At 49.1% G+C, this 129,391-nt stretch overlaps 1 protein-coding gene across 1 annotated transcript; it reads right to left on the bottom strand.

Annotated features, from left to right (window-relative positions):
- Positions 1–13,566: 13,566 nt before the first annotated feature.
- Positions 13,567–85,719, bottom strand: SPSB4 (splA/ryanodine receptor domain and SOCS box containing 4). The gene is made up of 3 exons (XM_036267296.1): positions 85,072–85,719; positions 70,261–71,109; positions 13,567–13,694 (listed from the first exon to the last, which is right to left on the bottom strand). The coding sequence occupies exons 2-3, from the start codon at positions 70,952–70,954 to the stop codon at positions 13,567–13,569; spliced, it is 822 nt and encodes a 273-aa protein (XP_036123189.1). The 5' UTR covers positions 70,955–71,109; positions 85,072–85,719.
- Positions 85,720–129,391: the final 43,672 nt, after the last annotated feature.

A 129,391-nucleotide genomic window follows, 5' to 3' on the forward strand; every position in this document is an offset into this window, starting at 1 on the left:
GAGTTTAGAAATCTGAATTTTTAATGCACTATCCAGGTGGTTTTGATACATCGCCAGGTTTAGAAACCACTCAGATGTTTAAACTCTTTTTCTTAAGGCAGCCATTTAAAGATTCATCCAACAGGAATTTACTAAGCACATACTATGTGTGAGTGGCACCTTCTTCTGACAATGGTCTTCTTGTTGTGCGGGGAGGGTGACCTCCATCCTCATGCTGGACTTTCTGTAAAATCCCAAAGCTGGCTCTGAGGAAGAACACACGTTCCTGGCACCACACTTCCTCCAGTCATTCAATTGCTTCATAAATAGCATTTAAAACTTTTATTGATGAATAAGCTATTCACTGTCCAGTTGGTTCATTTATAAACAGCAAGTAGGTGAATGTGTGCGTTTATGTCGCTGTTGCTGTTGACGTCTCGTTTAAAGCCTTAACAAGACCATGCCATGGCAACCGTAACTCCCATATTACTAGAATTCAAATGGCTTATTATCAAGATAAACATTCATTATATTAAGGTATGCAATATTAGTGTCATATTTTATACATGGTTACTTGTAGCATAGTTCAGCTCGGGGCCAACACCATACTGAATTATTTAAAGCCATTTCTCCTTGGGTTATTAAAAAGTTCAGTAAAATATATATTAGTGTATAAAATTTTAATGCATAGTTTACATTGCAGTGTTTGCAAGCTCTTGGCCTTCAGAAGAGGAAAGCCAGGAAACCGAGCTCCAAACAGACCGTGTCTTTGAGAAGGTGCTCGATGTACCAGCCCTCATCCTCTCAGTCCCAATCCTAGCTGTTATCCCGGTTCTCCATACACCAAAACCACAAAACCAAACACAGCCTAGCCTTTGTCTCAGCAACGACCTCCAACCCGCCAGGCCCTTTTATACAAGTTACAGGTGAGCAGGTTAGAATAAGGGGACAGCCACCAATCACGGCTCTGGAAGGCCTTTGGGTTCCCAATCTCAGTGAATTTGACCCCTGCTGACTTGAATGTGAAGACGTGTCCACCAATTCCCTCTGCTATGTATGACCCTGTAACCCTGGGGTCATTCAGGTGGACAGTGAGTTAGGTGTTCCCCACACTGTTGTTTACCCATCCACTAGTGTTCATTTTATCTTCCCTGAACCACACCTTCCCTAGAAGGGGTAGGTGGGGCCAGTGTACATGTTTTTTAATAGCTATCAAACGGAGCCCTGACATGGTCCCTCCTAGCTGCCCAGAGCCCCCATATTGGGGTAATAAACTGGCAAATGTTGGGTCACACCAAGGTCGGAGCTGATGACTGTCAGCTTGAGCAGGTTACTGCATTCCTCTGAGCCCATTACATACAAGACATACAGCACCGACTAGGTGATCCCCAGTCATTCATTCCCACTCCACAAATATGATTCTCTTCTCCTGAGGTCTGGGTCGTCAGCACCTTCTCATTGTATTTTTTATCTCCTGATGGCTGTGGATCAAGCTAGACGTGCAGCAGATGATCAGTAAGTAACTGTTCTATGGCAGCAAAATGGGTTGCGCTGTTCACGTCCCGTCTCCTTTCACGCTAGGAAACTCACAGGAGGAGGAAAAGCTCATTTTCCTCTGGCAGCAATGCGGGCACACTGGATCTGGACTCCTTTGCCTCTGAAAATGCATGTTAAGAGCTTTGGGGATTCAGAGCCCAGAACAGAAGCTCCGAGGAGAATTAGGTTGGGTCCCCAGAAGTAGATCCTAAGACAAGGACTTGGGAACAATCTGGGAGGTGACCCCAGGAGCCACCAGGAAAGTGGAGAGGTGAGACGGGAGGAAAAGGGAGCCAGTGCAGGTGTGTGAATGAGCAGGTTACGTGCTCCGGGCACCCAGGCTCCGGGCACCCAGGCTCCGGGCACCCAGGCCCCGTGCTGCTTGGATGACTGGGAGATTGTGGGAAACAGCTCTGCGTTGTCCCTCCAGGGGCCTGGAGCTGGCGTAGTTATCGGCCAAGTGCTGTTCATCAGGGATTGGCTTTGGGCACTCCCAGCCTGCACTCTGGGCCGAGGAGCCTCCCGCAGTGCAGAAGTCCCCAGGCAGGGTCTCGGGGGCTTCCAGGAAGACACCACGGGCTTCTCCAGAAAGCTGCGTTCTGGGGCTGGGTGATGCTATACCTGGAAGACAGCCGTCCACATGGAGGGTGGTAAGCTCAGTTCCCCCCGAGGCAGAAGAGTGGAGGCTGGAACTTGGGGCTCCAGGTGGCTTCTGGGGATCGAGGGGAAGAAGGTGGTGGTGAGTCCACACGCAGTGATAATGACAGCTCATTTCGAGTCCGGGTCTCTGAGAGGGCACACAGCTGTTGGGGGCTGGGCCCTGAGGGGTGTGACATCCGGGAACAACAATGCACGAATGCTGTGCCCAAGGGAGGCAGGAGGAGATGACACCACCCATTTTAAACGGACAACCTGGATGGTGAGAATCTCGCTGGTGGCTGTGATGGACTGAAGGCCACAGATGCTTCCCCAAGTTTTCGGGACTATGCAAATCCCACGGGCTTCTTGGGCGACCCTGGGGAAGAAAGGGTGTCCCTAATAATGAATGATGCTGGGTATCGATTTCATTGCCCTGGTCAGTGGGGACCGAGGGCAAGATCGAACTTAAATGAGGTAAAAAGAAAGTAATGCTGTGTTTCTCGCTCGTGAGTGTGTGGGGCAAATGCAAACCTGCTTTAGTGGTTGGAGTGAATCAAGTTTGAATTCCCGTCGGAGGGAAGCCCGGAATGCGAGGCCCCAGCCGAGGGGCGAGCAGTCGTATTTAAATGCTGTGTGTCCAGCACAGGTGGACAGAAAGAAGGGTCTCTTCTGCAGTGACTGGAAATAGCATCACGAGGCAAGAACACATAGCAGGGACAGACGTTTAAGTGACAGTGACAAAAACAGTGCCTTTTCATCCTTAAAAACTCACTGAGTATGTGAAGTCACAGAGAAGATGCAGGGTCTTATGACAAAGGCTACACACTCAGGGGAACTTTAAAACACAGAGCAGGACATCCTGTTCCCCCAAAGACAGGCTGTCACTTTGAAAGGGCACAGGCTGGACATGGGAGAAAGGCTAGAAGGAATTCACAACTGGCGAAAGCATGTGTGGTACTTGGGGAATTAAGACTTTGTGGCAACTGCCTGATTGAAGAACACGCCCGAGGTTTGCAAAAACCCCACAGCCAGCAATGCCCCGCCGGCCAGTAGGTCTGGGCCCATCTATAGGTATCAGTGGACTAAACTGAAGACAAGGTGCCGGTGACTCAGATGCCCACACTGGAGAGAATGCACCGTGCTTCTGCTTCTGTCGAGGCTCACCCACGCTGCGGGGAAATTAAAAATACCCGTGGAGTGCATCCACCCAATATGCAGGGAACACCAAGACCGAAGGGGCCCCGCATTCATCAGCCTGTCGGAGGCAGGGCGGAGATCCGAAACGTGGACGCTGCAGGTGTCTCTATGAAGCAGGGTCTGAGAGGCGTCCACACTTCTCCAGAAGCACAGGGGAGGGGAGGAGACCTCCAGAAGCACGAGGCCTTGGCTGCAGAGGTGAGGGACAGTGGGGTTGTGGAGGGAGGGGGAACACAGCGGTTCCGTGCGGCTGGAAGTGGAAGTTGGAAGCTTCAGGCGCTGTGGGCGCCCTGCGCGCTGTATTTCTCTATGCTAGCAACCACTGATCCAAAGCAGAAACTCAGGAAAATTTACAACAGCATCAACACATATTAAATACTTAGAGGTGAATCTCACAGAAGATTGCAGAACTTACCCACTAACACTAATAAACACGTTTGAGAGAAATGAAAAAAGATCTAAATACATTGAGAAATCTGTATTTTTTCATGAGTTGGAAGACTCAATATCATTCAGATATCAATTCTTTCCAAATTGATCTACAGACTCAATGCAATATTCATGGAAATCAAAGCAAATTTTCTTTTCAGGAGAAATTAACGATCAGATGCTGAAATGTATATGGAAATACAAAGGAACTAACTAGGGCAGTCAAAATGAATTTCATAAAGAATGAAGTGGGAGCCCTGGCCGGTTTGGCTCAGCGGTTGGAGCGTCGACCTGCGGTACAGAGAGACCCGGGTTCGGTTCCCGCTAAGGGCATGTACCTCGGTTGCAGTTTGTCCCCGGCCCTGGTTGGTCATGCGGGTGGCAGCCACTCGATGTGTCCCTTCACATCGATGTTTCTCTCTCTCTCTCTTCCTCTCTCTCCCTCCCTCTCTATCTGAACAAAAAATGGAAAAATGTTCTCGGGTGAGGATTAAAAGAAAAAAAAAAAAGAATGAATGAAGTGGGAGGGCCAATACTATCTGATTTTAAGACCTACCATGAAGCTGCAGTAGCCAAGGCAGTGTGGAACTGGCATCAAGACAGACACACAGATGAATGGAACAGAATGAAGAGTCCAGAAAAAGACCACACGCATATGGACAGCTAAGTTCTTACGAAGATGCAAAGACAACTGGGTGAAGAAAGAACAGTCCTTTCAACTAATGGTGCTGGAACATTTGGATAACCTACATGCAATAGCATGATTTCATCAATGCCCTACATAATATACATACGTTAACTCAAAATGGATCAAAGAACTAACTGTAAAAACCTGAAACTGTAAAACTAGAAGAAAACATTAAATAAAATCTTTATGATCTTGGGTAAAGGAAAGCTTTCTTTAATAAGACACCAAAAGCACAGTCTAAAAGAGAACAAATTCGTGATTGGGACCTTATTGAAGTTAAAGACATTGCTAAGAGAATGAAAAGACGATCTTGCACACTGGAAGAAAAAGCATACATCTGATAAAGGGTGTGCATCAAGAATGTGTAAAGAACTCTCGAAAATTAATCATGAAGACATGCCAATTAAAAATGAGCAAAGGATTTGAACAGACATTTCCGCACATGTGTGGTAAATAAGCACATGAGAAGATGCTCAGCATCATTAGTCATCTGGGATCTGCAAATAAAAAACCTCAATGAAATGCCACTTCACACCCAGACTTTAAAAAATTTTTTTTATCCTCACCTGAGGACATTTTTTCATTTTTGTTCAGATAGAGTGGGAAGGAGAGAGAAGGAGAGCAAGAGAGAGAAACATCGAGGTGAAAGGGACACATCGAATGGTCGCCACCCGCACGACTCAACCAGGGCGGGGGACAAACTGCAACCGAGGTACATGCCCTTAGCGGGAACCAAACCCAGGTCTCTCTGGATTGTAGGCCGACCCTCTAACCGCTGAGCCAAACCAGCTAGGGCCACATCTAGACTTTTGAAGGCTGATTATATCAAACGTTGGCAAGACGTGAAGGAACCGGGACTTTCACATACTGGAAACAACTTGGTAGTTTCTTTAAAAGTTAAATATACACCTACCATGTGATCCAGCATTCCACTCCTGGGTATTTACCCAAGAGAAAAGAAAGTGTATGCCCACACGTGAATATTTATAGTGGCCTTATTTGTAAAAGCCCCAATCTAGAAGCAGCCCAAATGCCCATCAACGGTGAATGGATAAACAAGTTGTGGTGTATCTACCCAAAGGAATGTTACTCAGCAGTAAAGAGGAATGAATTATAGCTGCACAATAAAAATATGCATCTTAAAATAATGACACTGATTGAAAGAACCCAAATAAAAAGAGAACATTAAAACCCAAATAAGTTTGTTAGTGATAAAAAATGAAAAGATATTAATTTTCAAGCTTAGATTCCAGTCGCTGAAGAACACAGTGATGATAGAAAATTATTAGTGACCTTATGATCAAATCAGGGGATTTTATTTTCATGTTCAAATGTTGATGAGAAATGGCAAGTTGATTTCAACAGAGTCTCCTTGATTATTAACTCACGTGATCAGATGTAAATGTTCATCCTTCCAAATCAATTCACCTGCAGAAAATTTGTTCGTTTTTATTATTATGGATAATATTAAACAATAAGAGTAGAAGGAACAATATAATAAACTCTCCCGTTCCCGTGATTCAGCATCAACAATTTCCAATTCATTGCCTGTACGACCCCACCCACTCGCTCTGCCTCCAGCCCCGACATCTTGTCATTTCACCTGGAAATATTTGTTTGTATTTCTACAAGAAAAGGATTATTTTCCGTCTCTGTTTTAAATTTCGAATAATTCAGAACCAGTCCTGGCAACTTCATCTGAAAATCTTGGCGGCGTTTGGACAGAATGTAGGACTGCCCACACATCGATAAAGGAGAGGGTTTACCTGCCAAGAGCTTTTTCATAAGAAAAGGAAAAAGAAAAGGCTTATTTTCTCTGTTTACCAAAAAAAAAAAAAAAAAATGTTACTTTTTCTGTAGCTAGTGGGCAGTGATATCCTATTAGGCTGTATGCGAAATTCCCAGGGGCTGTTGTGTAACATGACCACGATCCAGGAAAGGAATGTGCGTTTTTAGATGGAAATGTGAAATTCTAGACCCTGTTCCCTGTGCGCAGTGGGCTGGTCAGGGCATCACACTTGCTGAGGGAGGCCACCTGCTACGGGAAATCACAGAACACATGTTGTGCTCCTGTGAGTGCTTCTAGGACATCAGCTCTCTGGAACGGTTTTCACGAGACACTGGGGTTCTTTGTTCTTCAAAACCTTCAAATCTCTCAGCCTCCTTTCCCCCCTTCTTTCTCTGCTGTAGAACCATCTCTTTCCTCAGATGCAATAACTGTGCTGGTAGCTGCCAAGGGAAATACTGCACTGAATCCAAAACATTTCTAGTGAGAAAGAAGTAACTTTTTTTAATCCTCACCCAAAGGATATTTTTCTATTTATCTTCAGTTAGTGTGTGTGTGTGTGTGTGTGTGTGTGTGAGAGAGAGAGAGAGAGAGAGAGAGAGAGAGAGAGAGATCGAGATCAATTTGCTGTTCCACTTATTTATGCATTCACTGGTTGCTTCTGGTATGTGCCCTGACCCGGGATCAAACCCTCAACCTTGGTGTATCTGGATGATGTTCTAACCAGCTGAGCTACTCGGCCAGGGTTGGTTATATTTTTCTTTATGGTTACTGCATTGTGTGCTCTGTTTAAGAAGTCTTGCTTACCCTAAGGACATGAAGATTTTTGCCTATGTTTTTTCCTAGAAGCGTTTTTGTTGTTTTATCTTTTATGATTAGGTCTATGATCACTGTCAATTTAATTTTTGTCTGTGATGTGATGTAGGGGTGATGCTTCCTGTTTCCTCCAGATGGATATCCAGCTGACCCAGAACCACTTATAGAAAGATCACTTTTGTCCCATTGAATTTCAGTAACACCATTCACTGACCATGAGAGCGTGGCTCTGTTTCTGAACTCGATTCTATTCATTGGTCTATTTGTTTATCTTACACCAACATCAAACTGTCTTAAATATTATGTCTTTGTAGTAAATCTCAGTATCTGGCCATGTAAGTCCTCCTACTTTGTTTTTCTTTTTAAAGATTGTTACAGCTATTTTAGATCCTATACATTTCCAAATGAATTTAGAATCAACTTGTCAATTTCCACAACAAAACTCAGAACATTTTTTTTTTTATTGTGATTACATTGATTTTATAGATCATTTGGGGCAGAATTGACATTGTTACAGTTTCAAATCTTCTAACTGACATGGTATATCTCTCCTCTTATTTAGGTCTTCTTCAATGTCTCTTGACAGTGTTTCATAGTTTTCAGTGTAGAAGTTCTGCATATCTTTCATTAGATTTTTCTTTTTTATTATTTATTTATATTAAAATTTATTGAGGTGACATTGGTTAATAGGATCATATAGGATTCAGGTGTGGATTTCTATGTTACAAGATCTGTCTGTTGCACTGTGTGTCCACCACTGAAAGTCAAATCATCTCTGTCACCATATATTAGCCCCCTTCCCACCGTCTTCCCTCTGGCAACCTATTTTTGTTATTATAAAAAGGCATTGTTTTAAATTTCATTTTCTGTTTGTTGTTAATATGTAGATACAATTTTTGACCTTGCATTCAAATGACCTCTCCAAATTCTCTCACTAATTCTTATAGTTTTCTATAGATTCTTTTCAATGATGTCATCTGCAAATAGTAATGGATTTATTTCTTTCCTTCCAATTTTTGTGCCTTTTCATGTCTCATTCTTGCCTTATTGAACTATTGAACTGCCTAGGATTTCCAGTAGAATGTTGCATAGAAGTGGTTAGAGGGGGCGACTTTCCCTGCTTGTAATTGCAAGAGGAAAGCATTCCATATTTTATTATTCAATGTATTTGCTATAGGAATTTTACAGATATTTTTTACTAGATTTAAAACTTTCCCCTCTTCCTAGTTTTCTGAATTTTTTCAAAAGCACCATCAACAAGTGCTGAGTTTTAGCAAATGCTTTTCTGCATCCGTTAAGATGAGAATGTTTTTTTCTCTTTTATTTGGCCAACATGATGCATTGCATCACTTTTTGATTGTTACATCAACCTTGTACTCGTGAAATAAGCCAACTTTGGTCATGAAGATCCTTTTTTGGTTTTGTTTTATCCTCACCCGAGGACATTTTTGCATTTATCTTCAGATAGAGTGGGAGGGAGAGAGGGAGGAAGAGAGAGAGAAACATCGATGTGAGAGAGACATATAGAGTGACTGCCACCCACATGACCCCAACCGGGGCCGGGGACGAACTGCAACCAAGATACATGCCCGGGAAACCGAACCCGGGACTCTCCAGTCCGCGGGCCGACGCTTTAACCGCTGAGCCAAACTGGCCAGGGCATGATGAGCCGGATTTGGTCTGCCTTTTCAGAATTTCACATCCTGTTTTTGAGCAGTGTCTCTGGAAAGGTGTGCACAGTGGGTGTTCGGGAGCGGTCCGATGAATAAACGTCCGCTGTGCCGGGGCCAGACTCTTCGCTTCACCCACGTGTGCTTTCCTCACTTCCATCTACTCTAACCCTTCCCATCCCTCGGCAAGGGGCACTCAGGAAGGAGACCCCCTGACTCTCAGGCCAGGTGCGATGTGCTCAGACCTGGCGGAAAGCCCCGACGAGGTCAGGATCGCACTGGATAAATGCGGCCCCAGCAGCCCGGCGGGGCCCCAGAGCTGCCGCATACCGCCTCACAACAGCACGTGGTTACAATCTCAGAAATTTGGCAAGCTGATTATTGATTCCAGCATTATTAAAAATTAAATCATATAAACCTGCAATTAAATAAGCTATATTAAAAACAAAGGTAGTGCTCAAAATTCATCTCCTTCCAATGAGTTTATTATCAGCTTTGCCCTTCAGATAATTTCCAATTATGTCATCCACATGGCGAATATACCGTGTGATGGTCGGCTCTCCATCACCTTTCCCAACTCTGCGTTGAGCAGTATCTTGGTGGAGCTTGAAATTGGAAGTGGTAGGAGTCTTGACACCTGCTGTGGCTCTGCAACAGCATTTTAAAAAATCTGGTTCCAGGCCCTGGCTCTGCTGCCTCTTGCGACACAGTTGGATTATACTTTGGGAAGAATGTCATTTTGATGGTAGCCTAAGGCTCCTTAGAGATGCTTCGGGTGTTCAGCATCTGATGTTCAGATGGGAGAGGTAGGTACAGGGGTGGGTCTCAAAAGTGCCCCCAGCATACACATTTGGAACAAATTAGCTTTTACCTATCTATACACTAAAGTTTTGGATCTTTGCCATTTTGTTTGGAAAATCAAAACAAAACAAAACATAGCAGATCTATAGGATAAATTCCACCGAATATTCTTCTCTTGATACCCATAGATCTACTCTCCTTCCTTCCCTGCCCTGCTACTGCAGGAACTCTACGAATGGTACCAATCAGGGTCCCTGGCCTGCTATGCTCCCGAGGGTTTCAGCCAATGGGAGGCACTGGTGGAAGATGGGAGGAGGGACAAGAGACGGATCAGTGTATTTATGCCCTGCCTTCCTCCTTGCCAAGCTGTGGTCGGCATTGGCTGTGTTGAGTGGTACAGTTTTCTTTTTCTAATTACTGCTTCCTTCTCTTAGCCCTCTGTCCCTAGGGATGGTAACGATTTTCCCCTTCCACTGATGCCAGCCCAGGGTGCGTCACCCTCAGTTGTTGGTTTCTTGAACCCTGCCACACCTCTGTCCACAGCCCCTCTATTAGAGTGTCCACAGCCTCCCTTTTGAGCATGCTGGCTGGTCCCTCCTGGATGCTGACCCAGACCAAGTCCATACTCTTCAGTGTGGCTTACAAGGCCCCTCCCCCCTCCTTGCACCCTTCCTCCCGGCAGCTTGTCCTCCACCACCTGGGACTGGTCAACGTGCCCTCACATGCTCAGCCCTCCCAGCTCCATGCACTGCTCCTGCAGTGCCTGCTTCCACCGGCTGCAGGCACTTGACTCCGCCTTCACTGCATGCCAGTCTCCCTGCTGGGGCCTGGGGGTGCTCTTGGGCAGCAGGAGCGAAATACCCCTTCAGTCTGGCACAATTCTGGTACAGAGCCATTTGCTGACTCAAAGTGATGCCCAAAAGGCAACTCTTTCCTTCAAATGCCATCCCTGTTCGGGTATTTTCTTCCTTGGATGGGAGAACACCCAGGCACAGAGACAGTGTTGCTGAAGCCTCGGTGTTGGTTGGAAGAATGGGAAATACTTACCCTGCTCCTCCCACATTTGCTGACTGGGCTGGGTGCTCAACCAGCACCAGGCCTGCTTCTAGGAAGAGAGCCCTATTTGTTGGGTAGACAAAGCAGGTGAGCCCACTGTCATCAAGCCAGGTTGCCTTGTCACTGGCTTATCTACTCCCGAAACCCATCAGACAAGGAGCAGGGGGAAGCATCCTTTTTACTGGCCAGATGCGTCATCTTGCTTAAGGAAGCGAGGTCTGGAAATACTAGGAACCAAACCATTCTTGTAGTCGGGCCTCACTATCTCAACTTCTGTTCAAAACCGTACATTCAAGGCCTAACTATTTTCAGTCTGCTCTGTACTTACTATTCAGGTTATTCTGATTGATCATGGCAATGCTCTCTGGGAAATTCTCCACATACCACAGGCCTCCCAGGTCAGGAATCAATTAATCAAGAATTGTGCCAAATCGGGTCAGAAGTGGCCAGTCCTTCCTCCCAGGTCTGGAGAGCAACCAGCTCAGCATCACTGAAGGAAGGACGGACTCGCGGCCATTCAGAATCCGCCCTTCTCTGGTAATGCTGGGGGCTGCGGTGGCTTTCTCTGGCCTAGACCGTACGTCTCACTAACAGCAACTGCGTCTCCACTGACGGGAATAACTAAGCACCTCGTCCAGTGGGGCTGCACGTTAGAACTACCAAGGCCCGGGCCCCACCCCCAAAGGACCAAATTTAATTGGTTTGGGGAAGGACCTGGGCACTGGACTATTTACAGATATCCTTATGGGACTTTAATGTGCAACTAGGCTTGTCTAACCATATGATCCCGCTCATTAAAGAGGACCCAGAGACAGCGTCTGACTGGAGACACAGACACTGTCTCTGGTGTCCTGGGTGACTGTGAACTCCTCAGTGGCTGAGGCTGTGAGCTACTTCACAGTCAAATCCAAAACTAGCAGAACCCCCAGCACCGAATCCTCCCTTGGTTGGGGTGTGTGTGTGTGTGTGTGTGTGTGTAATTATCACCCTTTGATGTGGGTTATAGTTATAGTCCAGAGATCCAACTCACAAGCCTTGATCCAGACTCAGGCAGTTAAAGCCCATGAGAGAGGTTGATCGTTAGATGTCCCGATGCTGTGCTGGGGGAGGAGTGGACCTGGGGCTGGGTCAGTGGGCAGAGGCCTCTACTCAAGGGGCTGCCTTACTCACCTTGGCCAACATCACCATGAAGGAATGTGGGCCTGGTCTTACCACATCTCTCTCTTTCAAGAGAAGTCAGAAATCTGGATTTTCTGTTAAATCGCTTGATTTTTGAGTTGGGTTCAATTTCATTAAAACACACACACACACACACACACACACACACAATTATGTGGAACAAAAAACACTTCTGCTCCTTTGTGATAACGTGTACTTCCAAAGTAACGCCCAGCCCCACCATTGGGTCTACTTTGTAACAGCTGTTTTATAGGGTTTACCCCCGTGACCCTGTGGCTGCACTGTGGACATCACAGCTTGGCACCAGGAGTCTGCCCTGTTTTCCACCATCACAGCCAGCTTGGCATGGGCTCAGGACCCAGGCACATTTGCTCTTCCAGAGCAGGCCTTTGTAAATGGCTAGAGTTTGGGCTCAAGTGGGGACAAGAAGACAGAAGAGATGAGAAGTGTCTGGAGAGGGAATCACATTCCTGCCTTCTGAGCGTCCGGGACAGACCAGCCAGGCTGACGAAGTCCCCCTGGCCCCTCCCCAGAGAGCAATCCATAAACAGCATTAGGACTGAAGGACAAACTTTATTAGAAACGCACCTCGCTCCTCATTCATCAGTCAAATTCACATTAAAGTGGGGGGAGGCAGTGCCGGGTGGGGCTCTGGGATTCCACTGCCGTGACAATTCCAGTTAGAAATGAGTCTGGGCAGAGCGCGGCGGGAACAGAGGGGCCCGGCGTGGCGGCGGCAGCAGCAGCAGCGTCCCGGAGAGGACCAGGCTCGGAGCCGGAGAAGGTGCCTCCCATGTCCACCCTTCCAGTTACAAGGCTGCCCCCGTGCGCCCCAAGCTGATAAATAAACAGCGCATCACACACACAGCTGAAACAGAAACAAACTCGTACACGTTTCCTAAAGTGAAAAAATAATTTGCTCAAATAAAGCTTTGTGGCAATCAGGCTGCATCCTGAATGATGGTTGCCTAGAGACCCCCGGTACCCCAGGAAGGCTCCTCAGGCATCATCCACTAGGGTGTCCCAATGCCCCCAGCCCCCCATTAGCACCTTTGGACTAAGTACTGCCCTCACTCGCTATACTCCTCTTAAAATGCAACTGCTACTTAAAACAATAGTAAAAGAAACACTCTATCCCTGGGGTGAATTAGTGAGACTCAGCTTCCCTGAATAGAGGTGCCTGGGACAAACAGGGGACAAGGGACGGGGGTGAGGGGGCATGTGATGGGGTAAGTAAACGACTTTCATAGAGGTAAGCTGGAAGGCTCTAAACACTGCTGCCCACTTCAGGCATCCCTTTCCAAGGGGCAGAAACCTAAAGTACCACCACCACCCCGCTGCCCCACGGGGTGGGCCCAGAGGGGATGCGCAAGCGGTTCTCATCACTCAATTGTCAGAGGCCCTTTTCTCCCCAGCTGGCCCTGTCTGCACTGGCACACAACAGAAAGTCTCCTGCCCAATGTTTTATTCATTCTCGCGAATACGGGAACAGGCTCTCGGATCGACACCGGTGGCCGCTGAGTCCTGTCGGCAGGCCTCCTCCCGGCAGAGGCCCGGGCTCTTCAGGCTTCCAAGGAGGTGTCCGGACTTGGGAGAGCTGCCTTCTAAGGCAGCAAATACGGTTGGCAACAGACATTCATTTTTAAAGCTGTGAACACGTCCTGGCCTTTCAAAGAGCTGAAAGTTCTGGGGAAGCGGGGTGCGGAGGAAGACCCCTTCCTGAAGGTTCTGTGTGACGGTGATCTGAAAGGGCGGTGCCCGCTGCTGCCCGTCAGCGCCCACAACCGGGCTCACTGGTACTGCAGATAGTTTTTGAGAGACTGAGGCAGAGGCAGGGAGCCGATGTCCCGCAGGCGCGGGCGGCCCAGGGCCAGGCGTATGGATCTCCGACACAGGTCCATCAGCGGCAGGGGCTCGGCTGCAACGAGAGGGAAGTGGGTTAGTCTCGCCAGTGCCTTCCTAACACATTCTCTCCCCCCCACTGCACACAGCCGGCCCACCTGCTTCTCTGGGCTGACTCCCAGGGCCCGGGGCTCCTCCTCTGAGAAGCCTTCTAGGGTTATAATAGAAGGAGGCCCAGAGCAGGGTTTTTCAAACTGTGGGATGCAACTCGTTAGACTGAAAAATGGTAAAATCAATGCAGTGGCTGACCAGCAATTAAAAAAAAAAAAAAGAACCCTGGCTGGTGTGGCTCAGTTGGTTGAGCCTTGCCCCAGGCCCCAAGAGGTCACTGGTTCGATTCCTGGTCAGGACACATCCCCCATAGGGGGCATGCAGAAGGCAGTCGACTGATGTTTCTCTTTCTCATTGATGTTTTTCTCTCTCTCCCTCTCTGTTCCTCTCTAAAATCAAGAAAAACATGTTTTAGGAAAAGAAAAGAAAAAGGAAATGGAGAGCAATGCCCGTATCAAGGGTAAATATTGTCCCATGAAAGTTCTGTCTCTGATGTAGGGGTCTAGTGTGTTTCAATGTACAAAACACTCACTACAGGTCTTGATTGAAATGAAAGTAGCTGACCTAGAGGGCCCTAAAGGAGGCTTCCTCTTAGAAACAGGTTAAGTCGGGGAGGCTGTTTTAAACGTCTTTGAACCCTCTATAACCTCCTCTGAGGGTCAGCAGAGGGATGCATTTTCTTCTAACACTTAGTTCTGGAAACACTCATGAATTAAAATTCATGGACCCTCTGGACATAGGTCCAAACCTAATGAAGTCCATTGCAGACACACTTGTGAAGCTCTTATTTTCTTCAAGGCTCTCTGCTTAGACTCAGCCACGCTGGAGACACCCTTGGAGGTGGAGAAAGACAAGTGGTCTGGGAGTTTAAACAGGTGAATAATTGGAATAGAGGGTAATATATGTATGCAACAGTTCCTAAATGCACAAGGATAGATCCTCAGCAGTTCAGAAAGAATACATAAATGGGGTTTTGAAGGATGAATAGGAGTTTAATGGGATGTAAGTTGGGACAGGTGTTCTGGGAAGAGAGAACAGGCACAGAGGCATAAAACAGGGCAGACTGAGAGGTCTGGAGGGAGAGGAACACTGCTGGTCAGCTAGATCAGGAATGAAAATGACATGTTCACATGTGGTCTCAACAGCTGCACAAGGCCTAGCTTCCTCAAGCCTATAGGAACATGCTGGAGGCCCAAAGCCGCATCTCAACACTTTTTTTTGGGTAACAGAACAAGTGATATGTTAAAAGCCTTCTATAATGTGCTAAGATACAATAAAACTGTAAGTGGTAAGTACTAACACAGAGTTGAGATGGGAATAACATCAAAAGGGATGGGAAGGTGGTCAAGAATGTGTTTTATAGGAATTTTCATTTACTGGAGCTGTGATGTTAAACGAGGAGAGACATTAAGATTGAAACAGGACTTGGCTGGCGCATCGGAAGCCCTGCATGAGCGTGAATCCAGCTCTCCTCCTGAGGGGAGGCCACACGGCGGTGCATCTGCGTCAGTGTTAGCGGCTTCACACACGTTCACCTCTGTGTCCTCTTTTGAGCCTCATACAAACCCTCGCAGTTGGCCAGGGAAGCCTGGGCACCCCCTCTTTCCGGGCCCAGAAGGCAGATCACTCACGCCCCAGACACATGGTCTCACAGTCGCGGTGCCTAGGCCAGTACTCGACACTCCCCTCAAGGCACCCCCACCTCTCCTCTGGCAACACCCCTGAGCCCAGCTCCCCTGCTCCCTGTCCTCCATGTGGCCCTGATCTAAGCTTTGCACCCCGCCCCCAATCATGCCTCTGCAAACCCCTTGCCCGCCACTGCCTAACCCAAATCCTCCCATCTTTGACTTCTTGCTGGAAGCAGACCTCCCCACTGCAAGTTTCCACGATCTCCTTTTAGTTCCCACAGCACCAAGGCTTGCCGCAGGACACAGGATGCTGGAGGAAGAAAACCAATAGTCCTTACTTAGTGAGCAACTGTTACCTACCTACCGGGCAGTGTGAGGATGACATATAATTGCAGTTACTCATTACTGAAGGTCTGTTATGTGTCCAGGCACTGGCTATGCTGTTTCTTTGTATCAACTCATGTGAATGCATGTGTGTCACTCATCACAACAACCTCTTGGGGCAGGAACTATTATTATTATCTCCATTTGAGGAGGAGAAAATCGAAACAGAGAGGGTAAACCACTTGCCCAAGGACACACAGTGAGTAAGTGGCAAAGCCAGGAGTTGAACCCAGGCAGCCGTAAGCGGGAACCTGTCTTTTATCTTAACCACATTTACTGAGCATCTGTTGTACCCCCTTTGCTCTGCGAGGCTTATCTCATTTAGATGTGATCCCACTGTAGAGAAAAGGGACCTGAGGCTCGGAGAAGTGAAGAGGCTTGTTCAGAATCACACAGCCCCAGAGCCTCTACCTTAAACACCGTGCGACCGTAGAAGGTTGCTGCTTCGAGGTAAGAAGCGAAGGAGAGGGTCACCTGCCTTCCAGGCTCGCAGTCCGCACGCAGGCTCTTACTCTCCAGCTCTAACCTCTTTCCAGCTCACCACAACCCCCTCTTCTGCCATGAGTTCTGCACCCGCCGAAACGGGCTGCCCTGAAACCAAGAAGCCTTTTCTGCCCTCATGCCCACGCATTCCAACGTGGACACCCACCAGCCACAATCCCATCCCCATGCTCCCTGGGGCCAGCCCCACCTCCTCTGACACAGGTGGCTGGGATCTCCAGGACTTGGGAATCCCAGATTTTCAGTTCTAGCTCTGCCACCTGTAAATCTGTGCCTTTGTGAAGGCTACTCTGAGCCCTCGGTTCTGCATTGTTGGTAAAGCGAAGCAACGGTCACAGGTTTGCGGAGAGGATGAAAGGAGAGGATAGGTGCACGGTGCCTGGCCCAGGACACAGAAGGCGGTGGGCGCTCAGCCCCGAGCACACTGCACTGAGCACCGCCCTCTTCCTCTGTTCGGACAAACACGGCAATGATGTTCCATTCCATTCATTTAACAATGAATTAGTTACAAGGGGACTGTGAACTTCCTAAAGGACACGACTCTGACTCATATGTCTTAGGACCCACAGCTCCCCAGCCTGAGCTAAATAAACTGACCTGCTGCTTCGGGGCATCTCCACTCTAACTGTTGGAAGCTACTGAAATAAACTGCTCCTACCAGGCAGCCTGTCTGTCCCAGCTCCCTCCTCGCCTCTCCGTAAACTCCCTAAGAACAGGGCATGTTTTAATTGACAAGAGGCTTGTGGTGAAAGTTCGATGAGTTAGAAAGTGTCGAGTGCTTAGCACAGTGCCCGGTGTCCAGTAGGGGTTCGGTAAGCACCACGTCTAGCTGTCGCCTTCACATCCAGGCCTTGGTTCGGTTGCCCTGGTGAAGAAGCGCTCGGGAGGACTGTTAACAGGATAGGATCTGGCTGGCAGACAAGTGTTTCCTTCTCTGATGGGAGATGGGCTTCATTTTATATCAGGAAAATTCTGAGCGGTTAAAGTTTGATAATCTTTGTCAAAGCTTAAAAGCTTTCTTAATCATTTCCATGCTCTAGGCACGTACTAGGTCCTCAGTGCCCCAAATGCATAGCCTGGTCAGCAAACCCAGCTCCCTGCATGTCCCCTGCCCAGTAGGAGCTGCACAGAAGGAGAGGGGGCCTGTTATCATCACCCCTCCGCAGCCGCTGACATCAACCCAGGGCTCAAACTCCAAAGGGAGAGGAAAGAGGGGCTGCAGTTCAGAGCGTGTCTTTAAATCTAAATGCGAAATGTCAACCATTTCTCCGACTTTCTGATGACTGCACGGCAACCCCATCGTGCACAGAGAAAGGTCTTGGTGCAGCTGCAAAACTTCCAGAGCTCTGAGGCTGCCCCGTGTTGGCCAGGGCCATCCCTCCAACTGCGCCTACTCACCGCCTTGGCTCTGGAACTTCTTAGAACTGTCAAATGTCAAGGTTTAGAAAGGATCGCCCAGGTGGGAAGAGAAACAGAATTCTCCAGCACGAGAGCCATCCTCAGACATCTAATTGTAATGTTATCTTCTGACTAAAGATAAAATTATAGCCCTGGCCAGTTTGGCTCAGCGGTTAGAGCGTCGGCCTGCGGTCTGGAGAGACCCGGGTTCGGTTCCCGCTAAGGGCACGTACTTCGGTTGCAGTTTGTCCCCGGCCCTGGTTGGTTGTGCGGGTGGCAGCCACTCGATGTGTCCCTTCACGTCGATGTTTCTCTCTCTCCCTTCCTCTCTCTCCCTCCCACTCTATCTGTACAAAAAATGGAAAAATATCCTCGGGTGAGGGAAAAAAAAAGATAAAATTACAAAGGAATCGTTTGCAAAAATGAATATCCAAATGGCCAATAAATATACGAAAGTGTGCTCAACGTCCTGAATCATCGGGATGGACAAATTAACATTATAATGTGACTTTATGAGATGCCAACCTGTATGGCTACAATGAAAGTAAGACAATAGCAAGTGTTGGTGAGGATGTGGAGCAACTGGAACTCTCATAATGCTGCGGGTGGGCGGGTCAACTGGTACACCCACTTGGGGAAACTAGAGGCATCTCCTAAGGCTGAACCTATGGCCAGCGGTTTTACTCCTGGTGTACACATGTTCACCAAAATGCACGTACATGAGTGCTCATGGAGGCACCCAACTGCAAGCAACAACTTTACTGTCCACCATCAGTGGGATGTGTAAATAAACTGTATCTTCACAGTCAACTATTAATCCACAACGAAAATGAAGGAACCACAATTACATGCAAAAATACGGATGAATCACTCAAAGATAATTTTGAATGAAAGGAAAGTACATTTTGCGTGACTTCATCTGTATTGAGTTCAAACACACAGGGGATGATGCTAGGGCAATGGTGATGTTGGGGGAGCGGTGACTGGAAAGGGGTCTGAGGGAGCTTCTGGGGGGACTAGTATTGTTCTGCTCCTTGACTTGACCTCTGCCTATACTAATGTGGTCAGTTTGTAAAAACCATCAAGCTTACTCGCAGAGATTTGCACACTTTTTGCATATATGTCAAAAACAAATTTACATTAAAAAAATTAGCACTGGCCGGTTTGGCTCAGCGGTTAGAGGGTCAGCCTGTGGACCAGAGAGACCCGGGTTCGATTCCCGCTAAGGGCATGTACCTCGGTTGCAGTTTGTCCCTGGCCCTGGTTGGGGTCGTGTGGGTGGCGACCACTAGATGTGTGTCTCTCACATCAATGTTTCTCTCTCTCTCTTCCTAGCTTTCTCCCTCCTGCTCTATGTGAAGATAAATGCAAAAGTGTCCTTGGGTGAGGATAAAAAATATATATATTAGTCACTGACTGAGTCAGGAGTGTTCCATTCAGCTCCCTGCTGGGTAGGTGTGGATACGACCCAAGCCGGTGGCGAAGCTGAAGAAGGGCTGGCTTGGAATCGCGGCTCCCGCTACCACCACCGGTGGGCCAGACAGCTGGATCACCTTCCTGGGGCCATATTTTCCTCATCTGTGAAGTGGGCTTAGCAACACCTCCATTAAGCCCTGTGATGACATCAGGACACAGCATGCCCCTTTCCTTCAAGGCGTTCTCTTATTTCAGGCCATCAGCCCAAGAGGTACTTTTAAAAATAGCAATAATTTACTTACCGCAGTTCTAAAAATGCCTCAGTACATCATACTAATTGTCAGCCGTGCTATGCTCTGGTTGGAGATTTGTTGGAGCCAGGGCTGGATGTCTGGTCCTGTGCTAAAAATACCACAGGGCAGTCATTTCCAGAGTTCTCCGTGACCTGTATTTTCCATGAGTCTCCATCACGAGCCCCCTGCACGACCCCAAGAAAGCCACAGAACTTCTCAGGACTCTGTGTTGCTGTCAGTGAAATGGGGGAGTTAGTTATCTGGTTATGATGGTCTATCACCATGACAGAAGCAAGTAGAGATCTTGGTATGGGGACTGGTAGCTTCACTGCGTCCCTGGGCCCCTCGAAGTCTCCTCTGCCTGCGGTGGGGAGATGCTAAGATGTGAGTCACCACCCTACCCTCATCCCTGCATTTATATTTTGGAAAAAGATTAACATTTTAAGGCCAGGAGGTAAAATTCTTCTGCAGCAGTTTTAGACAATGATCAGCAGATGGAGGAAGGTTTGAGTGACCGCTCTGGAATCCGAACTGCTTGTTTTCAGGAAGAGAAACGAGAAGGCACACACATGGGCAAGCACATGCACACTGTGTCAGACACAGCGCTAACCACTTATCCACAGCCTGTGGCTTTGGTGGCCAGAACTGCCTGCGCGCCCCTGGGCCTCTCCTCCGGCCGCTCCTTCAGCTAGAACACCCTTCCCTGCGCGGCTGCCCGGAGCCTGCCTCTTCTCTCAGGACCCAGGTCAAGTGTTACCTCCTCCCCAGTGGCTTGGCTCCTCCGCCCTCTCGGTCTGCACCTGGCAGGTGTCAATCCACTTATTCAATTACTCAAATGGACAAATGTCTCATTACCCACTCACTTCTAAAATACAGCATCCCTGTACCTCTTCCTGTCATGGCCAACAGAGACCTCGGCTCACACTTAGAAAGCATTTGGAATCTGGAGTTTTCTCTTCGCAAGCTTCACCATTTCCCCAGCCGAAGGGTGGTGACGACGGTGGGGACACAAGCAGCATGTTCAGATGAACTTTGTGCCAACAAGTGTCATTGGCACGATGGTCCCCAGAGCTCAGGTGGGGCCCTCAGGTCTCCCTGGGATGGAGAGCGACTGGTCACTGCGCGTGCTCGGGGGCGCACAGCAGCGCTGTCCTGAAGGAGGCATGGCCTTCCCTAGCAACGCTGCAGCCTCCAAAGGGGACAACCCAGAACAGGGAGAGCTGGAAAATGCCACCTGAACTGGGCAGGGCTGTACCCTTCCCACCCTGAAATGACCGAAGAGGGGTGTGTGTGTGTGTGTGTGTGTGTGTGTGTGAAGGACCCGAGAATAGTGCTGCAAAGCAGGAAAGGCAGTCAGTAGGCTAGACATTAGGGTGAACCCCAGACAGGCTGAAGGCAGGGGGGATAGGAGGGTGGAGAGATCAAGCAGGGAACAGGTAGCCAGGGGTGAACGCAGCTCTCAAAAGGGGGCCCTGGAGAAGCCCCAAGCTCCAGCAGCAAAGGGCAGACTGGGCACGGAGCAAACATCTGGGTAATCCCTTAAAGAACTGTAATGCCAACACCGGGGGCAACTGTGCTGCCCTCTCTGCCCCAGCCGAAGCCCGGGCCACTCTCTGAATGAGGTGGGCAGCTGTGGGAGGCCCCTGGTCAGCGCTGAGGCCCAGTGGAAAAGCTGAATGCGGCATGAGTGAGCCCTCCACCGCCGCAGAGGTGGCCACAGTGGGTATTGGGGACAGACGGGAAGACACTGAAGCGTTGACCCAGAGCCCAACAGGAAAGCGTGTCTAGCAAAATATTCTCACCCGAAGCTTCATGGTGCTCTCAGAAAGAGGGAGTCACGCTGCTGTAGATCAAACAGCAGCTGCCTTTTCAGATGCATTCGGTGAAAGAAGAGCCTCTACCCACCCAGTCTGAAAGTTACTCAAGGACGCACTCCAGCAAAATGAAAAAGGAATCCCGAAAAGGGGAGAGTAAATGGAACGCAGAGTGAAGGAAGGAGGAATGAATGATAGGAAACCCATTAGGGCTTGATGCTTGCAAGAGCCTGCTTAGTGGCCTTCGTTTCTGTAAAGTACCACGCTCCCACAATGCTCTGTGCCTCTTTGCCTCTGACCCCAGCCCTCAGCTCCCCTGCCACGGGAATGGCACACAGAACACTGCACCTTAACCTCCCTGAGAGCTTCCTCCACCTCCACCGTACGGGAACCGCACATTCTGCCCAGACACCACTGTCCTTCCCCCTTCTCTGGGGCTGTGGCCCCCAAGCTTGTGACACAGGCCGGGTGGGCTTCCTGGGGGAGATGGGACAGGACTCCTCGCTCCCTCTCGCCACATGCAGAGAACCTCCACCTGCTCAGGAGAAATCCCAGCTCCTCCATGGCTCGCCCGCGCGGCTCAGTCCTCTCCCGCCCCGCTGCCGTTATCTACTGGCCTGGCCTCCCAGGTCCCCCTCCACCCGTACCTGCCCCGCCCCCGAGACAGAACCCTCCGCAGGCACAGCCCCCCCAGACTCAGGCTCCGGGTTTTAGACTGCCTCGTCCTCAGGCACACTCTCCTCCACCCGGCGACCCACTCCCTGGGCCGCACCACGGATGTCAGCATCTCCCCCAAAGGCCCATTCTAGTACCTTAATCTCTGACCACCAGACCAGCCACCCCCACTGTGACCACATTTCATGTCACAGGAACTTCTAGACCTCGGAGCCCTCTCCTTCTCAGTCCGTCAGCATTCCCCCCCCCCCCCCAGCTGAACAACTCACTGTTCCTGAGGCAGAGGGCCTGGGGCAGCCGGGCACGGCGGGGTGGCCCGTGAGTGGCTGGGGGCGCAGGGTTGGGGACTGCACAGTGAAGCGGGAATAACAGCATCTTGAGTTCAGGTGATCTCTGTCTGGTTCCGTTTCGGGGCCTCCCCTCCCCAAACCGGCCACACAGCTGAGTGGAGAGTGGCCGAGGGGCTGGCAGCCCTGGGCTCCGGCCAGCCTCAGCCACCAGCTGGCAGGGTGGCCTTCCTCCCTTCTCAGGCCCGAGTCTGTCAGTGTGGCCAGTGGCGTGGCAAGAAGGCTCAGGGTCCTTTCCACTAGCTGATGCTTGGGAGAACGGAAATCAATTCAATCCTGACGGGGGAAAGGCTTTGACTAGACCCGATCGGATTAGGTAGAAATGCCCATGAAACAGTAAAGGGCCAGCGATCCCTGTGAGATGAATGTTAGGTGAGCCTCGGAGACCCCAGGCTGTGGTACCCAAGGCTGTGGTTCCCAGGCTGTGGTTCCCCAGGCTGTGGTTCCCCAGGCTGTGGCACAGGCCAAGTGGGCTTCCTGGGGGACGTGGTGCTGAGACAGGCCCAGCAGGCAGGCTGCCTATACAACCTAGCAGCTCAGAGGCTATACTCAGCTTTACCAAGTGAGGCTAATTCTAGCCACAGGCTCACATTAGCATTGTCAAAATAACAAGGGACCCGAATCCCTCATCAGAGGGCCTTCTGTCCACGGGTGTCCTCTGCCCCGCTGCCAAGATCTCAGCAGGGCTGGAGCTGCCTGCTGGCTCTTTGCTGTTGCACCCTGGCCCTGCCAAAGGGGTGTTACGATGGCCCTCTCCCAGCTGTGAGGAAGGATGGTTGCAGGCAGGCGCCGGGACTCAGGCTTTCCCGTGGGCTTGTGGTCTCAGCCCGTTGGCCTCCGGTCCTCTAAGCAGATGCAGTCTGGCGGAGCCTGAGTGTGTGGGTTGTGGGAAGAGTGGACAGAGGGAGCAGATCCCATCACCCGCCCAGCCTCTGAGAGCCCAGGCTGGGGTGTGGGGAGCTGTACAAGGGAGGCACCCCAGCTCAGCTTCTGCCAGGCCAAGGCCAGTCTCTTTCAGCAGCAAGCCTGAGATATCTTTCATTGGCCCATTCTGCAGATGAGGAAACCAAAGCATGACGAACATCTGTTTTAAGTAAAGGCTTCTCCGGGAGGGTTTGGAGGGATACCAGAATTCCAATATCATTTTGTAGACTCCGAGGATCAAGTCTTGTCCACCTGGTTCTCATCACACAGGCATGCACTCATCAAACTTGTCCTTATAAACCTGCTTTGCAGGACCTGAGCAGGGAGCTGGGCACACAGAGCCCCTGGGGCTACAGACAGGACAGGGAGACCCAACCGAACAGCCGAGCCCCGAGGGATCTGTGCTTGGAGGAGTTGTAAGGGGAGCTGTGAGAGCCGCAAGAGGGGCACCTAACCCAGCCTGGGGGTGCCCAGAGCGGCCTCCTGGAGGAGGCTGCGACTAAGAGAAGTTTTAGAGAATAAATAAGGCTTAGTTCTACTGTGGGGTGAGAAGGATGTTGATCGGCTCCGAAGGCATATCTATCTCTAAGACGTGCTCAAAGAAATCTCTCTTGTGCAGTGTGGGGGAAAGTTCATAGTTTTCTCAGACAACACTTTTGTTTATCCTCGCCCAAGGGCATTTTTGCATTTACCTTCAGAAAGAGTGGGAGGGAAAGAGGGAGGAAGAGAGAGAGAGAGAGAAACATTGATGTGAGAGAGACACATTGAGTGGTTGCCAACCACACGACCCCAACCGGGGCCAGGGACAAACTGCAATTCAGGAACATGCCCTTAGCAGAAACAGAACCCGGGACTCTCTGGTCCGCGGGCCAACGCTCTAACCACTGAGCCAAACAGGCCAGGGCTCAGACAACACTTTGAGGAAACAATAATCAATTGTTGGGGGAAATCTAGACAGCTTTAAAAAAAGTCAGTGTCCTTATCTCTCCGGGAAGCGAGGCGGTGCCCTAGTATCATAGCCCAGGGCTGTGTGCACCCAGGAGTGTCCAGGGCTGAAGCACCCTGCAGCATCCCGTGCAACCCTCTTCAAATGCAGACATTTCCAAACAGGCGCCCCTCCCCCTCCACTGCACATCTCTGAATTCTGACCAGAATGATCAATGTTGGGATTCCTGAAGCCTGACACACTTTTATTCTTGAGCGGAAACGAAAATGACTCTATGTACTTCAATTCAATGTGTACTTAGTGCTTACTGTTACCCAAAGTAGGGATGTTGTCACACCAACCTGCACCCTGGCTCCAGTCTGGGGCCCTAGTGAGCTAGCTATCAAAGTGCGGTCCGTGGACTCAGCTTCGGCGTGGCCTGGGAGCCACTTGGAAATGCGGGATCTTGGGCCCCGCGCCCGACTGCATCAGAACCAGCACTGTAATGAGCTCCCCAGTCACTCTAACATACCACCTGCAGACCTGCTCTGCGGGGCTCTCACAGCCCAACACCAGGGGTGACACCGGGCACCTCCAGTTCCTCCTCACCGCTCTGCTTCTCCACGGGATCCCAGGCCTGGGGGCCCTGTCTCAGGTTCCTAAGTGTGGACCTTCAGACACACTCATCATGCCCCTCCTCTGCTCTCCAAACCCCCCTTCAGCCCCTCCGTGCCCACCTCCAGAACATCTGTTCTGTGCTGACTTCTCGCTTCATGCTCAGCGGTCTGATCGCCTCCTGACTCCACCAGGAAAAGCAGGCTCACCAGGGTCCCCTGCCTCCCCCACCCCATCCAGCGCAGCTCACAGCCTCTTCGGGGGAGCCTCCTCCACCCTCAGAGGCCTTTGAGTGGTTCTCATTATGGTGACGGATGAGGCTGGGGAACAACCCCAGCTGGAAATATCCCGTCGTGTTCAGACATCATCATCCAGAAAATGGGGTCTCCCTGGCCCCGGCCTGCGACAAATCCCTGACCACCCCGAGGTGCTGTGGAACCCTGTCCAGTCGCCGGGGTTGTCCTCGCCCCTGGACACTTTGGGCTCCCACAGGCAGGGACTGGCTTTTGTCCTTGCTGGCCGGCCGTGACAGCTCTGCTGTGGACATCTGGGCTCTGTCTGGGAGAGGGGGCAGGGGAGCCCCACCTCTCCGGAGGCAGCCGCAGCTGAAGAGCCCCCCAGCGACGTCCGGCACGGCAGACCTGGAGACTCTGCACCAGCGCCTGTCTGGAGGCAGATGCTCCTGACTCAGCAGAAAAGTTCCCCAGAAAATCTGACTGCAGTTCGGAGACCAGCCTGCTGAGCTGCGTGATGGCTGCGGCACGAGGGCGGCCCCCAGTCACAGGGGCTCCACCTGGCACGCACCCCGCACCACGGACCTTCCCAATGTCCCTAGAAGATTCCTGTGCCGCTGCAGCCGTGGGAACTGCCTGGCCACCCGTACAGACGCTGAAGGAAGCACATGGGGAGACAGGACAGGGGAGCAGAACAGCCCTTCAACGACAGTGATACGCATCCCCCCCAGGGCAGGGTCGGGCCCTCAGATGGGACCCCCATGCCTGTGGTGCATCCCCTCTAAAGAAGAATCAGGAGTGTGGGGCCGCAGGACTTACCTACCCGACAGCGGGACTTACTTAAAGTCGCAGCAATGAACACGGTGTGGGACTGGCACAGGAACAGACAAACGAGAACATTCTAGAACAACTAGAACTAAACAAGGCCTTGTTTGGATACACATCTCTATGTGGAAAATCTATAAGGAAAGAGGCAAAGGAAAAGTGGACACAAATTCAGAGGAGTTGTCTTGAGGCAGAGGGTGGTACTGGCAGGAAGGAGCAGGGAGGGGCAGGCAGGCAGCTGACGGTCTGTGTCTGGTCCTTGGGTGGGGGCGCAGTCACGGTGAATTATAACGAAGGAAATTAGAATGAAAGGGGCTACACATGGGACCAGCGGTGAGACTGTATTACAACGAATGGTCATGGTTAGCCCAGTTCTGGGTTTCAAAAAGAGAGTAAAAGTGAATGAAAAAAGTTATGAGTTGGTCTCAATCTGGCTCAAATAAGAGCTTGGCCAGAAGATGAGTCCAAGTTCAGTTCTCGCTGATGCACAGGGATGGAGTCGCCTGAGAGCGGAGCAGGGCTCAGGGTGGGGGCGCACTGCTGGGGGAGAGGCAGCCGGGCCTGGAGTGAGGAGACCGGCCGTCCGGCTGCGTCCTTGGGAGAGGGGGGCGCCTGCCTCTCGGGGAATGTGCGAGCACGAGGCAAGGGGCAGAGGCCAGGCACCCGGCCTGGGCCCTGGCGCAGGTGGGCGATCAACACATGGCAGTATTATCATCTCGGAGCAGTTAGGCCTTGAGGACAGAGGGACACCAGAGGCAGCTGGTGCGGAGCCGAGGACAGGACACTCCATGTGGACGCCTCTGTGTCAATGACCACAGGTAACTCCGACCAGAGGTCTGAGCAGGGCAGAAAGGCTGGAGCGGCAGGGAGCCAGGGTCCGAATCCAGTTCTGCGGGGTCCCAGCTCCAGCCCTGTCCGCCAGCCTCTGCTATTTTTCAAGCTGTTCCTTCCAATCTTCTCAGCAGAAGCAGGAGCATGAGGAAACCCGTAAGAGTTGATATATTTTCAAAATCCACCTTGCTGTTCTTACGGGGGCTCTTCGGCCGGATTTCTGGCGATGATAAGTCATGTGAACGCTCACGGCAAGGACTCACACAGCACATCCTGTCGGGAGGTGGTCTAAGCCCTTCATGGGTCTCGCTGCTGTTCTTCTCACTGCGATCTAGTGAGGTAGCTGCCAACGTAAGTGCCCACTTCCAGACAGAGGGAAGTGGGGCCCAGAGGCCGAGTAACTACAGCCGAAGTCAAGAGATGAAAGGAAACTGGAGCTCAGGCAGGACGGCTTGGGACTGTGTTGCCCAGTTTTCCTGGGGAGGTGGTGACAGCTGCTGCAAAGGAAAGCTGTCCCAGCACTACCGATGCTGTCGCTCAGTCCCAGTGTCCTGTCCCTGCCCCCCAGCCTTCTCCACGTGCTGGCGATCACTCATCACTGGAGGCCCCTGAATGGACTGGAAGTGGGCCCCTGCCATGGGTCACAGGTAAGTGACCCAGATGAAGGACCCTGCCTAGCGGGGGGCAGGCCCTACTGGGTTGTCCAGCCCACCTGGTCCTGTCTGGGGCTTGGCCTGAAGAATTTGGAGAAGAGAAGGAAGCCAATGCAGATGTGCGAGGAGGTCTTCTCCCCCTCCAGGCTCAACCACCAGGGCCGGGCCTCAGGGCGGACTGGCACAGCTGACTCCTGTTTTCTAGCAAACAGGCAAGGTCAGGCACACTTCCTTCCACTTGGGAAAAGCCACTTTAGCCTCTTGCTAAACAGCATAAGCCCTGGGGTTTAATATGAAGGCTTTCTAATGGATTTATTGTGTTTATTTGACCTTTCCAAGTGTGAGCTCAGAAGCAGGCCCAGAGGAGGATGGGGGAAGCTTGTTTTTCTTAAGTGAAGCAAAACTGATGAGTAAACTGAATTCTTGGATGGAGTCTCCCTGGTTTTCTCTCCATAGTAGCTGCAGTCAAAAAGGCCCAGTGAGGCCCGCGAGGAGCCCGTGCTCAGGGACGGCTCTGGAAGAGGGAGCGTGTGCCCGCGAGGCGTGGTCAGTGGGAATATGTGTTCCTGTGGAAAGGGCCCCGGCACAGAGCGGGGCTGCAATCTCGAAACTCCTGCTCCGCTCCCACTTCCAACTTCAGGGCAAATGACTTCTTGTTTTCAGAAACTTAAAAAAAATTAATGATCAGTGAATGAATGAAAATCACTTCTTTTTTTGGTACGTGCCCCTAGCGGGAACCAAACCCAGGACTCTCTGGTCCACAGGCCGATGCTCCAACCGCTGAGCCAAACCAGCCAGGGCGAAAATCACTTCTTGTAATCACAAATATGTTTGGATTTTAGACCAGAGGCTGCAAATTCCAGTGCCTAGGGGCCAGGCAGGTGACCGAAGTGACCAGCAAGGAGCAGGTGTGAGCAGCGTGCTTGGGGACAGGGTGGGGCCCGTGGACGCCACAGGACACACAGAAAGGGGCCACCCTCAGCTCCAAGCAGGGTGTGGGCCCAGTGTTACAGATTTCCTGCTCTTAAAAAAAAAGCCAGGAATCAAGACCTTTACGTGGTATTGGGGTAGTTTTAATATAGTATGGCCGAACAAAATCCTTCTAGGCCCAGACCCAGCCTTGGGCTGATGCTGTCACTTCTGTTGCGAAGTGAAGCTCGCCCTGCCACCTTTGTGGCAAGTCGGTACCCGCCACCGGGCTTGCGGCAGCCTGTCCCCACAAACTCTGATCCGACCACGGACGCAGCTGCATCGGACCCAGGCATGTGCTCCGTTCTTCCGACTCCAGTTACAATATCCACAGCTGTGTGCCAACAGCTTTGCGCACACCCACGCCCTCTGAGGTCTCGCGGTGTGGATTCCGAGCATCCAGATTGAGACCATCTCACCCTCTCTTGCTTTGAAACTTAATGTGTGAGAACAACAACATATATTTACAGTGTGCTGTCTTTTCGGAGGACTTTCACGAGCATCCTGTGTGCAGTGAGAGAACCACTCCCAAACCACCCAAGACCGGGTGAGGCCCTAAAGAACCTCTGTTTACCAGGGCAGAAGACTCGGGGCAGAGGGAGCTGCAGGCTTCAATCACGTACAAGCTGAGCAGTCCACGTTCCGGTGCTCATGTGGCGATCTCTCCCGAGCCCCTGCCTTTCCCGCCTTGTCAGTCCAGTCTGGGGACCTCAAATAATCACTTACTACATGCTGGACCCTGTGCTCAGAATTTTTGACACATCATCTCCCTTAACCCTCACTACAATCCCATGAGAGAGGTGCTATATAGCCAACAGGCCCCTTATCCCAAACCCTGGGGCCAGACTGGTTTGGAATTCAGAGTTCCAGAGCTTAATGACTCGGTTGCATAGGCCAATATGTTGCATAACATCCCAGTGTCCGAGGCTGCCCCTGCAGTCAAACATTAATATTTCTATAGTGAAACCTATGAGTACTCACACCGAGGAAAATAAGAAATGACTATAAATAGCCTTACACCAGTTCAGGTTGAGTCTGTTTGCCAAATGAGTTTGGCTTGAACTTAGGAATAAAGTTTTGGCTTTCAGAACACAGTCCTACACTAGAATCTGCGTTTCTCAGATAAATGAGGCTCTGACAGGTTAAGTGACTTGCCCAGCGAGGGTAATACTGGAGATGGGATGCGAGCCAGAAGTCTGTCTTGAAAGCCCATGTCCATAACCACTTTGTTACACGGGGAAAGAGCACAGATTTCTGGGGAAACAGCTGAATGTTCTAATTCCTGCCTTGCCACTTAGGAGCTGTGGGGTCTGTGCAAATCCCAACCCTGGAGGCCCGTGGCTTCTGTGGCGGTCGTTAGAATGCTTCTCAAATATCTCAGTTCTCACCCTCCCCGCACGGGATCAGCTTACCCTTCCCAGCTCACTCGAAGTTGGGTGTGGCCATGAGACTTGCTTTGGTTGAGGAAATGTCAGTGGAAGTGCCATGTGTCACTTCAACTGGAAGTTTTAGGGACCAGTATGTGCATTGCTGCCTTTTCCTTTCCATTAGTGACCACTGAGGACTGCTCCTTCTGCCCTGGACCTGAAATGAGGGTACAAACCTTGCACAATCGAGCCTCTGCTGACCAGCAATAGGCACGCAGCAAGGGCACAAATAAATCTTGGCTTGTTTGAAGTTAGTGCCATTTGGGGCTTGTCTGTTACTGCAGCAAGACCTGGCCAATCCTGACTGATACTGGCTCTTTCTCTCTAAAACAAGTCGTGTGAAGGCTGAGTGAGGTAGCACATGTAAAGCTCCAAGACAGTGCCTGGCACCAGACATTCGTTAATTCCCTCTCCCATTCTCAGTCAGAATTTCCCGACCCTAAGGAATGGGGGTAATAGTTAAGTTGCTGTTTTTAATGTGTGAAACTGCTCATCGACCCATGCGGTACTTATGGAAAAGATTTCCCAAACATCCATACAACTGTGGATGTTTACTTATGCATTCAGTCATTGATGTCCCTCGTCTCTCTCTGGTTTTGATAACGAGGCTGGGGAAAGGTGCCGGAGGTTGGGGACAGAATCCCAAACCCGAGGACCCCAGGTTCCTGATGGACATGGCGGTGTCCGAAGGCTGGACTGCAAAGGGCGCAGTGTGTCAGGAAGAGAGCGGGGGAGCCAGGCAGCCTGCCGACAGCTGCTGAGCACCGAGGAGGCACCGTTTCTCCAGAGGGGCTGCCAGGCGGACAGATGGAGGGAGTGAGGCTTCGGGGAGGAGATTCTCGGGGATGAAAATGTTCAGTTGCCACAGAACTTGCATTAAGACTCCATTTAGCAACACTGATTAGGGAACTATAAATAGCACCTGGGCTCTCAAAGGCTATAAAACACAATACCGTGCACGCTCACATTCTAGAGTCTGCCCTGCTTAACTGGGGCGCCAAATAAAATACCTGGAAGGCCCTCGTTGTCATAGTGACCAGCTGCTGGGATATGGGCGGGGCAGAGGCTGGACACAGGGCAAAGGTGGGGAGGAGGAGAAGGGGAAAGGGAGGGGTCATTGACAAAGGTTACCCGGAAGTCGGAATCGCATCAAGAGGCTGGTAGACATACCAGCAAACTGCACCCTGCAAGGGCTGCAGGGAATGGCCACCTCACCCACCTCCCTTTCCGACAGCGCTGACAAATGAGGGCCCTGAGGCAGGGAAGAGGCCCGGCTGGCCCCGGGTAGCTGTGAGAGGCAAAGACCCGAGTCTGAGTCCTGGCTCGGTCACTGAGCAGCTAGGAGACCTAGAGGGCTCCCCACCTTCTCTGGGCCTCTGGTCTTCTCCTCTGAAACAGGAGGGGCTGCGTGGGAAGGTCTCTAAGCTTTTCATGCCCAGCTGGGGCTCTACCACTGAACCCCACCACCGTCGAGGAGAACGGAGAAGTATTCCACGTGCTGAGTCACCTCCAAGGCACATAAGTGGGAAAAGCAAGGTGCACGCCAGGGCGTGAGGGGAACGCTGCTGTGGGTGTGTGTGCGGAAAATCTCTCAGAAGAAAACACGAGGTTCTGACAGCACCTGTTGTCTCTGGGGTGGCTGGGAAAAGGGGTGGGCAGGAGATCTGTCACTGTCATGTTTTAATTAAGCCTATGAATGTGTTTAATATCAATACAATCTAAATTTTAAAAATACTGAACTTCAAAAGGCCCAGTTTTTTGTTTTAGTTTTTTTTTTTCTTCCTTTGTTGATTTGAGAGAGAGAGGAAGGGAGCGGCAGAGAGAGAGATAGAAACAGCGATGAGAGAGAACATCGATTGGCCGCCTCCTGCATGACCCCCACTGGGGATGGGGCCCCCAACCTGGGCATGTGTCCTGACCGGAAATCAAACTGGCAACCTCCTAGTGCATGGGTCGATGCTCAACCACTGAGCCATACCCACTGGACAAAAGGCCCAGGTTTTAACGAGTGAATAATGACCCACTAGACCAGTGGCTCAGCCTCCACAAACTGGGCTCTTCGCTGAGGACTCCACATCATGCCTTGAACTGCTTGTGGTCTCCTGAGCTTGCTGTGTGTTTTAAAGCCCCTGTGCCTTTGCACACGCCATACCCACCCCTGAAATGTCTTTCTTAGCCTTTTCCATCTAGTAACACCTTTAAATCTCAACTCCAATATCCCTCCTTCTGCCCCAAACACCTGTTACTCTCTCCACTGCCCTCCTTCCTCACTTCCTATGGCCCTTTATTAATGCTTATCTCACAGAGTGATCATTATTTGTGTGGCTACTAACAAACTAGGAGCAATTTGAGGCGGGGCCCAGGTGTGACTCTAGGGTGTCCACCAGGTCCAGTACACAGTGCTGCTTGGGGCAACACTGCATCCCTGAGGGATCACACACACACACACAGTATCCGTTCCAGATGATCCCTTTGCTGTTTATCCACTGAAAATCAAGTTTCTGGTCTCATACCATCTGCTACCTCAGCCTCATTTGCATATGCTGGGAAAATTAATTTTTAACTTTAGCCTGAGCTAAACACTATTAGGAAGGGCTGCTCCCAGCAACGCATACACGTAGTGAGGGGGCCCGTCCTATTGTTCTGCCCCACTGTGGATAATTGATTTTGTGGATTACTCATCACAAAGGTATCATCTGGGCCTTCACCTTGGCTGCCTTCCGCCTTTCAGCTTGGGAATCCCACGGTAATGAGGCACCCACGAGAAGGGGCTGTCTCAGCTGTGGGACCTCGGCAACACCCTGACCCTCACTGGTCCCCAGGTCCACAGCAATGAGGGGCTTGGACCAGGGTCCCTAAGGCCCTGCCCATTTGGACAGTCTATGTGGAATTTTATTTATTATTATTATTTTTTTTTATCCTCACCTGAGGACATTTTTTCATTTATCTTCAGACAGCGGGAGGGAGAGAGGGAAAAACAGAGAGAGAAAAACATCCATGTGAGAGGGACACATCCAATGGTTGCCACCCACACGACCTTAGCCAGAGCCGGGGACAAACTGCAACCGAGGTACGTGCCCTTAGCGGGAACTGAACCTGGGACTCTCCAGTCCGCAGGCCAGTGCTCTAACTGCTGAGCCAAACTGGCCAGGGCTGTACGTGGAATTTTAAATATCAGCCCAAGCAGGGCAGAACAGTACGAGAAGTCCACTCTAGATAAACAAATAAAATCCCAAGTGAAGGTCAGAGACCAGAGGAAGGAATGTAAGGAGGTCCTAGTAGTTACAGGATGATATTTACATATAAGAAACACACCCAAGGGTAGACACCTAAGGAAATATCTCTCTTCTTCCAGGTCTCTGATTGAAGTCACTTGAAGTGTGTCTTCAGCCCGATTACCCCCTGTGGATGGCAGTGTGGGGAGGATAGGACACAGATATGTCCAACCCCCTCTCTCTGCTACTGAATGAACTTTCGAGTCAATGAAGTGATGCTATCATAAGGATATCTTGGTTATCACCCTGATTTATCCGAAAGATCAATCATTTATAAACTTTCATTCTATTAACACTTATGTTAGTTACTAAGGGATTTCTGATGATTTTGCTTCAGCATCGTTGCCTCTTTATTTAGTAAAACATCTTCCAATTCCCTTGGGGGCATGTTTGTTCCAGACACTTTGCCCCACCTCAGCTCCAGGGCTGGAGCTGTGACTGGGGTTGAGCCAATCAGCACATTCCAATCCAGTGGCCACTGTGATTGGTTCATGGGTGGGAATGTGACCCAAGTAGGGCCAATCAGAATGCACTCTAGGACTTGCTCTATGAAGCTGCTGCTTCCCAGCTGGATGAGAAGGAAGGGGTAGTCCCAGGGCTCCTCACAGTGATTTTGGGACCTGAGAAAGAAGACCCTAGAGGTCCCCATTTAGAATGTGTGTGTCAGAGGGCCTTATTTATGATGTTCTGGGGGATGGGAGATCTAGGGGTCAGTGCGGAATCAGTCTTTACTTATATTTGTCATTTCATGTGTGTTGAAAGAATGGGAACCTGCAGCCCCAGAAGATACTTCCTAAGCACCACCAGACACAGAGGGAGAAAAAGCTGAGAAGTGGAGAGAGAGAAACCAGATCCTGGCAATAGTGTTTGAACCCTGGATAAAGGTAAGGCACAAGCCAAATTTACCCCCAGGACTAGTTAGTGATAAACGCTCATACACATTCCCTTTATTAACTTAGGCAGTTTGGGTAAGATTTCCTGTTGTTGTTTTTTCCCCCGGGAGAATACAACTAATAAACCACGACCACTGTGCTAGGACTTCTCTAGACCCTGAAATTGAGTTCTTGAAGTACGGTCAGAAGTAATTCCTGATGGAGACACTAGGGTGTGTGGTCCAATGCAACCTAAGTGACAACAAAGCGTCAGGGAATGTTCAGGTTAGAAGGGATTTCAAGAAACGCCAGTACATGCAGGCGCTGCACAAGCAAGGATCTGCCACTCACTCAGAGAGCTGGAGTGCCTGGCTCAGTAGCACTGCGGCCCGCCTACGGCCGAGAACCAGACTAGGGGCCCTGGATTCTCACCTCCAACACTGAGTCCCTCCTTGGGGCCCACAGTAGTTGTCTGGTTAAGTCTGCGTTTCTCTTTTAACCTCTCTCCCTTGTTATACAGGAGCTCTGCCACCAGGTGGCGATGTGGAGTCACCGCATGCGGTGTGGGTTTGCGGTTAAGTGGCCAAGGTGGATTCACTTTTAAGAAAATGAATCTTTATTCATCTCAAAAGATAATTAACATATAAAACTATAATTGATTGAAATATATTGCAAAATACATCAAAGAATTACAATCAGGGTCATATACACGGTCTCTTTCCTAATTATTTGCCTCTTTCTAATGCCTGTGAGGGAGTTGAGAGAAGCCAGGCTGTAAAGTGAGACCCGCCTGCCTGCCTTTGAAATGCATCCCTGCCGTGTATTAGCTGCACGTCTTTGGCAAGTCACTTCTCTATGAGCTCGACTTATCTACCTGTACCAGTGGGTTCACTGTTCTATATAGGGCTGTTGTGAAGGAGAATGTCATGGTTGCATCCTAGCACATAGTAGGTGCTCAATGCATCCCAAGTAAAGAAATGAATGTGGTACCCAGTGAAATGCTTGGCATTGTATAGCAAGTACTCAATAAACGACACTTATTACTAGCGGCAAAAGGGAAGCAGGTCTACCTCTGAAATGATAGGCAAGGGGCAGTAAGAAAGGGGGTTTTGGAGGGGATGTGGGAACTCACTGGGAGGCCAGAAATCACAGTGCATCTGTGCTGCCCACTTGCTGACCCCATAAGGCTGAAGCTTTTCAACCTGTGTCCAACATCCCTCCCCACCACGCACTCCGGCTCTGAACCCTTCCAGATAGAATCCTCTCTGCCTTGTAAGTTCTGCAGGAGAATCTCCCTTCCCTTCTCTGTGAGCTCCCTGGTCTCAGCTGTGAACAGGGGCTAGCGGTCCCAGAAAGCACGGTGCTGAGGATTCTCGGGGAACTGGGTCTCCTCATTTAACGGTTTCAGGGGCTGACTTTCCAGGCTCAGGGCCTCATTCTCTACATCTGAAAAAGCTCCCCCTGGCTTGGATGGTGCCCACATCCCCTCCAGAGGTGGGATCCTGGGAACGCCCCTCCCCCTCAGGCTGACAGGCCTTCCCAGGGGCACAGAATTCCCTTCACTTCAAACCTCCTCAACTCTAACGGAACAAATTATGTGGCGCTTTATTTTTCCCAGCTTGAATGGGCAGAGCTAGCACCTCATAAAGTGACAGGGAAAATATTTGCCTGGTTTCGTACACCGGGGCCACAAAGGCTCACTTGTGATGGGCGGCCCTGCCCCGATCTGGGCAGTGAGGTCTGCAGACACCAGTGCCCGCCTGACACGGGCCAGCTGTGCGCAGCCCACAAGGCCTGGAGCTTCTCAGCCCCACCAGGCCATCTCCTCCCATACAAGTCCAGAACCCGAGCTGCCAAAAACAACCTTGATCACTGGCCTTGCAGAGGGGATCCTCGTGGCATGCCTGGGAGGTCCTCAAACAAGCTTCTGTGGACTGGTCAGCCACAGCCACCCAGGAGATGTCTGTAGCGTATCGGGGTCACAGTCTGGTCCCGGCATGCTCCCCTCAAGGAATCCACCCACAAACTTCCTTCCTGCCAGACTCAAGTGCTTTCCAGACTCCCTGCCTTTGCACCTGCCGTTCCCCTGCCTGGAACAGCACCTCTCCCCATCTTCTCCAGCAAACCGATTCCTACCTCTTCCCAGCCCTGCACAGGTCCTCCCCAGCCCAGTCCCTCTGTCATTGTGCACACACAGGGACCACACCTTTCCATGAGCTGACAGTACGCCCTGCTTGTGCCCCTCACTAGATAATTAATCACGCCGTTCTTGGGGTGCCTCTTTTATTTAATGCTGGGATTACTTATTTCACTGACACCTCATTTATTTGAAACTTTGGGAGAGAGCTTTTTCAACATCAGTGAATTTTTCTGATAAATTATCCTTTTAAGTATAACCTACTTTTAGTTTGATCTCTTTGGGTGGAAATTTTTCTAAACTGCATTATTCCCTCATCTTTTTAAAAAATTTGATTTTTTTTCCAGTTTTATTGATATATAATTGAGATATAACACTGTGGGAGTTTAAAGTGTACCATAGTGATTTGATATACACATATATTGTGAAATGATGTTATGCCCTCATCTTAAACCAATCATACTAAACATAATTTTTGAAGATTCAGATTTTTAAAGGAAAATGCCACTTTTGGTGCTGACTTGGTTCTGCTTGGCTCCTGTGGTGGGGGCCACGTGCCCTTTGGCTGAATGGCTCAAGGCTGCTGTGCTTTAAGAGCTGGGCGTGCTGTCCCTGCTGTGCCCCTCCGTGTGGGTGAGTGGTCCCTGCTGCAGGGCTGCATGGGTTGCTTGTCTCTGGCCCCACCTGCCCCGCACTCTCATTGGCAAAGCAGTGCGGGGAAGGTGACCAAGCTGATGTCAACTCGTGTAGATGAACAGCAAGCTGTGTCTGAGCTCTTTCCTAAACGTCAAAACAGAATGTGGGTTCCTTTCAAGGCCCTAAGTGAGTCTTTTCATTCATTCTAGGGTTGGGGTTGTGTGGAGCTCAGGGTGCCCAATAAGTTTGCTGTTCCTACATTGACATGTCCTAGGGTGAGGAGCAGGCTCCGCTGTGCCCACACTGCGTGTGACCCAACCTGGCTCAGTGATGAAATCCAGGTGGCTCGTTTTGGGCAACGTGCGACCAGGTTGTGGCTCACCCTAGAGCACCGTTATCAGCTCTCACTTTAGGGCTCACTGTGTTGTGAAAGGAGGGCAAACGGCTCCGAGGGGCTGTGGCTCAGAGGATGCACCTTTGGGATGGGTGCAGATTGCTAAAGCCTCGTTGCAAACAGTCTGATCTCTGGGCACTTGGGAAACAAGGGATGTCAAACCATTTTATGTAGCATACAGAATAGGTATGGCTATGGGACCCAATTTCTTTTCTTATACGTTACCATAGCTGGTTTGGGCTGCAGTAAATCCTATTTTAAGGCCTGAGAATAGGAGGCTTGAACAAAGAGCAGGCTGGGCATGGTGACTACACAGGCCATCAGGATCCAGGGAAGGCAGGAAGAAAGGGCCTGGGAGCCCCCTGGAGACCAGGTGGAAAGTGGAGGCAGAGGTGTAGCCTCCTATTTGGCCTGGCTGCCCTGAGGCTCGATGAGTCCTGCCAAGCAATGACCTCCTCCCTGGAGATGCTCTTCCCCCAGGCAGCCACCTGGACCACTTGGCGCCTAGCCTTGGCCCCCGTTAATGAGTTTGTAATCTTGCCCACGCTCCAGATTATCCTCACTCCAAATTCTTATATACACACAAAGCTTTACTTCCTGTTGGCTTCCCGTAACCTTTGTGAGACCGTATCTGTCTCCCAGCCTGTTTCCTGCCATGCTCCATGTGTGCCACCTCCGATTTCAGTGCCCAAATTGTACCAGACTCCTCACCTCAGGACCTTGGCACCTGCTATTCCTTCTTCCTGGAATACCCTTTTCCTGCCCCACAACAGACACTTTGCTAGTTAATTCCTCCTCTAAGCTTAGAGGTTCCTGACATTTGCCTTCTTTGATTCCCAAGAAGACCAGACCCCCTTCACATACTCTCCCAGCACCCTCTGCCTCCCTGGCGTGCCACCCAGCACCATGATGACCACAGGATAACTTCTGTAATTGGTTGTAACATGTCTCCCTGCTGAGTGATAAGTTCCGTGGTTTGGGTCCCTGGCTGCCTTGTTGACTGCCTTATCTGTAGCACCTAGCACAGGGCCTGGTACATATACATGGTCAGTAAAAATGTACTCAATGAATCAACCACTCTATCCTCCATGCCAGCTCTAGCCATGTCAAACTGCCCCAGACCCCCAGCCCTCTCATTACTCTGATTTCTTGCTTTTTCTGCCTGGATACATCTTTCTTGCATGAGTACTTCCTGCTCTTTGTTGAAGGAATGAATGAATCATTCAAACAAACAAACAAACAAACCTTTAGAATTCGGATAATTTCTGTGAGAATCAGGAGGCCCTGCACTGCACCACTGCGCAGGCATGAACGTGTGCTGGAGAAGCATTCACGGAGGGAAGGAACTTGCGTAGGAGTGCTGCCTGCAACACAGCTCAAAGAATTCACGAGCATCCCTCTGACACGCTTTGGGAAATCCTAAGTCTCGGGTGAGTGAGGGCTGGTGAGTGGAGATGCATAGTGCAGAACCTATTACGATTCATTTCAGATGGGCATGGTCCTCAGCACGTCTCAGATTTACTGTGCTGTCTGTCGTTCAGCTTAAGGAAAGGGAAAAGTATCCGTCAGGTGGGAAGAACCCAGGTGTCTGTCATTTTGGGACTATTACGCAGGTAATAATCAGAGCTATCTGGCTGTGATCACTTCTGTGTGCCAGCACCGTGCTGGGAAGTTCATATCCACTGTATTATTTAATCCTCAGGAGTGCGCGGACAGGTGGGTGTTATCTCCATGTCACAGATGAGAAGGTGGAGGCTCAGAGAGTGTGACTAACTCGGCCAAGTTCACAGAACTAGCTGTGGCTTTACCTCTGGCAGCTGGACTCCAAAGTCTCTGCCCAGCTGCAGGGGGAGGTGCTGGGCAGTGGTCCTCCAGCTCAAGATGAAACGCTGCCATGGAAACAGGGTTTCCAGCCTCTGGTCCTGTCAGGCCCCGAGTCTTCAGTCGAGGCTTCCCCAGCTCCCAGCCTGGACTTCTGCAGTAGCAAGGGAGGAAGGGAAGGGGGGCCCTAGGCCACTGGGCATGTAGGTGTGGCAGTTGGGCTCTGAGGTCCCCCATCCTTTTCCACAGGGACCTCCTGCACTGCCAGCCTGGGAAGGTCTGGATGGCATGGTTTGGGCCAGTGCCATTCACTGATGACAACCCCCCCATCCTTCTGCACTTGCAGAGTTGCAGGTGTCACGAGAAGCCAGTGCTCTGCCGCCCTGAGTTACATGCCCTGCGTGCTCACTACGGATCTCCGCCAGCAGAGGAGCAGCCGCTGGCTTGGCCCTGGAAGGGGGCCTCCGACCGCGTCCTGGGACTCCTTGAGGGTTTATGCAACCAGCCTTCCCCAGAGAGCCACTGTGTGGTTAGCTCTCCGGTACGAAGGGTATCCTCGCCTTCTCTCTCAGGACCCCAGGCCCACACCCAGGGCTGTCAAGGCCTGGGACCCAGGGTCCCCACTCCACAGGCTCTGCTCCCCACACCCCTCCTCGCCCTTGGCCTCACATCGTTCTGAACACACGGAGGCCTTTGCTGTCCACTGTTGAGCGGATGGGCCTTTCCCCTCTGTATGAGTCTGCTGGGGCTGCCATTTCAAGCTGCCACCATCTGGGTGGCCTAAGCAACAGCAATTGATCATCTCACAGTTGTGGAGGCCGGATGTGTAAGGTCAAGGTGTCAGCAGGGTTGGTTCCTCTGAGCCCGTGAAAGAGAACCTGTTGCATGCTCTCCCCTAGCTCTGGTGGCTGGCTGGCACTCTCTGCCCGTCCTGAGCTTGTAGACACATGGCCCGGCCTCTGCCTTCACGTGGCGTTCTCCCAGCTCCGCGTCTCTGCATCCAGATTTCCCCTTTTTGTAAGGACGCATGTCAGATTAGAGCCCTCTCTAATGACCTCATCTTAACGTACTACATTTTATTACATCTTATTTCCAAATAAGGTTATATTCAAGGTGCTAGAGGTTAGGGCTTCACCATATGGATTTTAGGGGGACACAATTCAACCCAAAATGCTCTGTGTACTTTTGCAAGGAAAGCCGAGGGCTGCCAGGGAAGGGCGAGATGCAGCCCCGCAGATGACCCCGTGGAGCTGGGTTGACAGAACCCCCGAAGACACCTCTGGAAGCCACGAAATAAAGAGTGAGACGTGTGCAGAGGCAGCACATGAGGCAGAGCCATGGGAGCCATAGGAGGGACCACGTGGCTGCCGTGTGGCCGACAACAACCACTGCCACAGATTTGTGGCTTCTGGGCCTGGACAAGACCAGTGAAGACAATACTGGGCACATGTCTGGTGGCTGTGCAGTTTACAATGACCCTGACAGAGGGGATGCTCAGGAGAAGGTAAACATGGGCTGAGCAGGACTTCAGCTAAGGCGACCCCAAGAGGCCAGACTCAAGCTTGGTACCAGCCCGTTCTGATGCCACAATCTCTTGTTCTTAATTAGATCTGTGTTCACAATAAAATACCTTCCCAACAAGAATAACAACCAAGCTCACTCAATATAAATTCCCCCTGAGGAAGGGTCCCCTAATCCAGAGATTCTGTAAGGCATTAGCCAAAGCTTTGGTCCCCGCCCCGCCCCTTTTCAGGGCCTAAAACGTTAAAATATACATACACCCTGGCTGGTCTGGCTCAGCAGTTAGAGCGTCAGCCTGCGAACTAAAGAGCTGGGGGTTCAATTCTGGTCAAGGGCACGTACCTCAGTTGCAATTCATTCCCTGCATGAGGGAGGCAACCAATCGATGTGTCTCTCTCACATAGATGTTTCTCTCTCTCCCTCCCTTCCTCCCTCCCACTCTACTTGAAAATCAATGGAAAAATATCCTTGGGTGAGGATTAAAATAAATAAATAAAATATACATGCTACTTTAATTAATTAGGGAAACCACTGATGGAAAATCAGTTGGCATTCAGTATCAGCAATCTCAGAAACAGTGCTATTCCCTGACCCATCATTTCCCTTCTTATGGTCTGCTACGCTGCGGGTGGGGAGGGCGGCAGGCGCACGCGGAAGCGTCACGGCCACGCCGCGGGTGGGGAAGGGGAAAGCTGGAAACAACCTAAATGTACAAAATGGCATAACCAAATGGTGACATATTTAGTCATTAAAAATTATAGTATGCCACCAACACCGCTACTTAACAGTGCTCTGGAAGTACTGGCCAAACAATTAGATAAGAGAAAGAAGGCAAAACGTCACTTTCTGCAGACGATATGACTGCATACCTAGGACACCCAAGAGAACCTACAGAGAAATAAAAATACATTGAGGCAGAAAATTACTAGTAACCAAAAACCAGCAGCTTCCCTCTAGACACATAACAAGTCAGGAAATACAGTGGGAGGTGGAATTCCTTCCATAGTAACAACAAAAAAGATGAAACACCTGGGAATAAACATGACAAGATAGCTGTAAGACTTGTAAGAGTTAACATTTAATCACACTAAAGGGCATAACAGAGAACTTGAGTAATGCAAAGACATATTTGATGCTTGGATTGGAGTATTCAATAGCTCAAAAATGTCAGTTATCCCCTAAAATACAGTTTGATCTCAATGAAAGTACCAACAGGATTTGGGGGCTCCTACCCAAGATTAACTTAAGTTTACCTGGAAAAGTACAAAAAATAAAGCGTGTTGAGGCAGAAACAGTCCCACTGGCTATTTGAACAGATTTTTAATCCTAGCAGGACAGTAATTAAGACCGCTTGGTACTGGTGGAGGTCTAAACCGATCAAAGGAACGCTGCGTTTCTCCACGAATCGGCAAATCCCTGCTACCTGAGAAGGTAAGGAAGGGTCTGTGGAGAAGCAAGGGCACAGGTTTGAGAAGCAGACAGACCTGTGCTGTCTTCCCTGCCTGCGTGGCCCTAGACACCTGTGTCAACCTCATGTGACTCTTGTGAGAATTAAATAAGTTCCCAAATATAGTGTTCTCATCAGAAGGTCGCTATTATTATCAATAATGTTACTGTTTTTTATTTTTAAATTGCTTTAACTATTGATTACGAATACATTGCCACCCCATCAGAGGCCCACTTGCGCGTCCTGTGGCGCCAGCTGCCCCCCAGCTCGTCATCTGGTCCCTCCCCCCAGATGTATCTACTGCAGATCCCTGAGCCCACCTCTCCGCATCTAACAGAGGGGAGGCCAGTCTCCTCCATGGGAGACAAGCAGAAAGTCAAAGTGAAGAGGCCTTAGGAGCTATTGCCAAGAGAGAACAAAAACTGTGGGCAACGTGTGTCTTTGGAGGGAAACGTGGGCAGCCCCGGAAACGTGGTCTCTGCTGTTTGAGAGCCTGGGACAGAATTATTGGGACTCTTCTTGTTCTCAGGGTGAGTCAGAGCAGGGACAATGGTGAAGAGGAGAAATAAGCATGATGGGTCCAAGGGCCAAGCAAAGCCTGGCCTGCCTTCAGGGAGGGCCTATGTGAGGGTGGAGAGACACCAGGCCACGTGCGGGTTGGAAGCTGGGACGGAGAGCCCCCATGCTGGCTGAGTGGCCTGGCCTGGCTCCAGGCACTAACAGAGATGGTCAAGAAAGGATGGAACAAAAAGAAATAGTGTTTCAGGGGGATGAAGCTGGAAGCCACATACCAAAGACACCAGGTTGAGGACAGGAGACCCAGAGACCGGAAGGTCAGCCAGATCGCTGATGCAGCTGACCAGGAGAGAGGAGAGGCCGGGCCTGTGTCAACCCCGGGGCACTCCGGGCACACGGCTCGGGGCTACACATTGTGTAAGGGCCTTAAAAACTGTTTGCGACCTGAGGTGAATGTGTTGGTTCAAACACTACTGGGGAAAAAGTTGCAAAATTAATACATGTTTAACTAACTATCTACCAAAAATAAAGAGCATTATGTCAAGAATTGCAACTTAATTCAACTCCCAGCTATACCTTCATTATATTTAATGCAGGATGCCTATATTTAACATGTTTGTATAAGCAGCACAAGCTGAAAAAGAGATGATACAGAATATGGAATTAGAAATCCACATAGGCACCATACTCTAGGAAATTTGGCAAAGTCGAAAAGATGGAACCCGTCAGGAACTCCTATAAAGTCCCTTTAAGGCCTCGGGAGTACATCCAGCTGGCAGGACAGGGAGCAGGCCTGGCAGCATGTCCAGTGAAAGGGAGTCACAAGCTCCCTGAGGCTGGACAATGTGAGCCGGCTGCTCAGTTAGCCAAACCGAACAGAGACTACATCAAAAGAAGTATGAGGTCCAGATAACAGGAGGTGACGTTCCACCATAACCTGTGTTAGAGAGGCCCTGGCTGTCCATCATCCAGTCTACCTCTTTTGGTCACTAACATCACTTGCTGTCTATTAGCTTATTTAACTGCTTGAACCTGTGGCCCTGGGTAGTCGCCTCTCAGGTTTGGCTCCTCTTCCAGAGGGAAGCTTATAAGAAACTTCTGGCTTGGGTGTTATTTCTACCCCCTCTATGGTCTTCTTCTGGCTTCCTAAATCCAGAGCCTGACTTAGCCCAGACTTGCTCATATGGGTCTCCTGGATGCTCACCAGTTTGGACTCAAATGATGCCACAGCTGGCTCCTGGTCCTTTTCATTTGGGGAGAGTCCTCTGCCCTCAGTGCCAGCTCCACCCTGGCTAGCCCTGGTCCCCCACACTGTACATTCCGCTGTGGCTGCACTTTCCGTTTCAGAGAACATGGGGATTCAGAAGAGGTCCCGCCTCTTAAGCAGAAAGCACCGGGCAGATGACAGAGGGACGAGCACCAGGGGCCCTGAGCCGTCCCTGCATTCCAGGTCCCAACTGCTTCCCGGGGCCTTGGGTAGGCACGGGCCTCTCCACCATTCCTCTCACTCACAGAGAAAAGTGGAAATGTCTGGGGCCTTGCAGACAACAGCCAGATGACATTAGGATTTATATGAGTTTTGACAACATCAAGTCCCAGCAAAGTCCCAGGGGAGCGGGAAGGGAGCAGGTGGGGGAGCGAGGATGAATAAGTCTGTGCTGAGCCCCAGGACAGCCTCTTCCATTATGCATTTGTATTCATCCCGTAGTCATGGAGCTCCAGGCAGAGGCCCAAACAATACAGAGGACACAGCTGTTGAGGAGCTTACAGTCTCAAATTTTCCGCCTGGAGTAGCCCGGAAATCCCTTCCTGAACATGCCCTCCGCAGACTCCGCAGTCTGCAGAAGCAATCCACTCCAGGGGCATGGTGGGGGCTGCCACATCACCCTCACACCTGGCACCAGGCACATTTCTGTGCCAAGGCCCCTCCGCTCCTCTGCTGTGGCCTCCCTTCCCCCCACAGTGCTGGGGCTGGAGGTGGGACCAGCCAGGCTCCTGGTGGCAGGAGGAGGGGCGAGGCAATGCCTGGTCAGCAGGGAGAGGGTGTGGTGGGAGCCAGAGGAGGACAAGGAGAGAGCTGTGTCCGCGGAGGGTGACTACTGTGCTCCAGCTGGCCCCCAAAACAAGACTGCTGCGAATATTGTTCTAGAAATAGAGTGAGCATGCCCAGCTACCACTAACCAAAGGGAACCGGGCCAGGCCAGGGTGGCTTTTGTTACATGTGGGCTGCATGCTGGGCACCTGGTGGGCTTTTCTATGGACACCACACTTGAGCCACCTGGCCGTCCCAGGGGGGAGACAGCAAGGTCTCCCCCCAGGTGGATGTAGTACCAGGGGAGGGGCTGTCTGCCAGGCATGCTGCAAGGCATGCTGGGCGCTGGGAAGCCAAGGAAGCGGCACAAGGCTCCTTGTATCCAGCTGGTAGGAGTGACCCCGGGCTTCCAGGCAGAGCCTCTAGCACAGGTTTAGATCCTCATCAAAATGTGTGTGTGTGTGTGTGTGTGTGTGTGTGTGTGTGTGTGTGTGTGATAAATATGTGTGTGGGAGGAGGGGGCAGGGGACAGCCAGGCCCCGGCAGCTGGCACACAGCCCCTCTGGCAGTGCAGAGGTAAGGTGGCCTGGAGATGCGGACGCTTCCCCAGCTGTGACTTAGTCTACTGTGGGCCTTGAGCCCGGCTTAACCTCTCTGGGCCTCCCCTTTGTCACCTGAGATCAAACGTTCTGATGAATTAAACGCCTCAGTGAGTACCACAGAATAAGCATGTTTTTGGAATGAGACAGGCCTGGATCCTGACTGCCAATTATTAGCTGGGTGACCTTGGGCAGGTTAAGTGACCTCTCTGAGCCCCAAGTACCTCATCCGCAAGTAGAAAAGGAAGGAACGTCTACTTGGCAGATTTGTCGGGGAGACTTATAATATGGGAAGCGCCTGCCACAGCATCTGGCATTGCTACATATTCAATCGTTGTTGTTACCATCATGTCCAGCTGGCATTTTTAGCCTCTAATTCCAAGAAGCCTTGATTTCTCTCTACAGACTCTATTAGGAAAGGGAAGAGCCCCTTTCCCCACATGACCTCCGCAAATGTCCCCACATCAGTGGGGTGCCCCACCTCCCCTCCTCTTTCATCTCCAGGCAGGTCAGGTTTACCCTCCCCACCCCCGCCCAGAGGTGCAGAGCCGGGCACTGAAGACTGCCCTGCAGCACGGCAGCCACAGGGTGGCCCACGGCACTTCCTGGGCAAAGCCAAGGGAGGAAGGCAGAGGAGAAAGAGTCCAGGCCCAAGCATCCATCAGACTGGCTTTGAAATAGCTGTGTGATCTTGGACACCTTGCTTTACCTCTCTGAGCCTCTTAAAATGGGGAGCGCAGCCCCTCTCTGCAGTGGAGCATGGGTGAAGGAGTCAATACAACAGAGGGTGTACACTGGCAAACAAGGGGGGCATTGCTTCCTGTGTGTCCCTGCTTTGGGATAGTGCCAGGCTGCTCACCCAGCCTCAGATTCCCTCCCTGCTCACCCTGTTCAGTGGGTGCTGAGAGCAGAAGGCTTCAGCTATAGTCAGGAAACTTGGGAGGCCCTTGGGGATGCTGCAAACCCCCAGCAGGAGACTGGGTCCCCATGCCAGTCATTCCTCCAGAGGGCCAGCTCGTGGGACAGGACCTGGGCAGGGCCTGGCTGCGTCCCAGCCTCCAGCCTCACTCCCGATGTGCAGGAGCACACAACCCTCCTGGTCTCCTCCAGGAGCAAGACCTCAAATGTAGCCAGTTCTAATCAATACCTCCCCACTGCTGAAGGTCAGGAACGGTGAGTGAAGGAAGAGGGCTTTGGTTGAAAGTAAGTTGATTTCCCCTGGAAGTCATCCTTGTGTTTGCTAATCATGATATCACCTACTATTTATCAAGTTCTGTTTTGTGCCATTCACTCTCCATATGATATTTCTAGCCCATGAGCATGCTGTGAACTAAGGAAGGGTCCCCTCCCATCTTGCAGAGGTGAAATCACTTGCACCAGGTGTCCCAGCTGCAGATAAAGGAAACAGGTCTGAACCCAGCTCGGCTAGACCTGAAGCCAGCCCAGGCCTTCCCATCCCCATGCCTGTACCTCTAGGTTGGCAGCTTCTTCCCGAGTTTGTGTGCCGCTATGCTGATTAAGAAAAGCCACAGCCGGAGCTGAGCCGGCTTCGGTTAAGGCGGGTTTGCCGGAGAGCTGATATGTGAATGAGCTCAACCTCCTCCTCTGCTTTGAGAGAGGAAGTTGTCGGACAAAAGGAAGTCACCCTGAACTGTCACCATCTCTGTAGATTTCTGCCTGTGTGCCACTTGCAGTGAGCACTGCTGTGGGGGCTTGTCCCGAGCAAAGCTGGCGTCCACACTGCTGCCCTGCTTAATTAAGTCATCTGTCAGCAGTAAGAGGCTGTGGCAGGAAGATCGGAGATGCAGGAGTCGGGGGTCTTTGCTCGAGCCCCAGCTCTGTCATGAGCATGTGGCGGGGAGCTGGCACCCCATTAACCTCTCTGAATCTCAGGTTTCTCACTTGGCAGATGGGGATCGGTGCATCCTGTCTCATTGCTCAGGACACCATTGATGGTCAAAAATAACAGAAAGTGGATTTAATGTTGAAAAGCACTTGTAAGTAGCAAGGTATTATGTTTGTTGAGACAGTAATTTCTATCATTACTAACAACTTGTATTTATGGTATCTTACTCTGTGCTGTTTTATTTTAAAACTCCTCACCTGAGGATATGTCTCCATTAATTTTTAGAGACAGAGGAAGAGGTGTGTGTGTGTGGGGGGGGGGTTTGGGGGGATCTATTGGTTGTCTCCCGTATGTGTCCCAACCAGGGGTCCAACCCGAAACCTAGGTATGTGCCCTGACCGGGAATCGAACCTGCAACCTTTTGGTGTACTGGATGATGCTGCAACAAATAAGCTTCCCGGCTGGGGCTGTGCTGTTTATTATTAAAGGCTTTACTCGTACTATCTCACATAGTCCCCACAACAGCTCTTAGGAGGTAGCACTGCAGTGCCCAAGGGCTTGGTTTCAGGTCCTCTTCTCTTCAGTAACGAACTGCATGCATTCCCCTGGGGATTCCGCGGTGTCATTGTTATAAAAACCCTCTGTATGCAGGACTCTCCTCCACACCCCATATCCAACCGCCTACACAGCACCCCCTCTTGAATGCCCGATGGCCATGCCAACCTTCACCTGTTCAAACAAGTTCCTATCACCATTGGTCTTGCCCATCTCGGCTAACGGCACCTCCAACCTTCCAGGTGCCGGGCCCCAAACCCAGGGATGTCCTTGACTCGCCGGCCCTTCCCTTTCTCTCACACCCCACAGCAAAGCCTGTTGGTCCCACTTTCGGAATCTACCCGGCATCCAGCTACTTCTCATCACCTTGACTGCTCACATCCTGACCCAAGCCACCAGCACTAAAACAGCCTCCTAATTGGCGTCCCCGCTTCTACCCTGGCCCCCCTACAATTTATTCCCAAGACCACAGTTAAAGCGATCCTGCCTAAACCCCAGGCAAGCCATGTCACTCTCTCCCCGGGAGTCTGTGTGACTTCATCTCACTCAGAGAGAAAGCCAAACGTCACCCTTGATCTGCTACCCCGTGCCCAGCTCCTCTGTGGCTTCATCCCCTGCTCCTCTCCCCTCTCCCATGGGTTCCAGCACATGTGCCTCAGGACCTCTGCACCTGCTGTTACTTCTGCTTGGATAGAAATATCCACATGGCTCATTCCCTCTCTTCTTCCAAGTTCTTTGCTCAAATGTCACTTTCTCCACAAGGCCTTCCTCAGCACCTTACTTAAGGCTGCAAATTCCAGCTTCCTCCAACCCACTCTAGCCCCTTCAGTACTTAATTCTTCTCCATAGCATTTATCATTAGCTAACATTTTACTATTTATTGATTGATTGGTTGGCTACCTCCATCCACTAAAATATAAGCTTCATAACGACAGAGTATTTTGTCTGTTTTGTCCCTGCTGTGTATTCCCAGTGTATGCAGTTGTGCTTAGCACATAGTAGGTGCTCAATTAATATATGCGGAATAAATGAATTTTTTTTGGTACGTGCCCCTATTGGGAACCGAACCTGGAACTCTCTGGCCTGCAGGCTGACGCTCCCACGGCTGAGCCAAACTGGCCAGGGCAGAATAAATGAATTTTTAAAAATTACTTGCCCAGGGCCCTAAGTGGTAGGGTTGGGGTTTAAATTCTGTGCTGACCCTAATGTATATTGCTAATCTGGGAGGGGTGGCGTGGGGGTGGGGGGAAGAGAACATGAATGAGAACTGTTTAGCTTGGTATTTCTTACATATATAAGAAGTCTGGAAGGGGGGCAGGAAGCAGAAAAAAGGGGTAGGTGGTCAGCATCATCCAAGACTATTCCCACTCCTCACATCCAAGACCTATATCTATAGCTAGATTTGACCAGCTACCTTAAGGAAGCCAAAAAAAAGGCAATTCCAAAGAAGGTCCTAGAGTGACTTTCCCAAGGTCACCAGCTTATTAGGGACAGAGCTGTCAACACCCACAAGTTCTGGAAAGATTTCTGTGAAATCCCTGAAAATTGGTTTTTCAAAAAGATAACTGGCTTTTGACAATTTCCCTAAAGAACGAGGTAAGGGCTTCTGTCCAAACGCGTCCATCATCTCATCCGGTTCCTGACCCTGAGGCTGCTGGCAGACATGGGTTTGTGAAAGTCTGTGAAAAAATAATTCACTGCAGTAGAAGAACATGATAGGCTGAGTGGGTAGAAACACCACATCAGTTCCTGTCCTCCCCTCCCCCACACCCTTTCACACCTCCAGCCTTTGCTCAAACTGTCCTCGGGGCCTGCCTTGCTCCTTCCCGCTCTACCTCTTCAGAGGTCCCTTCATCTACAGAGCCCCCCTTTACTCGATATGTGTCTCCTGTGTGCTCTCTGTCCCTTTCTGAGGTCCACGGAAACCTGGGGCCCTTCCTGGTTATCTTATTCCTGCTGGATGTATGAGCTGGACCATGTCAGCCCATAAAGCCCAGCCCGGGTCTGGCCACGGGGGTGGGGAGAGGTGGCCCAGGCTCAGCCAGCGTTTGGACAGTTAAATTCTGGCCCCTCGATGAGGACAGGAGTCCTCACACACTCCCTTCCCTTGAGGACCAGTGACCTCTAGCTGAGGTTAGTCCCATCCTTGGGGGATGTGGCAGGATGGAGGCTCCTGGGCGCACTGACTGGCACCTGAAATCCGGTCCTGGAGGGTGCCACATGGTTCAGAATGGTAAGTGTAACGTGGCCCCGTTTGTGGATGCTTTTCGTTTTATTTACTCAGTAAATGTGTTGCGTGGATGGAGTAAGACAAGCATAAAGGAGACAAGATGCGGACCTGGCAGTCAGTACTGAGGTGAGGATGAGATGTGCTGTTGTGCCTGGAACGTGTCTCGGGAGCCGGCAAGGACCCGGTGACAGAGGCCTGTCCACTGGGGTTCTCTGAGACAAGGCCTTGGTGCAGGTAGTTTTCGGAGGAGGTGATCTCAGGAAATAGAAATGAGGGAGAGGGGAGAATGAAACAGGGCAGGGAGGAAGACAAGAAAGGGTGCACTGATGAGTCGACACTTGGGGGTGACTGGGCTCATTCACGCAGGACCCTCTGGCCTGCTGTGTAGAATGCACCTCAGAACTGCCCCACTGGAGCCTGGGGGGCCGAGGCATTTATCCACGGAGCCCTGAGTCCCTCAAGGGCATATCCAGGTTGTATTTGCATCCCGCCGAATGGCCGCCTGCAGCCTGTGGGGAGCAGATGCCAATGCAGTGCGGGAGTGACGGGCGGAGCCAACCAGGCGGGCCGAGGGGGGCGGTGTGGGCGCCCAGGAATCTGCTGGGGAATAGGGGTGGCTGGAGAGTCGAACACTGTTCACAGTGACAGCCTTTGGTGTGGGCTGATTTGGGAAGGACACTAAGCACACAGAAGCCCGAAATTCACCTCTTCATCTGCCACCTAGAAATGCCCTCTGATAACCTGCTTTGTAGTCCAGCCTCTGAGCATTATTGTTTTGTTGTGTGGGTTTGTGTAGCAGATACGACTTTGTGCCCTTTCTGTGTGTTGCCGCATAACACTGGTGACATCTTCCCTTGAAGCTGGTGCCAGCAGCCTCTGCAGCCAGGGGAAGCAGTGGCCAGCCGGGACCATTTCCAAGGCAGCTTTGGGAAGGAGTTTCAGGTCCAGCCGCAGCTCCGAGAGCAGGGAGGCCCCAGTGGGCTGGCTGCCACCCCATGGCGCATTAATCACTGACGCCAGGGTCCCTGCTATTAAACACGATGCTGCCTAAACGGCCACTAGGGCTTTAAATCTTTGCTCCAGGGTCACCTCCATTTCCCGCTCACTGAGCACAACCAAACTTTGCTTCCTAAAGAAAAGTCTATCCTTTAAAGTTGTAAGCACAGAAATGTCCCACCACCCTCACTCCCTCCGCAGAGGGTGGCGACTCTTCAGCTAGTGGCCAGAGACACACGCCATTCCCTGCTCCTCTGCCTACCCCCCCCCCAGGTCAGCCTTGGCGGGCAAGTAGGAGTACAGGGCTCTGAGGCTGGGAACTCGGCTCTGGGCCCACCTCTGGAGCCTCTGCTTCCTCGGCTGGACAATGGGCACATCACACTCAGGTCCCGGGACAATCTGAGGGTCAAATAGGATCATGGACGTAAAGCAGCTGCCATAGTGTCTGACATTGTTGGGACCCCAAACTGGGGGCTTCACCAGCACACACGACTTTTTGCTTCCTGCTGGGTCCCTCCTCCTGGGTTACCTCCTTGCGTGACCTGCCTGCCTCCCACTCTTCTCCGAGTCTTGGCACGAAGTCCACGGAAGCCCCCCTCCACTAACTGGAATCCTCTGAAAACGTGGCTTTCATTGGCTCCCCCAACCCCTCTGTGGCTCCCACAGCCTCCAGGCAGGCTGGTCTAAAACCCGCAGCTGTGAGCTCGGTGCTCGGCTCACCCCGGCCCCCTCAACCTCTGCATCTGTCCCCCTTACCACAGTCACGCTACTGACCACACCGCCTGCCACATGGTCCCCTGAGGACAGTCCTCCTTCGGACAGGCCCAGAAAGCTCATCCTTTGAGTGAGGGCCAGGGTCCTTTGTGCAAATTTAACTACAAGAGCTCAGAAGTCCTGGTGCTCTGTGTTGTGCGTCACCTCAGGGGTAGCTGTCCCTAAAGCTCTGGGCCACCTCCACCCTCAGCCCTTCCCCTCTTGAACCCAGGGTCCGCTCTGCTTCACAACCGACATCGCCAAGCAGGACAGCACAAGCTCTGGGTCAGCGGACTGAGGAGGACAAATCTCAACTTTGTATTTCACCAGCTGTGTGACCGTGGGCAAGTCCCTATGCCTCAGTTTCCCCGTAGTGTTCTTATGACGTAAAGATCTAATAACAGAACCTGGGACACAGGATCATTATTATAATCTTCCCCATAGTTCTGACTTATGAAGTGTGTCCTATGTCATTTTATAGTTTTTCTGTCCCTAATCCTCTCTCTGCAAGGTAGGCCATATTATTCTTGTTTTACAAATGAGGCAACCAGGACTGGCCAGTGTGGCTCAGTGGATTGAGTGTCATCCCCATGGACTGAGAAGGCCCAGATCGATCCCTGGTCAGGGCACATGCCTGGGTTTGGGGCTCGATCCCTAGTTGGAGACATGCAGGAGGCAGCCGATGGATATATCTCTCTCACATCGATGTTTCTATCTCTCTCTCCCTCCCCCTCTCTCTAAAATAAATAAATAAACAAACAAACAAACATATTAAAAACAACAACAACAAAAAACAAATGAGGCAACCAAGTCCTGGATGGGTAATTTACCCAGAATCATAGTCCAGGCCTTCCTGATCCCAAAGACCATGCTCTTCAGAGCCAATACTTTTTACATGCACATACCAGATGCTGGGTCCTAAGCCCTTCATGTATATTATCACGCGTATGAGCCTTGCAATAGCCCTACAAGGTAGGTACAATTGTTATCATTCCATTTCACAGATAAGAAAAGAAAGGAACAGAGAGGTTCAGTAACATATGCAAGGCCACACAGCAATCAGCAGCATAGCCAGGATTTGGAACATAGGCAGTTGAGACCAGAGCCTGTGCTCCTAACTGCTCCCCTCTGTGTCTCATTCCTGCTTTGCCCTCTCTTATTTCATGTGATCCTCTTAACAATCCCTCAAGGCAGATAGTACTAGTCCTGTTTCATAGCTAAGGAAACTGGGTCTCCGACACACAGCAGGTGTGAAATTAAACCAAGAGATAATGTATTTCCAGCTGTGAAAATAAAATGGCTCAGAACTCTCCTCAAATTTTTTCTGCATTATTACATTCTGGAAAAGCTGTCATTGGGAGATGGGGCTGCAGCTACCTTAGTGACGATGTATTTCTTTCTTGTCCTGGTCCATGCTCTAACCGCACAGACTATTTTGCAGACTTTAGACTTGCGGAAGGGCAACGGACACATTAATGAGGCCATAGATCAGGAACAAAACCAGACTGCAGAACACCAAGAAACCCTTCACCTAGAATTCTGCTGCGTTGGGGCTTTGGAGAGTGGCTGGCCATGTGCCTGGCACTGTTTGCAGGAACTGCACCAAACACCTTGGGAAGCCCTAGGGAGAGAACCTTCTGGCTATAGACCAGCACGGCAAACACGGGAGTGCATGCTGTTGGCTCCATGCCCACAAAGAAGGAAGGCATCATTAATTAAGCACAGTGTTCTTTCCCACAGAAGCAAGGTGAAGCCTCAGGATCCTTTGTAGAACAGTATTCGAGGCAGCACCTATTGGTTAGAACTATATTTCCCAGCTTCCTTGCAGCTAAGAGTGGTAGATGATAACTTTTTGGCCACTAAGCTATAAGCAGAAGCAGTGTATGGTATTTCTGAGACATTCTTTTAAAGGGAGACAGTGTGCCCTCCTTTAGCTCTTCTTCCATCCTACTGCCTGGAATGTGGGTGCAAAAGCTGGAGCTCTGGCAGCCATTATAGATCATGAGGCACCTTTGGGAATGGAAGTCACAAGTAGGGAAGGTAGAGCTACAAGTAGAAGAAGCCTGGGGGGCTAATCACCTCATGGAGTCCCACAAGATCCTTGAACTGCCTGATTCCAGACTTGTCTTAAATAAGAAATTAACCTCTATTCTTCTTTAAGCCTATATTATTAGGGATTTTTGGTTGTACAAAGTCCAGCCAAATTCATACTGATGTGCCCCATAACCCCATTCACTCCCCATGTGTACTTCCAGCATGCTGTCTAATTTGCAGGCCCCTGAAACTATCAAGCTGCTTCACACCCCCAGCCTGTACCTGATACATGCTGCCCCTCTGTCTGAAACACACTCTTCCCTCCCCTAGTTGGCAAACACCAACTCATCCTTTAAGACTCCGCTCAAGTGCTCCTCTCACGAAGCTGTCTTGGATTCCAAGGTTATAGTGCAACTACCTTCTGAGTTTTCATGGTGCCGTTTCTCCTGCTCAGCTGTAGCCCCATCACCCTCTCCTGTAATGATCTATAACCAAAGCTCTCTTGGGAAGCTCCTGGTAGCAAGGGCAGTGCCCAAGCTTCCCCGAGGGCCCAGACAGAGAAAGCACAGTGAACGTCTGTAGAAAGAATGAACAGTATATGAATGAGTGTCAGGAGGGGTCAGACATTTTAAGCTATAAAAGCTCCAGCAGCTGCTGTAACCAAGGAAGGCTTCCTGGAGGAAGAGGTAGTAGACAGGAGCACAGAGCATACTAGCTTGGGCTACTGAGCCAGTCTACTGCCTGTATCACAGAAAGCAGACACCACAAACCCTCAAGAGATCTTTATATGGCTTAATGGAATGTCTCCAAGACAGTCCCTAAGCATCTCTGAGAGGTCATGGCCCCCAGCTGCTGCCAGTGCCTGGATCGCCAATGGGTAGTGATTGACAGGGCAGCTGTCTAAATGAGCTCCAAGGCCCTGGGTCGGGTGGGGGGTGGGTCAAGCATTGTTGGGAACCGAGCTTACTCTGCTGGCTTGTACAGCCATCTGGTTTGGGTCAGAGGTCTCCAGGGACAGGTTTGATTTATAGGCCAGTGTAGCCGCCCAGGCGGCATAGGGGAGGGCACAGAGAGGCCAGGGCAGGGGTGTGAGGGAGGAGGAGAGAGGGTCAGGCAGGGGCCCCCTCAAAAGCTGAGCGAGCACTGTGCTTCTGCTCTCAGCCTTGGAACACCTCAAGTGGCTTTTTAATAGAGAAACATCGCAAAAGAAATGTACTGACAAAGCCAAGAAGTCTTCACGGTGCTCCCATCCACTCGGGCTGCATCGCGGGCTGCGATCTGGGAGAAAGCAGGTCTGTGCGAGCTCCATCCAGGGAAGCCTGCCGCAGACGTGCTAGGCTGTTCACACCGCAGGCGCACGACCTCTCTCTGTCACCCTCCATGCAGCCGTTATGAGCCACATTTTACAGATGATGCCACCAAAGCGAAAGCCCCGAGTCCCACCGCCCGGAACGCAGAGCAGGGATTCAAACCTCGGCTTTCGGCCGAACTTCAGAGCCTTTCCCTCTGCAGGGCCTCCAGAAGGTGCTGGAGTTCAGAGGGAGCGCTGGGCAGGGGCCGGAGTCCAGTGAGGAGGAGCCAGACAGAAAGCTGTCCGGGGACAGGTCACTGAGAAGGTGGTGTGCCTTCGTTTCTGGGTTATACAGCCCCACACCCCCTTGCACCCACCCATGTGCTCCGGCAGCTCAGAACAGAGTCGTCAACATGGACTAAGACGATTAGAGAGGACTTTTAAAATGCAGTTGGGCCCTGGCCGGTTTGGCTCAGCGGTTAGAGCGTCGGCCTGCGGTCCGGAGAGACCTGGGTTCGGTTCCCGCTAAGGGCACGTACTTCGGTTGCAGTTTGTCCCCGACCCTGGTTGGTCGTGCGGTGGCAGCCACTCGATGTGTCCCTTTCACATCGATGTTTCTCTCTCTCTATCTCTTCCTCTCTCTCTCTCCCACTCTATCTGTACAAAAAATGGAAAAATGTTCTCGGGTGAGGATAAAAAAAATAAATAAATAAAAAATAAATAAAATGCAGTTGGCATCTCTGCGTCTAGAGAAAGGGCAGCTTTAAGCAGATGGAGAAATGGGTCTGGCACCGGGCGGGGGACCCAGCACAAGCAAACGTGTGGAGGTGAGATTTGCCCGCTGAGCAAAGGCTGCTGGCCCGAAGCCTGGGGGGCCGCGCTCTTGTGACGGGCGTTCTGAAGCTGGGTCTGGGGGGAAGGCCACACAGGGCACGTCTGCCTAGAGACAGAGGCACAGCTAAGACCTCCTCCCCAGGGCAGAGCCGGCTGTGGCCCTTGTCCTGGCAGGAGGCTGAGAACACGGGGCCCAGGTGGAGCTGGTGCCGTTCTTGTATCTTCTGCTAAACATGACCTGGGACCAAGAGAGACGCCACCAGGGTTCTACTGGGGATGGTGGAGGTGGGAAGTATGGGGACAACAGTGTCTCCTCCGAGAACCACGGGACATGATTCCCATGGGTGAGAAGCCATGTACCGAGCACTGTACTGAGCTCCTTGGAATGTAAGGTGGCCCCACTGTCTAGCAAAGGCACCTGGTCTCAGAGGGGTTCCGTGGCTGGCCCAGGTCACACAGCTCAGCAAAACCTGGCCTTAAACCTATATCTAGAGAAGTTCAGATCGCCACGCTGAGACTTAGCAGGAAATAGGGACGCCACGCTGCATTTCGGGTGCTTCAACACCTGGCTGCAGCTCATCGTGAGCAGAGAGAAGGTAGCAGGGGCAAGAAGGGAGGCCTTCGGGACACCCTAAAAGGGAGACTTGGAACCTGGGAATCAAACAGACCTGGGTCCCAATTCCAGTTCTGGTCCTGCAACCTTTCAGCTTCTCACAGCTTCAATCTCTTTATCCATAAAACGGAGATATTAACATGAACTACTCCAAAGGGTTTAATGGAATTGCACATGTATGTGAAAAGCACTTAGTTTGAGGCAGGAATATGGTCACCAAATGGCTACTGACCTGTCTTCACTGACAGTGTTGTTGGGAAGCACATGGATTTTGTGGCGGGAAAGATGGCTCTGGAGGATGCAAACCCCTGTCTATGGTGGGGACTTCACGAAACACCAGAGCCAGACCTGAGCAACGAACCCATCCAGGGCTGGTGTGCAGCCGGTAATCCATCATCAGCAAGTCGGCCAGAAGTGTCACCAAGAAATGCTGATGAAAGCCAATTTCAGCTGGGGAGGGACCCTCATCGTGAAACCGGACACCAGGCTACTTCCTGCCAAGTGCGCACCTACGTGAGATGCTGGCCAAGCCCAGCTCTGGCCTTTGACCTGTGCCCTTGATTTGTTTACACACGGTGGGGCTGGGGTCAGGGCCTGAGATGGGCCATGGGTTCAGAAAATGACAACCAGACCCAGCCAGACGCTCACATGTGCCAGGGACAAGGAGACTGTCAACATCTGTCGGAGCATGACGGCGTGTGGTGACAGGCACAGGGCAGGAGGAAGAGGAGAGCCCGCGGGGCCCGCAGACGGCCACCAACGCTGCTCTGCAGCCGGGGTTCCACGGCGTGGAGGGAAAGCCACCTGCGTGCTCAGGGCTGTGAGGTGGCCGGGAAGCACACACTCATCGCCTTTTCCACGCAGCCTACTGCCCACCTGGGGAGAAGGAAGGGAACCTCAGTACTTTCAAATCGCACCGCAGACAGTCTATGATAAAAGTCAAAGGAGTAATCCGCAGCCCGTGTGAAGCAGTCGCTCACGTGAGCCGGGCCGTACCGTGTACAAAGGGCCTGCCAGGGTCTGATTTAGTCCAGATCCATTACAACCCTCTTTCTTATTCCTCCCTTCTCACTGGAGGACACGGAGGCCCAGCGGGCTCAGGGTCTCACCCAGGGACCCAGCAAGGGTGCTGTGCTCCCTGACCTGAACTGGGGTGTTCTGAGCTGTTGTCTCCACCACTGAGGCTGCCTCTCCTGGCAGCAGGGCTCCTGACCCCTGTTGTCCCCCAGGTCCTCTTCCTGAGAATTCCTGGCGTCCCTCTGGCCATTGGCCACAGCCTGCCCCCACCGCTCCTGGCTCTCCCCACCCGGGACTCTGACACTCAGTAAGGTTTCCTGGTGTCTGCGCTGAATCTTCTTCCAACGCCCACCCCTCAAGCGGGAGCACTTGAATGTGGCCACTGCAACTGTAGAACTGAATTTCTAACTTAGTTTTAATGAATTTAAACATAAATATAAATAGCCATCTGTGGCTAGTGGCTACTGTGGTGGACAGCACAGTAGTGTAAAGTGTTCGTCCTCCCCAAAAATCAGATGTGCAGTTTCTCAATATTTGATACCAGTGAATAATGGCAACCCCTCGAGGTCCTCTTAGCCAATCCCCTCCTTCTTTTGATGGAGAAACAGAGGCACAGAGAGGGGAGGTGGCTCACCCAAGGTCATGCAGCTGGTGGCCAAGCCGGCCTGTGCTGAGCCAGGTTTCAGGCTCCTAGTCCAGTGCTCTTTCCAGGACTTACCTTCTCCTCTGTCCTTCCCTCCCCAAATCGGACAGTGGGTAATCAAATTAGTTCAGGCAGCGAATGCTTTTTCATCCTTCACACATCTGAACAACCCATTTTGGCAAAACACCCTGAAAAGCCAAGGAAGGTTGCCCATGCCAGTCAAAAATAAAACAAAGGCCCTCGACCCACCGTGCGCCTCCTGGGTGGCTTGCCCAGCCTGGAGGTGACAAGTGCCCAGGCCTGCAGAAGCCTGTCGGAGCCTTGGGGCTCTGCCATGCCAGATGACACAGGGGAAGGCAGAGCCCACCTGAGCAGACCCAGCCCTACTGTCCCCTTCCCGGGGTATAGCCAGAATGCGGGGAAGCCACCGCACAGTGGACAGTGGGGGCCCAGGCCCCAGTATCAGCCGCCTGCCCGTCACCCAGACAGGGCAGACTGTGAGCCAGAGTCCCCAGCCATCATGCTGCTCTCACCCTGCTCACAGCCCGAACACACAGAACTGGTGGATGGGGACTCACCAGGCCACACGGGCTCCCACCCTGCAGAGGCCCCCGCTCTCGGCTGGACGACCAGGCGGCTCTTGACAGACCCGTGGAACTCTGTGCTCACACATACACACACCTGGAGTCTGCTTCTGGAACAGGGGCGAGGTGAGAAACACACATGGGCTTCCAGTCGGCTCCCCCACTCCGTGCGGCCGGCCAAGGCTCCCAAGCCTCTGGGCCTCAGTCAACTCATCTGCACCGTGGAAGTGGCAATACCCACCTCAGTCAAAGGCCGCTCTCACCAAAGTCCCCAAAACATGTCATTTTGTAAAACCAGGAGACTTGTCCCAGTGGACAAGAAACTTCAAATATTGCTTCTTTAAAATGAGGCTGTTTCGACTTTTTCTAAAACAGTGGAATGGCAATGCCCCATGCCGCAGCCGCAGGCCGTGTGCAGCCCCTGCCGACCCCGCCCCTGGCCCTCCCTCTCCTGCACCACACCCAGCCTCCCCGGCTGCCCTGGGGGCCACAGACTGGAAGGCTGGTCCCTGCCCACTCACTCCTCCCCTAGATCTTTCCATGGCTGCCCCCCTCAGCATGTAGGTCTCACTCACATGTCCCTTCCCCAGAAAGGGGGCCAAGGCAGCAGCTGGGAGACACCCCCACATCGTTTCCTCCAGTTTTGTTCTCTTAAATCACATTGAGCTATATCTAAATTTGCCATAGCATTTGTTTGGGTTTTTTTTTTCTGTCTGTCTCTCCCCCTGAATAGTCATCACAGATTCCCCGGTGCCTGGCACATAGGAGATGCTCAGAAAATAGCCGCCGAGCGACTGGCTGGCCGATAGAAAGCCTCTCCTACTGCGCCTGTGGCTCCCTGGCAGACTGTGGGCTCCGAGAGCGCAGACAGGCCCGCCGGGCTCACCACCGAGCCCAGCCCCGGCCGGGCTGGCACAGGCAGGCCTGGCACAAAGGCCGAGTGAAAGGATAAATGGCCAGTGTCACTGTCCCTTCCCATGCCAGTGGGCAGACTGGCCTACGCCGGGACCGTGTGTGGTAGCAGAAAAAGCAATAGCTTCCTCACATGCAGATCAAATTAGTGGCCGTGGGCAGGGTGTGACTAATCTCGAGGCACTACTCCTAGCTGACTGAAAACGTCTCAGGCTCCCCTTCCCCGCAGTGTCGAGGAGGCTGTGCAGAGGGTGTGCTTTCCCCGGGGCCCTGGCTCCACCCACACGGGCAGCGCTTCGCCATCCTGCTGTGTGGACTTAGCTATCCAGCAGGTCAGTCCATAGACGCAGCCTGGGAACCCACCACATGCCAGGTGCTGGGACACAGGGCAAAGGGGACGGTCTAGCCATCTCCGGCGGGAAGAATGCAGCCACTCAGGGGGACTCCCCACTGAACCGACAGGCTCAGCTGGGGGCGCAGAAATGGCCCACACAGGTACACAGAGCTCTCAGGACCCTGGCTGAGGGCTGACTTTGGGCATTGCTTCCTCAACACTCACAAGTCAATCCCCGAGGCCGCATGGACCCAACACGTTTCCTTGGTACTGGAGCTGTAAGCTCAGTCTTGGTCCACCAGGCCTGGCCCAGCGGAGACTGGGAGCCGAACCCTGCTGTGCCTGGGACATCACTGCTCACTCACCTGCACCCCATCCATGGCCCTGCACCCACCCACCCCACAGCCTCCTTCCAGCCAGGCATCCAAACAGCCGACTTCCTGCCAGTGCTGGATTGATGACACGGTCACCGGGATTGAAGTTGGTGCTGGATTGATGAAGCTTGTCACACACACACACACACACACACACACACACACACTCCAAGGCCCACTGATCCAATAGGCGAGAGATTGCCAAAATATGTGTTTTTCACACCCTCCCTGAGAGATGCTGATTTCCAGGCAGGTGTGCTAAGTGACCAGCTCCAGGGCTCCTTACAGCTGAGCGAACCAGCACGTGGGCCCCAGCCCAGAGGCAGCCAATCAGAGGACGGGTGGGAAGAAGCACCGGGCCCATCAGCGACTCTCAGGACGCTAAACAAGACCTGGGACAACAGCACGCAGCTCACAGTGAGGTGGAAGCTGTCAGGGCGTGGGGCGGGGTCAGGGCCCCAGGAAGCTAATGCCAAGGGGGCCCAAACTCTGAGGGAACAGGAAAAACACAGGCGTGGTCAGGAGCTGTGGGACAGGGTGTCCCTGGGACAGACACGCAGTTGAGGCAGTGATGGGGTGCCTAGCATGCTCCTGCTCCTGGACTCACCCCAGTCCTCACGCCACCTTATACTCACACCCTTTCCTGAGGCAACTTGAGTTGTCTGGGATGTGAGCTTCCAAAGGGGCCCCAACGCAACACCCCAACCCCATTCTTGGTGCTTGGCCTCCAGCTGAGACTCTGGCCCCTCACTCCAGAGAGAACAGGATCTCACGGGCCCCTCCTGGGGAGACAGCTGTCACCCACCTAACTAGAGGCCAGAAGCACCCCAGCTCTCCCCTCGGGACACCCTCATGAAAGGCATTCTGAGGGAGAAACGTCCACAGATAGGGCAACATCTGCAACGTGGCTGAGGCTCCGAATGGATCAACCCGAACGCTTCCACCTGAACGACTGACTCTAAGCCTGGGCGATGCCTCTGCTGGCAGCTCTGGCCCCTCGCTGCACCCCCGCGGGGTCACGGGCCTTGGAGGTGGGAGAGATGAGGGGCAGCAGGCGCCCTGGCAAGTGTGGTCTGGGGGCCAGCGACGGGGAAGCCTGAGCCCACGGGAGCTCCTAGCCGTCGGGTCACAGAACGGGGCCAGCAGCTCCATGTATGGAAGTGGCCACCAGCTAAGACAGAAAAGTGGGGAGCCAGCCCGGCAGTATTTTCCAAGCTCATGCTGTCTCGGCTTAATTTCATCCCAAGCAAATAAATCATTAGGGAGGTACCGAGTCCTGGAAGAGCTGATGAAGAAGGGCTATTAAACGGCACAGTCTTAACTTGAATTATGGAAGGCTGCAGACAAGCAGCCTTATTAGTGTCTGGGACAGGCAGTAACTCACGCTAACCGGCCCCTCGCCTCAACCAAGGGACAAGACTGGAGGACCAGCTGGCTTCCCGGCCCTCGGCAAACAAACGCTGCTGCCTGCCTCGCAGGCCATTTGCTTAAACACCCCCCTGCAAGGCTGCTGACTCCAGCCATGGCTTCCCCGGCAGCACCCGCTCAACAGCAGCACCGGTTCCAAGTGGCAGGGTGAGGACACACACAGCTTGGCTGTACGGATTTAAGGATGTTTAAATGCGACCTGCATGCCGGCTTTGGTACACAGTGTGACGTGTGGCGTGGAGGTTAGAGACGTGGGCACTGGAGTGTGAGGCCTGGATTCAAGCCTGCAGATGGCAGCCTCCCGAGCATGTGCTGTGAGCAGCCTCTTCATCACCCTCAGCCTCAGTCTCCTTGCCTGTGAAATGGGAGGACAGTGCCTTCTCTTCTGTGGGGCTGAGTGAGCTAACGTGCGGAGGGAGCTGACTGGCATTTGCACGGGGCTGTGGAGGTTTAGGTAAGACGGTGCATGAGCAGCGGCCGGCCTGGAAGCGCTCAATCAATGATGTTTAACGAAGAGCTGTTTCTATTTGCGGTAATCCCTTCCCAAACAAAGTGGCCCTCGTGGGAAATTCATGGATAATAGTGTGGATTTACTGGTGTTGACCTTGCTGGCAACTGTGAGAACATGGGTTCCAGGACACATAAACCGAGTCACGTGGTCGCTGGGGAGGATGAGAAGTGGAGGGCAGTGGGCTGGGCAGGACTCGCCCTCACGTCAGCCAGCCAGGAGGGGCCGTGGGCAGAGCCAGGCTTGGCAACTCTGGGCCTCGGTGAAACAGGGGAGGCGGGCCACTTCCAACAGAGGTCAGCACAGACCGAGGCCCGGAGGAAGAAGCAGGTTAACTTGGCTGCAGGATCAGAGTGGGGTTAGGCGGGTGGATGGTGGGACTCGGCGATACCCCGAGTGCATGGAGGCCTTCTCCTCAGCCCCACCTTCCACAGGCAGCTCTGTGGGCATCACCCCGGAGCTTGTCAGAAATGAAGAACTTGGGGCCCCACCCTGCTCTTCCAAGTCAGAATCTGCGTTTAACAAGACCCCCAGCGGACCTGAGGGCACGTTGAGGTTTGAGAAGCACTGGTGACAACAAGTCTGTGGGGCGAGTCCACCATCATCCTCACTTTACAGGTATGAGAAGAACTTGGGCCCAGGTCATCCAGGCCGTCACTGGAGAGGCCAGTTATCTCTGGTCTCTGATGTGCTGAACCCCGTCATTCTATGGTCTGAGCCAGGGTAGGGACAGGGTCTCACGCATGTGGGAGGCACTGACAAGCCAGGGAGGGCTTTCGTGTGTGTATTTGGGGCCGGGGGGCACCTATGTAAATTCTGCCCAAGTGCCAAGGGCCCCTCCACCCCGACCCATGAATCTCCCCCTGAACTCCGATGTCCTCCGCGTGTGCCGGGTTCTTCGAGACACCCATGAACCGCATGGGCTACTCACTCTCCTGTTTCTGACGAGGTGCATTTTCAGGAGGATCGGAGGCCTGGGTTTTAATCAGCAGGTAACTTTGGACAAGTCCTCCTAGCTCCCTGGTCCCTTCAGCTCCCACCTGTGAAACAAGGCTCTTCCACCAGTTGCCAGGTGGCATCTGTTCCAGCCCCAATGCCTGGGGCCTGCCCTCCCCCTCCTGCCAGCCCCTGAAGAGCGGAGCCTGCCGCCTCGTCCCCCTTCCCTTTCTGCCAAAGGCCCAGAGCGGACGGAGCCCAGCCAGGCCTGGTAACATCTGTTCCGCGGCAGATTCTGCCCTCAGGGCCACCGCCTCAGCAGCTCATCTCTGCTCAGTATACACGTGGGTACAGCTGGTGGGGACACTGTCTGTGTGGACACCCGTGCTGACACGCTCACCTGGCAAGTCACCACTGAGAGCTACAAAACACTGGAACCAGACATTTAGCTGGACGCTTGAAAACTGCTCGTAGTGAAGGCGAAACACTGTCAGCTCATTCGTAACAAATCCAGTTGGCCTTGGAACCTCAGATGGTGTTTCCATCATGTATATTAAAGAGAAAAGAGTCAAAAACCTCCCAAACCAACCTATTCCCCAGTGTGAAATCCCTCAGATTTCACAATGTGAAACCAAATTTAATAACAATAATTATTGCCCCATTTAATAACACCAAGTGACGGTACCAATCTATGGGAGTTGCAAGTCATAACTGGCGATTTTTAAACCTACCTTTTTTAGTACCTACTATGTATCAGGCACTAGCCTAGTCACGCTTACATATTATCCACCAACCTGATGCCTTGCGGCAAAGTAAATCTCTATTACTATTATAAATAAGGACAGTGAGGCTCAGGGGTGAAGTGACTCGCTCGGGGTCACAGCTAATTAGCAGCCAAGTCGGGAATGAGTGGGGGGTGGTGAGACCCCTGAGACCTGGCTCCTCCCACAACCCCACGCGCAGTCCTCAAGAAGGATGGCAGCGCCTATTGTTTCCAGTGTCCTCTCCACGTGCTCGTCCTCCCCGGGCCTGCGTTTCAAATCCCCCCTCCTGCAGGCAGGACTTCCTAGATTGAATCTACTCATGACTGTTACTGGGGGGAAAAACCCTCAAAGCACGTCATGGCATCTGAGCGAAACCTTTTCTCAGCTGAAAGTCTGTTCCTTTCTGTGGAAAACAAAGCGTAGGGACGAGTTTCTGAATGTCGAGATCCTGAATTGAATGGCAGGGCCCATCACGAAGCCTCCACTGGGCCTGGATATGGAGACAGATGTGTCGTGCATGGCACACAGTGAGAGGTCGGAACGGGTCACTTAGGAGTCACGCTTTCAAGGCGGCAGCAGCTGATGGCCAGGCCCCCGCTACTTCAGGCAGCTGTGACTCAGGTCCTGCTGCGATGCAGGAAAAAAAGCTGTGCAGAGGGTGGGAGGGCAGTACATTAATATGCATTTATTGAGCACCTACTATGTACTCTGTTACAAGGGGTGCCGTGGGGGGTGGCCCAGAAGGATGCAGTCTCCACCTCAAAGAACGATCACTTTCAGCAGGAGCAATAACGGAACAGCAAAACACACTTAGTCCGGACCTTCTCTGGGCAAGTAAGGGGCCCAGGGGTCTTACTGCGCTGACATTCACCCTACATGAGGACTGACTGGGTTATACAGCTCAAAGGATCTTAGTCCAACAATGTGTTTAAAGCCTCCTTAATAACATATTGATGCCACTCTACTGTATTTTAAACTAGAAATTAAATCATTCACAAGCATTCATCAGGTGCCCAAGACGAGCTCAGCACTGGGCACGCTATGATTGGTAACGCCGGGTGAGCAAAGGAATGTCCACTGGCCCCTTTCACCATGTACCCATCTGAGCCAAGTGTGGCACCATGCTCATTTCTGCAATAATTTGAAGACTCATAGCAACTCTGCAGGTACATATACTTATTCCCATTGCACAGATGGTAAAACTAAGGCTCAAGGGTGTAAATTCGCCAGAAGAGGGCAGAAATGGAATTCAAATCAGGATCAAAAGTTTATTCTCAAAGACGGGAAACTGCCTAAATGTCCAAAAATAGGGGTTGGAATAATTAAATGATGGTACAGCCATACTATGGAGACCCAAGTCGCTGTTAACAAAGAAGGAAGCAGCTCTATGTTAATCATGCTGAACAATCACCAAGCTAGATTAAGGGGGGAAAATGAGATGCAGAGCAATGTTTGCAATATGGTCACGTTTGTGTAAAACATCTATGTCATAAAAATCTGGAAGGACGCATGAGAGACTGCTGATGGTGGGGAGCTGGGGAGCTACGGAGGGGCAGGCATTTCACTGGACACCCCTTCGGAGACAGTGTTTACGTTTGCTGCCATGTGCACAGTTGACCTTTGAGAAGTAAATGCATCCTATTTTTAAATCCCTCTCTGTCCACTTCCACACGCATGCCTCCTGAGTCACCCTCATGCCTCGAGGAACTTCATATCCATCTAGGGAAAGAAGGCAGACCCACCGGGAAAGCAAGTCAATAGGGCGGACAGGGGGAGAACTCAGTGCTGAAGTGAGGGTGCAGGAGACAGTCCTGGGCTGAGCGCTGGGGGTGAGCTGGAGTCAGGGCAGAATGATAGGGCAGGGGTGGACCTGGTCAGGAGGGAAGAGGAGCTGAGTTCAGATGTCAGCAGGGGTGTGAGGATCGTGCCACCCAGGAGACACTTGGGAGTTGAGCAGGAAGGTCGTGAGTTCAGCGCAGACTGGGAGGACAGCTCTGGCAAGGGGATGGTGTCCTTGCAGTCATTCTGGTAGAAAACTCTCTCTGGCCTTCATCAATACCAGAAACCTTGGCTGGCCGCCAGACTCCTCTGCTGAGCCACTGCGCCAATAAATAGTTGTTGGCAGATCAATTAAACCATCTAGGAACTGCGTCTGGAAATACAATTTTCCTGGCTCAATGCAGGCAGACAATCCCTCTCTGCCAGTTAGGCCCAAGATCCTACGGTTCCCACTCTCCACCCCCCAGAAAGCCAGCCCGGGACACCAACACCTGCTCTGTGGACTCAGGCCCTGCTCTGGGCAGAATGGGGGCCGGGCTGGCCCAGGCAGCGGGGGCAGCGCACAGGAGTGGCTCTGGTACGGGTTGAGTACAGCTCTGCTACTTACTAGCTGTGTGGCTTTGGGCAAATTCTTCACCTTCCAAGAATCAGTTTCCTCTTTTATAAAATGTGGATAATAATAGTCACATTGCCTCAAGGTTTATTGTGTGAACCAAAAAAAAGAATAAAATGAGTACAACACTTGGCCCAAGGCATAGAACATGGGTGGCATCTTTGAAAAAGTATAATTACCATGACCCTCAAATCAAAGCGGTTCGGGACTCCAAGCCTGCTGGTCTCTGTCTGTGCTCCTCTCCACATCCTGTGTCACTCATGTAACACTCACCACCCAAGGACTCCAAGACAGGAGACAGGCCAGTCCATCAGCCCTCCTGGCAGCCAGCATGGAGGGGGAGCCAGGGGCATGACCCCAGGAGCAATTCCTGAAACCAGCCTAGAGCTGCCATTTGACCCAATGATCCCACTTTTAGGAATATATCCTAAGAAACCTGAAACACCAATCAGAAAGAATACATGTACCCCTGTGTTCATAGCCGCCCTATTTACAATAGCTAAGATCTGGAAACAGCCCAAGTGTCCATCAATAAAGCTGATTCCCAAGGTCTGGCCCACCCAGGGCCAACCTCACAGCAGTTGGGACATTTTCAGTGACATTATCCCGTTAGCAAGCAAAGCATGTGTGATTCGAGGCCACGGCTGGCGCTGTCTTCATGCAACGAGCTTTTTGGAACACCCTAAGGAGCTCGTGCTGAGCCAAGAGCTTTGAAGGCTGGAGATGAAGCCGGTGGGAGGAGGAAGCACAGGGAAGCATCTCAGGGCCTCACCCAAACTCTTGGCTGAAGGAAAGGGCCCTGCCCTTTGCTGCACTTGGCCTGACGAAGCAGCCTCTCCTTTGCACTCTCCTCCTGCCTTGTCTGCAAACATCTTCACAAGGGGCCCATTGGACCAGTCTGCCATTGTGAGTCCTGGTTACCCCAGTTACTAGCTGTGTGACCTGGAACAACTTTCTCAAGCTCTCTGTGCCTCAATTCTTCATTGTAAAATAAAGATAATAATATAAGTATTAGCTGAAAGAGTTGTTATAAGGACTAAATGAGTTAGAATTTGTAAAGTGCTTAGAATAGAGCCCAGCACAGACTAAGCACTATATTCGTTTTTGCCGTTATTATGTAAGTACTAGTTATTGCTATTGCTATTATTGGGCTCTGGACCCTGTCATCTGGAGACAACTTGCCGATTTGCCTGGCCTCGGCTCCTCCGTTCTCAGCTCTCTCAGGTGGCAGAGCCCACGGGCGTCAGCTGTTTACGGCAAAGCCCGGGATGCTGAGCTCCTTCACTCCGTGGCGCAGCTGAAGAAACACACTGCAAAGGAAGGAGCACTTCCAGAAACAAACACATGCTCCGGTGTTAAATGCAGTTAGCACTTTCCAAGTCTTGCTTTTACAGGCATAAAAACTCAAAAATTGAGAAAATGGTATAACTTACTTTAATCACATTAGAGGAGAAGCCTCTGTTAAGGCCATTTTTTGTTTTAGTCTATAGGTGAATCCCAGGACCTGGGCCAGCTCACCGGTTGGTCAAAGCAGGGAGCCCTGATCGCTGTGCGCCTGCTATGTGCCGGTGGGCTTTCTCATGCTCGTTTTACAAAGGAGAACCATGGGGTGCAGAGAGAGGACGTACTCCTTGTCCATATGGCCTCCCGGTGAGTGTTGGGGTCTGTGAGGGGCCTTGGCAGAGTTCTGCCCCCGTGATCTTGCGGGGAAGCAACCCCAGAAAACAGCCCCACCCCTCTGCTCTCGAGCCTGTCTCTAACTGCAGCTACATCCCAATAGGGTCTGAGTGTGGGGACCTGCAATCATTCCACAACCAGTGTGGGCTCAGAATTCTTCTCATGCACAGAACCCCACCTTGGGTCACCTGCCCTGCCCAGAGACTCCCTAGGCCAAACCCTTCCCAGCGCCCAGGGATCCACTGGTGGACTTCAGCCCAGGTCACCAGGTATAGGCATCGCAGAGTCCCTTCCCAACCAGCCTCTGTCAGACTCCACTGCAGCCTGTGCTATGGCTTATTGCATAGGCAAGGGCTTGTCCCATGGACCATGGGACTTTTGAAGCCCAGAGAGGATGAGCTCCCCGATTCTTCAGTCATACCCTGCCTGAGACAGAGAACATTACTTCTCTCAGGGGAACAGGCCAGTGCCAGAGCAGACAAGTCAATCCTGTCACTGAATGGGAGATGCCATTGGCTCTCGTCACATGACATCCTGGACTCCCCTTGAGTCTGGGATAGCCATTCCAGCTTCAGCCAACCTGAAAAAAATCACTGCCAGTGGGAGGACGGAACACTCTAAATTCCAGTCTCAAGTTTCTTTAGCCTCTTAAAGGATCCAAGAGCTCAAAATGCCCCAAACACAACCGTTTTTCCCACCCGGATGCCCACCCTCAGCAGTGCACCAAGGAGGACACCAGGGCTTGACTGCTCCCAGTCCTATCATGCGTGAGAGGGCCACTGGCTGCAACCTTGTCAGCACCTTAGCTCTGTGCCTGGAATCCAAGCAACAGATAATACCCGAGTGTGAATTAATACCCAAGAGGAAGCTCAGTTGAGGCCCAACTGTTGGCTCAGGTAACTCCCACAGGGCATCAATGTCAGCCTTTAATCCCAGCTACCATAGTATTGGTGCCACCACACAAGATCTCACAGTAGTTGTGAAAGGGATCTGATACTGTCCCAATTTATAGATGAGTAAAATGAGACGTAAGGTGTTAAGAGTGACTGACTCACCAAAGACACAAAACCACGGAGGGTTTGGGTTGCATTGGAAGTAAGGCGGCTCAGACTCAAGAGCCCTGCACCAAGCCCACCTGTCTAGACCAGTGATCAATTCTGGCAAGGAAAATTTCCAATTCCGTTTCAAGAGAGTGTTGTTGGTGTTGGTTTGCTCAGCCCTGAGGTCTGCCTGGTCACCATGTCCACGAGGGATCCAGACATTCTCCACAAGGCACTGGGATGACCAACCAGCCTTCTCAGGACACGCTCATCCGCTCTGAGATTTAACCAGTTAATCAGAGCAAACCACGTTGTGACATTCAATGGCAATCTTAGTCCAACAACCACAAGAATAAAATATGAACAAGAACACCACCGATTCCACCGCAGAGCTGAGCGTGTCAGCCACTGCCTGTTGGCCTGCCACCCTTGTAAAGTCAACCCACTCTGCCCTTGAGTAAGTGGAAATCTTACTTGAGTAAAATCTTGTGCTGGACTTTTCTTGAGTGTTACTTGCAGCCCCTCAACTTATGGGGGGAAGCAGAAGAAAGAGTGGGCTTCAGAGGCTCACAGAGCGGGGGAGACCTGGTACTCGCTCTCTGGAGCCCCGCTCTTCAGTTTTCTCATCTCTGAGATGGGGCGATTATAGCTCTCACTTAGAACAAATACACCGAAACTCTGGCTTTCAGTGCCCACCTCCGTGAGCTTCGTCGGGGTGAGGAGGATGCCTGTTTGGACAAGGAGTGTGTGGGACAGGCGTCCACACGCGCCTTTGTCTGGAGGCCACCCTGCCTCCAGGAGTGCCTGCGCCCTAAGACCAATCACCCCTTTTGTTACTGCTGCCTCACAGGACGCCTGTGTATATTAAATGAGAGGAGACCTTAGACTTATTAGGGGTCAAACCCAGCAGCCTATGGGCTTGTCTGTAGCCTGACATGTGTTTTGTTGGCCTCCATGGTGTTTTCAGCAGCGGCCAACTTTAAAACTAGGATAGTTCGCTCAAAATCTAGATTTCTGGGTCCTCTTGGAAAAAAAACAAAACCCAGAAGATTTCACAACTTGCAGCTCTCATTCCCATGAGGCAAAGGCAATAATCAGCTACAGAGGACAGGCAGCTGCCCCGACAGACAGTTCTCCAGGAGAGCTGGAATTTGGGTGTTCGGCCCTGTGTACAGGTGGTCAATAAATGATAGCTGCTATCATTATTATCCAGCGACTTCAATGCATGGCACTCAGTACAGGGGCTGTGCCTTCCACTTGCCACTCTCCTCCTGCTGTCATCATTTTGCATAACCCTTATGCAGACCAAAAATTTCAAAATTAGGTCAACACTCAAAGCCAGTTACTCTTCTAATCACTTCACATATATTATTATCTTATTTGATCTTCAACACAACCCCGACCAAAATTACTAACACTGTGCCTCTTTTGTAGAATGGGAAACTGAGGCACAGCTCAAGATCACTAAGCCAGCAAAAGACAGTGCAGAATCGAACTGCCTGGCCCCAGAGCCCATGTTCTAACCACACTCTACACGTGGCAGGGTCATCCCACGTGCACACGGAGGGCGGGGCCTCACCTACCTCCGGCCACCCTCTCCGACTCCCCCAGGGACCGGCGACTCTGGAACTCCCTACCCCCCACACAGCTGGCTGCACTTACGGTCAAGGCCATTGATGTAGCGCATGGTGACTTCACAGTGGCCCCACACAGCACTCACCACCGGGTACAGCTTCTTGCCCTTGAGACCACGAAAGGCCACGCCCAGGTACTGGCCGTCCACGACGAAGCTGAGCGTGCCCTCGTCCATGTCCAGCACCACAAGCAACGAGTCTGGCAGCGCGAAGGCCTCCTCGGGCCCCAGGAAGGCCGGGTAGGCCACTCCGGGCCGGTTCTTGCCATCGTGGTAGAGGCGACTGCGGCCCAGGTCCCAGCCCCACGACTCAGCGTCACTCCCCACCAGCGCGGTGTAGCCCACCGAGTGCAGGGGTGCCCGGGCCGTGGCCACGCCCACTACCGCGTGGGTGCCCCGCTGCCGAGCGGGCCAGTGGATCTGCCAGGCGTGCAGGCCGCGGGCATGGCCCACTTTGCCGCGGATGCCGTCAGTGCTCTGGGCCACCGGGTGCCGGTGGAAGGTGAGCCGGTCGTCGTCCTTGACGAAGACGTTGAGCGAACGGTCCTCGGGGTTCCACGCGTGCCGCAGCTGCACGGCCAGCCCCGCCGCGGGCATGTCCAGCAGCTGGTCTAGCCGCGCGGGCCTCCCCGGCTCTGCTCCCCGCAGCTCCCGCTTGGCCGGCCGCAGCGCCGGCTCTCGAACCTCCACTGACTTGAGGCTCCCCGAGAGCTTCTGGCCCATGGTTCACTGCCAGGAGGGGCCACCGCTGCAGGCCACCGCTACCTCGTGGGAGCTGCCACTCCCCGCAGCCAGGGATGGGCCAGGGGCCTGGGAACCAGGCTTCCGGACGGTGTACTTCCACAGCCTCTGCCGGGCTGGGGCAGGGGCCCAAGCTCCTGGAAGGAAGCAGAGGGCACAGGCTATAACAGCAGCATCGACCGCGTATATGCCCATGCCTGGGCTGAGCACTTCCCATGCATTCATTATAATTAATATAATAATATCTGACACCTAATACTTGCCGTATGCCAGACACTGTTCTAAATGACTTACATTTATTAGCTCATTTAATCCTTAAACCTCCCTATGACATACACATTATTCCCATCTTACTCATGAGAAAACTAAAAGAGAAAGGGTAATTAACCAAAGCCCCACAGCTAATAAGGGGCTGAGCCAAGATTCAAACCTGGGCCATCTGGCTTCAGAGTCCATGTTCTGTACTTGGAGGAGTCATAGGTCATTTTATTTTAGAAATGTGGACCGAGCCCATAGAAGTTAAGTGACTTGTCCAAGACCACAGAGGCTGGAGAGGAACCCAGGTGCATTCGATTCCACAGGACAAGCCCTGTGCCAAGGCTGGGGGGACGCAGTTGCTTAAGACATGGGGGCCGAAGATATGTAGGCTATGGCCCCTTGTCTCCTTTCCCTGGCTGCCTTGGGGAGCTTAAATAGCATCTAAAATATAGCCAGGTGTAATAAGCAAGACACAGAGTGAGGATTCAGCAAGATCGCCCAGAGATGTGGACATGGACACCAGCAGCCATCTGAGGATGGGGTGGGGTCTTCATGGGAAGGGGGCAGGAAGCATGGGGATAAGGGAACCGGTGCCAGGCTCTGGAACCAAAAGAAACTGCATCCAAACTCCTTTCCATCTCTTAGCTGTGTGTCCACAGGAAGGTCTCTTAACCTCTCCAAGACTCTAGTTTCCTCTTCTGTAGCATGGAGATAAAATGCCTCCCTCTAGGTGGTGTGAGAACCTGAGAGACAATAATATAAAGGGCTAGCCTGAGACTCTGTGTCTGGGTCTACCCTCTGGGTATCCCATGTGAACCCTTTCCCTTTGGAGGGACAAGTTCTTTCTTGGGGCATATAAATACCATTAACAGCATTAACTCTGGAAACCTGCTCTGAGGCAGGATTCTAGCTTTGGGGGAGGAGGACTTGGCCACCATCACCAGGAGACCAGCCAGAGCCCAGGGTGCTTGGATGGGCCCTGGTGGAGGTTGAGATGGAGAGCTGAGCCCTGCAGCCAGCGCAGAGCAATGCATGTGCCCTCCCCACCCTGGCCTGAGTGTTGCTGGGCTCAGAACCACTTCCACTGAAACAGACCAGGAGACAGATGGTTTTCATCCCCTGCCATGACCTCCCACCCAAATAATGGCACACTCTCAGCCAAAGTGCAGGTGGATGGAGAGGGAAAGAAGCGTGCTGGCAGGGAGGGATGCTGTGCATTTCTTTTTTAGCGCTCCTACTTTTCTCTCAACTCCCATTTTCTTTCCTTCCTATGGTTAGACCCCAGCTTCAGCTCATCCCAACTCCATCCAGAGAGCTCTGGCCAATGTGTAATCTGGAGGAAGGCCAGAACACGTAACAAGGAAAAGTCACAACACTAGACAGTTCTAACGTAGCAGAATGAAGCTATGCCTTTTCATATCCCAAATCACACAAAATAAAAGAGAAGGAGACGACACAGAAATGTAAATTCTATCTTCTGCAAAACTAGAACACACTTGTAATCTGAACCGCAACTTAGAAGGAGAGGCTGCCAAAAACAGTAAAGACCTACCCAAAGCAGTGAAGACCAAACGGGGTGTGAGAAAACACCTACACGAGACACCTGTGGCTGCAAAGCTCGGATGAAGCTGGCAGATCTCTCTCAGTTGGCACTCTCTGAAGGAAAAAACCCAGTGATTCCTAATCAGGAACAATGGGAACAGGGTATGTACATTGGCAGATGCCTGTGACACCAGGTCACCCAGGAACATGGACATGAACATAAGGCAACCATCTGAGGATGGGGCGGAGTCTCCGTGGGAAGGTGAGTGGGAGGCAGGGGGAGAGAGGAGGAAGGAGGAGGACGGGGCTAACAAAACCACAGGCCAGCCATCTCCACGGGGGGCCGTGTGTTGGTGAGGCAGAGCAGGAGAAGGGCCTGAATTAGGGGAAGGCTATAGCTGCAGGTCTCTGCTGTCTGGGTAGAAGCTAAAAGACCAGTGTGGCTCAGTGGTTGAGTGTCGTCTCATGCACCAAGAGGTCGCTGCTTCGATTGCCGGTCAGGGCACATGCCCAGTGGGGAGCATGCAGGAGGTGGCCAATCGATGTTCTCTCTCATCGATGTTTCTATCTCTCTCTCCCTCTCCCTTTCTCTCTCTCTCTAACATCAATAAAGAAAAGAAAAAAAGACATCACTGCCACAGTCCTGTGCAGAGCTACCATGAACCTAGAACAATCCTGCTCTCCAGGAACACTTCCATGAACCTCCTCTATATGCACCCCTGGAAAACACCAATCTTAGAAGGTTTGCCTCTTTCAAAGAGTGACCAGCACACAATATAGTCCAGGATGCTAGAGGAGAAATAAAGGAACTAAAGAACAGGGGAAAAAAATTAGAAACCAAGAAAACTCACCAGAAAAAAAGCTGCCACATAGCAGATAAAAATTATGACCAAATTTGCAAACTAATTCTATGATCGCTTTTTTCAGAAGGGAGACAACTAGTACAGTCTTTAAAAAATTAATGCACTTTACATAGTTGTAAAGGCTACCTCCAGAAGAACTGAAAATTCAAACCTTCCAGTTGTCAGAAGGAACACAACACAAAATAAAACAGACCATACCACGGAAGATTTTGTTTTTAAAAGCAATAGAAGCAAAGAGACAAAGAAACAAAATCTGATAGGAAAACTAAGACCAAAATACCAGCTGTGTCAATGAATGGCCACAGAAAACTACTACAAAGAAAGGATTCAAAGATTGGGGAACAAGACCAAACCCCTAACAGTATGCTTCCTACAGGAGATATCTCCAAAGCAAAGTGACTCGACAATTTTAAAAATAAAAGAAGGGCAAATATATACCAGGTAAGTGCCACCTCAGATTAAACAGGCACTATCACCTACTATTGTCAAGTAAAGTTGAATTCAGGGTAAATGGTTTTAAATGAGACAAAGAAGAACACTTTACATTAATGAAAAACATGACCCACAATTGAAGATCTAACCAAACCAAGCAGCAGCACCAAAATTCAGAGCAAACACTACACAAGGAACAGGAAACACAAGGAGCAACAGACAGATACACTGTAAAGGCAGGTGATTTTAATTTACCTCTTTTCTTTCATGACAGATCAAGGGTCCAAATTAGGTAAAGACAGAAAAATCAATATGACAGGTTTAATTGATGTATATTTCAAAAAGTTTTCCCATATATTAGGCTACAAATAAAACCTCACCCAAAAAGCTGAAATAATATAGAATCTAATAACAGAAGATAAACTAGAAATTAATCACAAAATTATGGATCACAAAACTCTACCACTTGAACATTTTAAAAAGTCTCTTTTAGTCACCCTGCTCCGTTTACTTCTATGTTCTAAGTGAGCGGCTTACCAAGTGTGTTAGGAAATTCCCCTCAGGAAACTGCAATGGTCTCAGCCAACATAAGTAGGCCAGCTACTGAGGGAGCCCCCTTTATTCCTTCCTACCCGCTCGCACACCTTGGTGCTGCTGTCGGATTGCTGCGGCCACCCGTGTTACTGCAGTACTTCCCTCCTCACGCTTTAGGAAAACCTTCACTTACTTTCCTTTGCATGACAGGTCTCTGTCCTGTTTGTTATGGAGTAGTTTCGACAACTTAAATGTGACTATGGTATAAACAGTAAAATGGCTAAAGATAAGTAAATAAATAATAAACTCGCTTTTAGACAACCCAGATTTTTTTAATATAAAAAGAGAGTTCTAGCCCTGGCCAGTCTGGCTCAGCAGTTAGAGCATCGGTCCGCAGTCCAGAGAGACCCGGGTTCGGTTCCCACTAAGGACACGTACCTCAGTTGCAGTTTGTCCCTGGCCCCGGTTGGGGTTGTGTGGGTGGCAACCAGTCGATGTCTTTCTTTCACGTCGATGTTTCTCTCTCTCTCTCTTCCTCCCACTCTCCCTCCTGCTATCTGAAGATAAATGCAAAAATGTCCTCAGGTGAGGATTAAAAAAAAAAAAAAAGAGCTCTCTATAAAAACTGCAGAATACCTAGAGAATAAGAATAAGAAATGTTCCATGTATTAGAATCTGTGGGATCCCACTAAAATAGTGCTCAGAGGAAATTATGACTGTTTTACTTATACTAGCAAATAAAAAAAAAGGAAATACATGAATTAAGCATAATAAAAAAGAAAAATAATAGAACTAATAAAAAAAAATCTGAGCACTGATTCTTTTTTTTGAGGGGGGTGGGAATACAGTACCAAAAAAACCAAACCAATAAAACATAGAAACAATTGAATCCAGTCATTTAGTCTATATTATCATATTGTTATTATTATATTATACCTACTATACTAATCTATTGTGTTGATAGTATGTACCCTTGATATGATGTAATGAAATAACACATTATCTCTATGATCCTCCTCCCCCAAGTCCCTGAGTCTAATCATAAGAAAAACACAGGACAAGTTCCATCAAAATACCTGACTAGTACGCCTCCAAACTGCATGGCCATTAAAGACAACCACGGCCAAGAAGAGCCTAGGAGACATGACTACTAAATGTAATGGGTTGTTCTGGGTAAGATCCTGAACAAAAGAAGGACATTAGGTAAAAACTAAAAACACTTGAATTAAGTATGGCCTTTAGTTAATAACAGTAATCAATAGTAGTTCATTAGTTGTGATAAATATACCACACTAATGTAAGATGTTAATAATAGGGGAAACTGAGTGTGAGTATATGGAACTCTCTGTACCATCAGCTTGGTTTTTCTATAAACCTAATACTATTCTAAAGAACAGTCTATTAATTAAAAACATTAAATTAATTTCTAAGTTTTAGATAATACAAAAAATGTATAAAAACTTAAAATCACCTTCTATCTCATTAATCAGATATAAACACTGTTAGCATTTGGATGTATTTCATTTTGTTCTTTTTTTGTCCATAAATTATTAGTAACTTTTCTTTATTAAAAAAAATTTTTTTTCTTTATTGATTTTATTTTTTTTTATCCTCACACAGGACATTTTTTTTTTTATATTTTGTTCAGATAGAGTAGGAGGGAGAGAAAGAGAGAGAGAAACATCAATGTGAAAGGGACACATCGAGTGGTTGCCACCCACACGACCCAACCAGGGCCAGGGACAAACCGCAACAGAGGTACGTGCCCTTAGTGGGAACTGAACCCGGGTATCTCTGGGCTGCAGGCCGACGCTCTAACTGCTGAGCCAAACCGACCAGGGCTCTTTATTGATTTTAGAGAGAGAGGAAGGGAGCAGGAGAGAGAGATAGAAACATCAATGAAAGAGAACATCGATTGGCTGCCTCCTGCATGCTCCCCACTGGAGATCGGGCCCACGATCTAGGCATATGTCCTGACGGGGAATTGAACTGGCGACCTCTTGGTGCATGGGTCAACGCTCAACCACTGAGTCACACTAGCCAGACAGTGAATTTTCTTTTTAAAAATTGGCATCATGAGCCTTTATTCAGGTTATCTCACCTAAAATTTAAATTAACAATTTCATATATTACTAAATATACTTTAAATGCATGACTTCATGACTAAATAAAATACTAAAATATGTAAACCACTTAATCTAGTCATTTAAAAGAGAGGGGCAGAAGATACAAATATGTAAAATATGAAATAAAAATGAGAAATAACCAAATGGCATAGCAAAAAAACACTTATAAAAGAAATTAGACTTGCTTGTTGTTTTAAAATGGGAAGATACAAATCCTAAATCATAAATATGACAAACTTCTACAAATGAGAAAGAGAAGACCAACCCAAATACAGAATGTACAGGGATACAACAGTTACACACACAAACAGCTTTGAAAAGTTGATCTATCTACCAAATGCGTAATAAAAGAGAATCTAGTTAGAACTACAATGAAATGCATTTTGGTGTTATGGGATTAGTGAAGATCAAAAAGCTGTATAATACCTTCTCAGAGAAGCAGACAGGTTCCTCCGTGAACGGCAAATTAGCATTATCTCAGAATTACAAATGCACATACCCTCTGACCTAGCAACTCTATTTCTAGCATTTATTCAGATATGCTCTCAAGTGTGCAAAACTACATATATACACATATATGTGTAGTATATGTAATATATATGTATTGTATAACACATAATCTGTAATACACGTATATATAAATTATATGTATTACATATATAAATATGCAGCATTGCTTATAATAACAAAATATTGGAAAAAACCCCAAATGAAGACAGGATAATTTTTTTTTTTTTGTAAGAAGTTCTGCTTTTATTGCATTGAAGACTATAAATGATAAGGCTATCAATTATGGTAAACCCATATAAAAGAAAACTATGCAGCTGGAGAAAAGAATGTACTGATATGAAAGATCCAACAGATAGATGAAGTCAAACAAGATGCTGTGTCCAATATGCCCAAAGGGCTTCATCAAGCCCTGAGCCTCAACCAGGCCTTGAGAAATAAGCAAGGTAACATGTGAGGGGTGCAGGGCACAAAGTGGGATTCAATCAGCAGAACCAACACATCCACCCGGGGTCCCCTCTGGAAGTTTGCAGACCGCCCAAGGGCGTCTGACTGGGAGATCAGGGAATTGGAATCTCCTCCAGTTGTAATTCACTCAAAGTCACCTGTGCTCCCATTCTACAGACCAGAAAACTGGGCTGTAAGAGGAAGCAGCCTGACCGGTCACCTAGCTAGAAGCCGGTAGGGCTGGTCCCACCCTGGTAGCCTGAACCCAAAGTCCCCAGTGCCCCTACTCCCCGTCCTTCTCCATCACTAACCTTAAATGTATGCACTCACTCTGTGCCAGGCGGCGTGACAGCTGCTTCACGGGACCACGAGGCATGTGCCCCTTTATTCAAAAGAGGAAACCGGCTCCCAGTGAGAGGTTCCCAGTAAGTGGCAGGGTGGGCATGGGCCCCAGGGCCACAGCGGGACAAGCCTGTGCTTCACCATCTTCCTCCACCCTGGTAGAACAGGGCTTCTCCATGGCACCCACACAGGACATTTCTAAGGGAAATCCACAACCATGCCAACTGCGTTGCTGTTGTTGAAGAGACTTGACTGTGTTTGAAAGCAGCTTCAGAGGAGACCCATGTGGGGTCACTGAGGGCAAGTGACTCTCCCTCCTGGCTGCGGTCTCAGGGCCTCGACACCTCAGGCAGGGATCCTGAAGGCCGCCCACACTGGGGACGGGGCAAGGTAGACATATAACAGACAGCCCCTTTGCTGCCCCCCGACCCCCCAAGAAAGGGCCCAGGACGGAGTGTTCATGTCCAAGAATGGCCAATGGCCACCCACTAAGGAAAACTAGTGACATCACAATATAAGGACGGGCAGGGTTTGAATTCCTGCCTGTCCGTTGGGCCTGGGCAAGGAGTTAACATCTCTGAGGCTCATCTGAAAGGTGCTGCTAAGCATGTGCTAACCTCACCTGCCTTTGCTAGGCTCAGGGTGGATGTCTGTGAAGTCTGAAATGGCACAGGGCACCAAGGGGCATCTGGGGAATGTTGAGTGCTGCTTTAAACTGTGTATGTCCTCTGACATTGCTTTTTCTCCATCTGAGTGCACCCTAAGGAAACAAACCTGGGTGTGCACTAGGATTCGGCGACAGAAGAACCTGTAAAGGACCAGAATCAAGAAACAGAATGACCAGCTGAAGACAGGGCCAAGGCCAGAGCTGAAAGACAGGAAATTGCAAATGTAGAGACCCAACTCCTAAACTGGGGTCACAGGTCAGTCAGTCTTCATGTCTTTGTTCAGATGTGTGGGGCCCTGAGTCCATCCTTCCTCACTTCCCCAATCCTGCCTGAGCGCTCCACCTCCTCCAGGAAGCCTGCCCTGCTCCACCAGGCTTCTCGGTGCCTCCCCAGCACCTCTGTGCACCCCGAGCCAGCCAGGACTCTCTGGTCCTGCTTGTCTGCACTTTTGCACCTTGAAGGGCACTCCTCTGAGGACAGGAAGCTCTCACCTGGGCTTCCTTGCTCCCCTCACGCAGACACAAGCACCGGGCTCTGAAGTCAGGACAGAGTGTACGTGTGGGTGTGGAAAGCAGATGCTGGGCTTTAGGGAGATCTCGTTTTCTGCTCTCTTTAGAGGATGCGGCAGGAAAAGGGCAGGAAAAGGGCCAGGCCTGGAATCACGAGGTGGGGACACGGGCACGGTTCTGCCACAAACACAATCACAGCCTCTGAGCAGCTGATCTTGGCTCTAGCCAGTCTGCCCCTCTGCTCGATGCTGCTGTGCACCTTTCCCGCTTCCGGTTCTCGTGTTAGTTGGGCGAACACTTAGTGAATGCCTGCCATGTGCCAGGCTCGGTGCTGCTAAGAGCTAGGGACACAGTTGTGGCCAACTCAGGCTCAATCCCTGCCCTCTCTCTCCAGCCAGGAATCGTCACATTTCTCTTTGTCTCCACCACAGCACGTGGCACTGGGCCAGGCACAGGGCAGATACAAGAGAGTTAGCTTCCTGATAGGAATATCATTCTCTCTCGGCCCAGTAAGCACAGGGCACACTGAGCAATGCCTAAGGATGCCTCCATCACATTCCCTCAAACGGAACTCACCAGCCTAGGCCGTGCTTGGAGGGGGATGCTTAATGACATTAACCGGAAGGATCCGCCCTAGGACTTCACTGATGGCAGAGCAAGGAAAGAAAACTCAGATTGCCAATTGCCCTTCCCAGGACCCTGGTGGGTGTTAACAGCTCAACAGAGAAATGAGACATGAAGCATCGATGTCACCCTGCTTAAGGAGCCTCACTGGTTTGCAAAACATGACACTCAGTCTTCAGAGGCCAAAGACTCGAAATCCCATTCTCGGAGGCCTGTCTGGCTGGGCTCACCCAGGCATGGGGTTTGCCAGAAGACAGGACTGCTGCAGGAACTGGTACTGACGGGGTGAAATGCCCTCCCCTCAGTGTGCCCTTTGGCTTCAGACGTGCTGGGGTAGTGAGTGGATGTGGATTTCATTTCTCCTTTTAAGCAGAGTAATGATGCCTCCCTGGGATCTGAGGCTACAGGAAAGTCTGAGACCCTATCACTTCCCCCTAGGCAGAGCTGACGCCCAGGGGCTCAGACCCAGTTGCAGGTCTGAATCATGACAAGGACTGTAAAAAGCAGGGCAGCTTGATACCACTTGAACTCCTTTAATAGACTGCATCCCGCTTTCAGACACATACTACAGCACTTCTGAAACGCAAGCCGATCTCCACGCTCCCTGCTTGAGATCCACAGCCTCTGCCGCTCTCAGGACCCGGTGCAGACGCCTAACCCTAACCCTGCCTAAATGCTCCGCTGTGCTTCCCCAGTCCATCTTCCTCCGAGAACCCCTCCACCGGCTCCCCGCCAACCTGCCCGAATCTCCCTACAGGCCCACATGGGCCCCATATCCATGTCCTGCTATGCTGCAGCCACTGTCCCTCTCTCTCCCTGCACACCCCCTCATTGCACACATCTGGGGAATTCATTTGCCTGGGGTATCTAGGCCTCTGGGGGCTCCCCAATCCCCCCTCTGCTCTCAGAGCCCCTGTACCTGTCTCTACCATAGATTTATCACAAGGGGCCATGTCATCTTCCTAGCTGTCTTCCTCCTGCCAGCCAAGGACTGAGTCTCCTCACCGAGTCCCTGGGACTCCACGGCTCTGGCTCAGAGAAAGTGGTGGGTGAATGTCTACACAATGCACACGCATGAACACATGAATAAAAGCCAGCTGCTGCCTTAGAAAGCACTCCACCCAGCCATGATCCCGGCGCGGAGCTCCCTGAGACCGCTCTTCATTCCTCGGTTTTCATCTCGGTACATTTGTAAAGACACAACAATACCAAGGAGACTGGTTCAACTGGGATTTTTAAAGATTTTCTTAGTACAGATATTAAGTAGAGGGGCTGTTTTATTAAAAGATGCTCAGTCAGAATAAACCTGCCAATGATGAATGAACTAAAGAAGCCCGCCCCCAGGCTTTTATTTATAGACGTCCATTAGTTTCCCCCTCCCTTCGCAGGCACAGAGCTCACACTACAACTGGCTGGGCAAGCCCTTTCTTCCCAGGAGCTCACAAAGAGAGCCATCTGTCCAGTTCCAGGTGGAACTGTCTCACGCCTATCTTCCTGGAGCTGAATCAATGAGGCTTCCCCTAGCCTCTCCTTCTTGTGGGGTTTCCATGGGAATCCTCCCACGCCTGACTGAGCCAGGAGCCCCCAAGGCGGAAGCTCAGGCTGTCAGCCAAAAAGAAGAGCAGGGAGGGGATGGGATGAAGGAGGTTTGCAGGCCAGCGCTCCGCAAGGTCATTTGAAAGAGACACACCTTCCTGGCAGGCCTGGTCAATGCTGCAGCTGCCCCTGTGCCCAGAGGGCTGTCCTAGGCACAGATGGGTTGTTCTGTAGGACAGCTGGTCTCTGTGAGGCCCAGCACGGCTCAGACTGGAGCAAAGTTGGAGGAGAGGGGCTGGGGGAGGGTGCTGCACAATGGGACCCTCTTGGGAAGAATCCTAGGAAGAAAACACAATACTCTTCATGTCCAGCCCTCATTTCTCTTCCAAGCTGAACTCTGCCCAGCTGGTATAACTGGTTGTCTGGAAACGCCGATGCCTGAAAGAAAAGCGAATCTATTCTATTCATACCTCAGACTTGATCTAGGATAATATCACAGGGACCTGCTGGGTTTCTGAAGATCCCTCTGTTAAGCCTGAGCCTGAGGGTTCTGTGGGATCAGTTTTGAGATGCCAGGGGGGAGACTAGGGAGGAGGAGGGGATTGTGAGGAAGCAGGGAGACAGGGAGACCCAGAGAGAGAGAGAGAGAGAGAGAGAGAGAGAGAGGCAGGGCCAGGTGGGAGGGAGCCACTTGGCCCCAGGAATCTGTGACTTGCGTATCTCACAGTGTGGCTGACAGGTGAGATGTCTCTGCGGCCCAATTCGCTGGATTAAGCCTCATTCTTTTCCTGGAGAAGGCAGAACTCCAGGTTCGCCATGGCTGACACCTCACAGCACTAAAAGCCAGGCGGGTGCCTATGGAGAAGCTCTTCCTCTGAACATCACAGCACATAAATGGGTAGAGCTCACAGCAGCTTCCAGCCACCTCCGGGCTCCAGGGACCACCTTGTCTGCCCCATAAATGGGGTGGCCCTTAGGTCACATCTTCAGTCTCTGCTCTTCTGTGTGTGTGTCTTTGCTTATGACTGGCATTTCCAGCCCTTGCAGGTTCCCCCGAACTGGGTCTCTAGCCCTGCCTTCTCTCCTCAGCTCTCACCCACATAGAAGACTCTGGCCTCTCCAGACTAGGGCTCCTTCAAATGACCTTGTGAAGCCAGCTGGCTTCTTTCCACCATAAGTCTCCACCCTCTCCAGATGCCAGACATGGAGGCACCCACTGGCACCTCAGAATCCACATACCCGGGGCTGACCTCAGCCTCTTCCCTCTGGCATAGCAGGTTCCTCTCTGCACATCCCTGTGTCTGCCATGGATCCCCCATCTCAGACTCCATCACTCTATGTCTTCAACTTCCCTTGCCTGGATTACTGCAATGGTCTCCTTACGGGGCTCCAGGACTCCAGTCTATGCTCCCCACCACCTGCCCTACTGCCAAGGGCTAAATCCGACCAAGCTGCCCACCTTCCTTCTCCTTCAACTGCCCTGGTGGCTTCTCCAGGGAGACATTGCACCCCTTAGCTTAGCACATAAGAGTACTCAAAACCTGCTCTTGCTTATTTCTCCCACGCCGGTCTCCCAGCATGGCCCACCGCAGACCAGTCACACCAGACTCCCCCGGCACCTGGGAGCCTTCCCACCTTCTTCTGACACTCATTAATCCCTACCCCACACCCAAGCAGGCCGGGCAGCTACCACTGCAGCCCCTCCATCTTCCTGCATCAGTCTTTGAAATAAAATAGAAACACAAACTGGAGAGAGATTTGAGTGGAATGGCTGGCAAGCTGAATATTGTTAGTTGCCAAAGATAGCTTAATTGCATTTATTACTACTTTTAAGAGGAGGGGAAAAAAATGGAATCAGGGCCCCTGGCTGGGTAGATCAATTGGTTAGAGTATTGTCTGGATATGCCAAAGGTTGTGGGTTTGATCCCTAGTCAGGGCACATACAAGAATCAACCAATGAATGCATAAATGAGTAGAACAAATCAACATTTTTTTTTCTCTCTCTCTCTCTCTTCTTCCCTCCCTCCCTCCTTCCCTCTCTCTAAAATCAATCAATTAAAAAATTTATTTTAAATAAATAGAATCAGAGGGCTGTACCCTGATATAAAGCATGTTTATATCATGCTACTGACACTGTCTTTCTAAGAACTCCATTAATCAACAGTGCTTACAATAATGAAGGGTTTGGAGGATGGGGAGGGATTCCCCATCAGCCTGACTGACAGAAGCTGCAGGATTTGGTTGCAGGGTAGAAGCCCTGTGGTGGAAAAAATCTAGTGCCCTGATCTCCTGTTCCCCAGGTGCAGGGTGCAGTGACTGGCCAGGAAGAAGGTGGGCAGATCCTGAATTCTCCTTTTAATAGCGTTTATCCCAGGCTCAGACATAACATTTCAAGTCTTCCTGATTTAGGCTCATCAGATCTTTGCAATGGGGAGGGTGTTAGGAGGATGGGGACAAAGATTCCTAGAGAGAGAAAGCCTATTTCACCCCACCCCAACTTCCCCCAGAAAAGGATGGAAAGTGTAGAAACTGATTTGGGAGAGATCAGAGTACTTGCCCAAGGTCACACAGCAGGCGGGTGGTGGAGGCAGAATCTGAACTCAAGACTGACTCCAGAGCTGAGCACCCTCCACCTCCTCCTAACAGCGGTTCAGAAGTGCTCTCCTCTCCCAGTTTGCAACAGCCCGGGCTTCAGGCTCCGAAAAGGGCGGCGGCGGCGGGGGAGGGGGAGCACGAATTCCCTCCCGCTCCTGCCCGGCCCCCCGCTTCTCCCACTAGGGAGAGGTTCTGGGCTCAGCATCCCCTCCTGGCTTGGAGCCCATGGTGCGTCCTGTGCTACCCAGATCAACACGTTTGCTGCGCACCAGGCTCTGGCCTTCTCCCTTCTTCAAGACCCCAACCCCCAACCCCCTGCCTGTGACTCGAGGGCAAGGCAACCCCCTCCCTTTCTGAGCACAGCCAAGTTTGTCTCCAAGCAAGACCAGGAACTGGCCCGGAACAGGGATCCGGCCGGGCGACCAGCCACACTACCCTACTACCCCAGCATCAAGAAAAATAAAGAAAATAATAATACGATAGCTATCACTTCACCAGTGCCCACTGAGTGCCTACTGGCGCTTGACTTCCACCGCTCCGAACCCCCCAACCCCGAAGAAAAGGCCCCCAGAACTTACTTAGGTGAGGCAGATGCTGCGGCTCCAGAAAGTTGGATGGCACGCGTGGGCTCACATCGCTGAGAATAATGCTAGTTAAAATTTGAGTGCTTTCTATGTACCACATACGTTACAAGCATAGATCCTACCAGTACCGCTAAAAATGGGTACCATCATCATTCCCATCCTACGGTGAGGAAATCGAGGTTTGAAGACTCGCCCAAGGTCACCCAGTCAGTGAACGACAGATCTTGGACCCAAACCCAGGCAGGGTGACTGGGGGTGGGGGAAGCAGTTTTTTGTGCTGTCTCCATTACTCAGAGAAGTAGCAGGCTTCGAACCTGTGGTTCCAGGGGCTGGCCCCAAACGCGCCAAGGCTGCACGCAAAACACCGGACTCCGACTACTACAGTGGGCAGAGAGGAATTCCCGATGGGACTCAAGCCAGGAGCGCGGGCTGTGGAGAGCACCGGCCCGCACGCGGTCCGCACCGCCAGATCTCGGCTGCCAGATCCTGCGCGCCTCAGGGCGCCCCTCACCAGAAGCTGGAAAATACTCACCATAAAAGAGAGGGCGAGCGCCTGCCCGGGAGGGATCGCCAGCACTTGCAGATCCTGGACTCCCAGGAGAGGCGTCTGCTACCGACGCCCACTCAGGGGCGCCGGAGCTACCCTGAGGATGCCCGCTCTCTCCCTGGGGCCAGGGGTGCGTCCTCACGGCTGGTGCCCAGCAGCAGCACCCCCTCTGCCCGGCAGGGTGGACAGGAGTTGGAGCGTTCTTGGGGAAGTTGGCGCTCAGGCGCAGCGGGAAGGTGAGAGGTCAGATAGGAGTGGGGACGCACCCTCCCGCGCTGATGCCGGGGGCGCGCCGAGGCCCTAGCAGTAGCCGCTCCGAAGCTCCAGCCCGACCCGGAGGGCGGCGAGTCCCGAGCTCAGGGCTCACGGGCCGCGCCTTGGCCGCCGGCTTTTGGCACACCCTGCGTCTTCTCCCGCGCCCTGAGCGCAGGCAGCGGCGGCTGGAGCTGGGGCCCCGGACCCAGCTGCGGTGTGCTCATCGCCCTCCCCTGGGGCTGGGCGCCTTTGTGCGCGGGGCGCGCTGGCCGCTGCGGCCAGCACTGGATGCTGCAGCCGCCTCCGCCTCCCCCTCCTCCGCCGCCGCCTGCTCCCCGCCTTCCCGGCCGGCCCGGAGGCTGCAGCTGAAAGCCGATCCGGCTGAGCTCATCCCTGAAGGCCACTAATCCAATAGCTGCGGAAGGCGCGGCCGCCGGGAACGCCCCTTCCCCCACCATCCTGCGCCCCGGCCCGTCCCAGCTCGGGCCGCTGCCGGCGCCGCCACCTTCCCGAGGCCACCAGCTGGCGGGAGAGGGAAGTGGAGCGGGAGCCCGCGCCCCTGAGCAGAGTCGGCAGCACTGTCGCCATTCACCCGCCCACTCTCGCGTTCACTCCCTCCACTCACACACTCATTCATGCTCCGATCCTCCCCCATTCATTCAAGCCCGCCAGGAGCACCAGGGTGGGTGCCCCCGGAGCGGGAGGAGACACCCACAGTCATTCCGAAGCTTTGGTGTCTTTACCCTACGCACGTGGGAAATAGCAGCCGAAAAAAGAGGATGGTTTAATATCCTATTACTCAGACGCATGTCCACACTTTATTTTTTAAGATCAAGCTCCAACTCATCTCTTGAAGTCCAATTTCACACTGCACTTGCTTCCCAGGGCCCTCCCGGCCCACCGGCGGTGCAGGGAAAAGGGTCTCGGCTCCGCCAGCTACAGCGCTGATGGTGGGCCGCTGCTGTTGGAGTTTGAGCTGAGAGATAAGGAAGAGGGAGTGGCCAAGTGGAGGCCAAGAGGGGGCTTCTAACATCTGTGCTTCCTTGGGGAAATTGAAAATTCCTATTCTGGAAGCCCTAGTCTGTGCCCTCAGACTTGATTTCAGTTGTATCCTACAATCGTTTGGTCTGACCCCAGTTGTCTCTGTGTCAAGCACCGAAAAGCCTAGCTACAGAGCTCCCATTTCATATGGGGCACAGACAAGGAAAGACAATCCAAACAGGTGAAGGAAACACTTTGATGGAGACTGTGGGGCTCCTTTCCTAAGCTGGGAAGGGCGATCTGGGGATTGCTTCCCAGTGAAGTTTGCTACACGTATTGTCTGCTGGAGCAGGGGGACAGGATGTCACTTGGGTCACCTACCACAGCACAGAGCCTGTGAGCAGAAAGTGGTGAGATGAAGTTAGAGTGGCTAGGGTCTTGGGGGCCATCCCAAGAGTTTGGCCTTTCCCCAGGATCATTTGGGGAAGCCTTTAGCCAGGGTAGTGACATTGTCAGATTTGCATTCTAGAAAGATCTCTCAGCATCAGAGTGGATGGATGGAGGAAACAGCTTGAAAGCCACTGAAATGGCCCAAGCAAAGATAATGCTTCATGGATCAGGGCAGTTGTGGTGGGGTGACAAAAGAACGTATTGATCAAGTATTTATTACACTTATTCTACTGTTTTGTTAATGCATTTGTACATCTGTCTCCCTCCTAATACTGTGAACCCCAAGGAGGGCGAGTATCTATATTTTATATCTCTAGATCACCTGTGCCCAGCCCAGAACAGATGTTGAGTAAATGTGATTGAATTGCTCTGAGTGGCAGTTTAGACCTCCCTTCACACTTCTCCACAGCATCCTTCTTCTCCCCATCAGGAAGCTCCTAGAGCACCTATCTGACAAACTACTGTGGGGGCAATGGACATGGTTGGGGGACAAGGAAAGAAAATTTGAGAAAAGAAGATCAGAAGCAAAGGGGACTTTAAAGAAGACTTTTAAGCTGATGGTTTCTCCACCTGGACCCAACACAATCTGGTTGACGAGGTGGATGAAGGTATACCCACTGCTTCCGCTCCTTGCTAGGAAACATTATAGCAGCTTCGGGCACAAGATGGGGAGGGAGCAATGACCACAATTTGAAAAACTATCTCCTTCCCTTGGGGACTCCAGATAGGCTCCACACTGGCCCCTCCAAATGAGACAATGCTTCAGGCACAAAGGAGTGTCCGCAACATACCTCAAGTATCCCTGTAGGCCCCAAAGTACTCCAATCCCTGAACATCAGGGGACAGAACTTGCCATTTTGGGAGAAGCCAGGATATCGTGGCTATGACAACTCTTCAGATTCAAGTGAGTATCCTCTAAAATGATCCCTGGTTTTTGGTTTCACACCTTTGTGTAACCCCTTCCCTTAAATGTGAGCTGGCCTTATTGACTTGCTTCTTAGCAATAGAACACCTTGAAGTGATGAGTTATGCCTTCTAAGATTAGGTTATTTTAAAATGTGGCTTCTCGCCCTGGCCAGTTTGGCTCAGTGGTTAGAGCGTCGGCCTGCGGTCCGGAGAGACCCGGGTTCGGTTCCCGCTAAGGGCATGTACTTCGGTTGCAGTTTGTCCCCGGCCCTGGTTGGTCGTGCGGGTGGCAGCCACTCGATGTGTCCCTTCACATCGATGTTTCTCTCTCTCTCCCTTCCTCTCTCTCCCTCCCACTCCATCTGTACAAAAAATGGAAAAATATCCTCGGGTGAGGATAAAAAAAAAAAAAAAAAAAAAAAAAAAATGTGGCTTCTCCTGCCCTGGCCAATTTGGCTTAGCGGTTAGAGCATCTTCCTGGGAACCAGAGAGTCCTGGGTTCGTTTCCACTAAGGGCATGTACCTCGGTTGCAGTTTGCCCCTGGCCCCAACCAGAGTCATGTGGGTGGCAACTACTCGATGTGTCTCTCTCACATCTATGTTTCTCTCTCTCTCTCCCTCCTTCTCTATCTAAAGATAAATACAAAAATGTCCTCGGGTGAGGATAAAAAAAAAAAAAAAATGTGGCTTCTCCTAAAACACCAATCAGAAAGAATATATGTACCCCTATGTTCATAGCAGCACTATTTACAATTGCTAAGATTTAGAAACAGCCCAAGTGTCCATCAATTGATGAGTGGATGTACACAATGGAATACTATGCAGCTCTAAGAAAGAGAGATCTCTTATCCTTTGAGACGACATGGAGGGAGCTGGAAAGCATTATGCCAAGTGAAATAAGCCAATCAGAGAAAGACAAATACTACATGATCTCACTTATTTGTGGAATATAATAAACAAAATAAGCTGATGAGCAAAATAGACCCAGAGACATAGAAAGGAGTACGGTTCAGACTGATAAACCTCAGAGGAGGGGGACGGGGGACAGGGATAAGATAAACCAAAGAACTTATATGCCTGTGTGCATAACCAATGGACATAGACAACAATGCTGGGGGTGGGGGGAATCGGGAGGAGGGTGTCTAGGGGGGAAAAAGGAGAAACATCTGTAACAAAAATACATTAATAAAAATTGCAAAAAATAAAATAAAATAAAAACAATTATTTAAAAAAGTGTGGCTTCTGTTTTGAGCATCTTCTCCCTCTTGTTCTCCCTCTTGCTCTCTTTTGGGATTGCCTCTCTGGAAGAAGCCAGCCGCCAACTTCTGCCTCGTGGAGAGGCCCATGTGGTGGGGGACTGAGGCCTGCCAACAACCATGTGAGTGATCTTAGAAGTGGATTTCTCCCCAGCGGAGCCTTCATATGAGATTGTAGCCCGTTTGACACCTTGACTGTGATTCATGAGAAACCTTGAATGAGAGATACTCAGCTGGGCTGTGCCGATTCCTGACCCACAGAAACTGGAAGAGAATAGATGTTTGTTGTCTTAAGCTGCTAAATTTTGGGGTAATTTGTTGTGTAGCAATAGATAATTAATACAATATGTTCTTAACTGTCCAAGGATGATTCAAAAAATAAACCCTCAAAGCACTAGCCACTCAAAGGGAAGCACAATATTTCACAAGCACAGCCTTGGCTTAAATTTCAATTCCGATTCTTCGTGTCTTAGCTTTCTCACTGTAACATGGGGACAGAAGACTTTCCTGAGGATGGTTATGTGTTGTAGTGTGCTGCATAGTAGGTGCTCAATAAATGTTTTTCTTCTTCTTCTTACCAAAATCTGCAGTGATCTTGGAATTCTTGAACTGACGCAGAGTCATGCTCGGAGCAGAAGGTCCATTAGGAGGCCGCCCCGTCAGGGGTACAGAACTGCTGTTCATACTGCAAAGCTGTGAACCCCGCCACTGCTTGCCTCTTCTCCCAACAGGGCTCGGTTTAGCATCTACTTAGCAGGTGCCAGGTACTGCAGCCTTGGTCTTCTCTGTCTTCCACAAGTATCAACCATGGTTTAACAGAAGTCAAGGGAAAATTCTCAGGTGTGAGACATGTTGGAGCTTGAAGCTTGTTCTGAGGATGCACAGGCCACGGAGGAGTATGGTGGGGTGTGAGGTCTGCATGTTTCTGCCCTCCCTCCCTCCTTCCTTTTGACCAGCCTCCAGTGTGGTATCGGCCATAAGGTGCTCATCTCTCTGATCTTGTCCCTCTTCCCAACTCAGGCACCACCATGTGTCCCCCCAGCCACGGCAGCAGCCTCCTCGCCGTGCCCTACTGCCAGAGCCTTCTTCCTAAAGTAAAATCTCCCCTGCGGCTCCCTTCAGAGGTGCCCCGTGGCCCACGGGATGGTTTCCCCACTTCTTAGCTGAATCTGGCTCCTGTGTGCAAGTCTCACTCCCCCATCTGTGCTCTGGGTCAGGCCACACTGAGACCCTCAGCAGTTCTGATGAGCTGAGCTTTCTCCCCGGCACAGTCCTCTGTGCACACTGACCTTTCGGCCGGTACGAATGCCCCAGGGAACTCTGACTCACCCTTCAGCTCTCTGCCTGTGTGCAGTGTCTGCCCCGGAAGCCTCCGGACACCCTAGGCTCAGTGTGCACACTTCCCTCTCCAGGGGGCCCGACCCCACTGTGGCTGTTGCCTCTTCTCCTGCCACCCCCCTGCCCCAAGATGGAGCATTTCTAGGGCAGAGCTGTCTCATCTTTGTAGCCGCTGCACTCCCACCAACATCCTCATCTCGCTCATTTCTCAGAGTCCAAAGCTCTAGAGTCTTCCCAAGGAGCCCTGGGTGGGCCAGGGGCTCTTCTCTGAGCTCTGAGCACGCTGTTGCCTTACCTGTCACACGCTTTGCGACACCTTTGGGAATGTCAGGCTCCTGCAGCACAGTGACTCTGTTAGAGCAGGACTGTCTGATTCATCCCAGTGCCGCTGGCTCAGCACCTCACCTAGGGCCAGGTACGCGGCAGACATCTAACACATGCTTATGGAATGAAGGACTGAAGGCAGAGCAGAAGGAAGGAAAGACAAAGGTTGAAGGAAGGAAGAAAGGCTGGCTCCACCGGCATTCCTCCCTCCTTCTCTCTTCCCTTTTTCCTTTTAATTTAATAAATACATTGAATGCTGAGAATTGGATTAATGATAGTCCTTGGTTTGTGACACACTGTCATCATCATTAGCCCATGCATGGCCCTTATGTATTTATATATTCATTCATAATATAATAAATACCCAGGAACCCACCATCCAACCCAAGCCATCTCCATCTCTTTGCCTTCCCTTCACATAAAGCCACTATCCTGGTTGTTAAGGCTTATAACTTCCTTGAAAAAAATTAGGCACATGTATGTACCTAAACATTATTTCATTTAGTTGTAATTGTGGTTTTGTTTTTTTTTTGTTTTGAACTTTATTGAAACACGCTATACTGCATATTGTTTTCTAGGGCTCGCTCTTTGGATTTAACAAGGCTCATTCACGTTGATGCCTGTAACCGGAGCCCATTCATTGTCATGGCTCATTATTATATATTAATAAGTGGACAAACAGAATGTTACAAAATTATTTATGACACTTGTTGAAGATGATAAGGAAGGCTCTAGTCAAGGGGGGCTGCCGCAATGGGGTTCTGTAGTTGGGGAGAGAGATCAGGCTCCACATTGAACACAACAAGGGCAAGTGGGAATTTATAGCCAAGGAGCAGGGTGGGGTCGGTGGACAGAAAATTACTAAGAGAAAACATCTGGGGTAAGGGAGGATTCTGGCTAAACTGACCTAACAGGGTTCTTGCTGAACGCAGGCAAGGGTGAGGGGTGAGGAATGTGATCAGATATCGAGGTGGTCAGATGCCGAAGGGTGGCATAGTTGCACTAAACGGACTTAGCAGGATTCTTGTTCACACTGGATTCTACAAGGACAGGGGGGAGTTCGAAGTCAAACAGGAGGTTGTTTAAAATTTGGGCAAAGGAGAGCATCTTCATCAGCAATTTATTTTTTCATGCTCCTCTCAATGGGAGTTTGGATTGATTTTAGTTCAGGGCTTTTGTGGACAGCGCTGCTATGAACATTCTTGAACAGGTCCCCGGGTGCATCTGTGTTAATGTTTTCTTAAGTCTATTCTTAGGAGTGGAATTGTTGATTCACTGTCTGCTTGGGTCAGCCCACCAAAATGAAATGCTGAAAGCTATTTTCCTCCTCCGCATCACATGTCATCAGGGAAATGCAAATGAAAACAACAGTGAGAAACCACTACATACCTATTAGGGTGGCCGAAATCCAGAACACGGACAGCACCAAATGCTGGCAAAACTGTGAAGCAACAGAAACTCTCATTCACTGATGGTGGGTTTGCAAAATAGTACAGCCACCTGGGAAGACAGTTTGTCAATTTCTTAGAAAACTGAAACACTCTTACCATATGATGCAGCAGTCATGCTCGTTGGTATTTACGCAGGGGAGCTGAAAACTGATGTCTACACCAAAACCTGTCCGTGGAAGTTTATAGCAGCTTTATTCATCATTGTTGAGACTTGGAAGCAACCAAAGTGTCCTTCAGTAGGTGAATGGATAAACAAACTGTGGTACATCCAGACAATGGAATATTCTTCAGCACTAAAAAGAAATGAGCTATCAAGTCATAAAAAGACATGGAGGAACCTAAATGCTTACTATAAGTGAAAGGAGCCAATCCAAAAAGACTACGGACTGTATTAGTCCAACTATATCACATTCTGGAAAAGGCAAAACTGTGAAGACAGTAAAAAGATCAGTGGTTGCCCAGGGCTGGGGAAGGGGGGGATGAACAAAGGGGGCACAGAAGATTTTTAGGGCGATGAAACTACTCTAAACATCCCCCATCTTACTGCCCTTTACTTCTTCGATTATTGGAGCTGATGGGGCCCAGCGCCCTCTGGAATACACCCAGGTTAGTCTGCAGTAAGAAAGAAGGCAGGTGAGACTCAGTGACCAAGACACCCAAATTCACCTGGTAAACACTGAACAAGATATTAAGGACACACATGAACATGCACATGTGTATGCATATACATGCATGTTCTCTTGTCATAAAATGCCTTGGTACATGGTGATGAGGTGGCGATGGGAGGGGCAGATCATGGCAGGGTCACACCACAAGATTGTTAGGTTTTTAATTAATTTCTATAATCCTCATTTGTCTCTTATCTAAAATGGGGCAATAATATCTACCACCTGGAGTTTGAGGGTTAAAAGAGGTGATGTCTACAGGGGCTTGTTCTTGAAGTTGTGATCTTGTCTAAGTGGCCAAGTGTCTGGGAGCTCAGCTTTCCAGTCAGTAAAGTGGAACCAACAAATTGTCTTTCTCTAGTGGAGTTCGTCACTTCTGGGCTTTGAGCAGCCGGACCGTCTTCCTTGGCGTGAGGAACTGCCCACCACATGAACCTGGGGAGGAAGCAGAGTCACTTGCCTGTGATGGGCAAAAAGCCCAGCACGTGGTCCTGGCTCTCAGATCTCCTGCAAACCCTCCTCACATTTTGTTCTTGGTAAAATCAAGCACACAACCCCCCTTCATCTCCCAGCCTCCCTTGCCGCTGGGTGCAGAGGTGATCTGGACTCTGCCAAACAGACACTCGGTCTATTCAGGAGTGAGCTCCATGGGAAACGCCCCGGGCCTCGGCCGTCCATTCGGGGTGGTACTTCTGGGGACAGAGAGGCAGCTCTCTTCTGGGACTGGGGAAGTGTGGCAGCCTCCTGATCTCAGTTGTGGTAGAAGCTCCCTGACCAGGCGAGTGCTACAGTGGAATTACAGGCATGTTCCTGAAAATTCAGTCCAGAACCTTTTCCACAATCCCAAGGATTCTGTGAGTTACTGAATGTTTTACTATGTCCCCCCTTGCATGAAGTACAGGGAGTGGATCTATTGTTGGCAACCAGGCACCCCTTCTGTTAACACACCTTATCCAGTCTTCCAGGCACCACTTGGCCAATCAGAACCTCCCTCTTGGGTCTTCAAAGCTGGAAGCAGGCATTCAAAACAGCAAGGATGGTGAATGTGTTCTGATGGATGTGGGGGTGGCCAAAGCAACCTCCAGACCCCAGGGCCAGCATTAGCGGTGGTGCCCGTTCCTATGTCCAGTGACCAGCTGGGAGTGGCATCGGTGTCCTTAGCAAACTGGGCATGGGGTGTGATGCCAGCTGTGGTTCTGCTGCCCTGAATTGTCTTGATTTTGTTTTTCCTGACTGCTTTTTTCTGGCTCCGGTTCCCCAGTCTTCCTAGTCATTCTGTGATTTCCCAGTTTCCTTTCTTTTTGTTCATACAGTGAATTACATTGATTGAGTTTTCAATGTGGAGCTAGCTTTGCATTTCTGGGATAAGTCCCACTTGGTCGTGATGTATTATTCTTTTAATACCTTGTTGGATTCCATATGCATCTATGCTCTTAAGGGGTATTGATCTATACTTTTCTTGTAATATCTTTGCCTGGGTTTGGCATCAAACTAATGGTGGTCTTCAAGAATGAATTAAGAAGTGTAGCTTTTTCTTCTATTTTCTGTAGGAGTTTGTGTAGAATTGGTATTATTTTCTCCTTAAATGTTTCACAGCGTTCACCAGTGGCATGATCTGGCCCTGGAATTTTCTTTGTGGGTAGGTTTTTAAATAGAAATTCAATTTCTTTAATAGATATAGAGCTATTCTTGTTACCTGTTCCTTTCTTAGTGAGATTTGATTAATTCATATTTTTTAAGAAATATATCCATTTCATCTAATAATTGGGTATATTAGCATTAGGTTTTCCATCATATTTCCTTATTATCCTTTTAATATATGTGGAATCCATAGTGATGTCTACCACCTCTTTTATTTCTGATATTGATAATTTCAGTCTCCTCTCTCTCTGTCTCTCTGTCTCTCTGTCACCTGTTCAATCTGGTTAGCAGTTTATCAATTTTATTAATCTTCTCAAAGAATCAGCTTTTGGTTTTACTTATTTCTCTGTGTTTTTTTGTTTCTTTTTTACTGATATTTACTCTGATCTATGCTATTTTTTTCCTGCTTACTTTGGCATTTATTTGTTCTTCCTTTTCTAGTTTCTTAAGGTGAAAGCAGAGGTCATTGATTTGAGACCATTTTTCTTGTCTAATATAGGCATTCAGTGCTATACATTTTTTTCTAAGGACTCTTTTAGCTGCATCCCACAAATTTTGCTATGTTGTTTTTCATTTTCATTCAGTTCAAAATGCTTTATAACTCAACATTCTTCTTTGACTCATAGGTTACTTAGAATGGTGTTATTTTGTTTCCAAATATTTGGAGACTTTCCAGACATCATTCTGGTATTGATTTATCATTTAATTCTATGGTGGTCAGAGAATATTCTTTGTATGACGTGAAGTTTTAAATTTACTGAAATATATTTTCTGGCTCAGAACATAGTTGATCTTTGTAAATGTTTTGGGTACATTAAAAAGAATGTATATTCTGCTGTTGCTGGGTAGAGTGTTCTGGAAATAGCAGTGGGGTCAAATTGGTTGTGTTAGTCAAGACTTCTATAGTCTTATTGATTTTCTATCTATTGTTCTGTCAATTTTTATTTTTTTCCCTATTGATGTCAGAGAGAGAGAGAGAGAGAGAGAGAGAGAGAGAGAGAGAGAGAGATGTGAGAGAAAAGCATTGATCCACTGCCTGCCATACTTGCCCCAACTGGGGATTGCACTCCAAACTTAGATATGTGCCCTGACCAGGAATTGAACCTGCAACCTTTTGGTGAACAGGATGACACTCCAACCAACTGAGCCACCCAGCCAGAGCTCTGTCAATTATTTAGAGGAGGATGTTGAAATTTATGACTATCCTTGTGAATTTTCTGCTTCTTCTTATAGTTGTATCAGTTTTTGTTTCACGTGTTTAGGTACATTCACCTTTGAGTTGTTATGTCCCTTTATGAGATGACCTTTCTGTGTGCCTGCTAAGATTCACTTCTCTGAAATCTAATTTGTTTCATATTATTATATTCACTCTAGCTTCATTTTATTTTTTCTTTTATTGATTTTTTTTTCTTTAGAGAGAGAGGAAGGGAGAGGGAGAGAGAGATAGAAGCATCAATGAGAGAGAACATCAACTGGCCATACCACTGGGGATCGGGCCCACAACCTGGGCATGTGCCCTGACCGGGAATCAAACTGGCCATCTCCTGGTGCATGAGTCGACGCTCAACCACTGAGCCACACCAGCCGGGCTACTCTAGCTTCATTTTAAAATGTGTTATCATCATGTTTCTTTTCCCATCATTTTATTTGTAACCTACATGCGTCTTTCTATTTAAAATGGGTTTCTTCTAGGAAGCATATAGTTGTGACTTGGTTCTGTTATCTGATTGAGTAATCTTTGCCTTTTGTTGTGGTTGCTAATCCTTACCCAAAGATATTTTTTCCATTTTTTTTTTTTTTAGAGGGAGGGAGCAGGTGAGAGAGACAGAGAGATAGAGAAAGAAACATTGATGTGAGAGAGACACAGATTGGTTGCCTTCCGCATGTGCCTCAACCTGGGCCTGGGATCAAGCATGCAACCCAGGTTCGTGCCCTTGACCAGAATCAAACCCATGACCCTTCAGTGTTTGGGCTGACACTCTAACCCAGTGGTTCTCAACCTGTGGGTCACGACCCTTTTGGGGGTCGCCTAAGACCATCGGAAAACACATAATTCCGATGGTCTTAAGAACCCAGACACCGCTCCTCTATCTGTCTCCAGGCGGGTCTGCCCACATGCAGATACGCCCACATGCAGATATGCTCACATATGAGTACCCGGCGTGATCACATCATCGCACCAACCCCATCACATACACCGTACAAATACAGGTGTATGTGACAGGGTTGGCACCATAATGTACTTATGTGGACCAGTCACACATGTGTAGAGAGCAGCTACTGTGTAGAAAGCAGCTACTCTGTTAAAAGCAGCTGCTGTATTGAAAGCAGCAGTATTGGAGGTAAAATGACACTTCATGAATTATAATTACTGGGTAAATGTAAAATCATGTACTGTAAAATCATCAACTACTGCAGAAAAAAAATCTGTACCATGGGAACTTAAACTGGATGCTGATCAGTCGTTTATATTCAGCTATGGTTGATGTGAATACTGCCCCCTTGTGATCGTAACAGGAATGTAAAAAAACAACATAGAGAATGGTAAATCATAGGAAACTTTAATGAACTGTATTGACTAAACTATGCCATGTATCATCTTTTGTATTATTAAAGCTATTGTTACATATTATTTTCATTAGCAAACCATCCCATGACAATGGATCATGTAGAGAAGAACATTAAGAAAATATAGTGAGAATTTTTTACACTATGGTTTTACCTCAATAATTGCAGCAGGAATTGAGAAACTGCAATGTGTTATTTGTTGTGAAGTTCCATCAGCAGAATCTATGAAGCTGAACAAATTAAAATTCCATTTTGATAGCGAGCATCTGAGCTGTGCCGGCAAGGATACCAACTATTTTAGAAGCAAAGCTGATGGACTCAAGAAAGCCAGACTTGACACTGGTGGCAAGTACCACAAACAAAATGTAGCAGCCATTGAAGCTTCATATTTGGTGGCACTCAGAATCGCCAGAGCTATGAAACCTCACATCATTGCTTAGGATTTACTGTTACCAGCGGCCAAAGACATTGTTCAAGTTATGATCAGAGATGAATTTGTTACAAAATTGAGTGCAATTTCCTTATCTAACGACACTGTCCACAGAAGAATAGATGACATGTCTGCTGATATTCTTGATCAGGTAATCCAGGAAATTAAGTCTGCTCCACTTCCAATATTTAGCATCCAGCTTGATGAATCTACAGACATTGCAAACTGTTCAGTTACTGGTTTACATGAGGTATATTAATGATGGTGATTTTATTTATTTCTTTTTATTCTTTTATTATTTTTAAAAATTAATTAATTTATTTTTGTTACAGATGTTTCTCCCCCCCACTAGTTTCCCCCTCCCCCTCCCTTCCCACCCTGTCCCCGCTTTGTTGTCCATGTCCATTGTTCATGCATACATACATATAAGTTCTGTGGTTTATCTCTCCCTCCACCCCCTCTTCTGGGGATTGTCAGTCTATACCCCACTTACACGTCTCTGGGACTACCCCATTCCTCAGACTGTTATGTTCATTATATTCCACAAATAAGTGAGATTATATGATATTTGTCTTTCTCTGTTTGGCTTGTTTTGCTTAGGATAATACTTTCCAGGTCCCTACATGAGACTACATCAAACTGAAAAACTTCTGCATGGCAAAAGAAACAACCACCAAAATGGAAAGGCAACCCACTCTATGGGAGAGCATAATTGCCAACAATACATCAGATAAGGTTTAATTTCCAAAACATATAGAGTGCTCATACAACTCACCAAAAGGAAGACAAAGAACCCAATTAAAAAATAGGCAGAGGAACTGAATAGACACCTCTCCAAACAAGACATACAAATGGCTGAGAGACATATGAAGAAATGCTCAACATCACTAATCATCAGAGAGATGCAAATTAAAACAACCATGAGGTATCACCTCACACCTGTCAGAATGGACGCCATCAACAAATCATCAAAAAAGTGTTGGCGAAAGGGGACTCTAGTACACTGCTGGTGGGAATGCAGACTGGTGCAGCCACTATGGAAAACAATATAGTGTTACCTCAAAAAAATTAAAAATTGAACTTCCATTTGACCCAGTGATCCCACTTCTAGTAATATACCCTAAGAAGCCTGAAACACCAATCAGAAAGAATATATATACCTCCATGTTTGTAGCAGCACTATTTATAATAGCTAAGATCTGGAAACAGCCCAAGTGTCCATCAGTAGACGAATGGATAAAAAAGCAGTGGTACATATACACACTGGAGTACTATGCAGCTGTAAGAAAGAAAGATCTCTTATCCAATGATGGTAATTGCAAAAATGACTTTCTTTTTTGCAAACCTCTTGAAACAACAACTACTGCATATGATGTATTTGACACAGTTGGTTCATTTCTGAAAGAGCATAGGAGCTCTTGGGGAAAAGTTTGTGGTGTTTGCATAGAATGGTGCTCCAGCTATGCTAGGATGTCAATCTAGATTTCAACGTTTGGTACTGAATTAGTCACCAAAAGTCGTTGGAACTCACTGTGTCATTCATTGGCAAATATTAGCAATGAAGATATTGCCACAAGAGTTACAAGAAGTAATGAAAAGCGTCATAAGTTCTGTCAATTTTGTAAAGGTGAGCACTTTAAACAGTCGACTGTTTTCACAACTGTGCAACGACTTGGATGCGCCGAACAATGCTCTGCTATTTCACACTGAAGTGAGATAGTTGTCAACAGGAAGTTTTAAAACGTGTTTTTGAGCTTTGTGATAAACTTAAAATGTTTTTTTTATCAGAAATCAAGACCATAGTTTGAAGCACTTTTCAGTGATAAAAGTGAACTGCAGAAAATAGCTTACTTGGTTGACATCTTTGCCATCTTGAATGAGTTAAATTTATCACTGCAAGGACCAAATGCAACATGCCTCAATTTGTCTGAAAAGATCTGATCATTCCAAATGAAGCTTCAGCTTTGGCAAAAAAAAAATTAGATGAAAATAAAATTTACATGTTGCCTACCTTATCTGCTTTTTTTGAGGAACATGACCTTGAACCAGACAAAAGGATTACAACGATAATTTCTGTGAAAGAACACTTTCACACGCTTGCAGACGAAATTTCATCGTACTTTCCAAATCTACCTGGCACTCCATTTGCACTTTCCAGAAGCCCATTCACAGTCAAAGTTGAAGATGTTCCTAAGACAGCACAAGACGACGAGTTCATTGAATTTATTAACAGCGATGCAGCAAGAACTGATTTCTCTACAATGCCAGTTACAAAACTCTGGATCAAGTGTTTGCAGTCATATCCTGTTCTGTCTGAGCCTGTGTTGCGCCTTCTTCTTCCATTTCCAAGAACATATCTTTGTGAAACAGGGTTTTCCAGCTTGTTGGTTATCAAGTCTAAATACAGAAGTAGACTTGTTGTGGAAAATGATCTTTGTTGTGCTCTTGCAAAGACTGCCCTGAGAATTTCTGATCTGGTGAGAAAGAAGCAATCTCAAACTTCACATACTGTCAACCTTTACGCATACTGTTGCAAAATGTAGCAATGTGGTTTACTGTTGTTATATTAAGATGGTTTACCCATGCTACACCATGCTTCAAGACAAAATTTCATTTATTTGTAATTAGAAATAAATATTTCACAATATATAATTACATATTGTTTTTGTGATTAATCACTAGGCTTTAATTCTGTTCAATTTGTAATAATGAAAATACATCCTGCATATCAGATATTTACATTACGATTCATAACAGTAGCAAAATTACAGTTATGAAGTAGCAACAAAAATAACTTTATGGTTGAGGTCACCACAACATGAGGACCTGTATTAAAGGGTCGCGGCATTAGGAAGGGTGAGAACCACTGCTCTAACCATAGAGCCACACCAGCAGGGCATACTCTCTGCCTTTTGATTGAGGTATTTAAACTATTACATTTAATGTGATTATTGATATGGTTGAGTTTAAATCTACCCTTTTGCTATATGTTTTGTATTTGTTCTCCCCCTCCAACCTTTTTTCTGCTTTGTTTTTGATTATTTTTTTATAAGTTCATTTTGTTTCCTTTGTTGTTGCTGTTTGTTTTGGCTATAAGTCATTGTTGTGCTATTTTAGTGGTTGCTTTGGGGTTTATAGTACACATCTTTAACTTGTCATAGTCCACCTTTTAGTAATATTACACCACTTCACATATAGTATAAGAACTTTACAACATTATATTTTCATGTCTTCCCTCTTAACCTTTGCATATAGCTCTTTATACATTTTATTCCTGTCATACATTTTACATATGTTATAACCCCCTGCACACATTTTTATTTTTGCTCTAAACAGTTGACTATCTTTTAAAGATATGTAAATCATAATTTAAAAGTCATTCTAGCCCTGGCCAGTTAGAGTGTTGGCCCTCGGACCAGAGAGTCCTGAGTTCAGTTTCTGCTAAGGGCACAGAACTTGGTTGCAGTTTGTCCCTGGCCCCGCTTGGGGTCAAGTGGGTGGCGACCAGTCAATGTGTCTCTCTCGCATCAATGTTTCTCTCTCTCTCTTCCCCCCTCTCTCCCTCCTGCCCTATCTGAAGATGAATGCAAAAGTGTCCTCGGGTGAGGATTAAAAAAAAAAAGTCATTCTATTTACCCATATAGTTACCATTTGAAACAATTCTCATTCCTTTGTATAGATCCACATTTCCAGCTGCTACAGTTTCCCTTGTGCCTGAAGGATTTCTGTGAAACATTTCCCATAGTGCAGGTCTGATGCTGATGATTTATTCAGCTTTTGTATGTCTGAAAAAATCGTATTCATCTTCATTTTTGAAGCATTATTTTCTCTTGGTAAAGAATTCTAGGTTGATGGATTTTTTTTCCCTTCATTTCAGCACTTGAGAGATATTGTTGCTTGTCTTTCAGCTTAAATTGTTTCTGACAAAGATCCAGTCATCCTCATCTTTGTTATTCTGTAGGTGGTGTGTTCCCTCCTCCCTCCAGGCTGCTTTTAACATTTTTCTTTATCAGTGGTTTCAATCAATTTAATTATGATTTGCATTGGTGTCGTTTTCTTCATGTTTCTTGTGCTTGCGCTTCATTGAGCTTTTTAGATCTGTGGTTTATAGTTTTCGTCATCTTGAGAATATTTTTGGCTATTATTTCTTCAAATGTTTTTTATGTCTCCTTCATTTTCTTCAAAGACTCCAGTTACACATACACAGGCCACCTGAATTGTCCTGCAACTCGCTGTTATTCTGTTCATTTTTAAAATCTGTTTTCTCTCTGTGCTTCATTTTCAGGTTTTTATTTTTGTGTCTTCAGCCTCACTAATCCTTCCTCTGCTATATCTAATCAGCAATTAATCCCATACAGTATATTTTTTATCTCAGATACTGTAGTTTTTATCTCTAGAAATTCAGCTTGGCCCTTTTTTTATATCTCCCTTATCTGTATTTAACATATGTGCACTCTTTCCTCTAGTATCTTGAACATCTAGAATACAGTCATAATAATTTTTATATGTCCTTGTCTACTAATTCTATTATCTGTGCCATTTCTTGGTTAGTTTCAATGGACTGATCTTTCTCCTCACTTTGGGGTGTATGTGCCCGCTTCCGTGCATGCCTGGCCATCTTTTCCCACTGTGGAGCAAGACCCCGTTGAGTATTCTGCTTGATGTCCAACTGGCTGGTGGGAACAGGCACAGTTTCTCATCCTAGGGGAGCTCCAAGGATTGTTCCCTCCAGCCTTTTTAGTAGTATTTTCCATGCACACCCTGATCTCAACTCAGCTGAATCCTTCAGGGGGGCCTTTGCAAATCTCTGCGGTCCTCTCTCTGTGAAGCTTTCCTTCCTGCAAGTTCTCATCACCTCGGCCCCTGCTCCAAGCTCTGTATTCCTAAGTCAAGAAGACCACCAGGCTCTGCCTGGCTTCCCTCCTTGCAAGCCACGGCCTGGAAACTCTCACTAGGCAGAGAGCTGGGCCAACTGCTTGTTTCCCATCTCTTCCAGATCACTGTCCTTCATGGCCTATTGTCTCATATCCCGAGAACCACTGTTTCATGTATTTCATCTGGTGTTTCAGTTCTTCCAGGTGGGAGGGAACGTCCAGATTTTGTTGTTCCGTCTTGGCTAGAAGCCAACGCCTGCCTTTCGCACTTCCTGTTGTACACAGAGTAATTTTTTGATGTTTATAATGGAAAACTCTGGCTGAAACACTACGTTACATGACTAATGTGAGGATTAAGTGAGCGAACATATGTGAATGCTCAGGACAGTGCCAGCACAGAGTGAGTGTTCAGTTAATGTTGATGTACAAGTCAACATTTGCTGAGGCAACAAAAACCTCTACATCTTGGTGGCTTACAATACAAACATTTCTAGCTGACGGGTCTGCTGGTCTGTTTGGTCTGCTTAACGCTATTTGTCGTGACTCAGCTGTGGTTGGCTTACCTTGGGCACTAGGCTTTCTCATTCTGCGACCCAGGTGGACAATCGCATCATCTGAGAAGAGGGGAACATGAGGCCAGATAAACTGCTGACATGCATTTAATGTCTCTGTTCTGCTGTGATGCCTACGGCATCCTCTCCTATCCCATTGGCCAAAGCAAGTCAGGTGGCCTTCCTGAGACTCGATGGGCTGCGGCTGTACTCTGCCCACAGAGAGTCCTGGCAGAGAAGGGATGTTTGATGCCCTTTCAGAAGAGGGAGCTGATAATTGGGAACAATGACCCAATTTACTACAGCTGGTGATTGTTTTTAACATCTTCTGTGAGTAAATTTCCTTATACATTTTTGTTCAAAGCAATGCTTTAAGAGTATTGAGGTGAACGCATCTCTGTCCGTTGGCATTTTCTTTATCCTAGACATATATCGGTGCTGATTTGATTTGTCACTGCCTGTGGACTTTGATTACTGCCAGAGGAAGGACAATTCATTCGTAGTGGGCTTGAAGGCCATTGAGACAGGTCAATGGTAAGAACTGGCACTTCAAGGGCAAACAATACCATTGATCTGGGAATTGGGTGGATAACTGAATGACTTTTTTCAGCCTTCAATGTGCCACTTTAATTTAGGTGCCCAAGTCTTTATTCTTCACCAGTTGTGTAGGAGACAAGAGGCCAAGGCTCCCATGATGCATTGGAGAAAATCAGCCCATCCTTGGAGGATGCTAGTCACTTGCTTCTTCATCCAGGAATCTACCCTGCCTACCTCAGCCTGAATGGTTCTGCTTCCCACTGAACTCCAGTAGCCTTCGTTTTACAGTATTTCACATGGTAACAAATTATAGGCCGATGTGTAATTGATGTTCTGTTACTTTGATTAACTACTATGTGGTTCAAAGATGAAGGAACTCAGATTCCCCAAGCGCCTCCTCTGTGCCAGGTCCCTTACACGTAATGGCGATTCTAACCCTCACAATGACCTGATGATGTAGGCACTGGAGCCTCAGGTGTAGAAAGAGAGGTGCAGAGAGATTAAGTTCAAAGCCACATAGCTAGTAAGTGGCAGAGCTGGGATTTGAACCCAGGTCTGTCTGATTTGCATTGTGCTTATTTGGGGTCCTTAGTGGAGTTTTATGTTCCTGGAAAGCAGAGACTGCATCTTATACTTCTTTGTATCACCCACAATACAGAGACTGGGTGCTAGATAATGTTTTAAAATATTTATAGATTTTTCTCTATAAAGACAGAAGCAAGAGACTTGGTGTTTTTTCAGTCCTGAAGGAAATAAAGTACTGCCCTGGCCAGTTTTGCTCAATGGTTAGAGTGTTGGCCCGCAGACCAGAGAGGCCCGGGTTCAGTTCCCTCTAAGGGCACGTGCCTCGGTTGCAGTTCGTCCCTGGCCCCAGCTGGGGTCGTGAGGGTTGCAACCAGTTGATGTGTCTCTCTCACATCGATGTTTCTCTCCCTCTCTCTTCCTCCCTCATTCCCTCCCACTCTATCTGAAGATAAAATGTCCTCAGGTGAGGATTAAAAAAAAAAAATGTAAAAAAGAAATAAAGAAGCACTGGGTGTGGTGTTGGAAGAAGTATTGTTCCTCTTGGCTCTCATTGTGGTCTAACCCTCAGAGCTGGGGGGTGGTGTATAAGGCTGGGCCACTGTGGGGCGGAGAGGATACATAGATGAACAGGGCTTTGTCAGGGCACGGAGGAGATCAGTGGAAGTTGCAGAGGGAGAAAGGAACTTACACTCACTGTTGTCTGTGTGCTTGGCTTCCCTTATTCATTATCTCATCAAAGGCTCATAATACCTTACAGGGTCAGACTTTCTTACCCCTATATAAGAGTGCAGCACCATACAGCAATAAATAGCAGAGTTGAATTTGAATACAGGACTGGATGTCTCCAAAGCCCCCAATTGCTGCCACTACACCCCACTATTGACATGGGTAGCACCTCGTCTGTGGAGAGGCAGCCAGGTCAAGCCATGTCTGAGAATAGCAGGTCTCGAGCACTTGGGGAATTAATAACTCACAATCTGTGCCATCCACACAACTGAAAGTCACCCACTCCACACCACCTGACCTCGTGCCACCTGGGACTACTTTGCCAGCTATCACTTGTGCGGATGTCAAGCACTTCATCCTTGTCATCGAATTATCTCATTATGTCCTTGACATAGTCTCTCATTCTTTAGGAAAAGAAAGTGGTTTAAGACAAAAACTGCCATTACAATGCCATCTACTAAAAGGATCTGGGATTCCTGTAGCATTAAAAGGAATATATAATTGCCAATTAAAGAAAAGCATGTTATTGGCCAAAGCCATTGATTAGAAGTAAATATGGACAAATTCTTTGAGCAACATTATAAACAGGCTCCCACCTTTTCTGCTAGAGCCAGCGTGACTCATGAGGCGCTCAGGATGGTTAATAACATGTCCAAGGTCACATAGCCAGTGTTTTGACCCTGGAGAAAGCACATAGGAAATGTACTATCCAGGGAGCTGGTGCAGACTAGAGTATGCAAGATTCTAGAAGGGCTCAGCTGATTTCATGGTACACACCGCAGTAGGCTTCCCTGGTCAGGCCTTTGTCATCTCTCCCTGGACCTTGGCTGCCCAGGCTCCTCTTCCTCACGTCACCCATTCCTTTCCCACAGCATTCTCCAAATAACACGCAGAGTGACTGCAGCAATCACTAATGGGTGCCCACCAAAAGCCTCGATGACTCCCCCATTCCTTTTATACGGACAGAATGATCATTTTAGTCCAGTATCAATATACTTCACCTCGGGGACAAATCCTGACAGGTTTCAGCCATTCCTGACAATTGCATGAATAAATAAATGTCTTGTATTTGATTTAATAGATGTTCTTTTCTGGAGTAATATGAGCATAAGAATTCTGAGACCATTTTCTATGTGTTTAGGTGGGAACAAATAAGTGAATATAATAACGTTGTCAAGAATCGGAGTTGTCACTGTGAAAGAAAGGAGCTATAACTATAAAATGTGGCAAAGCAAGCAAAAGCCTACGGAGGTGGGTTGGAATAGCGGTGTCAGTATTTCCAGCTTTGTCCCATGAAAAGGCCTCTGAGCACACGATACTGTGTTTCTAAAAAGTATTCTTTGCTCAAAAGAACCAAGGATGCTTGAAGAAATGGCTGATTCGAGAACTTGGGTAGGAAAAATACAAGATGAGTCTGGAATATCTTACTGTGACACAAAGAAAGAAATAATAGCAATATATCAAAAGTACACGGGGGACATCTGAAGACACAAAACGTTCAAATACATGACAGTAACAGATTGTAATCAGTAGAATATAATAAGAATCCATAAGTCTATACAAATAAGTCCATCCATACATAAAGGACAGCCCTTCCCTCTTCTTTACTGTAGAATGCCAACTAATAAACGCAGAAGACCACCTTTCTGCTGCCGTCCTCGTAACTGAGTCAGGCAGGCATCATCAAGGGATGCTGAGACGTGGGTGACAGTTTGCTGAGGAACAAGCTATTTACAGACTCAACAACCTCTTCCCCAAAGAATTATTAATTAGAAAGGGAAAAATAGAAACCTGACAGGCACCATTTTAGCAAAATAATTGAAGCTGACGTTGCAAGTCATGGGACAAGCCAATACCATGTGTTTCTCGATCTGTTGCACTGAGACAGACACAACATCACTTTTGTGGTATTCTGGCCAAAGTACACACTGTGGAGATGTAAAACAATTCTTTGTGTTTAGGAAATATATGAGGACGTATTTAGGGGCCAAGGGGCATGATGTACGCGAGTTACTCTCAACTAGTTCAGAGAGCAGAATGATAAAGAAAATGTGGCAAAACGTTAACAATTGGTGAATTGTGGTACCATAAAGATGGCCACACGTATTTTGCTCCTCCTCTGATTGGGAGATGAAAATGAATTCTCGTCTTTTCATCTGAGCTTGTCTTCCTGATGTGTTTGACTCGGGGAGGGGGGGAAGGATGCCCTGAGACTTCCAAGGCTGCCGTCGTGAGAAGGTCCGCACCTTCCACCTGAGCCGCTTAGAAAGCTTTCTCCAGGGGTCTTGAACTGCTATAAGACATTCAGGCCCCTGAGCCCATCACAGTGAAGAGACCCAGTCCAGGTGCCCCTGTCCACACTTCCAGATAGCCTCACCGAAGTGCCAGACGTGAAGTAAAGCTCTCTTGGATTCTCCAGATTCGTTCATCCACTAGCCGAGTACCATTCCATGACCTCTGTCAACACCACGTGGGACGGAAATCACCTAGCTGAGCTGTGCCCAAATTCCCAACACAGAACATCATGATATATAATATAATGGGTGTAGTTTTAAGCCATTAAGTTTTAGGGTACTTGTTATACAAAAGTAGATAACTAGTAGTAGTCGATACATAAAAAGGACATTCTTTGCAGTGTTCTTGCAACTTTCCTGTAAGGTTGATGTTATTTTATTATTGTTATGTTTTTAATCCTCACTTGAGGATATTTTTCCATTGTTTTTTAGATAGAATGAAAGAGAGAGAGGGAGGGAAGGAGAGAGAGAAACATTGAAGTGAGAGAGACACATTGATTGGTTGCCTCCCGCATGACCCCACTGGGGCTAGGGATCAAACCCTCGACCCCTTGGTCCGCAGGCTGACACTCTAACCTCTGAGCCAAGTCAGCCAGGGCAGGATGATGCTATTTTTAAATTAAAAGAAAAAAAAAATTAGAGTCATAAATTAATGTTTGAAACAGGTGGATATTTCTGCTTAAACCCAAATATTTTTCTCAGCAAGAAAGTCATTTAGCAACTCATTCAATCTGTGCCAACCTCTGGACACAAGTTGAACGAAACACTGTGAGTCAAGACCAAGACAGGGTTTGCTGGGCTCTGATCATCAACGTGGAAACCAAGACATGCCCATCAAAATGACTGGCCTCTGTGCTCATGGCCATGGGTCCAACTATTTCCTCTGCCCTGGATATCAGAGGGACTTCCACTCAGCATGTCCTAACCCTAACTCCCATTCTCACCAACTTGAGCCCCAGCCCTCACCAAAGCAAGCAAGAAGGCAAACAAGTAAGCAAACGATAGAGAAATAACCTAGCCCTCCTTTAGTGGGCGCTGTATCAAGGAGTGGCTGCTCCACTGCTTTTTTTTTTTTTCTGTATCCTCACCTGAGGACATTTTTTGCATTTATCCTCAGATAGAGCGGGAGGGAGAGAGGGGGGAAGAGAGAGAGAGAGAAACATCGTTGTGAGAGAGACACATTGGCTGCCACCCACACAACCGAGTACACGCCCTTAGCAGGAACCAAACCTGGGACTCGGGTCCATGGGCCGGTGCTCTAACTGCTGAACCAAACTGGCCAGGGCTCCACTGCATTTTATTATCAGAACCAGGAATCTTGGAGCCACCCTTGAAACCTCTCTCTCCCCCTTATTCTCCACCAGCACTTCTATTGGTTTAGCCTCCTAATAGTTTTCCCACCTGTACTCTTCCAGCTAAGCGACCATCGCCTCCCATTCTAACCATTCTCCCTGTGCTAAATCGTGCCCTCCTGAGACATCTCCAGTTCTCCACGCAGCCGCCACATTCAAAACACAAATAAGACCATATCATTTCCATGCTTAGAGTCATCCAAGGCTTCCTTTTGTTCCTAGACTTCCTTCAGGAGGCCACAAAGGGGGGGGGGGGAGAATGAGAGGGAGGGTGAGAGAGACACAATCAGCTGCCTCCTGTACATGCCCCAACAGGTGATCAAACCCCCAACCTGGGTATGTGTCCTGACCAGGAATAGAACCAGCAACCTTTCCGTATACAGGACGATGCTCCAACCAACTGAGCCACACCACCATGGCCAATCAATACCATTTTAATATCTTTGCAAATCTAAAGCACTCTGAGTTTTGGAAGGCATGCATCATATGAAATATATTAATATAACACATGCATCCTGTATTAAGTATAATTTTTGCTGATATTAAAATATCGAAATACTTTTTATAATTCTGCCTTTGAAATTACTTGGCTATAAGTAATTGTTACGACAGGCTATTTAATCTGTGATAGGCTATTTCTCAACAGTCATTAGACATACTTGTGAATTCCTGCGAAATGAACAAAATATATAGCCTACTAATTGTTTTCAAATATAATCAACATTTTTATGGATAAGAACATTACAAGTAACACATTATAGAGATAGTTAATGAAATTTTATGGATCCCAGAGTTGCAGTTTCCCTTTGCATCAGGAAGTGAATACGGGCTGTTCAGCCCCTCCTCTTCTGGCCCTGATGCTAAGCTGCGCCTACAGAACGTCCTCACGGCGAGAGGGCTGGACAAACGTCTGCAGGGCGCTGGGCAGTGGCTCTCACCATCACACCTGTGCACACTGTCTCTCCGAGGAATTCCCCTGAAGTGAATTTATCCTACACGTCCACCCACCCATGTGCCCAAACATGTCTTTGTAAGAGTGCTCCTGGCCACATTGTTTGTAATAATAAAAAATAGGGGGAACTTGAAATACCCATTCGTATGGATTGAGTGATTCAAAATGGCACATCCACGCACTGGAGTAGTGGGCAGCCCTTGGAAAAACTGACGCACGCCGGGCCGCACGGAGGTGGAGAGGTCTCTCCGGGCGTGTCAAGCAAAACCATAGAAGGTATAAAACACCGCGGAGAATCCCATCCTCCTTCCCACGCACTAGTTTCTCTGTCTAGAAGGCGCGGTATATTCTCACGCGTGTGTGCACTTGTGAAATAGTTCTGGACGCACACACGGGAAACTCGACGGTGGTTATCTCTAGGGAGTGGGAGGGGGGTGACGCAGGCACTGAGTTTTCTTTGAGTACAATCCATGAGTTATTTTTCCTAACGATGTAACAAAGGGGTAAGAAGAGGAGCACGGGGAAGGGAAGGAGAAGGAAAAACAGACTCCTGAATTGGACTGCGAAGGCAGGTGAGACCCCGCCCCCTCGCGCTGTACCCTCTGCTCCCTGCCCCACAGTTACTGCTCTAGTTCACCGGCTCTAGGGGCTCTAGCGTCTTGAGGTTTCCAGGTCCCCCTGCCATCTCGGCTCTTCCCACATGCTGCTCCTCCTGCCTGGAACTACCCCCCTAGTACACACATCCAGTTAACTTTGCCTCCTCTTCCCAGGACACCCGTCACGGTTTGCAATTCCACACCTGCAGGTGTTGTCCCGTCTGGCTCCGTCAGTGAACTGCCGATCATCACATCCCTGACATCCAGCACCTGGCCGAACCCACGTCAGGTGCTCTGTAAATATTTAATGAGTAAACGAATCGACTAGGGAGGAAGCAGGGAACCATCCCCCATCACGGAAGGAAGGGCAGAGCAGTGGTTTTCCAACATGGCCCCTGTCAAATTCTTCCCACCCAACAGCCTTATCATATGAGCTAACGGCTTTGCCTTCATCACAGAAAAGCAATCGGCAAAGGGCCTGCCCAGCACTGTTATAACACAAGAATGAACACCTTCTTGTGGAGAGGGGGGAGGGGTGTCAATGGCTTCGTTTTAGTAATTTTAGATTTTTACTGCTGACATGGTTTCTAAAATAAATGTCCATTTCCTATTGGACAGTATTTTGTCACACATGTCAGGCAGGTTTAAGTAAATTTAAAAGGAGCAATTCTATAGACAAAACAAAGACCGAAGGAGATTTCCACTGACCTGACTCTCAGGAGAAAATCATATTAATTTGGGATTGATGTACCTCTCCCCCCAAAAAGACCTAATTACTCTGAAGAATGAACAGAGGCAGATCCCCAGCAGGAGGCAACATTTGGAAACGTGCACAACACAGATGGCTTTTAGTCTTTGGCTAAACCTAAGTCAGCACAAGGCAGCTAAACCTCTGTGAGAAAACCTTCATTTTTTCACCTGAAAAAGTAGAGGACACAGTTAAGGGCAACTGTGGCCACCGGGGGTGAAGGGGAACCTGCAACGGATCGAGCCAGATAGAGAAAGCCCCACATTTGTGCAAAATCTCTCCCCCAGCCTCTGTACACCCTTCATCCAGGCACTCGGGGCAGGGGCAGCGGGTTAGTTAAAGAACAAAGTGGGCCCTGTCCGGTTTGGCCTAGCGGTTGGAGCATCGGCCTGCAGACCAGAGTCCCGGGTTCGGTTTCCGCTAGGCCCTAGCGGCTAGGGGCACATTCCAAAACGGAAGGAAGGAAGGAAGGAAGGAAGGAAGGAAGGAAGGAAGGAAGGAAGGAAGGAAGGAAGGAAGGAAGGAAGGAAGGAAGGAAGGAAGGAAGGAAGGAACTGAGATTTGAGCTGCCACCCAAGAGAAAGAATTTAAAGTTGGAATCCAACAAAAGTATTGCCTACTAGGAAAACAAGCAAACACACAAAGCAGGAACTCCAGTCTCTACAACATAACTGCCACAGTGTTGGGGATACGATCCAAAACTGCTTGACACGTGAAGATGAGGAAAATTTGACCCACCATCAAGACAAAAGTAAATCAACAGGCAGTAAGTGCCCACACACCCTGATCTGCCTCTTGCTTCAACAGTGTTTGGATGGAACAGACCCAGAGACGCCCCCTCTTCCAGCCTCCGACCACCCTCCAACCTCTTTTCCAATCACCACCTTCGGAACCCCCTCGGCCATCCTCAGCCTCCGAGACCAGGCAGCACTGTTTTCTGACCTTAACGCCTTATCACCGAACAACCGAGAGCTCCCAAGTTCCTCAGAATTATTCCACCGAGGTGGAGGCTGCCGTCAACCCCTGGCCACCCTCACCTGCGGCCTCCGGCACCTACCTGTCTCTGGGCTTCTACTTTGACCGCAGCGATGTGGCTCTCGAGGGCCTGGGCCGCCTCCTCTGAGCTGCCAGAGAAGACGCGTGAGGGCGCTGAGCACCTCTTAAAGCTGCAAACCAGGGCGGTGGCCGCATTCTCTTCCAGGCCATGCTGAAGCCATCCCATGATGAGCGGGGCAAAACTCGGGGCCCCATGGAGCCACCATGGTCTCGGAAAGAACCTGAACCAAGCCCTTTGGGATCTGCATGCTCTGGTTTCTACACGTGCAGACGCTCATCTCTGTGACTTCCTGGAGAACCACTTCCTGGGTGAGGAGGTGACACTCATCAAGAAGATGGGCCACATCTGACTCACCTCCGCAGGCTGGCTGCCCCCAGGCTGGGCCGGGTGAGGAAGGCTCGCCTCAAGCATGACCAGGAGCCTCTGGAGCCCAGATGCCTTGGGGCCTCTCTGCATCTTCTGCTGTCTGGCTTTGACCTGAGCCTCTCTGTCCCTGAAACCACTAGGCATCTTTTAACCACCCTGGAGCCCTCTCCCGTCCATTGACTCAAATGGAAACAATAAAGCTTTTTGCAGAAAAAAAAAAGAAGAAAAGAAAAAGAAAATCAACAAAGACCAACCTTGAGATAACTCAGATATTCGAATGAGCATAGAAGGATATTTTTTCTTTATTGATTTTAGAGAGGAAGGGAGAGGGAGAGAGATAGAAACATCGATGAGCGAGAACATCAATTGGCTTCCTCCTGCATGTCCCCCACTGGGGATCGGGCCCATAACCTGGGCATGTGCCCTGACTGGGAATCGAACTGGCAACCTCTTGGTGCATGGGTTGATGCTCAACCACTGAGCCACACCAGCTGGGCAGCATAGAAGGATTTTAAAGCAGCTGTTGTAATAATAATTTTATGCCAAAATTCTACACCAGCTCTTCCAGAGAATGTAAGAGAAGGAGACACTTCCCAACTCATTCTGTGAGGCCAGCATTACCCTGAAGACACAGCAAGAAAAGAAACAGACAGGCCAGTGTGAACATAGATGCAAATATTCCTTTAGACATTTAATAAATTTAAGTTAACAGTTTATTAAAGAAAATAATGCATCCTGACCAAGTGGGGTTTATCCCAGGAATGCAAGATTGGCTTAACATTCTAAAGTCAATCCACGTGACTCACAAAATCAGCAGACGGAAAAGACGACTATGTGATCATATTAACAGACACAGAGCAAGCTTTTGATGAGATTCATTTCTCCTCGATGTTAACTCTCAGCATCCTGGGAATAGAAGGGAATAAAGGGAAATTTCTCCACCTGATAAAGGGTATCTACTAAACACCTACAACTACACTCAGACTTAGTGGTGAAAGACTGAGGCTGTCTCCCAAAATGGAAACAAGAATGTTCACGCCCATCATTCCTATCCAGCGTCACACTGGAGATCCTGGCAGGACAATGACGTAGGAAACAGAATGAAAGGCATTCAAATAGGAAAGAAAGAAAACTGTCCTTATTTGTCGACAACAGGATGATCTAGGTAAAAATATTTCAAAGAATCAACAAAAAGCTATTTAGAATATGAAGTGAGTTTAATATTCAGAGGACAAAAAGTCAACATACAAAAATCAATTGTGTTTTTATATACTTTCAATGAAAATTATAAATTGAAATTTATAAAACAGTGTCATTTATAAGATTATAAAAACCAAAACATATAGTGATCATTTTTTTAAGTATGGGTGAGCTTTGTATGAGAGAAACCAAACGGGACTTAAATAAACATACAGCTATACTATGTTCATAAATCAGAAGGCCTATTATTAAGATGTCAGTGCCCCCAAATTGGTATATGGACTCAACACAGCCCCAATCAGTATTCCATGGGGCTTTTCAACATTGAGAAGCTGATTCTAAAATGAATATGGAAAAACAAAAAATCTATAATAAACCATTTGGAAAAAAAAGAAAGAGTTAAAGGATTCAGATTACCTAGTTTCATAACTTTTAAGACCATAATAATCAATCATTAATAATGTGGTATTGGCATAAGAGTAGACATATAGATCAATGGAACAGAGTAGAGCGCAGGAATAGATCCACTCACATAGAGCCAATTATTTTTCAACAAAGGTGTTAAAGTAACACAATGGAGAAAACAGTCTTTTAAAAAAACAACAACTCTTCCTGGCCGGTTTGACTCAGCAGTTAGAGCGTCGGCCCATGGACCAGAGAGTCCCGGGTCAGTTCCTGCTAAGGGCACGTACCTCGGTTGCAGTTTGTCCCCAGCCCCAGTTGGGGTCGTGTGGGTGGCAACCAGTCAATGTGTCTCTCTCATGTTGATGTTTCTTTCTCTCTCTCTTCCTCCCTCTCTCCCTCCCGCTCTATCTGAAGATAAGTGCAAAAATGTCCTCAGGTGAGGATAAAAAAAAAACAAAAAACTTGCCCGGCCAGTGTGGCTCAGTGATTGAGCATCGACTCATGCACCAAGAGGTCACAAGTTCAATTCCCAGTCAGGGCACATGCCCAGGATGTGGGCCCTATCCCCAGTGGGGGGCGTGCAGGAGGCGGCCAGTCGATGTTCTCTCTCATCGATGTTGCTATCTCTCTCTCCCTCTCCCTTCCTCTCTCTCTAAAATCAATAGGAAAAAAAAAATTAAACAACAACTTGATCTTAAACTTGTATTACATACAAATAATTAATTCAAAATAAATCATAGAGGTAATATAAAATGTTTCTGACCTTAGATTTAGGCAAAGGTTTGTTAGAAAGAACACCAAAAACATGAACCTTACAAGAAAAGTTGGTAAATTGGACTTCCTCAAAATGAAAAGTTTCTGTTCTTTGGAAGACTGTTAAAATCATGAGAAGACAAGCCACTGGGGGAAAAATATGTGCACAACACACATCTGATAAGGGATTTGTATCCAGAATTTATGAACTCTCACAGCTTGATAATAAGAAAACAAATAAGTCCATTTAAAATATGCGTAATAAAATTTGTATATGTACAAAAATATAGAATGTCAACAGAAGTATAAATTACCCTATTTTATACTTCAGTGGGGTCTTGGCAGTTTTCCTTGCTGTCGGAGTGTGGGCTGGAAAGAGCATTGGACCAGAGGCCGGGTACGGATCCCTGGTGATTTATGTGGACATCTGGAGGTGGACATTCAAAGTCACTAGAAGGTCGCGATGCTAAGATGGCTTCTTGTCTGTGGCTGGCTTTCTTTCGTTTGTGTGTGCATCTTTCCCGTCTGCTGTCGGGCCTCCTTCCCGGCTCTGCCTCTAGGATCATATTATCCCTCCTGTCCTTCCCGTGGCCAGCTCAGCCTCCTGCTCACCTTCTTGCCTTCCTCTGCAGAGCTCTTGCAGTCAGCCACCTGCTCCCCAGAGCTGCTGCATCCTCCCTTCTCTACCGGGGGAGCTCTACTGTGCATGTAGACAGAAATGAAATAACAGGGCTCACGATCTCGGGATAAAAAGCAGCCCCTGTCCAGGGAACAGCTGCTCTTTGTACTTTAAAAAATTCCTCCCTGGTATCTCACTTAAGCCTTAGGATGGCCTTGGGCACAGGAATGAGTAATATCCTCGCTTTACAGGGAAGAGACTCAGGGCCTTTCCCACCGCCCTCGGAATGAGCCAGCAAGGGACAGCACCTTGCCCGCAGAATGCCCAGCGTGTCACCGGAGACTGGTGGATGCTGAACTGAACGCTGGCTTCGGAAGCAGAGAAGCACAGGTCTGAGCCACTTGCTAGCTGTGTGGCTTTAGGCAAATGTGTGACCTTCTCTGAGCTTTCATTGCCGGCTCTCTGCGGTGGTCAGATGACCCGCCTCTCTCGGTTATTAATGATGACCAAATGCGCACGAAGTCTTCCATAAGGAGCTCATTTAATTTCTTTCTCAGTGAAGACATCTATTTATGTGTGATTTTTCTTTGTTTTTCTCCCTCATTTTAGTTTGAAATATTAAAACCTAAACATTAGAAGCCTCATGTTAGGTATGTAAATAAAAATGGAGCTATTTTCCCCCCAATTCTTGGAAACTGTTCTTTTCCTTCTCCATTCTTCCTACTTCCCTTTTCCTGTTCCCGCCCCCGGGCCCCCTAGACATAATCACAGACCCTCAGTCCCTGAGTCCTCCCTATGCTTGAGTCTAACTCAGAAAAAATCGACAGAAAAAAAGGGAACCATTATGCACTGTTGGTGGGAAGGTAAATTGGTGCAGCCACTAAGGAAAACAGTATGGAGGCCCCCTTAAAAATTAAAAACAGAACTACCATGAGATCCGGCACTGCCACCTCTGGGCATACATCTGAGGGACCCGACGCCACCTCTCGGAGCTGTTGCAGCAGGGTCTGCCGTCGCTAAGACATGGAAACAGCCTGTGGCCGTCGGTGAATGGGTAAAGAAAAGTGCATACGTACATGTTATTCAGCCATAAAAAGAAGGAAATCTTGCCATTTGCGACAACATGGATAGACCTTGAGGACATATGCTAAGTAAAATAAGTCAGCAAAGAAAGACAAATACTGAATTATCTCACCTATATGTGGAATCTCAACAAGCTGAACTCGCAGAAACAGAGAGCAGGGTGGCGGTACTGGGGGCTGTGTGTGTGTGTGGGGGGGGGGTAACGGGGGAGATACTGGTCAAAGAGCACAAATTCCCAGCTGTGAGATGAACAGGTACTGGGGAATCTAATGTACAGCATGGTGGCTACAACGAATAAGACTGTACTATATAATCAATAGTTTTTAAGACAGTGGATCTTATATGTTATCACCACACACAGAGACGTTAATTATGTGAGAGGATGGAGGTGTTGACTAACTGTGACAGCTATTTTGCAATATGTACATGTGTGTATCAAATCATCACATCGAACGCCTTAAACTTACATATGTTATAGGTCAATGTCTCAGTGAAGCTGGATAAAACAAAAGAAAAAATCCAGTCACTGCAAGAAAATTATACGAGAGAGAACTTCCTAATGAATGCCACCTAAACGCATTGTGTGTGTTGACATCCGAACGAGAGACAGGAGAATACTTCACAGGACACAGAATGAACTTTGCATAAAGTTCTCATGAACTCAGACACACTCGTGCCTCTGGGCCTGACCAGTCCCCCCCCCCCCCCCCCCCGCCCCGCAGAACCAAGGCCTGGGGTGAACAGTGAGAGCCTGGGGGCCATCCCTGTCCTCTGTCCCCCATATCCCTGTCCACAAAGCCCCTTTAACATCCCCCATAAGGGCCTTGACCACGGGCCCATCTGGGCTTGGCTGTGAGGGACACAAAGCAGAGACCTGCCCGGCCCCGGAAGGCGTCCCTGCATTGTTCTGAGGGAGGCCCTGGGCAGCCTCCAGGCCAGGGGAGGGGAGCAGGTGGGGCTCAGATGGCAGGCGGCACCCTCCAGCCAGACAGATGGCGAACAAAGGGGCACACAAAGGAGGCAAAGGCACCAGAGCAGTCCCCGCCGGGGGCGACTGCTGCCTCGGTCACAAGCTGCACCTCCGAGCCTGTGACACAGGCGGAAGGAGCAGCCATTGCGCTGTTAGAATTTCACAGCCAGATTCTACCTCCCGTTTTACAGACAAGAAAACTGGGCCTGAGAAATGCTTGTCCGAAGTCGCACGTCAGGGTTTGAACCTGGCAGTCTGTCTCCGGAGCCTGCAGTCTTGACCTACAGCAGCGAGTCTTTCTATATGGTAAATATTGAGCTCTTGGCCTCTTGCACATGACGTGTAGCCAAGGTCAAAAAGACAAAACACTAAAATTTCCTCAACCTGTGTTATCCAGAGCCAGGAAATTTGCAATGGGGACACATGAATCAAGATGCCAAATTGCTTGACTAGAGATCTTCGTATCACAAGACAATGTGTTTTCAGACGTTTGACATAATTGCTTTAAAAAGAGAGGTTTTGGACCACACACAGCTGTGCTGAAGCGCAACCACTCGGAACGACTGTGGGCTCCAGAACACCTAGCGAGCATCTGGAGGGGCCACGCCCCCGCCACCGCCCCTCCTCCCCGGAGGGGGGCCCACCCTGGGCCCGGTGTCGCTGAGGAGGAAGGATGGGGTGGCTTCTGTGCACAAGCGCTGTCTCCGGGACAAAGAATAGAAATGGGGCCATTAGAGAGGGGGAAAGAACAGTTCGTTTATTACTGCTGAGTGCCAGAATTTCCCAGGTCCCGTCGACTCCTCCAGGAGGCAGCCTCGTCTCCATTCCCCAGAAGAGGAAATGGAGGCTGGAGGGGTGAAGCGCTAGAGGGGCATCTGTGTGTCTCCCTGCCAAGGTCATGTCCCCTTCTTCTGGCAGTAGCAATGCATGCCCCTCGCCCCACCCAGCCTGCTGGGCCCCTCTCCACAGTCCATCTCTAGGACGCAGTGATTGGGTCAGGAGTGTGCAGGTGACTCAAGTCAGCCAAAGGGATTTAGTCCTGGGGCTCCTGCTGGCCGCCTGGGAAAGAGGAGCCCTCTGTCCACGGGAATGGCAGGAAAGGTGGTGGACAGTTGGCCTCAAGAGGAGAGGGACATCATGTGGAGTAAGAGCCTTCTTAAGACTGAACATACATGTCTGGCCGGTGTGGCTCAGTGGTTGAGCATCGACCCCTGCTCCAAGAGGTCGCCGGTGTGATTCCCAGTCAGGGCACATGCCCAGGCTGTGGGCCCGATCCCCAGTGAGGGGCATGTGGGAGGCCGCCGGTCGATGTTCTCTCTCATCGATGTTTCTCCCTCTCTCTCCCTCTCCTTTACTCTCTAACATGAATAAAGAATAAAAATTAAAAAAAAAAAAAAAAGAATGAACCGTGCGGAGTAGGGCCCAGAGATGAGCGAGACCAGCCCGAGGGTCTTCTGAGTCCTGCGTTGCTCGAAGCCTTTCAGGAATGTGAGCGAAGCAACGCCCAGTTTTGATTAAACCCACTGTTTTTCTTTCCCTGTGCAGATGGTGGGGCTGGTCATCTTCTTCGTCATGTTCTGTCCGCAGAGTCACTGGAAGGCCTCAGGGGCCGCGGATGGGTCCATGGGAAGTCTGTGCTTCCCAGCCTCCCTTGCAGTCTGTGGGCCACGCGACAGAGTTCGCGCCCTTCTTTCAACTATTCTATTTATTCTCCACTCGACTCTTTTTTTTTTCCTGGATAATTCTTTTTTTTTTTTATCCTCATCTGAGGACATTTTTCCATTTTTTTGTTCAGATGGAGCGGGAGGGAGAGAGAGGAAGAGAGAGAGAGAGAAACATCGACGTGAAGGGACACATCGAGTGGCTGCCACCCGCACGACCAACCAGGGCCGGGGACAAACTGCAACCGAGGTACATGCCCTTAGCGGGAACCGAACCCGGGTCTCTCTGGACTGCAGGCCGACGCTCTAACCGCTGAGCCAAACCGGCCAGGCCTTTCCTGGATAATTCTAAAGTAAATTTTAGACATCTTATCATTTTACCCTTAGATAAGGATTAAAAAAAATAATAATAACAGTACCAAAATAGCATTATCATAGTCAACAAAATTATGGTAATTTCTTAAAGCCCTTTACTGCCCAATCCATGTTGATGTTTCCCCAACTGTCTTCAAATGTCTTTTTGTAGTCAATGTGTTCCATCAGAATCCGATTTTGTTCCTTTTGCATATGGCTTATGTGCCCTAATGTCGTTCATGGTTATTTTTCTCCATAGTAATGGCCTCTGTCATTCTTAACCCCACATTATTTATCTCACAGAGACACAGTCATTTATCCCTTAGACTTTCCAACATTCTGGCTTGAAGGAGTACGTCCTCATAGTGTGTCTGTATACGCTCCTCCGGCCGCGGTGTTTTCTATAACGTGTAGGGGGACCTAGAGGCACGGTTTGACTCTGGTCACTTTTCCTTTGGCAGGAACACATGTTGCCGTGGTGTCCACGGCGTCACACCTGGAGGCGCATCCCATGTGGGCGCTGCACGTTGGGTGATGTTGACATTGATCAGGGTTCAGGTCTGAACCTGATGTATCCGTCATAAAGCACCCTCACCTGCCACCTCATTGTTTTAGCAGGATTGATGGCTGTGCTTAGATCCATTATTTCAACAGGGGCTGCCCATGTTGGTTTTCTAATGGTTATGTTTCTTTCGTTCTTTTTTTCAGTCCTCACCCGAGGATATTTTTTCATTGATTTTCAGATAGAGTGGGAGGGAGAGAGAGAGAGAGAGAGAGAGAGAGAGAGAGGAAAGAGAGAGAGAGACATCGATGTGAGAGAGACACATCGATTGGTTGCCTCCGCAAGACTCCGACCAGGGCCAGGGATAGAATTGCAACCAAGGTATATGCCCTTGACCAGAATTGAACCCGTGACTCTTTGGTCCGAGGGCCATCACTCTAACTGTTGAGCCAAGCTGACCAGGGCATTATGTTTCTTTTAAAAAAAAAATTTTTTTTAATCCTCACCTGAGGATATATTTTTTTCTACCTTTACTTATAAACAACACAACTCCTGAGGATATATTTTTGAATTGATTTTGAGAGAGAAAGAGAGAGAGGGAGAGAGAGAGAGAGAGAAACATCAATTATTTGACTTCTGTACATACTCTGACCGAGGATCAAACCTGCAACCTTTTGGTGTACATCTGGATGATGCTTCAACTATCTGAGCCACGTGGTCAGGGCTAACTGTCATGTTTCTTGCTTTTATAAACCATAATTCTTTTCATAAAGAGACACTTTCCCCACAACTATTTGATAACTCTGAAATATAGTCCATCGAGTAAAGACAGAATAAATGCTTATTTAGTTCCCTGTTTTCAGGATGATGACTTATTTCCTACCAAACTTAAAAAAACCCACACGTTTCAAATGAGTATTATTTAAAGGGGGTTTACAGCACATGCAATATTTTGATAAATTGTGATCAATATTCTTTCTGATGCTCCAAGTGTCGCCTCTTTGGCCCCTGGTGCCCCTGCAACTGGACTCGGTCGTCTCCACCGGAGCCGGCAGTCCTGGGAGTGTCCTTGCTTTCCGTGAGGTATTCCAGGCTTATCTTGTCCATATCCGGCCCCAGCCCTGGAGCCAGTCATTTCTCCGAGAGCCCCGATTCCTTTGGGTGGCAAATGATGCTTAAAACAATACAATCGTCTGACAAGCCCTTCCCCCGTGGAAGTGAAGCAGACGAGGAGTGCCCACAATCACGGGTCTGATCTTGTCTGTGTGGCCGGGAGACAGACACTGCAAAGCTGCCTCACTGCGTTCAAGATTTTGGCCTCTGGCTGGCCCTGCCGGAAAGGACCATGGAGAAAAGCCCAGAAACACCAAGCCCAGCTGTCTTCGCATCCTTCCCGCGGAGCAACTGGCCAAGAGCTGACAGGTGTGAGGCGGTGGTTTCCTGGAGACCTGCTTCCGCTGCTCACCGCGCTGATATCTGGAGCAAAGTGTGCCGCTTCCTCCCTGCCGGCCCAGCGGCGCTCTGGCTCTGAGTGCAAGTGTGTGCGGAGGAGCAGGGTACGTTCTGAGGGCTTTCGGTAGGGACTTTATAAACCATTTACACCTCACAACCACCCTAGGAGCTACGTACCATTTCTATCCCCAGTATATAGGTGAGGAAAAGGAAGCTCAAAGAGATTAAGTCAGGGTTCAGGTATCACCCTGATCGGCTAAGGTCATCATATAAAGCAGGAGGATGGGCTGACCTGAGTCTATTAGACTTCACAATATTGAAACTTCCTAAGCCTGGGAAGGGACATACTTCTACAAAATCAAAAAATGCTAGCAGCAGCAGCAGCAGCAACAGAAATTGCCAAGTGCCACCCCCATATCCATTCTGCCTTTTTTCTTATTATCAGAATTCTGACTTTCTTCTGGCGGACAATGTGCACAGCTGAAAGACTTCATTTCCCAGCCTCCCTTGCAGTTATGAGATGTAAGCAGAAGTTGTTGATGGGACTTCTGGGTAAGGTCCTAACAAGGGGAGACAGCTGCCGGGCACCCCAGTGCTTTCCTCTCATTCCTAGCTTCCTGCTTATATTGTGGTCAAGGTGATTGGAGCGCCACTATCATCTTAAATTGTAAAAACAGCTTTGAAAATGGAAGGCACTAAGGATAAGGGAACAGAAAGACAGAAAGAGCCTGGGTCCTTGATGGCAGAGGAATGGCCATGCCAGGCTGCACTGATGGCCAAGTTTCTCTCCTTGACCAAATCTAGCCAGGCTCTCCTGGACTCTCTTTTCAATGAGGCCCTGACTTTTGAGCTTCCGTGTTTATCTCTGCCCTGTCCAATTTTAGCAAGAATCCTGCTAAGTCAATGTAGCCAGAAACGCCCCCTGCTCAATGTCCGATCACCCTGGATATAAGATTGGCTTCCTCATTCTCCACCATCCTCCGGGCGATGCCAGATCACCCTGGCCAGCCTTCAGCAAGAACTGGTAGGTCGGTTTAGCCAGAACCCTATCTTACCCCTGATGCTTGCTCTTAGCAAATTTCTATCTACTGACCCCCCGCCCCCAACCCTGTCCCTTCACTATAAAGTCCTACTTGTCCTTGTTCGATGTGGAACCTGATCTCTCTCCCCAACAACACTGTAGTGGCCCCTTTGAGTAACGTCACAGTATTTCCATCTTAACATGTCATAAATACTTTTTTCTTTGACATTTGTCTTTGGACTTCATTCATAGGAGAGAGAAGCAGACCTCTGTCTTGTTTAAGTCATTTATTTGGGTGTTTTGTTCAGGGCAGAGGAGTCTAATCTACATAGATACAAACAACAACCTCAAAAGCCGACGCAGTACAGATTCTGCTTCTCCATGACGCCCCAGTTTGGGCGCTGTCCGCCCTCCTGATAAAACCTTCTCTTTGCAAGATAAATGTTGTGCAAGGCCCTCTTTTTATCTTGAAACAAATTCACATGTAATTTATCCAAGTCAATATAAAGTCCTGATTCCAATATAAAGGAGAGATGGAAATAAAGCAGTTTGTAAAAATACCTATTTCAGTCTAGAAATGCTTGGGCACAATTACACCCGCAGACACAATAAAGTAGTCAAATGTCAACACCTATACATCAAATCACTGTGCGTGCGACAGCTTCCAATGCAGCAACAGGGGTGTGTTATTAGTGACTCACATACAGGAGGGGCGTTGTCATTGGTGCTGTGACTTTCAGAAATGGCAAACAAACAACTCTCGGTAAAGTTTCAGTCACAGTGAAACAAAGCATAACCTTACCCTGATTTACCCAGTAGATGTGTTTCTAGAACACATGACATTAAAACCACACAAAATTATGTTGTGTTAATACATACAACAACAACAGTTTCTGTTTGTATAGAAAAACAGAAAGTTCTAGGAGAAGCTCATTACGAACAGGTTCTTCATGTACATGAACTTCTGGTCAGACACTGAGAATTCATGCGGGGGAGCAGTTCAGCTTTGTCGGATGAGACGGTCTCACCGTGGACCCTGCACCTGCCGCGGCTCCTCCGCAGTCAACCTGAGCACCAAGAGCACTGCTCACACTTCCTCAGCGCCCCCTAGTGTGCGGTGCTGTCCTCACCGAAAATTGCTGGCCGCCCGCACTCTGAAATGCAGACGTGAACTGTGCGGTTCCGGAAGGAGAGCAAAGTCTCCGAAATGAGGCAGTGCTTCGACTTCATGCTCCTGGATACCAATGGCTACTCTGGAGTCGGCATCCTTGCCCCCATTTGCCAGATGAGGAAGCAGAAGACGCTGGGAAATCACTGATGCTAAAAGAGCTGTGCCTTGAGCCCCCCCCCCCCCTTAACTTCAACTCAAAGCTCTAAGCAGCATTCTCAACCTGTGGGTTGCGACCCCTTTGGGGGTCGAATGACCCTTTCACAAGGGTCGCTTAAGACATAGCAGCAGCAAAACTACAGTTATGAAGTAGCAACGAAAGTAATTTTATGGTTGGGGGTCACCACAACATGAGGCACTGTATTCAAGGGTCGCGGCATTAGAAGGTTGCGAACCACTGCAAGAGATCTAACAAAGAATGAGGGAGAATAACCTTCAACAGAACTCTCTCTGCCTTATACACAGACACCTAGCCAACGCTGCACATTCTTCTCAGAAGACACTTGTCAGTTACCTTGGGTTGGTTCATTAACCCTTGAATAACAGGAAATTATAATCCAATGATGCTCGTAGGAATAGAGAGGAAGCAACTTTGTGCCACGTTTCTGCTGCAGCCACTCGCCTGGGTGTGACAGGGATGAGCAGGGACTCTCTTCAGACCCACAGTCCCACAGCCTTCCTGTGGCTGACACTCGCTGCAAGAGGAGAGTCTTCACAGGAGTTCCCAAGAACGGTGACATGAGAGGAATCAATATGAAATAGGCAAAAATTCCTATTTCTTCTACAAAAATACCTGACTGACTTTCTCATCTACTGACACCAGCTCGGTGTTGCAGGACTCCGGGCATGGTGATTTCTCTCCCTCCCCAGTGAACACTCAGCTTCCTGACACGTCCCCCTCATTGTTTTCATATACACTTTTCATCTTAAAAAGAAAAATGCTTTGTCTCATTGGCCTTCTCACTAGTATTTTTCAAATTTAATGCTCAGAGAGGCACTGCTTGGGGTAGCTCTCATAATTCTCATTTTATAGGTGGGAAAAATAAGAGAAGGTGACTTGCTCAAGGGCCAGACTTAGGCTTTGGACCCACATCTGTCTGAACAAGGAAACTATGGGATTCTGTCACACCCTTTGATAATTACCTGCTTGAACAACTTGGCCCTTCTCAGCACTGCACACGGACCAGGTGTCCACAGCCCAGCTGGCATCGTTCTGTGTGTGGCACAAAGAGCTGGACTTCCTGCCCTTGGACTCTGTCTCAGTCCCCAAACCTGGACTCCAGGGTCACTACTGTAGATGCAGATTCTACCTACAGAGTCCTTCGGAAAGTAGCTCTGGCCTTCGAGTTGTGTCTCCCACATGCAACTGAATACAATTCTACTGGTCTTTCACTGTAGACAGTGGAGAACTGTTGAAGGAAGTGCTCAGTTCCAGCGGCTCTGCCAGGATTTCTCTGAAACTCAGTAAACATTTGCTGACTATTAATAAATGAGTAAACAACAGAACTGATGGATGTGCTCCATGCTTCCACGGGCTGAGAGTGCGTTCCCAGGGACGGGGACGGAGGGAGCGGCTGGCACAGGCCTGCTGCCGGCACCGGCTCTGTCCTGCCCCACCACTGCTTTCAAGTGAACCCTCGAGCAACTGAAAGAAAATGGCACCAATAAACACAATATTACTTTAAATCCTCAATTTTCTGTGTGACATAGAAAAGCATTTACTCTCATGCCTACTCAGGTCAGCATGAAATCTCATCCCCCAAAAGGAGAGGGGCAAGAGGGAGATAAAAAGGGGGCGTTTATCACAACTGTAATTAGAATCCGAATCAAATTGTGTTAAAGATACAATGTCAATGTTTTGCAGACTATTCCCCTGTGGGTAGAGGATCTGGGAGCACCCAGCTGCTGTCTTCAACTTCATAATCTCATTTAGGCTAAATTATACAATTAAGTCATAAAGTGACTAATATGCAGCCCACGTTTGCACATATACAAGAGAACCAAACAGCATCTTAGAGAACAAGTACCTAATGGTGAATATATTCATTCAAATCACATTTAATTTGCCCTGTTATCACAGACGACTATGAGACTTTAATTTTTCTCCATGTTTTAATGCCTGCAATTTATCAGGCCCTTAGGCATCTCCGAGATTTTTTAAAAAATGTTCATGTGATGAACTTTGGGGGTGCTCTTCTGTGGGTGAATGCTGTTTCCAGGTTCTGAAGGTTCTGGTGCCAGCTCCCGGGCTCAGAGGGGAGGACCCGCTGTGGAACGCGGAACCTGGGGACAGAAGAGGTGGTAAGCCTGCAGCAGCTGCCGGGGGCCCCCTAGGGCTTCTGAAGGGGAAAGACGCCTTATTCCTATGGAAGTCAATCTAATTCTGCACCTAAAGCCTTTTCAGTTAGGGACATGTTTAGGTTGGAAGAAACATTGGGGTGGGTTTCCCCCGCTATTTTTCATGTAAATTAAGAATTGGGTTGCATTGGTAATCCTTTCTAGTTGTTTCAGGAATAGAATGATCAGCTCTTTAAACACACTGCAACCACGCAATTCACTTATGCGGTCTTCCTTCCCAAAGGGCATAACCTCAATCTACTTGTAAGGATAAAATAGGACAAAACCAAATTGCAGGTCATTTTGTGGAAGAATTGGTCGTTTGACAACTATTAGTGTCTTGAACGTGAAAAGCTAACTCGCTCCAAAGTGAAGGGGACTAAGGAGACATAACAACTAAATGTGACATGTGACTCTGAACGGGCTCTTCTTGCTAATAAAGGATTTGACTGACACCATCAGCAATATCACTGTGCTTTAAATTACAGTATTATGTAAATGTTACTTTCCTTGAATGTGATTAATTGCATTATTGTTGAATAAGAGAATGCCCTTGGTCTCTAAAACTTACTCTTAACCGAAAAAAAAAAAAAAAAAACGAAAGTAAAACAAAATTGAATGGGAATATGTACGTAATATGTACACTGCCTTAGTTTCCTATGGTTGCTTTAACAAATTACCACAGACTTTGTGGCTTTAAATAACACAAATTTATTATCTTACAGTTTGGGAAGTAAAGTTTAAAATGAGATTTACTGAGCTAAAATAACAGTATCTGCATTTTGCTTTGCCTTTTCCAGCTTCTGGAAGTGCCCTGCATCCCCTGGCTCTTGGCACCCTTCCATCTTCAAAGCCCACAATGGCCAGTTGAGTCTTTGTCACAATGCCACCTCTTTGGTCCTCTCTGTCTCCCTTTTTCTCATTTATAAGGACTCTTATAATTACATCGGACCTACCTGGATAATCTAGGATACCCTCTTTACCTTCAAGTCACTTGATTTGCCACCTTAATTTTGTCTCCAACCTTAAGGACCCCTTGCCACGTAACATACTCTATTTATAGGCATCATGGATTAAAATGCAGACATCTCTGGGGGCCATTATTCTTCCTAACACACACACACACACACACACACACACAGTGGAAGAAAAAGAACGCAAGTGTTCAGATGTTAACAGGTTAACAATAAATGAAGAGTATTTAACAAGATGTTAACAAGGAACAATAAATGAAAATTGTGATATTCTTATCACTTTTTGTGGGTTTGAAAATTTTTCAAAATAGAAATTTTAATTTTTCAAAATTCCTCATCATAGTGCTGAATATTTTAAGCAAGGCAAGTACAAAATCCCTTATCTAAAATTCAAGAGCTTTGAAAATTGACCATTTTTCATAACTGCTTTGGCTTCGAAGCCCACCTGACCTGTCGCGAGGCTCTGTGACTCTGCGTGTTTGCTCATCCGTCCTCTTACTCCCTGTGCACTGTCCCACACGGGGAGCCTCATGTGCCAGGCTAGGCCAGGTCCTGGGAGGCAAAGCAGGGAGGTACACCCTGCCCTACAAGGGCCCAGAGTTCCACAGAGCAAATGCCCATGCGGCCCAAGCTACTGGGAGCTCAGCGGAACCCAAGCCGGGAGGTGAGGAGCAGGAGCAGGAGCCCAGATGGCTTTCGGGGAGGTGATGCGTGTTAGTCAACAAGTGGAGATCAGAGAGGGCACATAGCCTGTTTGAGAAAGTCAGTCAGTCTGATGGGAGGGGCAGTGGAAGTTGGAGGGCAGACAAGGCCAAGCTATGGAAGTGGGTTTCTTAGCAAGGAGACTATTTTGATCCTGAAGTTCCTGGGAAACCACCCCAGGGATTTTTAATGAGAACACACACCTTCAAATCTATGTGGTAGACAGCTTCTACATTGGATGCCAGTGATTCCTGCCTCCCGGTGTTCACACTCCTATAATTCCCCCCACCCCAACCCACCTTGAGCAAGGACTAGACCTGTGATGTGCTTCTAAGGAACAGAATGCGGCAAAGGCAACGGACCGTCACTCCCTAGATTCCTTTAGAAAGACTCTGGCTTCCCCTTGCTCCCCTCTCGCTTCCACTCACCCTGATGAAGCCATCTGCCATGCTGTGGGCTGCCCTGTGGTGAGGCCCAATGGGAAGGAACTGAGGGCAGCCTTTGGCCAAGAACTATCAAGGATCTGAGGCCCTCAGTCCAACAACTGGTGAGCCACTGAACCCCGCTGACATCTACGTGAGCCAGCTGGAGGAAGCTCCTTCTACAGTGCAGCCTGGAGTTGATGGCAGCCCCAGCTAACAACGTGCAGCCTCTCTGAGTCGCTGAGATGGACTCATACACAGAAACTGTGAGATAAGTGATTTGTTGCTTTAAGTTCTTAAGTTTTGGGGTAATTTGTTAAGCAGTGATATATACAGTACAAAGAAAAAAATTTAAATCATTTTGATCCACCAGCTGCTTGAAGAAAAAGCATTGGTTCCTTCAAAGCTTCCTGTCTTTTCTCTGTCCTGCCCTAGCCCTTTCTGCTGCCAGAGGTAACCTCCATTCAGAATTTTGCATTTATCATTCCCTTGCTTTATTATTTGAATACTTGCATGATTGTCTAAACACATTTCATTGTTTTGCAGGTTTTACAGCTTTATATGAACAGAATCACATTTTATATGCTTCTGTGACTTCCTTTTTAAATTCAAAATGACGTTCCTGAGACTGAGCCATGTGGATCATATGGTTCATTCATTTTCGCTGATGTGAATTCCTCCGTTCTTTTGTCCTTGGACACGAAGAATGTTTTCAGTGTTTTGCTATTGCAACCAGGCTGCTATGAACATTCTTGGGCATGACTCCTGGAACGAACGGGCCAGGATTTCTCTGGGGTACACAGACAAGAGTACAAGTGCCAGCTTATACGGTATAAGGATCTTCAACTAACAACATAATGCAGAATGTTTTCCAAAGTGTTACATGATCCCTTTACACTCCCAACTGGAGTGCATAAGAATGAAAAACCTAGTATAAATAAAGGACTAACATCCAGAAATCCAAGTGATAAAAGCCCAGTTGTGATTAATATCACTCTCAGTATCCCGTGTCCATTCATCCAATCTACAGGCTGTTGGAAAATCACATGAAGTCATTGTATAAACATAGCACTATGTGAATTTAAATTACTGGATTGATTCTATATAAAGGTAACTAGGTGATCTGTGCAATGCAAACATCAAAAAATCATTTAACTGTTACAAACTGCTTGTTTGCCTGTTTCATTCATTGTAAAAAGGCCACATTTGAACTTTCAGAAATCATAAACTCACTGACTTCTTCCTCTCTCACAGCTCCTGATACTCAGTAATGAACACACATACACACAATCTAAATTTGGGACACTTAAATACCAATCTCAACCATTACTTTGCCAATATCTTCCCTCTCCCCACTATTTCAGTCTTCAGGAAAGAGTACTGTCAGCTAAGGCCAAACAATTTCAGCATTATGTTAACTCTGAGAAATGGAACAGGACAAATCTGTCCTGGTTTCCTCGCCTACAAACTGGGTGAGGAAAACCTGGAGAATGTAAAATGGGCAGGTACCACATAACATATCTGTGTCACTTGTATTTCAACAGAGCACATATCGATTCATTTGGTTATTCTAACAAGTTTCTAACTTTTTGCTGTTAAAATCCTTAACTTCCCTAAAGGCCATAACTAAAACAAACAAAAAAAGCTACTTGAATTAAAAACAACAACAAAAAATTACAACCTAGGGAGGTATTAATCAAATCTAATCTGGCTCCAATTTCTCAGATGTTCTTTGCAAATGGCACGTTTTGCTATGTAAAAAGTACAGTACTAAAAGATCAATAAACCTGTGGAAAATATGTTAGAACCAACATTCTTTATTAAACCCTGAGAGAGTTC

Source organism: Molossus molossus, unplaced genomic scaffold (genome assembly GCF_014108415.1).
Source record: "Molossus molossus isolate mMolMol1 unplaced genomic scaffold, mMolMol1.p scaffold_m16_p_18, whole genome shotgun sequence".
Lineage (NCBI taxonomy): Eukaryota > Metazoa > Chordata > Mammalia > Chiroptera > Molossidae > Molossus > Molossus molossus.

Coding starts and splice junctions, on each gene's coding strand:
- SPSB4 (XM_036267296.1), bottom strand. CDS start 70,954: ATGGGCCAGAAGCTCTCGGGGAGCCTCAAGTCAGTGGAGGTTCGAGAG. Junction 13,695..70,260: donor CTACATCAATGGCCTTGACC/GTAAGTGCAGCC, acceptor CTCTCGTTGCAG/CCGAGCCCCTGCCGCTGATG.